The following is a 121,896-nucleotide window of genomic DNA, read 5'->3' on the forward strand; positions in this document are numbered from 1 at the left end:
TTTGTTTAAGTCATTCATATGACTTTCGACCGGCAAAATCTTTTACTAAAATAATAAAACAGATACGCTTACGAGGATGCTACCATTGATTGTTTACCAAAATAATATATTCCCAGGATTAATAAGGGAGCAAGAAATGATTGAGCTGCTTTCATTCGACAGGAGATTATACTCTGACTCACAAAAATCCACATAAAAAAATGCAATAATACAAATATACTTATTATACATCATTGACTTATATATTATACTTAGGGGTCGTTTTGTTCACGGAATATCATATTACCTTAGGAAATTTTAGATTGCTGGGAATGTTAGATTACTGTGTTTGGTTAAAATTGGGGTATGTAATATAATCATGTTTGGTTTAGAGTTATCTTTTATACATACTATAATATTCTTAACATATTTTCATATATTTTAATAAATTTAAAAATTAAAATAAATAAATAAGATAATGGTATCATATATAATTACATGATTTTAAAATATTAACTAAAATCTTGAACTTGAGAAACAAAATTATTTTATATGCTAACATAACGTAATAAAAATAAAATATATATATATATATATATATATATATATATATATATATATATATATATAAACTAACATAACCAAGGTTATCTTACATTACCTAAGATTTTGAAGGGAATCACATTCCCTTCAAAATTCTATGTGGAGGGAATGTGACATTCCTTAGGAATGTTAGATTCCCTAAGATAATATGAACCAAACACCGGAATGTGAGTTTTGGAATGTCAAGTTCCCTTGGTTATGTTATATAACCTGAACCAAACGCCCCTTATTATAATTAATTTTGTCAGGTTGATCTCGTGATCCATGTTTTTTTTTAATCTTTCAATTAAGTTGTATATTATCCCAAGATCAGCTACTTATACTAAATTTGCATCAAGTTCCATATAATTTGCTTAAGTCGTATGAAATTGATTAATTTGCGCGCAATGAGTATAAAGAACAATAACAAGTGTTTCAAAATACATGAAATGCTACATTATTTATTGTATAAAATTAAGTATAAATAGTATGGTTTAATTGTTTTATTCTGTCATCAAGATCCAATTGAGGACATAGATAGTTAGATATTGGTCGGTTTAATTTAACTTCATGTAAGAGCTACTTATTACTATTAATTTTCTCAATTTAAACTGGTCGGTGAGTAATCTAAACTAGTTTATTTCTTTGTGATCCTTTGCAAACTAAGATCACGAGACTGATTTCACCTAAAGTAAATTTTCAAATACCGATTATAGACTTCTCTGTAAGTTAAAGTTACGTTCCCCATGCCAACAACATCAAGGAGGACAAATTTACATGGTATAAAATGGCTAAAAAATTTGGAAAAGAAAAATATGCAAATTTTAATTCATAATAAACTTCTGAGACCTTTATTGAAGAGAGAAGCAAAAGAATCCATTTTAGGGTTTGGGAGAGTCAACCCAATCTCGATGCCGCCAATAATGTCTCTGCTTTCACAAAGGGACACTGCATGTGTTCTATCAATTGAGATTTCTTCTATTTTCTTGGGTCTGCCCCACCCGAAGTCCAGCCCGTATAGGTCCACTTTTGGGGACCCGGTCACCATTACGTGGGGCCCGACCCGGATAACACGCTCCAGTCCGAAATCCAATTCTCCGCCCCGCCCGAAACATCCTCGTCCAGTTTCTTGATTGTGTCCCCTATTGCTTTTGCGGCGAAAAGGACTCCGTTATCTCCGTTCAGTTCGTTTTGCCTCGCCGTTGCTCGCCCGAATGCGACGCAGTTGCCGACGTAACTCCTCGGTACCGGGTAATCCAGTCGGGTTAGCCCGCCGGCGATGAAGCCGAAGTAACGGAGCTCCGTTGGTACATTTGACCCGGTTGTTTTCATCAAACAGAACCATAAATATGCACAGGTTAGAACGTAAGGTGAGAGGAGCAAGTGGGTTGACCCGAACAGTTTCTTGGATCGGATCAGGATCCATGATTTGATCATCTCCATTTCCGGGGGGCCCATTGTAAACGTGGCGCGAACCATCGGGTCATCAGGAATCGGACCTCCGGTCAAAGAGTGTACATCTCTGGATCGCCACCATTCTTCCAGGAGGATTGGATAAACCCCGCCGGAGTCTTGAATTACCGACCTGTCATAGCTGGGCAAGCTCTTGTTCAAGACGGGGCGGTGGGGCTCAATTCCCACCTTAAAAATGGCCGCCCAAGTTTTCAAGAAATGGTCGAAAGTCCTCTCATCGGACGCCACGTTGCGCAACGAGAACCCAATCGAAATCCCATGCTGGGCAAAAAGAGTAATCTGAACAGCCAAGAGCGGCAGCTTTGCATGGGAGGAAAGAGCCGCCGGCAACTCCGGGACAAGGCGGTGAAAATCTAGGACATCCCTCTGGTGGTGGCCGGAGAGGTGTTGGAAGTCGTCGGAGGCACAAGACTCGGCAACTGTCAACAAAACAAAGTCCCCGGCGCTGCAGGAGAGGTAAGGCTTGTCCGGCCTGGGCGGCGTGACGAGGTTTCCGGCGAGAGGGAAGTAGTACTGCAGGGCGTGGGAGAGGGAGGTCTTCAAGCCGGGAAGAATGGAGTCTCTGAAATGCGAGTTAGAGTGAGGGAAATCGTAGAAGAAGAGAGGCTGGGTGGGAGAGAAAAGCAGCCACGGAATATCAAGAAATGTAAGTGGCAGAGTGGTCGGCAGAACTGAGGCAATTGGAGCTGAAATCTCGAAATTCTCAACAAAATTATTTCTCATCGGAGAACCCATTTTCTCGTCGGACCTGAGTGCCTCGTACCTTAGTATATGTATTTGTTTGTTTTGCACCTAATGGATACCGTGCATGTAATTCATATTTATTTAGAAATGTAGAGTAAATTCTACTCTTGCAAAAATACCAGCGGATAATCAGAAGATTAATCCTCCATTCCAATCATGTTAGTTAAAAATCACGTTTATTATGGTTTGATCATTCTTTCTAGAGCTGGCACGAGTCATATGTGTACAGTGCGACAACATAGGCCCCAAATATTTGGGAACATAAAAAATAATTTATATATAATCTATTATTTTATGTTTAATAATTATGTTTCTACAATTCACATATTAATTTTAATTGCAATTGAATAAAAAAATTAAATTAAAATTAATATGTGAATAATTTTATATCCAAATATACACCAAAAAACGTCATTTTTATATTAAATTTTAAACTGTATTTTTTTCTTTTGCTAAATTTTTATGCTTTATTATATTTTAATAAAAACAAATTACTTTATATTTGCACTTATGTAATAATTTAAAAAATAATCATAATTGAATTATTCGACAAGACTCTTATGTGGTTGTTGGTATCCATCCAATGTGATTCCCGTACGATTTTTCGAGGAAATAGAGACAAGTGAACAACATTATTTATGTGGATAAACTTTTTATTCTAATAATATTATTTTAATGTCACTTTTTTGAACGTGTCGTAGTACAGATTATTGAACATAAATAAAGATTTTTTTTATAAGTAACTTCAACTCATAAATAAAAAAAAAAATAGAAAATAAATGCTGAATACATAAATAAAACAATAGATAAATTCCAAAGTAACGAACTAAACTGTACAATCCCAAGCAAGGGACTGAGCTAACATATTCTTTGAAAATTTCCTTGATCATTCAAATTTTATCTATCAAATATGAAATATGACATCACACGAAAAAAAATATGCAAGGTGACCTTTTATCTTTTGAATTCTTTTTCTTTTTGTACAATAAAATGTATAAAAATATAGAATTAAAATGTCTAATTATATTGATATTTTTAGAAATTTTAAAAATAAATTTACAAGTACATAGACTCATTACTTTAAATGCATAAATTTGGTTTATAGAAATTAAGAAAAGGGGTCAAATTGGCTTCTAAGTCAAACAAATAGTGCAATTGCACCCTTTAAGTAAATTTTTTTAAAAACTCCATTTAAATTTTCTTAACATGTTAAAATGTTCAATTAAGTCCAAACATTATCCGTTTAACAAGCTGGGGCTTTCTAATATTGACACGTGTCTTTTTTGTTTTTGTTTTTGGTTTTTTTTTTATCTCTTTATTATTATTATTATTATTTTATTTTTTCATACAACCACCTGCCACATATAATTTAATCAGCATCATCATCCGATGAAGAAGAAAACAAAATATGTAGTAGCACAACATAATACTAACATAAATTAGAGGAGACGATGAGGCCAGTTCAACTAGAGATATGAATAGCTTTATCTTAGACTTCTTAACTTCCTCATTAGGGATAGTAATCGTAAGCACACCATTCTCCATCGCCGCCTTAATTAAATCAATCTTAGCATTTTGTAGATCATGTCTCAAAAATCCCCATTTTCCCAAATTATGATAGACACTTGGTATTGGCTAGTAGATCCCAGAGGATGTTACTACAATGAAATTCGCACAACTGAACATCTCGTCTCCTTCAAAGAAGAGGACGGAGGGATTGATGAGGAGGTTCCCATAAAGGAGGAAAGACGTACAAAGAGGAGAGAGGAAAAAGTGGAAGCACAAACTAGACTATTACTTCATCCATATATCCTATTTTACATGTCATATTTACTATTTATTGATTAAAACTACTACATAATTGAAAATATAAGTAGTATTTTTCACTACACTTTCAAGGTGAAGGTGTCTTATATAAAAAACGGGAGAACTTTACGAGACACCAATTACAAGAAAGTGCCTTGGATATAATATTATTATAATAATAATATTAGAATCCGTGTCTCCCAGCTGGACCGAAGACGCGGCTATAATAATATTATTATAATAATAATATTAGAATCTGCATCTCCCAGCTGGATAGGAGACGCGGCTATAATATTATAATAATAATAATAATAATATTAGAATCTGCGTCTCCCAGCTCGACCGAAGACGCAGCTATAATATTATTATTATACTCGTATTGGAATCTGAGGCACCCTCTTAGACCGGAGCCTTGAATTCCCACTCAATATTTACTCCAAATTAGGCGAATTTTAACCTAGCTAGCTAATTTTTTTTTTTAAAAAAAAAAAGACGAACACGCGACGTACGCCAGCATTCTCCTACTGCGCTGCTGAGAGCTCCGATTGTCGTCCGTCCGCGTCGTCCCGGCCTTCTCCGATCGTCGTCCGTCCGCCGCGCAAGCCGTCCATCCGTCAGCTCGCCGTCTGCCTCGCCACCTCGCCTCCCTGTCCACTGAGCCGTCCGTCTCTCGCTCGCCGTCTGTCCGCCATCCCGGCTCTCCACCTCGGTGGCCTCCCTCTGCAGACAACCGCCTCCTCGCCGCCTCACCGCCTGCCCCTCGCCGCTCGCAGCCGACAGTCACAAGCAGCAAGTAATTAAGTTTACGTTTTTTTTTGTTTTTTGTTTTTTTAATTTATTTTGTATTCTAATTTTTTGAATTTTTTCCTATCTATTTTGAATATTATTGTATGTGATTGTGTGCTATATATGATATTTGAAGAAATTTATTTTGAATTTTTGTTGATTTATTTGAATGCATCGTATCATAGGCAAACAATACATGTATATTCACAATTTTTCTTTTATAGAAATGCCCAGAGAGTAGGGATCATTAACTCATTGGGGAAAGTATTGAGCGTGGGATTCGAAATAGGGAAATTCTCAAACTGGGATACCAATCAGGGAAAGTGCCTTTCCCTTAGGCGAAATTGATGTTTTGTAATTTCGCCTAAGTGTTTGGCAACATAAACATTAACGTATTTACAAAGCTATATACCGTATTAATTTAGTAATTGTGTATAATAATGCCGTGTTAACTGTATTAATTTAGTAATTTTGTATAATAATGCCGTATTAATTTTGTTCTCCTGTATAATAATGTTGTGTTGTTAATTAAATATTTAAATATAAAATTGTCGTGATATTTAGTAAAAAATTTATGAGTAGACAATAATACAAGTAAAAATAATAATTAAAAGTGAAACATAGGTACAGTATATTAAAACCATCGAAACGTGTAACAGGATTATTATTATATGTCTAAAGTGTAAAATTCACCATAGACATGGTCATTAATGAAATATTTAACCGACCATGGATAAATATTTTCAACATGACATGTACCAATGACCAACAGGAGAACACTGTTGTCCTCCAAACTGAATAAAACGACATCGTCCTCGGTTGTATTAATATTAAAATGTGTTGTTATTTCTTTCCACTGTTCTGTGAAAAAAGTTAACGATGTGTCAAAATATAGGTCTAGCTTTCATGTTGAGATCTTGATAATTAATTTCTCTACTGCAATATTTTTTTGTTTAACAACATCAATCACAATAGCTAAATTATTTGAGGAGTTTGCATCAATTATTTATTCGTCATTCTACTAATTAACATCAAATCAACAAAATAATCGAACACCTTAATTTATTTAACGTTTATTCTGCCTTTTTTTTCTAAAAAAATTGTAATACGATCGTTCAAACGTAAATACGTTAATTTAAACCTATAAATACATTGTTTTATAAGTAAATACGTTGATTTTTAAGTAAATACGACGTTAATACGTAAATACTGCACAAATACGGTGGTTCATAGTATTTCAGAAATAGACATGGAAATTGTCTTTCCCTTAGGTGACATACCAAAAGTACAATTTCGCCTAAGGGAAAAACAATTTCCCTCTTTTGTATCCCATGTTAGACATTTCCTTTTCAGGGAAACCATGTTCAAATTCTTCCTCACCGGCAAAATGACCCCAGAGAGTAGTATACCATGATTAAAAGACTAGAAGAAATGGAATATTTTGCTGCAAGCTAATTTTTCATAATGAAATCATAGCAAAAATGCAAAAATGGCAACAGAAATTAGAAAGAGTTGATCAGCCAAACAATTTAAAAGATGTGAATAAATCTGTGCATCAGAGAGATTCCCATCTGACAAATCATCATTCTCTTTGGAAATCTGATGTCCCTGTCTGTTCATCGATCTTCATATGCACAAATTACAATTCACCAGAAATGCAAACACTGCGGAGAAAAGCTTCAAATATAATGAACAGAACAGTTGTTTGAACATTAAAGCAGAGTTCTCAGTGGAGGAATTTGAAACTGCTTTGATTACACCCAATAATACTCTTGCAGACATACTAGTAGCACTATTGAAGGTCAGTATGCTTTTGTTTCTGATCCTAAAAGTTAATTCTTTTAAGATTTGCATGCAGTCTTAGGTGCTTATGCTAACATGGTACTTGAGGTAGTTATAGTGTCTGCTGTTGTTTGTTATGGATCATTTCAAATTTTGTGTGCATATTCTATGGTTTGGAATTGCATTTCTATTGCATGCTGCACAACTGCAGCCTTAAGAAAAAGGGTCGGTTCTTTAGATAATCTTAACATTATAGTCATTCCTCTTGTTAGCTTTTCCATAGCATGTATCTAGTTTATTGTATTCCACAGAGTGTCAGTGGCATAAAAAAACTGTATGGGTTACTTGACTAGTTTCTTTGGTCATGATCACATTACATACTCTGCTGAGTCTCAACCTAAGTATAGATTCTAATTACTGATCAAGGTGTAACTTCTCCATTAGATGCTTCAAGGAAATTGCTAAGATTGTTGTAGAGTTGTTGGCATAAAATTCTTTCACTAATTAACAAAATGCTAGCAGCTAGCTAGTTTTCTGTTTGAACAAATTCATAAATAGATTCGTTTGGTGGACCTCAAAATACTGGTAGTTCCTAAGTTCTTTTACCTGGTGATTGATGCTCAATATCTTCCCATCTTTACTAATTACTTCTTTATTCTTATATGTGAGATGACCTATATATTGTCTTGAACATCCTTCCAGAAAAATGCTTCTTATGCCAGTTGATCCATTTGAGCCTGCTATGTCTGTTCTGTGAAATTCTCTGGCCTTTCTGGAAAGAATTTTGAATTTTATCTTAGTATGGACTTGAATCTGTTCTCATACAATACTTGCTGGCAGACACCTTTTACACTTGAGATCAATACTTATAGGTCAAAGCTGAGGGATTTTGTTGAGAAGATAGTGAAAGCAAAGCTAGGTATGAATTTGCCACTGGTTATGCATGGAGCAGCACTTCTCTATGAGGTGGGTGATGATCTTGAGGAAGATATGGTAGTGAATTACACAGCAAACCTTGACAAGATAGTTGACTTGTAATCTCTCTTCTGTTGCTTGCTAATCTTCTTTAGTACTAATATTTGTCCTTTTTGTTTATATTGTCCTTAGGCTCCCGTTACTGGGGGCACCACTCTCCGACAGGAAGGAGCTAACTTGTAATATCTATATTAAGCATAGGTTTGTTTCATCCCCTATTTTTGGTTTAGCTGGTAAACTATTGTAGATAGGATTTGTTTATTCTAAAATTTATCTTCCATCTGTGATCTGTCACTGCATTCAAGCTCAACTAAGTTCTTATGGTGGAAACTAATGTCTATGGCGGCTTAAAGTTTTTTCAACTTAAATGTCTAAAATGTAGTTGTTTTGGATTTTGTTTCCCAATCAAATTTTGGTGAAGCTACTCATGCTTTCCAGAATTTTTCATGAATCTTGCCAAGTAATTTATGCTATGCTTTATCTATGTATAGAGTCTGGATGGTTGCTACTTTATTAATTGATGGAACATCATGTTTTCCTTTATTACTAGTAATATTCCACTTTTGGGTCACATCTAAAACATTGTTTTGGTGGCAATGAATAACTTCTTAAAAAAAACATTTCTTTATTAAACATTTTTTTCTTATAAGTGGGTGTCTTGGGAACAAATTAATAAAATAATAGTAAAGGACTATCCGAGGCACCTGCAGCGGAGCAGGTGCCTCGGAAAGTCCGTATTAAAAAATTTTAAAAAATCATCTTTCGCTTTCCGAGTCACCCGAAAAGCGGAGGACTTTCACAGTCTCCAAGATCCGAGTCACCTGTACAGGTGACTCGAAAAGTGTTTTATGGGAGACTCTAAAACTTTTTTTTGTACTAGTGTAAATCAATTCTTTCTTCATTGCTTATTTTTCTTTAATAATTTTTAATTATTTTAAATTTAATTTATAATAATTTTAATGTAATTTCTAAATATATAAATTTTATATATTAATACTAAACTTAATACTATTAAAAATTTAATTAAAACTAATTTCAATCAAGTCTCATTAACCGAACCTAACAAACAAAATGGAACGGATAGAGTTATTTATATATCACTCAGATCTTCGTTGTTTTTAAGTCATTGGACTTAAACCAATAATATTTTAAGGGGGTGTTTAGTGGGCAGGAATGAATTATGAATGAAATGAATTGCAATGGGAAAAGAATAAGGTAGGAATAATGTAGGAATTCAAGTTATATTGTTTAGTAGGGAGGAATAGAATTATTGGAGATGAGAAGGAAAAAGTTGTATAAAGACTAAAATGTCCTTGTGTAATAATAATAATAATAATCAAAAAGAGTATTTTTTTCATTTCTTACATTTTTTCCTTTCCCAGCATTGAATTGCAATTCCCTCCAACCAAATACTGTAATTGAGGTCTTCATTGAATTACAATTTAATTACAACTAAATTATATCTAACCAAACGTTTGGTTAATTTATGTATTATGAAAATTAAATTATAAATAATTTAAATCAAACTTTAATTTAATAATTGAATCCAGCATGTAAAATGATAGAGATGGGGTCGGAGTTTATTCCATTTCACCAAGTTACAATGAGTCGATCACATGAAAGGCTGAAAATGAGAAGTACTTATCCCCACAGGACCAGAAGTGATAAATACTAGCTCAATCACATGGATACCCTGTGATGCAATACAGTTGGTAATTATAATATTTTAAGTTAAAAAATATGTACTATATAGTCTCTAAATTTTTACTTGTAACTTTTACTTTCATTTATATTCAAATTTAATTGGAAGAAGAAAAAAAAAGAATAAATATTCCCTATTAAATTAAGCAATCAAAACATATCATATCATAAGAAGTAAAAATGTGAGTAGAAATTAAGAGTACATGTTAAATCTTAATTACTTATTTATATTTTTAACAATTAAATATATTAAATCTTCGGTGGATAACATTTGTTCACAATTTAATTTTCACGAAAAGCATTAATTTTATTTATTCGTCCGGGTAGATCAACCCTTGGAGCTAAGGTTGATAAAAACTAAAAGAAAAGATAGACAAATTTAATTTTTTTTTATATATTACAAACATAAAAAATATTACAATATTTATAAAATTGATCTAATTTTTTTTATTATACTAAAGCTTTAATTGTTGATGAATCTAAATAGACATTCGGGATAAATCTAAACTTTTTAAATGGTGCATGTCAATTTGAAATCTTAGGGCATTCTCAATAGTGAAATTTTTTGTGTAGTTTTTGAGTAGTTTTTTTTTTTTTTTTTTTCTTAGATGTGATTATGAAAGAGGAAATGAGAGTGGAGAGAAAAAAAAAATAAATAAAATAAAATCAAAATCTGAAAACAAAAAAATAAGCATCTCTCCCTTCACACTTGGGACCCTCACAATCTGCGAAAATCCAAATTTTTGCAGGAAGCACCCAAACAATCTCTCTCTTCCCTCGGTCTCTTCCAACCAAGTAATTTCACCTCAAAATCAGTGTAAAATTTTCTTAATGGGATTGTTCTTATGAAGGCAAATGTCCACTAATTCCGCTAGAATGCCCCAAAACACCATACTTCTTTCAAAAGGTTAAATCCCCCAGGGGCCCCCACACTCCCGACTCGACAGATCATTTACTGGGAAGATTAATTATAATGTTTGGTTGGTCGAAAATAAATTACTGGAAATATTGATTCCATTGTTTGGTTGAGTATATAATTCTAAGGAATAGTGAGTATAAAGACAATTATACTCTTACATAATAATATCAAAAATAATAATAATGGTAATTAAGAAAAGTTGGTGAGGGCATAATTGTAAATACCGGACCATGGAAAATGTTTTCCTCATTTTTGAAAAAAATGTTTTCCACGAACCAAACAAAGAAAAATCCAGTTTTTTCTCAAATTCAAGAAAAACATTTTCCATAAACAAAACATGCCTTTAGGAGAATGTAAATTCAATAGCTCGTAAATCAGGGCTAAATACCTATATGCATAAGAGATCTGATCACTTTAGACACAATCCCATTCTGTCACTATTAAAGTTCAAACCTTAACATCTTCTTCTAAATACTTTTTATTGAACCATAGAGTTAAAACCAACAAAACACTGTACTGTCATGCGCGGTGGAAGTCATAAATGAAAAGAAAATTTGGGTAGGCATTATTCTTATCTTGAGCAAGCCAATTAAGTGCAAAGTTTCAGATACTCCAATGGCAACCAGAAAAGCCGTCACCGTTCTGGAGGAGATTCCGGTGGCTCCACTGCCGGAAGGGACACCCAATCTCACTCTTCCTCTCACATTTCTTGACTTTCCATTTCTGCACATGAGCCCAGTTCACCGCCTCATCTTCTATCAACACCCCATCTCAAGAACCCACTTCCTAGACAGCCTGATTCCGACCATGAAACATTCTTTATCTCTTAGCCTTCGCCACTACAGTCCCCTTGCAGGCAGACTGATTGTTTCTCCCGACAATTCCATCCTGCCGGAAATTCGATTCCAGGAAGGCGACACCGTGCCGTTAGTCTTTGCGGAGGCCAATTCATCAGGCGAGTGTCATTTCGATGATCTCACGTCGGACCACGCAAGAAGTTGTACGGAACTCCATCCTCTTGTTCCGAGCTTACCGCCGGCTTCGCGTGAGCCAGACGGCGGCTCAGTCATAGTCCCCGTGCTTGCGTTACAAGTGACGTTATTTCCCGGCGTCGGGGTTTGCATCGGAGTAACCAACCACCACGCAATTGGTGACGCTAGTAGCATCTTTGGGTTCATGAAGGCTTGGGCTTTCCTTTCTAGTCACGAACACGAAACCAGTACTTTACCGGCTGAATTCCGACCATTTTACGACAGAACAGTGCTCAAAGATCAGAAAGGACTAGAAGCACTTTTCTGGGACAAAGCTAAAAACATCAAGATTGAGGATACACACGTTCATCGCCTTCCACTAATCACCGACAGGATCCGGGCCACATTTACTCTCACACCAGACGATATCCAAAGGCTCAAGAATCGCATCCTCTCTCGGCGACCGAAACTGGCACATTTCTCCTCATTTACAGCGATTTGTTCATACGTATGGACTTGTTTGGTAAAATCGCGATATGACGCAAATACAGATAACGCCGGCGACGACGAAGACGAGGTGTTCGTTTGCGCGGCTGATTGCCGGTTACGTTTGGACCCACCGGTTCCAAGAAACTACTTTGGCAATTGCCTCGTGGGCTGTTTTGGATGTATAAAGACTAAGAAACTCGCCGGGGAGGAGGGCTTGTTGGATGCTGCTGATGTGATCGGAGAAAGTATTCGCCGGCAATTGTACGATAAGGAGCGTGGAGTGTTGGGAGGAGCTGAGGATAAGTTTAAACTGATATCTAAAATGAAGATTGATCGATTATTGACTGTGAGTGGGTCGCCCAAATTCGATTATTATGGGTTAGATTTTGGATGGGGAAACCCTAAAAAGTTTGAAATGCCATCCACTGATTTAAGTCGTGGGATATCAGTTAGTAAAGCTAAGGGCCATGAAGGTGGTGGCCTGGAGATTGGTTTGTCATTGCCCGCCACACAATTCGACAATTTTAGCAGGATTTTCACCCTGGATTTGAAGGCTTTATAGCTTTTTGTGTTTGTGGTTCTTAGGCTTTGAATCTGCTTTAGATTCATTACTTTCTATAATCAATCCTTATACAACCAACATGCTTGGCGTGGTGGTTTAGCACCTCGTCCCTTAAGCATGATGTTGTGGTCTTGATCCTCACCCATGTGAATGGAGGGTTTAGCACCTCGTCCCTTAAGCATGATGTTGTGGTCTTGATCCTCACCCATGTGAATGGAGCAAACCATCTGGCCAGTTCCCTACCATGGCTATCAGTTGGAGGATAATTGTGTTTTATGTTACAAATTTCAGTGTCTTTTGTTGTGAAATTTCGTGCCTATGAACACAAATTAAGTACCTAAATAAGATTTGATAAATAAGTAAATATATTACATGAGCATATATATTTTTTGTGTTGTGATTTTTTTGTATCTTGTGTTATGAAATTCTGCTCCACGAGTATCACATGCAAAATTACTTTATCAAAAAACTAATCAAAAAAGTTACTTTTAGTTAATTTTTGAATTTTAACATTTTGAAACAATAAGTTATTACAAAAAAAACTAATTAAGCAAACATTCATATTGATTGATTAACCAAATCAAACAGTTAATAGTAATTAAATAAGTCAAAATTGAATGATAAGTTAATTATGTTACCGAACAGTGAAACATGAACAATGTAAAATTTTAAAATAACTAATATTAAAAAGTGAATGCTCAAAAGTGGTAAAAATTGAAAACATGAAAAACAGTAAGTAAATAACTTTAAAGTTGAAAATAAGAAAAGGACAAATTCACAATATTCAAAGGACCATAATGATATAGACTCTGCACCAATACTAGTAGCGAATTGAATGCCTATGCAGGTTGTTGTAAATTGTTTCTAATTACTAAGTATAATACATTTTATCTGCCAACGACAGACTAATGGCGCAAAGTGATTCTCCTAAGAGCATCTACACTTGTGCATATTATGGGAAGATTTTAGAATGAATTCTTTTCAATGGGGATAATAACAAATGTGGGGTGGAGATAATTGTGGAAATAATCATCCTGCAAATGAAGGGAGAATTCAGAAAATTGTAGGACCCACCAATAAAGCCTCACTGTGGCTGTCACCATAGTGCCACAGCGGCCGCGTGCAGTGCACGCACCTGCCAGGCGCGTCAGGTAGAGCCGTCAAAACGGTCTCGCGGGGCGGGACGAGCCAAAATACACCAAAGCCCGTCCTCGTAGCGGGACGGGCTAAAAAGCCCGCCTCTTAGCGGGCTTGGAATGTGCTCGGCCCGCCCTGCCATGCCAAAGCCCGCTGGCGGGGCGGGCTAGCCCGCCAATCAATTTTTTCACTATCTTAATTTTTTTTTTAAAAAAAAAAAAAGAAAAAAAGAATCACTATACAGATGCACAGTACACTAACACAGTAACACTACCTAGTATTGTATTCCTATAAATCTATAACCCTATAAGTTATAACACACTAACACAATTACACAAACCAAAATAACAAAAAAAATAATATGTATTAAATACTAAATATATATACAAAATATATATGTATTAGCAGGTCGCGGGCTAAACCCATGACCTGCCTGACCCGCCCCGCCTGAACCCGTGACCCAGGCGGGACGGGCTAAAAAGCCCGCCTCCTGGCGGATCAAAATTTGAAGAACCCGTCCCCTACCTACAGCGGTACGGGACGGGTCGACCCGGCGGGTAAAACCCATTTTTGACGGCTCTAGCGTCAGGCGCGCCGAGAGGCACGCCTAACAGTCTTTATTTTTATTTTTATTTTTTTTAAAAAAATTTAATTTTCCTTTTTTTTTTCTTTTTTTCTCTCCCCTCCCATCTTCTCTTTCCTAATCACTCTTACATTATCCCCCTATTCTCCCCAACAAATGTGGATGCTCTAAGAGCATCCACACTTGTGCATATTATGGGAAGATTTCATAATGTATTCTTCTCAATGGGGATAATAACAAATGTGGGGTGGGGTTATTTGTGGAAATAATCATCCTGCAAATATAAGGATAATGGCAGAAAAAGAAGAAAAAGAAAGAAAAGAAAAAGGGCTGCTGTGCGCGTTTCGCGCACAGCAACCCGCCCACACGAGCGCGTCAGGCGCGCCTGACAGTTCTTTTTTTTTTTAAAATTTTTATTTTTTCGTTTGTTTTTTTTATTTTGATTTTTTTATTTTTTTTCCTCCCTTCCCCATATTCTCTCTCCTAATCACTCTTACATTATCCCCATATTCTTCCCAACTAATGTGGATGCTTTAAGAGCATCCACACTAGTGGATAATATGGGGTTAATGTAAGAAGAAATAACTTGGGTGAGGTTATTTGCAAATGTGGGGTGGGGTTAATGTTAGAGTTATTTCTCCGGCAAATGATAGGGAAGAGAAATATCGCGCACAGCAGCCAGCCACACGGGCGCGTCTGACCATGTTTCTTTTTTTTTTTTCTTTTTTTTTTTTTAAATTTGTTTTGTTTTTTTTTTTTTTGTTTGTTTTTTTCTCCCCGTCCCTCATTCTCTTTCCTAATCACTCTTACATTATCTCCCAATTCTCCCCAACCATTGTGGATGCTCTAAGTGAGAGGTCTTGACTTGGGTTCGATTTTTTTTTTTTTTTTTTTTTGGGGTAAAGGGGTGGGGAAAAACCCAGCAAGGCTAATCCCGGGTGTTTGTAGTTACATAACGCACCCGGTCCATACTTAAGAACTCTTTAATGCACTCAATCGGGCCATTGAATTCAATCCAGTCACACTGAGATCTTGGCACCATTTTGGCAAGCTCGTCCGCAACAGTGTTATTCTCGTGCCGTGTGTGGGAGATGTCTACAGTCCACTCTTTCTCAAGCCACTCTTTGCACCATTTGACCAAATCCCCACAGTATCCTAGGGGTTCAGGTGCGCCGGTGAGCCAAAGTACCGCTTGGGTTCGATTTTTAAGATATTACATTGTAATAAAATCAGTAGTACTTAAAAAAAAAAGTTAGTACATGACTCTAAATGGTTGATGCCTCATTTTATATACACTAGTATTTAAGTAATTTTATTGTTGATAATGTTTTAAAAAATGATTAAATACATTGTAACAGATCCGGTAGTGCCTAAAAAAAAAATCAAATGGGATTTGAAAATTTTACATTTAAATAATTCAAACTATATGCAATATTTTTTTTATTACACTGTATACAATAAATTAGGAGATCAAACTATATATAATAAATAAAGGATTCTTTATTTTTTCATGAGAAAGTATAAATGATGTTTCAAAATTTCAACGTGAAATATTAAAATTAGAAGAGTATAAATACTCATGTCCCTTTGCAACCTTTTAATGAAATTGGATGTTGTAAGAGAAATTAAAGTTTCTTATAACATTTTTAAGCTATAAGTTTAGTTTATAATTATTTGGATATTACTTAAGATATAAATATATACAAAAGATTAAAAATTTAATTTATTCAATTTTTATTGTTAACATATTCAAAATATGTTCAAAAAAAAAGTTAGTACATTTAATATGGGAATAAAAAGTATCACTTTCTGAAGGCCAACAGTGCAATAATTGTGCCAACAATTGAATTGTTGAATTGTACCATAAGTCAATAGCACCACCCATGAAAAGCATTTGAGAGCAGGTAGGGTTGAGGTATCTCTGTGATTTATCATTTTCATCCATTTTTAGAACGAGTGTTACTATTTGCACCACCCTTTGATCAAAAGACATCTTAAAATTGTAAAAAGTGAAAGCTTTTAATAATTAATAAGGGATGTAAATAACCAAATGAGAATACATTTTGCACCACCTGGTCAAACTTACAATTAATAATTTATTAATTCATTATTTAATTAATTAAAAAAAAAAAAAAAAAAAACGAAATGTCGCCTTCTCCCTTGAGAAGGCGACGGACTGCCTTCTCACCGGAAAAGGCGACCCAGGTAGGCTTCTACCTGGGTTGCCTTCTCACGTGGGTCGCCTTCTCACGTGGGTCGCCTTCTCACCGGAGAAGGCAGCCCAGTTGCCTTCTCCGGTGAGAAGGCAGCCCCTCCTTCTCACCGGAGAAGGTGACGATTTTTTTTTTTTTTTTAACTGGGCTGCCTTCTCCAGTGAGAAGGCAGCCCAGTGGGTCGCCATCTCACCGGAGAAGATGACGAGTTCATCTTTTTTTTTTTTTTCTTTTTAAAATTAATATTTGGATGGTTAAAAAAAATTGAATAATAAATATTAATTTTGACCACATTTAATTATGGTGGACTTTTATATTTGCACCACCTATAAAGCTATTAGACCTATTAAATAGGAGGTGCAAATAGCAAAATAGGTGATGTGAATAGAATTTCCCTTTAGAACATGAGTTACGTTATGATAAATCTTAAATTTGGAATTTAACTTAATAATTGAAAGACAAATACTGTGTTGTCCCTATAATTTTAACTTACTTTCATAATAATAATAATAATAATAATAATAATAATAATAATAATAATAATAATAATAACAACAACAACATTTAACTTTATTATAACGTTTTTTAAAAAATAAAAATGATTTATGGATTCTAGTGGAAAACTCTGCTACATGTCGTGATTTTATAGATAGAAGAGAAAGAGAATAATAAAGTTGTGAGTAATTCTTTTATTTTTTATAGATGAATAAGAGAACATCACATGAGTATAAATTAAAAATTAAAGTAGAAATTGGGATGTTTATTTAGTATTATTTTTTAAAAAATGGTAGACACATTGTATCATTATGGCAAGGTTGAGTCACAAAATGATAGATGTACTCTCACTGAGTATAACTCCTGTCATGTATAAAAATTTTATTAGGTAAAGAAAAATGATTGATTATTTTAGTTTAAGTGATTAATTATATATGAACAGTTTAATTTGATTTATCCTTTTGTTGTCCTCATCAATTAGAGTCACAAAGTAACAAAATAAATTTTATACTTCAAATACATTTTGAATACTGATTACCGACTACACCATTTCTTTTTTTTTTTTCTTTTCTTTTTCTTTTTTTTGAAAAGGACTACACCATTTCTTTTCAAAGAAAACGTGGTCCGATCCAATTATTTCTATAATGTCTTATCCTCTAGAATATGCTATATATGTCCAATAAAAATGGAAAATGGAATATCAATCGTACCATAAAATTTGAAAACTTATCAAGAGACGTGTCCACCAGGGATTGTGCAAGTCTCCACGACATTGAAGCCGTAAATGATGGAATCCCTGGTCCGATATAAAAAATTAAATTTAGATTGTGTTCGGTTCCAACATGAAAATTAAATACTTAGTAATGATAATATATTTTGATGAAAATATTTTACATATTTCGTAGTATAGTGAAATTAGAATAATTATTAATATTGTTATTTGGTTATGTATTATCTTATTCCTAGTAATATTCCTGGTAATAGAAATAGTTACCAAACAAAAGAATAAACTTATTACTGAGAATGTTATGCTATTGCCGACCTTTTCCATGAACCAAACGGGCTATTATTGTAATCAAATCCTATAATAATACTCTAAAACAATTACTTTGATTCTCCTACCCATGAACTAAACACACCTTTATATTCAGCAAGCTAAGTGCAAAGTTTAACATATACTCCAATGGCCACCAGCAAACCCGTCACCGTTCTGGAGCATATTCCGGTGGCACCACCGCCGGAAGGGACACCCAAACTCACTCTTCCTCTCACGTTTCTTGACTTGTTATGTCTGCACATGTTCCCAGTTCACCGCCTCATCTTCTATCAACACCCCATCTCAAGAACCCACTTCCTCGATACCCTAATTCCCACCATGAAAAACTCGTTATCCCTTACCCTTCATCACTACCCTCCCCTCGCCGGAAGACTGATCGCTTCACCCGACAATTCAAGCCTGCCGGAGATCCGATACGAGGAAGGCGACACCGTCCCGTTAGTCTTTGCGGAGGCCAATTCAGGCGAGTGTAATTTCGATGATCTCACGTCGGGCCATCCAAGAAGTTGTACTGAATTCCATCCTCTTGTTCCGAACTTACCGCCGGCGTCGCGTGCGCCGGACGGCTATGTCACAGTCCCCGTCCTTGCGTTACAAGTGACGTTATTTTCCGACGTCGGGATTTGCATCGGAATAACTAACCACCACGCAGTTGGTGACGCTAGTAGCATCTTTGGGTTCATGAAAGCTTGGGCTTTCGTTTCTAGTCACGGAGACAAATCGGAAACCACATCTCCTGTTTCTTTACCCGCTGAAATCCAACCATTTTACGACAGAAAAATGATCAGAGATGAGAAAGGACTGGAACAAATTTTCTGGGACAACGTTAAACACATCAAGGTTGAAGATAGACACGTTCATCGCCTTCCACAAATCACCGACAGGATCCGCGCCACATTTACACTGACACAAAACGACATCCAAAGGCTCAAGAATCGCATCCTCGCGGGGCGGCCGGAACTGGCTCATATCTCATCATTTACAGCCACTTGTTCATACATATGGACTTGCTGGGTAAAATCTCGATATCAAGACGCAGATTCAGATAACAACATCGACGACGATGAAGACGAGGAGGTGTTCAATTGCGCGGCTGATTGCCGGTCACGTTTGGACCCACCGGTGCCCGGAAACTACTTTGGCAATTGCCTGGTGGCCTGTTTCGGATACGCAAAGACTAAGCAACTGAGAGGGGAGGAGGGGCTGTTGGATGCTGCTGAGGGGATCGGAGAAGGTATTCGCCGGCGATTGTACGATAAGGAGCGTGGAGTGTTGGGAGGAGCTGAAGATTGGTTTAAAGTGCTGTCTAAACTGAAGATTGATCGAGTATTGACTGTGATTGGGTCGCCCAGATTCGATTATTATGAACTAGATTTTGGATGGGGAAATCCAAAAAAGTTTCAAATGCCTTCCACTGATTTGTCTCGTGGCATATCACTCAGTAAAGCCAAGGACCATGAAGGGGGTGGCCTGGAGATTGGTTTGTCACTTCTCGGCACACAATTCGACAATTTTACCGGAATTTTCACCCAGGATTTGAAGGCCCTTCATAGCTTTTAGGGGTGTTTGATTTACGAAATGTGAATTATCTTACATATTTGGTTGGGTTGGATAAAGGAAATATAATATTTTCAATAAATAATTTATATAAACATATTTATTATTATAATTAATATTTGATGCACTGTCCGTGTATACATACATTAGCGGTGAATTGAAAGAGAAAAATGTCACATTATTAAAAAGAAAAAAGAAATATTGACAACGTCGTTTCTTACAAAATATTTATTATTTTTTAAATTATAGGTATGTTATTAGGAAATAATTTATATAGTACTCGAACATATAATGTCCATATATTATTACCATTGAAGAAGATAAGAAAACATATGGTGGATGTCAACAATAGTTGAAAAAGATAATGAAAGTTATAAATGTATGAGTATTTTTTATCAAAATATTATATAGTACAACTCTTATACATAATGTATAAATATAAGTAACGAAAAAAAATACAAACATATATAAATGAAGGTATAACTTTTATTCACAGTTATTAGTTTTTATATTAAATTTGTCTCATAATTTCTAAAATGAGGAAATTTCAATTTTGGTCATATGGCTATAGGAGTCTTGTTAATTTTAGTCCCTGACTTTTAAAAGTGTTAATTTAGTACCTTAACTATGTAAACATTGTCAATTTTGGTCACTCCGGTCAAATTTCGCTGGAAAATTTTAATAATTAAAATAATAAAAGTATTTTGGTCGTTTCACGCCTCTTTTTTTCTTCTCCGGCGAGTCCATCCCTTTCTCTCCTGTTTCCGGCGTTCTTTCTCCTTGTAAACCCTATCTTTAATATCATCAAGCCTCCTTTCCCCATCATCTTAGTTCATTTCATTCGTCGAAAACAGGAGAGGAAGGGATGAACTTGTCTGGGAAGAAGAAAAGAGATGTGAAATGAACAAAATATCCTTATTATTTTAACAATTAAAATTTTCCAGCAAAATTTGGCGGATAATTTGGCCGGAGTGACCAAAATTGACAAAAATTACATAGTTAAGATACTAAATTGACACTTTTAAAAGTCAGGAACTGAAATTAACAAGACCCATATAGTCATAGGACCAAAATTGAAATTTCCTCTTTCTAAAATCATTATAAACGTTAGTATATATACAAAGGATTTAGCAGTTACGAAAGCCAGTACACACACATGCACAGAAGACTTAAGGGACCGTTTGGTTCACAGAATGTTAGATTATTACTGGGAATGTTAGATTCCTGTGTTTGGTAAAATTGAGGTATGTAATATAATCATGTTTGGTTTAGAGTTATCTTTTATATATATATATATATATATATATACCGTTAGGGGGCGTTTAGTTCAGGTTATATAACATAACCAAGGGAATGTGACATTCCAAAGCTAACATTCCTATGTTTGGTTCATATTATCTTAGGTTATGCAAGATAATCTTGGATATTTATACATTTTTATCATTTTAATTCTAATTATTAAAAATATATATTTTATGTTAGCTTATTATTATTATTATTATTATTATTATTATTATTATTATTATTATTATTATATATATATATATATATATATATATTGTAATTATATATTTTTTTATTTTATTACGTTATGTTAGAATATAAAATAATTTTGTATATCAAGTTCAAAATTTTAGTTAATATTTTAAAATCATGTAATTATATATGATAACGTTATCTTCTTAATTTATTTTAATTTTTAAATTTATTAAAATATATAAGAATATATATATATATATATATATATATATATATATATATATATATATATTATGAAAGCTAGTATATATGGCAAATTATTGTGTGGATCATGGTCCACATAGTGCTGTATGGATCATAAAAATGTACATTTTTAATATATAGTACATTATTTGTGTATTGAATCTACATTATACAAAATAATGTATTTTCAGTACTCAAATAATGTATTTTTTCCTTAATACAATTTATATTTTTAATATATTAAAAGTACATTATTTGGGTACTGAATATACATTATTTGATAATATAAAAAATAATGTACTTAAAATACACAAATAATATATTTTTAATAATGTACTTTATATACAAAAATAATGTACTTTTTATTTATAATCCACACAACTAAGTGAACCATGGTCCAAACAACTACATAGACCATGGTTCACACAATAATGACTTAGTATATATACAGAAGACTTTGGAACATCGATAGAGGTAAAAAGCATATACTTTCTTGTCTATGATTATTGAAAGGAAAATACTTGGTGTACTTCCATTTTAAACTCCTCAACTTGTACTCGCTCTCACATGCTTTTGATGTTGACGTTTTTCTATGGACCCACATGATGAAAATAAATAATCCTGATTTTTCACCTCATAAAATATAAATGAGGGAGTAGAATTTTGGGAGTCTATGTAGTATAACTCTTATTGAAATGTGCAGCACGTTAGAATTGACTGGACTTTTAATGATTGGACAGACTGTCTTACAAGATGTTGTTGGATATATTAATTAATTAAATATTTGTAATAGCCCAAATGTTATATATTTGGCTCATGATTCATAATTAATTTTATATAAAAAAATGACATAACGAAATATATTTAAATATTTTAGATAATTTGGTTAAGTTAGAAAATTTAAATGTTTTTAATTTGAAAGTTTGAAAATATTTGAGTTTAAATTTCAAATGTGTGGTGTGGATGATATTTTTCATGCTAGAAATAGAGGTTTCCATTTTACTAGGGGTGATAGAGAAAAAGTGATTGAAGTGTTTGAACTTAGAAGCATTCAAGTATTCAAGTCTCAAGTTCAAGTGTTATAGTGTTCAAGTATATGAGTATTTATGAAAGGTTTGAAACGCACTGTAAATTTTGATAGGAATCGATGAAAATTTTGTCTGATTCAGATATAGAAAAAAAAAATTGTAGAGAAAGTTGAAAAGTTTAGGGTTTGAGGGTTGTATTTCATCTATTTATATTAGTGAAGAAAAAGTCCATAGAAATCTTATTCTGATATAGTTTATGAATGTTAATAAGTTTTTCGAATGCCAGACTTTTAAAGACTCTATAAAAGTATGAATCAAATACCAGTATACTTTTAAAGATTTTTGAAAAGTTTGAATCGAATACTAGTAGACTTTTAAAGAGTCTTTAAAAGTCTAAATTGAATACCACCAAACTTTTTTTTTTTTTTGAAAGCAAACGATTAATATATTTAGAACTCATCAACTCAGCAATACAATCAAGAGGATATGAGACCCAAGAACCCATGACTGACAAGGAACCAGTTGCCCGTGCAGACACATGAGCCACGTGATTCGCTGACCTTTTGACATGGTGAACAGAGATGTTTCTACCACCAAACTTTTTAAAAGTTTATAAAAGTGTTTATCGAATACCCCCCCCCCCCCCTTAATTCTCTCATCCGATGACATTGGCAATTGCTCCTGAGTTTAGCTGAGCAACAACATTGTCGAACCCTATGTCCCTAACATTTCTAAGAGCCTCTCTTAGACGCTGATGTTCGATCGTGAAACTACTCGTCATTCCAATTTTAACTATAAAATCAATTATCCATCACCCATTAAGCAAAAGCAAAGTAAAGAGTAACCGCAAAGTAGAAGGTGGTAGTGAATGAGTGAATTATAATTTTTGTACATAAAGATCACAATTTTAATTATTATTGACACTATCAATTGAGTTCGTCACAAAAAATCTTCTTAAAAAGAAAAAGAAAAAAAAAAGAGAAAAAAGTAAAGTGATTATAAATTGTCTTAACTTTTTACTTTAAAAAAACACAAAGAGAATAAAATGTCAACAAATAAACAATGGAGTTGCTGAATCGTGTGGAATAAATAAAATTAAAGGAATAAAAGTGGCATTTGAATGTGATCTTTAGTGCCAGCAAATCGTCAATGACAAATTACAGTGTTCCAAAAATGACCAAAAGAATTTTTTGGCAAGCAAAGTTGACCTTCGTATCAATTACTCTGTATCAGAATTCTATTTAAATATCTTCTGACCCTATACCGCAATATACGATCCAATCTGAAATTTCACGAAATCCAATGACCATCTCCAAAACCGTCACCGTTCTGGACCAGATTCCGGTGGCACCACCGCCGGAAGGGACCCCCAAAATCACTCTTCCCCTCAAGTTTCTCGACTTGTTATGGCTGCACATGGCCCCAGTTCACCGCCTCATCTTCTACCAACACCCCATCTCAAGAACCCACTTCCTAGAAACCCTGATTCCGGCGATGAAACATTCTTTATCTCTCACCCTTCGCCACTACAGTCCCCTCGCCGGCAAGGTGATTGTTTCTCCCGACGATTCTATCCTGCCGGAAATTCGTTACGAGGACGGCGACACCGTCCTGTTAGTTCTGGCGGAGTCTGATTCAGGCGGCGAGGGTCATTTTGACCATCTCACCTCCGACCGTGCAAAAAGCTGTACTGATTTTCATCCTCTCGTTCCGGCCTTACCGCCGGCTTCGCGTGCACCGGACGGCTCCACCGTAGCCCCCGTGCTCGCGCTACAAGTGACGCTTTTCCCGGACGTCGGGATTTGCATCGGCGTGACCAATCACCATGCTAGCGGCGACGCTAGCAGCATCTTCGGTTTCATGAAGGCCTGGGAATTTTTCTCCAATCTCGGCGACAAGAAAACATCGTCGTCTGTGTCGTTACCGCCGGAATTTCTGCCGTCGTACGACAGAACAATGATCAGAGATCCGAAAGGACTGGAATCACTGTTCTGGGACACCATGAAAACCATCAAAATTGAGGACACACACGTCCATCGTCTTCCATTAATCACCAACCGGGTCCGGGTTACAGTCATTCTGACCCGGGACGAAATCCAAAAGCTCAAGAATCACATCCTCGCGCACCGACCGGAACAAAAACATGTCTCCTCATTTACCGTGATTTGTGCGTACGTATGGATTTGCTTAGTAAAATCGCGATACGGTGCAGAAACAGACAACACCGACGACGAAGACGAGATCTTCGGCTGCGCGGCGGAGTGCCGGACACGGTTGGATCCACCGGCGCCGGAAAACTACTTCGGCAATTGCCTCACGGCCGTCGTTGGATTCGCGAAGACGAAGCAACTGACGGGCGAGAAAGCGTTGGTATTCGCCGCCGCCTTGATCGGAGACAGCATCCGCCGGCAACTGTACGACAAGGAGTCTGGGGTTTTCAAAGGCGCTGAAGATTGGTGTTCATTGTTAATGGCGGTGACACCTGACCGATCATTGAGCGTGGCTGGGTCGCCTAAATTCGATTACTATGAACTGGATTTCGGATGGGGAAGGCCTAAAAAGTTCGAATTTGCTTCCATTGATTTAACTGGTGCCTTATCTTTTAGTAAAGCCAGGGACATTGAAGGTGGAATGGAGATTGGTTTATCACTGCCAGCCACACAAATTGACAGTTTTTCCAGAATTTTCACCAATGGTTTAAAGGCTTTATAGGTTTATGCATTTTCAATTTGTTCCCTCTGTCTCAGAATGCAGAGTTTATTTACATTTTGCAATTACAAAAATGTATCCCTTCTTACCTTTGGGCATTTTAATATATGCATTATTATTATTAGTAGTATTAGTATTATTATCAAGGAATGTAATTGATCTAGCATTATTTCTTTCAACTTAATCAAAATTGGATAAGTTCCATCATCATTTCCTCAAAAGGGAAAAAGTTCATAGAGATAGGAAGCTTGCCTGAGGTGCACAGAGCAACATGGATATATGACTCAAATCACGAAGGTTAATAGGCCTCTGTTGGGCGGAGATAGGTGAATCGCCAAGTCCAGCACTGACTTTGGAATTGTTGGGCATACATTTGAAGAATTAAGCCCAACACAATGCCTATAAATATGTAACGGTATAAGGAAATAATATAAAGTCGTGTCTTCAGTATGAAATATAGTTTTTTGTGTAGTGATAAACGCTTGATTTAACAAGTGTTATTAGAAACAGGTCACAACGCTACGAGCTTATAGCTTTTAGTGTAATGTTAAGCCACCTAACAACTAGTAGTTTTGTATTAGACTAATCAACTTGACTGGAGCTATCTCTGCCCATAATATTTTAGAACTTTCAACATTCTAAACTTTAACAATATTTTCTATTCCTTTCCAAAAAAAAAAAATTATAATTAAAAAAAAAAACAATAATAATTTCTAAATAGTCAGATCAGGGCAAATTATTGTGTTGGCCGTACCAAAAAATACATTTTTAATATATTAAATGTACATTAATTTTGTATTGTATGTACATTATACAATATAATGTACACTTAGTACAAAAATAATATACATTTTCTAAATATAATGTACATTATTTTACAGTATACAAAATATGGTTCATACAACTTATGCGGATTATGGTTCACACAATAATGATTGTCATATCAACTTACACGATTCTGAAATCGACATGGGTTTCACATTTCTGGCATGTCTGCTACATTTCATGGTTTTGAAATGGACAGATAACGGCTTTGGGTTGCCAAACTCGACCGTAATTACCACGGAGTATTATTTTGATTGGAGAATTCTAGCAAACAGTTTTGATACGTTATTATTATTTTGATTGGAGAATTCTAGCAAACAGTTTTGATACGTAATTACTATTATTTTGATTGGAAAATTCTAGTAAAGAGTTTTGATACGTAATCTTCTTTCGTTTCATACTCTTTGATATATTTATTAATATTTTATTTTTAAAAAGTCATATATTTTTTATATTTTTTATTCTACTTAATCAATCCAATTCACATCATAAACAAATATATAGTCTCAAGAATACAAGACTTACTTTCATTTTTAGAATGTGGCATATTTTTCCGTTGAGTTTCAAATTTATAATTAATCAAACTTGGGATTTAGATAGTTAGATGTACAAAAATATTAAGGTCATATTTGGTAACATAGTTAGTTTATTGCCAATTTTAGTTTCTTTTTTGGGTGAGGTTTGTTAACTTTATTTTATTTGATCACTATTAGTTGTTTGAATTCGTTAAACAATCAATATCAGTGTTTGATTAATTTGCTTTTTGTAACCTTTTATTGTTTTAAAATGCTAAAAAATCAAAAAGCTACTCAAAGTAATTTTTTCAATAAGTTTTATGAGAAAGTCATTTTTTCATGTAATCAATTATCAACTAATTTACCAAACACTTTTCTACAATCAGCTAATGCTATCAAATAATCAACTCACTAACTCAATCAACTAACAGTAATTTACCAAACACTTCCTATGTCATTTTTAGTCGACTTAAATTTTTTTGTTCTGAATCCAAGGATAGTACTGTAATTTTATTTCCTTTCGAATGATAGGACGTAACAGGAAATAGTATAATTGTATCATTACGATCGCGATTGAAACTCTAGGAAATGGAGAAATTATGATATCAGAAATTATGGATAGCAATCAAGGATGAAATTTAAGATTAACATGGATTAAATTTAATATTAACTTTAATTTTGAAATACAATAATAGTTACGTGTTTTTTTTTTTTTTTTTCTGTCTTTCCTCTCGTCATTATTATTATTTTAAGAGCCACACATATTCAAAATGTACTTATCCATTGAAAAGAAAAAGAGTCAAATAAGCCATCGAACTTTAGCTTAAAAGTCAATTAGACCCTTAAACTTTTTAAAGGTGCAATTACACTCCTTAACAATTCATTTAAGTGCAATGAAGCCCAAAAATAAATTAATGACCTGCTATCAGCCTATCACAATGATTAGGGTTCAGGCCACCTTCTAGCGAATTTTTCGGCAAAAAAAAAAAAAAAAAAAAAAGTGACCGGTGAAATTTTCGGCAAATCTGGGTCTGTTGTTGGTCACTTTTTTTTTACCGGAAGGTGGCCTGAACCCTAATGACCTTTGATAGCAGGTCATTAACTTGTTTTTGGGCTTCATTGCACCTAATTGAATTGTTGATGGGTGTAATTGCACATTTAAAAAGTTTAGGGGCCTAATTGATTTTTAAACTAAAGTTTGAGGGTCTATTTGACTCTTTTCTATTGAAAAAATCAATTTGGTCAGCAATTTATTTTTTAATTAGATCGGTCCGATACGACAGGAATTAGTCTAAACTTGATAGTTTCTTATCGTTAAAGTTTGCTCAGGGCACTTTGTGATTTAACAAAGAGAGAGAGAGAGAGAATGTATTTATGGATACATAGCTGGTGCTTTATTGGTAGAGGGTTGGCAAATCTGATATAATATTGAAGGCAATTGATATGATCTTAATACATTTTGCATGAATAAGCACATTTTGATTAGACAGCTAGACATAAACTTTTAAAATTACTCACTTTAAAGGCTTACAGGTATATAAAAATATGGGGAAAAAGATATATAATTCTTATTATTCAAATAATAATGTCAAATACATCCTTGCGATAGATTGTGTGAATTTATAGTAACTATTGTAAATATATATTTTATGGCAATTATCCTATTTTCTTGTATCCCGTATCCAGTTTTAGTTCATGTTGTGTGTAGGCAAAGGATCTTGTGAGATCAGACCATGAGAAATAAGAATCAATATTAGTTTTATATATGTAAAAATTCGACGAATCTGATTAAATTTTAAAAAAATATGGTGATATTTTTATAATTATCATCAACTTCTCTATGCAAATTAAACTTGAATACATAAATATGCAATATTTAACAACTAAATATACAAACATGGTAAACTTTATAAAATCAATTAAAAAGCTAAATTTTAAATATAAACCGTAAATGCTAGAGCTTAAGCAATATAATATACCAGTTGAAAGACATATAATATACCAGTTGATCGGATAAGCAAAGGACAAAACTAGGGACGGATTAATTATTTCTAGTTGCTATAGGAAAAAGAAAGGGACATGTAGTATTAGTCATGATGTTTGTAATATCAGATTTTACTTTATTTATGCAAATTAATTTTATTTATCATTAGGAATTCCATTTCGGCTTGACCAAATCTGAATTTTTACTATTACCATTGTAACTGTTGGCTTATAATATACGGAGTACTCCGCAGTTTCTAAAATGCTAAATAGAACAATATGTTTGATTTCAACTCAAATGTTAATTACACCATATATTTATGTTGTATGTTTTTTTTTTCTTTTTTTTTTTTTTTGAATCTACTCACTCTATTACATTGTAGTATCTCAACGTCTCCACTAAGACTCGATTTCATGATGAGAGAGGTCATTACATGTCATCTGAGCACAAGGTGCTTGGCATGTTGTATGTGTTATATGTTAAACAAAAATTTTCTTTGACATAAATAATCATTTCAACGCCAAGGGTGCTCATATGGCATGTAGTGACCTTTTCTATGTGTGAAGTCATGAGATCGAGTCTCAGTGGAGGCGTTGTTAATTCATTGTGCTTCAGTAGGTTGAGAAAGTATATTCGAACAAATACTACAATGTAATAGAGTCATTAGCATTCCAAAAAATAATCATTTCGAACATTTTTCCCCTATTGTTATATAGCATCATTTCGAACATTTTCGCCCTATTATTATACAGTGGGCCTTGGTCCACACATCAATATGCTGACCATGATCGTATTTTAGTGTTACTATAATGAAATTAGTGTGTGTGTGAAAAATGAAATTAAAAAATAGAGCACATTATTTGTCAATTGAAACTGTAGTATAAATGAAATGATATTTTAGTATTGTTATAATGAAACTAGTGTACATGGAAAATGAAAATAAAATCAAGAGTCGTACAATAACATATATTATCAAATAATCTGAAGTGCAATTAAAATAATACTTCAACATTACTTTAAGGGAGCGTTTGGTTCAGGTTATATAACATAACCAAAGGAATGTGACATTCCAAAGCTCACATTTCTATGTTTGGTTCACATTATCTCAGGGAATCTAACATTCCCTAGGAATGTCATATTCCCTCCACATAGGATTTTGAAGGGAATGTGATTCCCTTCAATTTCTAAGGTTATGTAAGATAACCTTGGTTATGTTAGTTTATATCTCTCACACACACACATATATAATTATTTTTGTAATTATATATTTTTTTATTTTTATTATGTTAGGTTAGCATATAAAATAATTTTGTTTTTCAAGTTCAATATTTTAGTTAATATTTTAAAATCATGTAATTATATATGATACCGTTATCTTATTTATTTATTTTAATTTTTATATTTATTAAAATATATGAAAATATGTTAAGGATATTATAGTGTGTGAATAAAGATAACCTTAAACCAAACATGATTATATTACATACCCCAATTTTAACCAAACACAAGAATCTAACATTCCCAGCAATCTAACATTCCCTAAAGTAATCTGACATTCCGTGAACCAAACGACCCCTAAGAGTTAATTCCCAAAATGATCATCTAGCTCTGGCTTTTTTTCAAATTGGTTCTTTGACTTTTAATTGCACCCAAATTGATCCTCCGACTATTGAATTTTAAGTCAAAATGATCTTCTGTTAATTTTTGTGTTAAGTGGGTGTTGTGAGTTGTGACTCCTTTAACCCTGCACGCTATTTTCTCACATTAAATTTTCACTCTTCTAAATCTTCAATCAAAATGTAGTTTTATTTTTTATTTTCATTTCTATTATTAATTTTACGATTTAATGTTTAGAAGTTATATGTTTTTTGATGGTATTAGAAGCAAATATTGATGCAAGGTAGCTTTGTTTTCAATGTGGAATTTCTTCCACTTGGGCCCACAATAAAATAAAATGACAACAGTCCAAGTTATTGTTCTAGATGCTTGACCAAGTGCAATTTATTGTAAAGTGTTTAGCATACATGCATTTTACCAATATTATTGTGTGGACCATATTTTATATACAATAAAATAGTATATATTCAGTATAAAAATAATGTACATTTAATACAAAAATAATGTATATTATATTTAAGAGATGCATATTTTTTGTGTCCTGAGTATACATTTATAATGTACACTCGATACAAAAATAATGACATTTAATATATTAAAAATGTACATTTTATTATGATCTATACAACATTATGTGAACTATGGTCCACACAATAATTTGTTGCATTTTACTGGTGTACGCTATTAACATGGAAGGGCCCATAGATGGGGACATTATTGAGTAATGTTACACATCAAAATATTTCTCTTTTAATTTTTTTTATGACATGACATTATTTAATAATAAATTTTAAAATTTTATTAAATGTTAGTAAAATTTGTCAATTCATAGGCGTTCCATGATTATAATGTTGGGTAATATGGTTGAAAAATCCCAAAATAATAATAATTCTACGGGAAGATTAATATTATATGGGAAAACAGAAAGAATTGGGAAGGAAAAGGTTGAGTGTTTGGGTAAAGGTTTAGCACGAGTTCGAACATGAAGTTCTTTTCCTTAAAACCTTATTTGCTACCTCCCACAAGTGCTAGGAGCGTTGTAGCCTAGGTTTCCCATGATAAAACGTGCTACGATTCCTTGTTTAAGCACCTAAACAAGGAACCCGGCAAACAAAGCAAAGCTGGAACACAGATTGGCTAAAGAAGAGAGTAGAAGCAGAGTTTTGAGAGCAGAAAACTGTACTGGAATTCTTTTTGTTTCTCACTGTGTAAAATGCTACTGCTTCTACCTCTCTTTATATAGGGATGTTGGAGTGATAGCATTCAACATGGCCATTAAATTGGTGTTAAAACCAATTGTGTAACACCTGTAACGGTCACCACTAAGTAGGATTAAACTTAGAATTTAAAAATTGGAATTAAAACAGTATTAATTCCGTAACAGATGAGTTTAATCTTCTGCACTTTCGGGTTTCAGACCGTTGGGGTGCACGAGAGTACACACTCTCGTGCTATGGTGCAATACGAGAGTACACCTCTCGTGTTCACCGTTGCACGAGAGTTTTGCTCTCGGTGCACCACAACCTCTCTCGTGCTCGGTTTCGGCCGAGCCAAGTGACTATAACAGATGGAAAATGATACCGAAGTTTGGCATAACTTAGCCCGCAAGGCCAGCCAATTTCCGGACGACATTCGTGCCCGCAGGTGCCGGCGCACGCGAGCTCGGGCTTGAATCAAGCCTTTTCGATCTCCTCTAGTTGGATTTTGATTTGCACCCCCCCCCCCCTTCCCCGCGAGAGAGCCTCTATGCTATACAATTCTACAAGCTTCAAAAGAGCTCATGTATATAAGGGGGGCAAATCTTGTTTCCAAACTAATGTGGGACTATGTCCACTATTTTCCCTTCATTTCCCAACTCAAATGGGTCTACTTTGAGAATCAATATCTCATTCACCCATTATCCGTTTTGAGCGTACAATATATCAATCTCTTCGTCTCACTACGAAGAACCCGAATCCACGTTGACCCAACCCAAATCGGAAGTGGACCCCACTGATAATTGTACCACAAAATAGCCACTTAATATGCTATTTTATGCCATTTTAAGCTAATTTTTCTAACATATAAGTCATTCAGAGATGAAATTTTGAAAGGGAAAGATTATAATGAATAAAAAGTATTTGTTTTTACATTATTTAGTGTCAAATAATTATTAACCGTGGAACTATATAAATTTAAAGATGTTTGGAGATAAGTTTGAAGATTGTATTTCCTGTTGGCTGTCGTTAAGCTTTGGCTATATGTTTTATGGAATTTTTTTTTTAATAATTATTTTTTGGGTAGGAGTTAAATAACTTCATATTAGATTAATATTTTTGTCCATTTTGGAGTTGTATTGTTTCTGTTAGATTTTTTTATTTATTTACTTTTTGGCAAGGAGCTTTTGTGCTGTATATATATGATGATGGCCACTTTGTATAGAATTCGTTTATTTTAAATGTTACTTCCATTATTTCGATGAAGAAAAATTATTCAAAATACTTTATGCAAACTGATATGGAATAAAATTTTGGACCAAATATTTTCAAGAGTTAATTACCATTTTGATCCTTCAATTGTTTAACAATTGTTAATGTAATTCATAGTTTTCAATTTCAACTAATTAAATTCTCTAATTGATTAAAATTCGTCAATTAAACCATTTTAGGGACCAAAATGATAATTTCTACATTTTTAAAATTTCGTTAATTTGATTCTTAAAAGAATTTAATTGACAAAATTTTAAATAATTTGAAGATCAATTAGTGTAAATTAAAAATTATGGATTTAATTGACAATTAAAAAATAATTGAAAAAAAATATGAAGATTTTCCCTATTTTCAACAAGTTATGATTGATGCTTTTGAGAATTTTGTTTTCTCTTCTTCTGACGTTGGTGCATATCTTCACCGTATAATGCCAAACCTTTTGCCAGCACCCTATTCAAAAAAGCACACTTTCGCAGACTTTATCATCACCGATCTATTAACCATTTATATATCCTTGTTACATGTTAAAAAACAAACAAACAAAAAGAAAAAACAAAATTGATGAGAAAAACTATAACAACGTTATATTTCTTTAGTAAACAATGATGTCGAGGTCTTTTAATTCATTGGAGGGAACAATTTAAAAAATTCAAGGACTAGTTTTTATAAAAGGAATCGCCAAAATAATTTTGTTGTTATTATAAAAAAATTTAGATAGTTGAAATAAAAAAATAAAATTAAATTAAAAGTTAACATCTAGAAGACTAGAACGTAACGTTGTAATGGGTCCTACCAATTTTTTTCTTTTTTTTGAAGAATGGGTCCTAGCAATTGACAAGTTGTAAAACATGACCATTATTACATTGTAGTGGCCGTTCGTTATTGGAGATTTATTGAATACCAAAATGAATTTAATGTTTTGAAGAATTCAAAAATTCTTGCCTATCAAGGAGTAATTTCTTAAGGGACCCACATCATAATTTCTTTATATTTTTGAATTTCAAATCTTAAGACTTTAAAGAGTCTTCATATCACGCTCAATAAAATATCTGAAAAAATGTAAATTATCATAAATTATTTTTATGACTAATTGAGCTGTTCTTACAGATATCTCCATCATAATTTGACGAGATGAAAGGGTCCAATTTTATGTCCTTATCCACAACCTACAAACTGAGCCGTCTTTGGAAAAATTTAGGGATTTCTAAATTGGTTGTCGCATTTCTTAATATACATACGATTCTATCGCACAAGTCTAACCACAGCTTTGGCCATTTTGAGATTTCCATCTCTCACTAAAGTTTCACATTTTCTAATGGACGTCAACCAAACCGTCACCGTGCTGGAGAAAATTCCGGTCGCACCCCCGCCGGAAGCGAATGCCGGAATCTCTCTTCCTTTCACGTTTCTTGATGTGTTTTGGTTGCACCTCGACCCAGTTCACCGCCTCATCTTCTATCGACACCCCATCTCAAGAACCCACTTCCTAGATACCCTGATTCCGACCATCAAACATTCATTATCCCTTACCCTTCAACACTACAGTCCCCTGGCAGGTGTAGTGGTTGTTTCACCGGACAAATCAAGCCTGCCGGAAATTCGTTACGCCGACGGCGACACCGTGCCGTTGGTCTTTGCGGAGTCTAACTCCGGCGAGGCTCATTTCAATCATCTCACATCGAACTATGGAAGAAGTTGCTCCGAATTTCATCCTCTTGTTCCGAGCTTACCGCCGGCTTCCCGTGAACCAGACGGCTCAATCAGAGTCCCCGTGCTTGGATTACAAGTGACGTTATTTCCCGACGTCGGGATTTGCATCGGCGTAACTAACCACCACGCAATCGGTGACGGTAGTACCATCTTTGCGTTCATGAAAGCTTGGGCTTTCTTTTCCAGTCGCGAGAACACATCCCCTGTTTCTTTACCACAAGAATTCCGACCATTTTTCGACCGGACAGTGATACAAGATCGGAAAGGACTAGGAACACATATCTGGAACCACATGAAAAACATCAAGATTGAGGACAAACACGTTCATCGCCTTCCATCAATCACCGACAAGGTCCGGGCGACGTTTGCAGTGACGCGAGACGACATCCAAAGGCTCAAGACCCACGTCATTTCCCGACGACCCGATCTCGAACACGTCTCGTCATTTACCATGATTACTTCGTACGTTTGGAATTGCTTAGTCAAATCGCGAATCCAGACAAGCACAGATAATAACGAGGACGAGGACGGAGACGGGGACGGGGACGGGGACGATTATTTTACCTGTCCGGCCGATTACCGGGCACGTTTCAACCCACCCATACCCAGAAACTACTTCGGCAATTGCGTCCTGGGTTTTATTTCAAAGGCGAAGACGAAGATACTCGCCGGAGATGACGGCTTCGCCGAGGCGGCTGCGGTGATCGGAGAAGCTATTCGCAGCCAATTGAACAGTAGTAAAGACGATGATGTGCCTATGAGTGATATTGACGATAAGTTTAGAGAGATGTCCAAAATCAAACCTGGTCGATGCTTGGGTGTGGCTAGCTCGCCAAGATTTGATTATTATCAACTTGATTTTGGATGGGGAAAGCCTAACAAGTTTGAAGTTCCTTCCATTGATGTAACTGGTGCTATATCTCTTGGTACAGCCAAAGACTATGAAGGTGGCCTGGAAGTCGGTTTGGCACTCCCCATCAACCAAATGAACACTTTCATTACCATTTTTACCCAAGGTTTAAAGGCTATATGAATGAAATTGTGTATTCATAGTGAGGGACTTGAATTTGTTTTCACAAATTTCATTATCATTTAGGAATTTCATTTTCTATGTTCTAAATAAAGTATTTTCTTTAATATAATCATTTTTTTTCTTTTGGAATTCTATTGACCATGTTACATGTAGGGTCTTTTCACCGCATCCACTAAAGCTCAAACTCATGACCTCTCACTTGGAGAGTCACTTCATGTCACTTGACCACAGAACTTTAATATAATCATCTCAATTTTAAAAGTAATTAAACTTTTTTGACAATAAAATCAAAATATAATTACACACATAAAAAAGTTTGGAGTAAATAAAGAGTTATGTACTTATGTTCAGTATAAGTGTATAACCATTGTCAACTTTTTGTACTTCAATATATTGAGAAAGTAAATATGAAATTACATAATTTACTCAAACAAACAAAAAGAGATCAGACCAAGTGCATATTCTATTTCTAATACTAGTATTTGCACCCGTGCGATGCACGGAATGAATTTGTTGTAATATATTAAGAATATTTGGATCGATATATAATTATTTAAATTAGAACATCAAAGATTATATAGTGCAATTGAAAGTATGGTTTGGATCATTTATGTGTTTTTATGTTATTAAGTGCTCAAATTAATAGCTAATATGTAGATGTACACATGCGGTGCTGTAACTTTGGAGATTTTATTTATCATTGTTCAGTACTTTTATAAATTAATCAAATGTGCTCGTTCTCTAGCAACTCAGTTATAAAAATGAATTGATATCCTAATTTATTTGTATGGAAAATATATTTTTTGTCTAGATATATAGCAATTTTGACATTTAAAAAAACATAATATCACAGATTGTATTTACATACTATTGAAACCTCTTTGTAGACAACATTGATAGTAACAACACAATCTTGTCTATCTTCGTCTAGAGCTAACACCTTTAGTCCCAAATGATGAGTGACTCGGGTAAAAATATATAATGGTAGAATTTCAGTCAATTAGTAATCCTTTTATATTTTCAGTCAATTAGTAATATCAAATTCATTTTCAGCCAATTATTCTTTTTTATTTTTAGTCAATTAGTCAATTAGAATATTAGATGTATTGATATTTTTACCTAATTTCTGTTCCAGTTTTAATTGATGATGTAGAATATTTTTATTGAAATATTTTCTTTGTATTTTTAATTTATTTTTACTATTGTTTAAAATATGCATTTACTATTGATGATGTAGAATATTATTATTGAAATATTTCCATCCAATTTTTAATTTCTGTTTCATTTTGTAATTAAAATGCAATGATCTGTCAATTTATTTTTTCATTTCAATTATGGATCATTTTTTATTTGTAGTCAATTATTAATATTCATTTCCTTTTATAATTTCAGTCAATTAGTAATATCAGATTCATTTTTAGGCAATTATTCTTTTTATTCTCAGTCAATTGGTCAATTAGAATATCAGATGCAGTGATATTTTTACCTATCCGAACCATTTTTAATTGATGATGTAGAATATTTTTATTGAAATATTTCCGTTCCATTTTTAGTTTAGCTTTACTGTTGTTTAAAATATGTCTTTACTATTGATGGTGTAGAATATTATTATTGAAATATTTCCTTTTCATTTTTTATTTACTTTTACTTGATGATGTAGAATATTATTATTGAAATATTTTCGTTCCATTTTTAATTTATGTTCCATTGCTAAAAATTGTGAAAGATTTATGATATAATTGTGATTTGATTTATTCTACTATGTAATATTATTGTGAAAAATTAAAATGCAATAATCTGACAATTTTCTTTTCAATTTTAGTCGATTATGGATCATTTTTTATTTTCAGTTAATTATTAATATTCATTTCTTTTCCAATTAACCTAATTTCTGTTTCTTTTTTTTTTCATTTTTAATTTTCAGTCAATTATTAATATTCATTTATTTTCCAATTTACCTAATTTTTGTTCCATTTTTAATTGATGATGATGTAGAGAATTATTGTGAAATATTTCTGTTCATTTTTTAATTTATCTTTACTATTTACTTTTTTTTTTTTTTACCTTTACTATTTACTATTATTTAAGCGGGAAATCAAATAAATAGAATTTTGTTTTTAATTATATTATAGATTATAGATTTTCCAGCAATCCAAACACTATGGATAAAGAAAAGTCATTTCATTAAGAAAATTAAAAATAATTAAATTAAATCTAATCATGCTATATTTATTTGTAACTGTATATTAATTTCATTTTGAAATCATTGGTTCACATATTTGAATTATTTATTTTTTCGTTAATTATTATAAACAAAAATGATACTATACTAATTAATTTATGATATTTATCAAATTATATTTTAAAAAAAATATAAGATTTACACATGTTATGAGGGGTTAAAACATATTTTAAAATTATTTTTTATTAGTAAGTATTTTTATTTTTAAAATATTTTCCAGCGGCCCACCCACTCCCTTAGTCTACCATAAAAAATTGATAAAGAAAAGTCATTTCATTAAGAAAATTAAAACTAATTAAAGTACATCCTATATCTATTTGTAACTATATATTAATTTTATTTTGAAATCATTGGTTCACATATTTGAATTATTTATTTTTTCTTTAATTATTATAAACAGAAATGATATTGTACTAATTAATTTATGATGCTTATCAAATTGTATTTTTAAAAATATAGTGTTTTACCGGCAATTTATATCATGCACCAGGGCGCGCATTGCATCGTGCGTCCTGATGCAATACATAACTGTATAAAAAAATACACATAATTGTATAAAAAAATACACATAATGATATAAACAAATACACATAATAACGTCAACCCCCTTCCGCGCCTCCAAAAACAACGTCGTTTTGGGAGGCGCGGGACGCACAGTGCTGCGCGCGTCGTGGTGCAGGGTATAACGATTGTGTTTTACCCGTGCGTTGCACGATTTTTTTTTTTTTATGAATTTAAAATTAAAAATAGAAAACAATGAAAATATATTATAATGTACAATATAATAATATGGTTGGATTTTTATATATTTGGTTAAGTATCTTTTTTCATAACATACAAAATTTAAATTTAAATTTTGTATGTTTAATATAATCTCTAATCATGTACATATTTAGATAAATTTATTGAAAAATTCACATAATTAAGTTTATTTATTCCTAATTGTATTTCATATATATTATAATTCTAAAAATATGAATACTAACTAAGAGAATTGTACTTCGAAATCAATAAAAAAATGTAAATTCTAAATTTTGTATTAATAAATTTAAACTCTAATCGGACGCATTCCCTTATATGATTGTATAATACATTGTATATACACATAATATTTATTAATATGTATATAGAAAAATTCTATAATATAATTTCAATAATTATAATTTATATTGATAGATTTATAATTAAAAAATTACATTTAGAAATTTAAAATGTAGAATTTAAATATTGTATGATTATTATAGTGTATAATTGTATGTAAAATTATAAATATTCATGTTTTGTTAATTTTATACTTTCATTTCTTTAATTATATTTCATATTTTATTAATTATAATTTAATGAAATTATCACAAATATTTTTAGGGAAGAAATATTATATTTTTTAGTTTCAATAATTATATTAATTATAATTAATAAATATTGTGACAATTACCATAATAATTTCATTAATTATATTAATTCTAATATTTGTTCTCTTCCAATATTTAAACACATTACCATAAAATTATCATAATAATTACACGAAAGAAGGAAAGAAAATTATTAGAATAATTACCATTAATATTAAAAATTAATTATATATTAATGTGAGTATAATTTATTTTATGCCAATAATATTATACATTAAGTATATATATATATATATATATATATATATATATATATATAATTATTGAAAAGAGGATATAATTTTAAAAAGTAAATTATTAATTAGATTACATAATATAACTGTCCTACTAATTGATTTCATACTACTATGTATAATTAATATATTTGAATTTTTTTTAAAGCTAAATATCTATTAATTACCTTAATAATTAAGATAATTTTTAGTCAATCAATATTCAATAGTACTAAATGTATTACTTCAAATTTTTATAAATAATATATAATATTATTAAATCAAAATAATTAAAAATAATGTGTCCATATTACAAAAGATTTTATAATAGTAATTTTTATTGCCTAATAGAATTTGTCAATTGTTAAACATTGTTTATGGTAATTATTGTATGACATTTAATACTAAGATTATCAGGTATAATTTTTATAATTAAGGTATAATATTATTAAACCAAAATTATTAAAAATAATGTGTCCACAATATAAAATAAATTATACTTGTCTTAAATAATTATTATTAATATAAATTTATAATTATAAATTTGTATACGAAAAAACATAGCAACTGAAATTTCTGGTTAAAAAAAAAAAAATCTCTCCACTTTTTTGTCACCAATTTATTGGTAGAGAATGTGAGAATTATAAATTAATAATATAAGTTTCATTTTCCATTTCCTTTTCTATTCAGTCAATTAGGGATTTTTATAATTTTCAGTCCATTAATAATATACGTTTCCTTTTTCAATTTGCATAATTTCACTTTCGTTTTCCAAATCCGTGTTTCATCTGTTATTCCCATACATAATATTCACGTTACTATAAATTGATTAGCAATTAATACATTTACAATACCATAATTATGCAATATTACCAATTAATACATTTTAATTAATTTACATTAAACATATGCTTACCAAATAAGATTTATTAATTATTTGACTAAAAATATAAAATATTTAATTAATTTAGTACACGAGTTTGGACGTGAAAATGATGTAAAATGATTTTACTTTATATATATATATATATATATATATATATATATATATTATTGTATTACGTTCATATGAAATAATATTACCATACATACTTGTTAATATTTTGATTTATTAAATTGTTTACAATTCATATTATGGTATGAATAATTCTTATGCAATATACAATTTGGCAACTCAATTAATATTAAGATTTCGCGCAATGAACATATTTCGTCTTGTGTACTCATTTGACCAGAAATATGAAGGTTGGTTCAATAAATCGTAAATATTACCAATTGTTTGGTTAGAAAATAATCTTTATCAAATAAAAAGTAATTAAATTGATAAATTATACTTAAAAGGTAAATATTATGGGTTATTTTCTTATATATAAACCTTTATTGAATTATTTTATTATAAGGAGCGAAAAATTTTATACATAAATTGTTTTATAATTTATTTTGATCTTGAGGTCACACACACACACGCACACACACATATATATACACACTGTAAATATTACAAAATACTTGGTTATAGAATAAGCTTTATTAATTTATATATAAATTAAAAATGATTAAATTGTTAAATTATACAAATTGAAAAACTCTTAACAAAAAATTAGCAAAAATATAACCACATCCATAAATTTGATTCTATTTCGTAAATGATTTATAAAAATCTGTGTGATTTTATTTCGAAAATTTCAAAGAATAGTGTAGAGTAGTAGTAAATTAAGGTAAATATTACCCAAAATTTTTAAAACCAAAAACATATTTGATCTTATTGAGAAGTGAGAAATGCCTATTACATAACAATAACAAAATATAAAATTATAAGTGAAGTTGAATGTTGGAATAACTATACAATCTTTAGAGCTATTAACATATCCATCATTATTTGAATCACATTCTTTCGAAGAATATGCATATGTAGAAAAGTACCATGAATTTGTAGTGTAAAAAGAAAATGTTGTTAAACAACCATATGCATAAACTAAAAGTTTTGAAATACAAACTATTAAAATTACGATCATAGTACCAAAAAAAAAAAAAAACACCTCTTTATCATGGACTATACACTCTATAGAGTTTATTGTTTCAGAACCTCTTGCCTCTGGAAGATGAACAACACGGAGCACTCCAACATTGATTCTATTCCAAATGAGTGTAGGATGAAGTTGACTACCAACAATTTCGTTGTGACTTCCTGCTACAACAATTAGACAATTATATTATTTTTAAAATAAATATATAAAAAATAAAAGAGAAATAATTTAAAAAATAAATGTAGTGTCAACTATTATATAATAATAATGCATATTACATGTAAATTTATAAATTCGTTGTAATTGCCAATGCTTAACATCATTGTAGTTTATCCAGTTATTGTGCGTACCTTCTACAACGTGGGCACACGTGGTGTTGGAAGTCATCAACTCTCCTTAATGCATGTAAATAGTTGCTCAGAACCATTTCAATTGTCTCTATATTTGTATCCTGCAATATTTGCAAAAGATGCAGAAAAGAAATAAGAACATAAATTAAGAATTATGCCATTGGAAAATGAAAGACGCAATACATAAATCACCCCAGTACAAAAAGGAAGAGTTATAATTTTTCTAGTCACTAATCCATTATATTTATAGGTAGAGATAGAGAATGTGAGAATTAATTTCTTTTTATATTTTCAATCAATTTGCCTAATTTCTGTTTCCTTTTTTCATTAGAATCCTTTTATATTTTCAATCAATTAATAATATAGTTTCCATTTTTCAATTTATATTGACTGGATTTCACAATGGTATATTGGTATTGCATAATATTACCAATTAATAGCTTTTATAACATTTTCATTTTACATTTACTTACCAAATAAGTTTTATTAATTTGACCAATAAAATATTTCATTAATTTGACTATAAAAATTTGAGCGGGAAAATTACATAGGAGGATTTTACTTTTATATATATATATAGATATATAGATATATAGATATATAGATATATAGATTTGGCACCGTTCCTCTTTGACCCTTACAATATATATATATATATATATATATATATATATATATTATAGGAAGTTTATGACAAATATTCAGGACTTTTAGGAGGCAGCCTGATGTATTTCAGGGCCCACTGATGCGATACGAATCTGTGGAATAAATGAATAATGGGTTTAGGACAAACCGTCTTGCTGTACTGTTGAAAAAGAGTCTTAAATTTTTTTTTTTTTTTTAAGAATAAAACAAAAGTATTTTCCTTTACATTAGGATATCTCTAGCCATCCCAGTTACCATGTTGTTCCATTAGAATTCAAAACAATAGAATAATGGGGAAAGCTGGGCGCGGGCTACCAATTGGCTGCAATCTGAACTATAAATAAAATATACATTTTAATATAATAAAGATACTAACAATAAATGTTATTGGAATATATTTGGAAAGAATAACAAAATAAGTAAAATTGTTTAATTACTCTGTATATAAAGTGTTGAATGTCGCCTACATGTTATAAGGTCTACTATTTATGTTGTTTGTACAACGTCGCTTTGCCCAGCATAACAGATTCTATAATAATAATGGAGAGTCTAGTCTCTACATAATTTATTTTCACAAATTTTATTATCGTTTTATGATTGTATTTTTCTTTTGGTAAAGTCCGAATTATTAAAACAGATTTTAATATTTCTCTTTTGACAAAGTTTGCTATATATTCATATTATGTCAGTATGAGAATTTAGTAGGAAGTGTATGGTTATTTTTGACTTATTGTCACTTGTTTTAGTAATATAACCAAAAGCTTGGGAGACTTTAGTTTCACTTAGAATAAATATAAGAAAAACAAATTTTGGATTCTTTACACATAGGAGTCCTATTTATTTATACTAATAAGTTGCTAATAGAGTTGACATGGTGCTCTTAATTAAGTTAAAGTATTTAAATCGATCGTGCAACGTGAAAGTTGTTTAAGTGATAATAAAATTGACTTATGGCTTATATATGTAAATGGCAGCATTTGATTGACGTCCTCAAGGAAGTCTATGGATCTAGTATTTCGAGTTATTGGATGAATCAGTATTGGATGAATCAGTATAATTGTCTTATAACTTCATTATATTTTCTTTTTACAAAACATCGTGCATAAAATTTTATCAGCACTTTTAAAACCATATCTTTAAAAAAAATTCAAATTCAGTTTTCAACTCTTAAATTTGCCAATTGACAGTACGGCTGCACCACTTCTACATTTTTTAATATTGTCTAATAGTCCATTATCCGTGCTGTAAAAAAAAAAAATTTCCTTAATTTTTTTTTTGAAAAAAAAAAAAAAAATTTGAATACAATTACACAACATAGCTTAATTAAAATAGGTGATACAAGCATTCAAAAAAAAAAAATAGGTGATACAAAAAATTATAAAATTTCATCAATATAATAATAATAATAATAATAATAATAATAATAATAATAATAATAATAATAATAATAATAATAATAATAATAATAATAACAAATACATATATTATTACAACTAAAAAAAATATGGATAAGCCTCAAATGGATCCTCGACTAGACGACCACATTCTCTTAACCTTTTTTTTTCCTTATCAGTAGAATTAGGACATGCAACGCAAATATCGGAGTAGAATTAAAACTTCCCAAATTTGAGATTATTGATTTTGCTAAATAAGGAAATGATTTTAAGTTTTGGAATTTTCTGATTTCTTTCTCAATTGGTTTATGCATATATTCTTCATCTCAATTTTAGGCGAATGGGACAGTTGACCTGTAAATTTAAAGTTACAATATTATATTGTCTAGTAGCCCATTATGAATGTTGTAAAAAAAAAAAAAAAAGACGAAAGTTTTGCATGTCAATTAGCAAAATGGATACTTGATTCCTCGACCACATTCTCTTAACCTTTCTTTTTTCCTTATCAGTAGAATTAGGACATGTAACGCAAATATCGGAGTAGAATTAAAACTTCCCAGAGATTATTGATTTTACTGAATAAGGAAATGATTTTAGGTTATGGAATTTTTCTGATTTCTTTCTCAATTGGTTTATGCATATCAGCATATATCCTTCATCAATATTGGACATTCTGAAATTCCCACTGCACCTCTCAATATTGAGCAAAACAATCGAAGTTTCATCATCTAATGGACGTGAATCAAACCGTCACCGTGCTGGAGAAAGCTCAGGTGGCACCACCGCCGGGAGCGACTGCCGGAATCTCTCTTCCTTTCACGTTTCTTGACGTGTTTTGGTTGCATTTCTCCCCAGTTCATCGCCTCATCTTCTATCAACGCCCCATTTCAAGAACCCAATTCGTAGATACCTTGATTCCGGCGATCAAAACTTCATTATCCCTTACCCTTCAACACTACAGTCCCCTCGCCGGTAAAGTGATTGTTTCACCGGACAATTCAAACCTGCCGGAAATTCGTTACGTGGACGGCGACGCCGTCCCGTTAGTCTTCGCCGAGTCTAATTCCGGCGATGGTCATTTTGACCATCTCACGTCGGACCACCCAAGGAACAATACTGAGTTTCATCCTCTTGTTCCGAGCTTACCGCCGACTTCACGTGCGCCGGACGGCTCCGGCGTAATCCCCGTGCTTGCGCTACAAGTGACGCTTTTTCCCGGCGTCGGGATTTGCATCGGAGTAACTAACCACCACGCAATTGGTGACGCTAGTAGCATATTTGGGTTCATGAAGGCTTGGGCTTTCTTTTCCAGTCAAAAAGACGAAAACACTTCCCCTGTTTCTTTTCCCGAAGAATTCCGACCGTTTTACGATCGAACACTGATACAAGATCGGAAAGGTCTAGGAACACGTTTCTGGAACCGCATGAAAAACATCAAGATTGAGGACACACACGTTCACCGCCTCCCATTAATCACCGACAAGGCCCGGGCAACGTTTGCAGTGACACGAGACGACGTCCAAAGACTCAAGAACCACATCCTCGCGCGGCGACCCGACCTCGTACACGTCTCGTCATTTACCATGATTTGTTCGTACGTATGGAATTGCTTAGTGAAATCGCGACACGAGACAAACCCAGATAGTAACGCGGACGAGGACGATTACTTTTTCTGCGCCGCCGATTACCGGGCACGTTTAGACCCACCGGTCCCCAGAAACTACTTCGGCAACTGCATTCTGGGTTTTGTCGGGAAGACGAAGAGGAAGCAACTCGTCGGAGAAGAAGGGTTCGCAGAGGCGGCTGTGGTGATCGGAGAAAGTATTCACAGCCAACTGGACACTAATAAAGATGATGTTGATGATGATAAGTGGGCAGAATTATCCAAAATTAATCCTGACCGAGCTTTGAGCGTTGCTAGCTCGCCGAGATTTGATTATTATCAACTTGACTTTGGATGGGGAAAGCCTAAAAAATTTGAAGTTCCTTCCATTGATCTAACTGGAGCAATGTCTCTTAGTACCGCCAAGGACTATGAAGGTGGCCTGGAAGTTGGTTTGTCGCTTCCCATCTCCCAAATCAACACTTTTAGTAGAGTTTTTACCCAAGGTTTAAGGGCTATATAATTTTTTTTTAATTTATATAAGAGTTTGTTCTCACAATTTTCATTATTATTTAGGAACTTTATTTTTATGCAACAAAATTGTTTTTTTAGACCATCTCCAACTTACACTAGAAAATATAATGGCATATTGACCAAAAAATTGACAACAATTTGCCTCAAACGAACACGCCAAAACATATAAACTTTTGCCGTATTTAATTTGACGTAGTATTGTTCATGAACGGCAAAACTTTGAGATTTTTTACTGCTTTGCCCGTAGTCTTTTTTTGATAATTTCTTTTGTATTTTTTTTTTGTTTTTATATATTTACATATTTTTTTTAAATATTTAAACATAAATGGTATATTACTAAAAATAAATTATACTACTTAGAATTTCATCAGATTAAAGCAAGACTAATATTGAATATATATTAATTAAAAATTAAATTACATAAAATATAATTAAAGTTTAAATTTGGAAGATTATGAGTTCAAGCCTCAGTGGAGGCGTTATTGGTTCTTTGTGTTTCAGTAGGTTGAGAAAGTATATGAACAGATACTACAATGTAATAGAGCCAGTAACTTTCAAAAAAAAATACATAAAATATAATTAAAGTTTAAATTTATTAAATTACAACTATATGTTATATTAAAATAATAAAATTAATATAAATTTTTAATTTATGAGAATATAAATTATTTTAGTGTAGAAATAATATGCTGAAATATTTTTTTGGTGTAAAATTTGGTGTTTTAGGTTGGAGATGGCCTTACCTTTACATGATGTTTGGTTGGATGGAATTTAAATTCCATTTCCACTTAATTTCCACATAATTCCAAAGGCCATAAAATTTCTTCGTTTGGTTTGAAGGAATTGCAATTTCATGGAATTGCAATTCCTCCATTTTCATGGAATTAAAATCCCATGTACCCCTGGGATTTTGGGAAGAAAAAAAACTAGTGATGAGACAAAATTACCCCTCCCTTTTTTTTAACCTATAATTAATACCACACCAACAATAGGCATTTTAGATTTTATACTACTCATTCCCTTTCAATTCCCATGTATACCAAACATTGGAATTGAAATTCCTAATTCTATTCCTGTAAACCAAACACTGGAATTTAAATTCTCACTTTATTCCCAGTAATTCATCTTCCATGAAATTGTAATTCCTTTCCCACGTAATTCTCCCTTCCAACCAAACGCCCTGTTAAAGTTTCAAAGTTTTCTTTAATATAATTATCTTATCCCGGACGGTCGGACTAAGCGTGTACATGCATACGTAAGCTCTGTTTTGTAGAGCGTTTTCATTTTTAATAATAAGTTATTTGGAAACGCTTCTGGAAGTAGTGTTTCAAAATAAGCTATAGGCTTTTAACATTTTTTTTTTATATATAATCTTTATTAATTTTACACCCACTATGAATCCTCAGCCATGGCAATTTGCGAATAATGAGGAAGGAAATAGAGACATTGAGGATGAAGATAATAGAACTAGGGAAGAATGGAAGATGGCTATGAAAACTATGATTCTAGAAGTAATGTATTTTCAGGGATATAACCAAGATTTAGATGTGGAGGAGTCTTCTTTTTGGCATAACTTTATGAGTGAGGTGAACCATGAAAGTCTTGGCAATATAAATGTGATATATATATTTAGACATTAAATTGCAAAATATATCACTATTTACATCCTCTCAGATGCTCTGTTGGGTCGGGGTGTGGGGACCCTTGGGGTTAGGGATTCAACCTTCTGAGAAGAATTCACTGCTGAAAATTCTGAAATTTCCGACCACCTGAAAGTGATCTTAAATCAAGTCAAAAGCCTTGTTCCGACCACTTTTGGTATCCGAAAAAACCTTTATTGCTATTTCTGACCACTTTTTTGCTTTCAATTTGATTTAAGATCACTTCCAGGTGGTCGGAAATTCCATAATTTCCAGTAGTGATTTTATAGAACACTTGATTTCAATCATTTAGCTGATCAGTTATTACTAGTTTTTCAACTTTCAGCTGACTAGCTTTTCAGCGTGCCAAATAGAACATCTATATTGCTCAATGTAGTATCTGTTCATATACTTTCTCAACCTACTGAAACACAAAGAGCCAATAACTAACGCCTCCGCTGAGGCTTGAATTCACAACCTTCCAAATGGAAGTCCAACGACCTGTGTACCATTAAACCACATAGTTCTGGTAAAACAAGTTATCTTTTATTCCCAAAAACAAGTTATCTTTCTGATTATAAAAAATATATATACGAAGTATTTTATTAAGATAACAAATCTCTTTAAATCGCAACCATCAATGTCTTTGATTCTGCCATCTTGCACCTATTAATTCATGTGACCATCTAGCTTCTTCGAAGGTCGAATACAAACTACTCTTTTCTAGACATCATTTTAAAATCAACCGTCTAATCCCCGACTCCGTGTACATCATCATACCCATCACATTCATAAAAATTATTTTGCAAGTTGTCAATATGATAAGGTAAGTCCCAAAGGGGCGTCTTTTTATTTCATCTTGGAGTTGCTGATAGCAAATAATGTTGAAATTGAGGCCAATTTGATGATCAATCATCGGTCCGGTTGTCGCATTCTATTTATCTTATAAGTCTATTTATATATCCACAACATTGGCCATTCACAGTATTTCATCTTTCATTCTTTCAAATATCGAGCATTTAGTAATATCATCCAATTGACGCCACTCAAACCGTCACCGTGCTTGCGTTACAAGTGACTTTGTTTCCCAGGCCGGGATTTGCATCGGAGATAACTAATCACCATGGAGAGTTAAAAGACAAATACAAGTTTAGATCCAATCTGGTGGATGGATACTGCTATAGATTTGCAGTATGAAGAAAGATACTAATTTTTTTTTTTGGTTGTGTTGTAATATTGGAAGAAAGTTTTGGTCCTTTTCCCTTTTCATTAAAAGATATCCAATCATTAAAGCTCCAGCTCCACAAAATATTGTAAAAGCTTTTTGGCCTCAGAAAGTAAGAGACATGCATTTTAAACAAACTTTAATTTGAGGACCAACCAACAGACAACAGTCCACTACATTGTCATTGATAATTCTCACATTCTAGCTACGTACCTTACTCCATTACCATTGAACCCAACTACGAAGTTTTGTACTAAATTTTACTCATTAATTAGAAGCTTTAATTTTCTTTGTTCACAAAAAAACAAAATCCCTAGTCCCAGGCAAACCTACCCTTACCCAATAGATCGGGAATTTGTAGATGTCATAAATCACTGTGACTCAACGTCTCATTAAGTGGATTAGCATGACTTAGCTTGATCACGCGTCATTACCTGTGCTTACAATCTATCACCCAAAAATCTACCGAGAGAGCTATACAGGCTATCGTGAACTTTTCTTTACATTTATGCAGAGTTTTTTTTACATCTATGAGAAAATTTGCTTTGTATTTTAAATTTTATTCTTTACTTTTTTAACATGTGTTATTGTTGTGCGTAGCAAATAACCACAGGAATGGGTATCAGCGAAGAAACAGGGATATGGGTATCGGCCAATGATCTTGTAGTCTAGTGGCATGAAGTGATTCATTCAAATGGGAGGTCATGGCTCCAATCGTGCCCGACAATCCGCCGTAAAAACGAAGTACACGCTGTCGTCGTCCTCGTCTCGGTTGATGCCGGAGGGGAAGCATTGTGATCTCAGCAGGCAGGTCCACATGTACGCACACGTCACCACGAACGAGGATGGTTGTCGTGATACTTTTGACCGGCGTGAGATCACGTGAGTTTTCAGTTTTTGGATGTCGTTTTGTGTAACGATAAACGTGGCACGTGCCTTGCCGGTGACGTCGGGAAGGGGAAAGCCGTGACCGTCTTCATCAATTGGGATGAGCTTAATTTGGTTCCACATGAGAGCTTTGAGTCCTTTAGGATCTCCGATGACGCTTCTGTCCAGAAATGGCAGTTATTCATCGGAAAGTGAAAGGGATGAAGATTTGTGTCCGAGTAAAGAAAGCGCAGTCCACGCCTTCATGAACCCAAATATACTACTACCGTCTCCGGCCACATGGTGGTAGGCGATTCCGACGCAAATTCCGGCTTCTGGAAATAGTGTCACTTTGACAGCAAACATACCACTTCGAACTGACGGTAACGTGGGAATAAGGGGATAAAATTCGTTACAGTTTCTTGCATGGTTTGACGATAAACCATCAAAACGGCCGCTATTATCGTCCGACACGGCGAAGACAAGAGGAACGCCGTCACCTTCTACGTATAGAATTTCAGGCGGGGTGGAATAGTTGGAAGGAACGGCCAACTTGGCTGCTAGGAGAGGGTAATATTGGAGGGCAATGGAGAAGGAAGTTTTGAGATGGGGAATGATAGTATCTTTGAAGTGTGTTCTTGAGACGGGGTGTTGGTAGAAGATAAGGCGGTGCACGGGGGAGACATGCAATCATTGTAGATCAAAGAACGCAAGAGGAAGAGAAAACCCGGCGACTTTTCCGGGCGGCGGCGCTACTGAGGATTGCTCAACCACGGCGGCGTAAGTGGGTGGAGATGATTGAGCCATATGGTTGATGGAGGTGAATATATTACTCCCTGCTATAACGATTCTAGGCGGTCGATCTTCTGATTTGTGTGGAATTGGGATGCGTATTATATATAGTGATAAGGCTTTGCCGACTCCAAATTAAAATATCTACTATCGTTAATTGTCATCCACACAATTCCTTTTGATGTGTGGGGTTTTCTCCAACTACCTCGCAGCTAAAGCAATATGGAAAGTGCTGACCTACTCTCTTTGAACGGAGCCCGGTGAATGGCCAAATTCAGTATCGAGTGATTAGGAGATTATTAGACAAAGATATGAAGATTAAAGTCTAATATTTTGCCTCTCCAAAATGTGGTCGAATAAGAAACTAATGTCACACATTTGCTAATAGCTGGTAATCAATACTTGATCCTAACATATTTGGATTTGATTATTCAAGATTGAGTGTGAAATTGCAGGGTTTACCTACTCTCTTTGAACGGAAACAGGTGAATGGCCAAATCCAGTATCGGATTATTAGGAGATTATTAGACAGAGACATGAATGTTAAAGTCTAATATTTTGCCTTTCCAAAATATGGTCGAATAAGAAATTAATGTCACACATTTACTAATAGCTGGTAATCAATACTTGATCCTAACATATTTGGATTTGATTATTCAAGATTGAGTGTGAAATTGCAGTGTTTAATATCTCTATTGTATGTGTACATTTTACGTAATTAAAGACGTTGGGTATTATTTTCAAAAAAAAAAAAAAAAAAAAAAAAAGACGTTGGGTACTAAAGCAATTAGAATTGCAGAATATAGAAAAAAAAAAATACTTGGTGATTGATTTGGAACCCACAAATGATACAACAAAGGGTTTATGGGAATTAATTGGCTGATGAGATTTTGGAGTTTTCAACTTTCATGCACACACGAGTCCCGCCACGTAAACTGTCACGGTAAGAAATCACATATTTACCTATATAAAAGAAAAAAAAAACTTTGTGAGTAAATTATTGAAATTTGTACATTTTTAATTTATTGATGAATTTTAGTTGATAAAACACTAAAATATAATCTCTCATTCTTTCAAATATTCCATCTCTCATTCTTTCAAATATCAAGCATCTCGCAATATCATCCAATTGATGCCACCCAAACCGTCACCGTGCTTGCGTTACAAGTGACTTTGTTTCCCGAAGCCGGGATTTGCATCGGAGTTAACTAATCACCATGGAGAGTTAAAAGACAAATACAAGTTTAGATCCAATCTGGTTGATGGATACTGCTATAGATTTGCAGTATGAAGAAAGATACTACGAAGTAATTTTTTTTTTTTTTTTGGTTGTGTTGTAATATTGGAAGAAAGTTTTGGTCCTTTTCCCTTTTCATTAAAAGATATCCAATCATTAAAGCTCCAGCTCGACAAAATCTTGTAAAACGGTTTTTGGCCTCAGAAATTAAGAGACATTTAAAAGAAACTTTAACCGGGCGTTTGGTTGGAGGGGGGAATTATGTGGAAAATGAATTGTAATTCCATGGGAGTTGAATTACTAGGAATAAAGTGGGAATTTAAATTCCAGTGTTTGGTTGACAGAAATAGAATTACTGGGAATTTCAATTTCAATGTTTGGTATACATAAGAATTGAAAGGGAATAATAAGTAGTATAAAGTTAAAAATGTCCATTATTGTTGTTAGACATTTATTTTAAGTTAAAAAAGGAAGGGGTAATTTTGACTCATCACTATCTTTTTTTCCCAGGAATTAAAATCCCAGGGGGGACATGAGATTTTAATTCCATGAAAATAGGGGAATTGCAATTCCCTCCAACCAAACTACGAAATTTAATGACCTTTGGAATTAGGTGAGAATTAACTGGGAAGAAAATTTAAAATCCCTCAAACCAAACGCCTTGTAATTTGAGGACCAACCAACAGACAACAGTCCACTAGATTGACATTGATTCTCACATTCTAGCCACGTACCTTACTCCATTACCATTGAACCCAACTACGAAGTTTTGTACTAAATTTTACTCATTAATTACAAGCTTTTCTTTGTTCACAAAAAAAACAAAATCCCAACTCCCAGGTAAACCTACCCTTACCCAATAGAATTCGGTAGATATGATAAATCACTGTGATTCAACGTCACATTAAGTGGGTTAGCATGACTTAGCTTGATCACACGTCATTGCCTGATGTGTCTATAATTTATCACCCAAAAACTTACCGAAAGAGCTATACAGTCTATTGCGAACTTTTCTTTACATTAATGCAGAGTTTTTCTTTACATCTATGAGAAAATTTGCTTTGTATTTTAAATTTTATTCTTTTCTTTTTTAACATATGTGTTATTGTTGTGCGTAGCAAATAACCACAGGAATGGGTATCAGCGAAGAAACAAGAATATGGGTGATGGATATATTGGAAATGGCCCAATAATAATAGAGACCCGGGATCCAGGATGTATAACACGAGCAGCCCAAGAAGACTCTCAAGCCCGGAGCCGCCAAAGAGCCGAGAATGATGGGCCTTGACTTAGTCTCACGGCCCACCGCATGGGCTTGGACTTATTCCTACGGCCCACCGCATGGGCCTTAACTTAGTCTTTTGGCCCATCGTGCAATTAGCGAGTTAGTTAGGGTTATTTTGTATAAATAGGCATGTGTTTGTCCTATTAAGGGGACACCTTCTATCTTGTCTTGATCTTCTACTATAATAGTTTTACACCTGTTGTAATCGGCTTATCAATTCACTAATCAATACAAAATTGTCTCCGCGATATACATTTATTTCGCCATTATTTTACCCTGGCTATCCATTTATTATTTCATTTATTTATAGGATTTAATAACTCGGACCTCCGGGTTAATTAAATCCATCAATGGGTATCCACCAATGACCTTGTAGTCTAGTGGTACTGATACTGCTAATTATACGTAAGCAATATGAAATAAGCCGAGACCGAATAAAGCAAGTAAATGTCTTTATTGATCACGGTAAAGGCCCTAAGTACAATCTACTTGGTTGCACTGAGTACCGACTGACTGCGGTCGGGATTCTCTAACAACAACCTATCGATCGTCCAAAAGTCCCTTACACTGTAGCTACTGTGGGTATTTATAGCCGCTGTGCCGGGGACAGGATTCCAGCCGTTCGGCATGTCCTCCACGTAGCCACCACGTGTCATCCTCCCGGGTGCCCTGCCTGTCGATGTAGAGAGTCGCCACGTGCCCTTCGTCAGCTCTCTCGCCAAAGGGCTACCGCTCGGTGATCGACAGGATCAGTTCGGGCAATTCCCGGTCGGACCCCGACCGGGTTCTTCACAAGGAGCCCGACCTGTTACCTGCAAAGACAAAGAGAAAAGGACGAAGGCATCTCGGTCGTGGTGAAGCTGTGTCGGTCGGGATATTCCCTACCAGGTACGAAGTGACTTCTTCAGACGGAAGGTTATAGCTTCGATCTTAGTGCGAGTGTATTGACTATTTATGTTTCGTTAAGTTAAAAGTAATTATGAACAAATTATTATATTATAACAGAATCAGTACTACTCATAAAAAAAGTCTTGACATTATTAAAAAATGAAAAATATTATATATACTTTCATTTCTTACTCCCAATTTATACTTTCTCTTACAAATTCTTGATGTTAACACATTTCTTGGGACCCATGAAAATATCACATCTTTATTTGACATATATCAGAGAGTAAAAATGAAAGTAGAATTTGACAATACACGTGTAAGAACTCTTAAAAAATTGAAGCCAAATAAATTAAAGGGATAAAGCTTGAAGGCCCTCCTCGAAAAGCGTCTTAAGAAGATGCATTTTGGCCGCAGGTACAGACACACCAACCTCAATATCCAAGGATTCCTTAGCACACCCAACATAGATTGCTCCTGAATAATCTATGGAAGTAGTCTCTATCTTCTTAGGCTTTCCCCACCCAAAATCCATTTTATAATAGTCAAGTCTGGGAGACCCAGCGACACTCAGGATTCGTTCAAAACTCACTGTACCGAAGAAACTATTCCAGTCTTCGGCTCCTCTAAGGACTCCCTCCTCGCACTCCAACTGCCGGTGAATGGCCTCCCCGATCGCCTCAGCCGCCGCTGCAACTCCTTCCTCCGCCGCAAGCTGTCCAGCCTTTGCGCGTACTATGCAGGGCACGAGACAGTTTCCGAAGTAATTCGCCGGCAACGGAGTGTCCAAACGTGCCCGACAATCCGCCGCACAAAGGAAGTACACGGTGTCGTCGTCCTCGTCTCGGTTGATGCCGGAGGGGAAGCATTGTGATCTCAGCAGGCAGGTCCACATGTACGCACACGTCACTACGAACGAGGATGGTTGTCGTGCTACTTTTGACCGGCGTGAGATCACGTGAGTTTTCAGTTTTTGGATGTCGTTTTGTGTAACGACAAACGTGGCACGTGCCTTGCCGGTGACGTCGGGAAGGGGAGCGCCGTGACCGTCTTCATCAATTGGGATGTGCTTAATTTGGCTCCACATGAGAGCTTTGAGTCCTTTAGGATCTCCGACGACGCTTCTGTCCAGAAATGGCAGATATTCATCGGAAAGTGAAAGGGATGAAGATTTGTGTCCGAGTAAAGAAAGCGCAGTCCACGCCTTCATGAACCCAAATATACTACTACCGTCTCCGACCACATGGTGGTAGGCAATTCCGACGCAAATTCCGGCTTCTGGAAATAGTGTCACTTTGACAGCAAACATACCACGTCGAACTGACGGTAACGTGGGAATAAGGGGATAAAATTCCTTACTGTTTCTTGCATGGTTTGACGATAAACAATCAAAACGGCCGCTATTATCGTCCGACACGGCGAAGACAAGAGGAACGCCGTCACCGTCACCATATACAAATTCAGGCGGGGTGGAATAGTCGGTAGGAACGGCCAACTTGGCTGCTAGGAGAGGGTAATATTGGAGGGCAATGGAGAGGGAAGTTTTGAGATGGGGAATGATAGTATCTTTGAAGTGTGTTCTTGAGACGGCGTGTTGGTAGAAGATAAGGCGGTGCACGGGGGAGCCATGCAACCATTTTAGATCAAAGAACGCAAGAGGAAGAGAAAACCCGGCGACTTTTCCGGGCGGCGGCGCTACTGAGGATTGCTCAACCACGGCGGCGTAAGTGGGTGGAGATGATTGGGCCATGTGGTTGATGGAGGTGAATATATTACTCTATAACGTTTCTAGGCGGTCCATCTTCTGATTTGTGTGGAATTGGGGTGCCCTATTATATAGTGACAAGGCTTTGCCGACTCCAAATTAAAATATCTACTATCCTCATTCGTCATCCACACAATTCCTTTAGATGTGTGGGGTTTTCTCCAAGTACCTCGCAGCTAATATAACCTAAAGCAATATGGAAAGTGCTAACCTAAGTGGCTCCCACATCTCCGTCCGACAGAGTCACATTATGGCAGGTGAGACTTAATCCTTAGTAAATTTTTTTATAACTTTAACCTACATAATCAGTTGAGCTGCCCTTGCGGGCGAGATTAGGAGATTATTATATAAAGGCATGAAGGTCAAAATTTAGCATTTTGCATCTCCAAAATGTGACCGAATAAGAAATTAATGTCATAATAGCTGGTAATTAATGCTTGATCCTAACATATTTGGATTTGATTATTCAAGATTGAGTGTGAAATTGCAGTGTTTAATATCTCTATTGTATGTGTACATTTTACGTAATTAAAGACGTTGGGTACTATTTTCAAAAAAAAAAAAAAAAAAAAAGGCGTTGGGTACTAAAGCAATTAGAATTGCAGAATATAGAAAAAAAAAATAAAAATACTTGGTGATTGATTTGAAACCCACAAATGATACAACAGCTTAGTATATGGGAATTAATTGGCTGATGAGATTTTGGAGTTTTCAACTTTCATGCACACAACATATGGTTTATTGAGGTCCGGCAAGTAAACTATCACGGTAAAAAATCACATATTTACCTAAAAAAAATTTTGTGAGTAAATTATTGAAATTTGTATATTTTTAGTTTATTGATGAATTTTAGTTGATAAAACACTAAAATATAATCTATAATTATTTAAAACATTTTGTTACACCCTCATTAGACTTCTGATATATTCTCTTTCTTCTCTATCTTTAATTTTCTTCTTTCTAAAAGGCAAAATCACAAAAACAAAAATGTCATTTAACTAGGTATAGCTAAGGTCCTCTCGCTCTCATTCTAAGTATGATATCACTATCAACTAGTATCAAGTACTACTAACATGGAAGTGTCTCGACTGAATAACAAAGAGAGGGGAAGCAAATAAAAAGTGAAAGTAACACTTTCCCTTGAATTACAAGGTGAATGCCCCATCCACATTAAACATCTAAAATGGAAATTACTTCTTTTTTTGTTTTTGTTTTGTTTTGTTTTTTGCTTTTTTAATAGTTTATGAGTAAACTTAGCTTGTGATGTGAATCAGATAAATTTTGACTCATGTGTAATAGTGCTCACAAACACATAGGATAAGTGAATTGCACTAAGAAAATTTGGTGTCACATGATCGATTGAAAGAGTGTATACATTAAATTGCTTTTAACTCTTATTTCAAATGTATATATTACAACTCCACACTCAATAAAAACTCTTTGTTCTAGTCAGTGTCTCATTGGTCAAGATTCAATGAAACTTTGAAAAAGTTTTGAACAACAATTTCAGATTTCATGTTGCAATTAATTTTCAAATTTCAATTCCCTAGCTAGTTCTTAATCAAAACTAGTATTTCTTGTTGCTCTCTTTACATTTTCTTTCTTTCAATTGTGATTGCAATGTCTCTTGTAGTCTTGTTTCAATTGATGCTTTCAGTTACATTTCAATCCATGCTTAGCTAGATTCAATTAGGGATTAGATTAAGTCATATTTTGTGATGATGACTTGATGGGGTGTGAACCCCGGGCCCAAAAGCCTGGGAAAGAGAAAGGAAGCCCAAGGAAGTAAGAAGAAGTCCAAAGAAGCACAAGGAATAAAGAGCGGCCCAAGAAAAGGAAGAGGCCAGGCCCGAAAGAAGGAAAGCCTGGGAGAGGCATGAACTGAGTCGAGAAGTCGGTCCGACCCCGAGGTCGGAGAGAGGACTCGGTCGGCGCAGAGAGCAAAGAGCCATTGGAGGCATTTAAGGGGGCGTTAAAGAGCCCAGTCAAAGAGCCGTTGGGAGGCCTAGTAACGGCAGCCCAATGGCCCTAAAGAATAACTAATAATTAACCGGCTAATTAAGGCCTTAAATATATGTTTTAAATCCAATTCAAGGGAGGTCTACTATAAAATTAAAGGCCCCTCCGAAGTTGTAAAAGGGGCCGGGTCCATGCCAAGAGAATAGATATTGCATTCACTAAAAATTGCTCATTCTCATTCCCTTTTATTTTTGAAAGGTGAATCCACCAACTAAGGTTGTGTTGGACCTCCCTGGGCCCAAAAACCCTAAAACCAACAACTCATCAAGTTGTGAGCTTGATGGTTTGTATTGATTTGGTATGATTGTGGCCAAATTATGCAAGAGGTACATGGAAAATGTATTGTCACTATGAGAATAGATTAATTTTTTTTTTTGGTGTCAACCACACATTGTGGTCCGGGTCTTTCTCTGTCCGTGTAACGGTCCAGGTCCACCCGGTTCGCTCCAAGAGGCACAGAAGCTGGCTCAAAGGGGATCGTCACTTGTGTGAATAGATTAATACCATAGACACAACTCTCACTAATTTAACTCATCTTTGAAAAAAGGAGATTGGAATGAAATTCAAACACATATTTGATAAAATGCTCCAATAACCTTAAAAGTCACCATGAGAGTGGGACTTAAAGCTAATTGAGAGTCGAATGACCAGACTGGCATTTGTCATGCTTTATTTACCGTCTGAAGACACTAGAGAAACTTAATCGTCAACTAAGCCATTGATTATTACAAAATTGAAGCCAAATAAATTAAAGGGATAAAGCTTGAAGACCCTCATCGAAAAGCGTTTTAAGAAGGTGCATTTTGGGCACAGGTACAGACACACCAACCTCAATATCCAAGGATTCCTTAGCACACCCAACATAGATTGCTCCTGAATAATCTATGGAAGTAGTCTCTATCTTCTTAGGCTTTCCCCACCCAAAATCCATTTTATAATAGTCAAGTCTGGGAGACCCAGTGACACTCAGGATTCGTTCAAAACTCACTGTACCGAAGAAACTCATCCAGTCTTCGGCTCCTCTAAGGATTCCCTCCTCGCACTCCAACTGCCGGTGAATGGCCTCCCCGATCGCCTCAGCCGCCGCAGCAAGGCCGCCTTCCTCCGCCGCAAGCTGTCCAGCCTTTGCGCCTGCTATGCAGGGCACGAGGCAGTTCCCGAAGTAATTCGCCGGCAACGGAGTGTCCAAACGTGCCCGACAATCCGCCGCACAAAGGAAGTACACGGTGTCGTCATCCTCCTCTCGGTTGATGCTGGAGGCGAAGCATTGTGATCTCAGCAGGCAGGTCCACATGTACGCACACGTCACCACGAACGAGGACGGTTGTCGTGCTACTTTTGACCGGCGTGAGATCACGTGAGTTTTCAGTTTTTGGATATTGTTTTGAGAAACGATAAACGTGGCACGTGCCTTGCCGGTGACGTCGGGAAGGGGAACGCCGTCACCGTCTTCATCAATTGGGATGTGCTTCATTTGGTTCCACTCGAGAGCTTTTAGTCCTTTAGGATCTCCGATGACGCTTCTGTCCAGAAATGGCAGATATTCATCGGAAAGTGAAAGGGATGAAGATTTGTGTCCGAGTAAAGAAAGCGCAGTCCACGCCTTCATGAACCCAAATATACTACTACCGTCTCCGACCACATGGTGGTTGGCGATTCCGACGCAAATTCCGGCTTCTGGAAATAGTGTCACTTTGACAGCAAACATACCACGTCGAACTGACGGTAACGTGGGAATAAGGGGATAAAATTCGTTACAGTTTCTTGCATGGTTTGACGATAAACCATCAAAACGGCCGCTATTATCGTCCGACACGGCGAAGACAAGAGGAACGCCGTCACCTTCTACGTATAGAATTTCAGGCGGGGTGGAATAGTCGGAAGGAACGGCCAACTTGGCTGCTAGGAGAGGGTAATATTGGAGGGCAATGGAGAGGGAAGTTTTGAGATGGGGAATGATAGTATCTTTGAAGTGTGTTCTTGAGACGGCGTGTTGGTAGAAGATAAGGCGGTGCACGGGGGAGCCATGCAACCATTTTAGATCAAAGAACGCAAGAGGAAGAGAAAACCCGGCGACTTTTCCGGGCGGCGGCGCTACTGAGGATTGCTCAACCACGGCGGCGTAAGTGGGTGGTGATGATGATTGAGCCATGTGATTGAGGGAGGTGAATATATTACTCCCTGCTATAACGTTTCTAGGCGGTCGATCTTCTGATTTGTGTGGAATTAATTGGGATGCCTATCTATCCTAATCTATCCTAACAATAATAAAGCGAATTACATATTGGTGAAATTCCGGCCCAACAAATTTTACTTTTTATTATTTTTTTTTTCCTTGCATTTGCGACTTTGCGTGCAAGAAACCTCCTGACAACATTTTAAAATTTTACTTCTAAAAAATTATTATAGTTGAAACTAGTCTTTCTTGTTGCTTTCTTTACATTTTCTTTCTTTCAATTTAATGAAATGATGAACTTGGATGCAATGTTGTCCCGATACATTTCCTAATTTAATTAAGATAATTAAATTAAATTAAGGGATAAAGTTGGTTGGAGATTTATTCTCTACCCTCACCACTATAAATAGTGGTTTCATTTTCAAGAATGGGAGCTTTGGAAATCTGCATACCGAAACTCTACCGAAATCTCGCCTGGATATCGTCTGGAACACGCAACTGCGTATACTGCGCTGAGGAACACGTCGTTTGAACACCGGAAGCCCTTCTTTGAAGATCAAGCTGCATATTAGCCCTTCATTGAGGACCAAGCTACTAACTCCGAAGGCCCTTCAGCAAGGAACTACTTCTAGTTCGGCATACTCCCGAACTCGGCATACTTCCAGTTCGGCACACTCCCGAACTCGGCATACTTCCAGTTCGGCACACTCCCGAACTCGGCATACTTTCAGTTCGACATACTCCCGAACTCAACATACTTCCAACAAGGAACTCCTTCAAGTTCAGCATACTCTGAACTCGGCACACTTCCAATTTGGCATATTCCGGATTTGGCACACTTCCAATAGGCATACTTCTAGTAGAGAATCAGAGGACTTCTCCTATACAGAGATTGTACCCCTTCCCGTTTGATATATACTTGATACTACTTGTAACCGATACTTTGAATTTTGAATATATATAATTCAAGTTTTTCGCATTTACATATTTTGGCACGCACCGTGGGACAGCTCTGCCTCTCATCTCTCTACTACTAATATACCTCTACCTGCGCATCAAATGGCGTCGAACAATCCTATGTTTAGGAAGACCTATGCCCAAGCTACCAAGTCCAAGTCTACGCCTGTAGCTAGCTCTGACACTACCCAGAAAACGCAAGGTCCGCTGACCAGGAACCGCGCAAAGCATTTGGGGGTCCAAGTGCCTGAACCTCAGTCCATGGCACGACGAGTGGTTCAAAGGCTCGACAATGCCCCTACCACCTCAAAGGCAACTGTTCATGCTGGAAGTCCGCCCCCTCCCAAGGGAGCTACCGATGGAGGTAGTCCAACTTCCATGCAAGGGAACGCTAGTAGCGGGAGCACTTCCCCCGCAACTCCGCCACATCCATTATGGAAGGCTGCATCCGAGTGGTCGCATGTCTACAATGTCATGCCGGCCATGACGACAAACACAGAGTCAGCGAAGGAACAATTAGCTTGAATTGCTAAGTCTCTGGAAAGAATGGATGTCGCCCTCCAAAATCAAGAGAAACGGCTTGACACCCTCGATGATAGGGTAGGAAGCATCATGGAGGGACAAAGAAGCCGTGCTTCAGGAAAGCAACCTGAAGGGTAAGAAGAGGTTGGTCAGCAATCACCACCACCTCCTGTTAGCAATGCGGCAGGAGAAACTGCTTCTCACTTACCCGCAACTGAGAAATCTATACCAGTCACTGAAGGCATGATACCGGTGGATCAGTTGAAAGACTACATAATGGGGGCTATCAAAGGCAAGTTGGATGACAGCCAGCCTTCATATTCCTATGCTAAGCCCTACACATAAAGAATTGAGAAGTTGAAAATGCCTTACGGTTATCAACCTCCTAAGTTTCAGCAATTTGATGGTAAAGGAAATCCCCGACAGCACATTGCCCACTTTGTGGAAACACAATGATGCAGGGACTTATAACGATCTATTGGTAAAGCAGTTTGTCCGTTCATTAAAGGAAACTGCGTTTGATTGGTACACTGACCTCGCACCCGGCTGCATTGACAGTTGGCATGATATGGAACGTGAGTTCTTAACCCGTTTCTATAGCACGGGGAGAACAGTTAGCTTCTTGGAACTCACTACCACTCACCAATGGAAGGGCGAACGCGCCGGTGCCTACATTGAAAGATGGAGGGAACTATGCCTGAATTGCAAAGAAAGAATATCTCAAAGTTCTGCAATTGAGATGTGCATCCAAGGCATGCACTTTGAACTCTCCTATATCTTGCAAGTGATTAAGCTAAAGACCTTTGAAGAGTTGTCCAGTCGTGCTCACGACATGGAGTTGAGCATCGAAGCTAGCGGAGGGCTCAACATATTAAACTTGCCTAGCTCCTCCAAGGCTACTGGGAAACAAGAAGTCAAAAAAAGTAAATAAACCATTTCCAAAGCAAGAAAAAAAGGAAGTGATGAATGTGAAAGTTACTCCAATGACAGTCTTCACTAAGACAACTGAAAGGCCTAGGCCAAGAACATTTTCTGGCCCGTCAAGGGGAGGTAGGAGGCCAACAATTGAAGAAAGGCAGGAGAAGACTTATCCTTTCATGGATTCCGATGTATCTCCCATGTTTGATGAGCTACTCAAACTTAGACTCATTGAGTTGCCGGAAATGAAACGTCCTGATGAAGTGATTGTAGCAAAAATAAGATGTGAGCTCGGGTGTGTTATATCGTCCTCAGGGGATTGGGAGATATGGCACGCAATATGCAATCACAATAAACTAGGCACTAGTATAAAGAAATTAACAAGAAGCTAAGTAAACTACAAGATTAAGGAAATGATAAGATTAACACATATACACAAAGATAAACACAAAATAAAGAAATAGGACTCAAGCTAGGGAGCATTATCATCTAGATGCTTTAACAACCTAAGGGATTAAGGAGAACAAGTAACCAAGGAATCAAGCTGGATTGCACGTAGGTATCCTAGTCTACGAACCATTCTCATGATTAATAAACAAGGATTAGAACAATGAATTGTCCCACTTTCGTGGTGAATCAATTCCAAGTCCATCAAGCACACAAAGCATCTAAAGCCTTCAATTTCCCATATTTTCGTAGGAAGAAATCGGGTCTATGCAATGGGTGGCTTGGATTCATCACCCAACTCTCGTTGAGGCAAGGAATCCTCCAAAAACAAGCTAATGAATGTGTACATCAAACATTAACAAGATATAAATACAAAACCTTCACAAACACATGAACCCTAGGTTGGAGTTCTTCAACCCCCCCCCCCCCCCCCTTTTTTTTTGGCAATAATCACAAATCAAGCATCAAGATAGATAATACAACCCTAACTCAAGTCCATAAACTAAATACTCATGATTAAATAGCATAAAGAACACAAAAACATAAGTGTAAAGCATAAACATTGCAAGATATAGTGATAAAAGGGTGAAGAAGCTTCTCTATTGAAAATGGATGGTGGAATCTTGAAATGTTGGAATCCAAGCATCAAATCCAAGATTACAAGCTTCAAAAGTGTTAAGAAACATAAATCTAAGCGTATTCTAACCTAAAAATATGAAGGAGAATGAAAGAGAGTGTCTAGGGTTCTAACAAGAGTCAAAACCCAGTAGAAATAACCAAAAATCGTGCATAAATAAAGCAAAGTGCAGGTGACACGGCCAGGGACATCTGGCCGTGTCCAAAAAAGCAGTGCACACTGGAATGCACAGAAATTACACGGCCACTGACACGGCCGTGCACTTGGCCGTGTCTTTTGGCCTTCATAAAGCCAGAATTTGGAACTATGGTCTTCATGAAAGTTGTATCCCTTCGAGTCTTCTTTCCAATGATGCAAGAATCACTTCATTTGGACATTCCTAGACCGAGATATGGTCCAAAAACCAAACAGTGGTCAGTTTTGGATTGTACGTTTTGAACTTCAACTTCAAGGACAATTTTGACCCTCGTGGCTTCCTTTTTAGGCTTTGATGTATTTATAGGAATTGTATCCCTTTGAGTTATCTTTCCAATGGAACAAGAATCACTTAATTTGGATACTTCTAGACCGAGATATGGCCCGAAAACAGAACAGTGACCAATCCATGCAAGAATTTCAGCTTGTTGACACTTGTTCCACTTTTGCCTTGGTTTAATTTGTCCATATGATCAACACCATTGAAAACATCACTCTTTGGTTCCTTTGGAAGTGTTGCATCCATCTCCTTAGCTTCACCTTGGCTCCCCTTGACTCCAGATGCATCCAACATGATCTAAAATCCTTCATTTCTATTCAAAGATAATGAATTGTGGATAATGGATCAAATGAGCAAAATAAAGATCATTTTGAACAACATTGTTACACTTCATAAGCAAAACAAGGCTAAATATGGGATAGACATGAGGTATAAATATGAACCATTATGCATTTATCATGAAGCTACAAGGGTGGATGACCCAAATTATTGCAAGTATCACCGTCTTCCCGGTCACCCGATTGAGAAATGTTTCATCTTCAAAGATAAAGTAATGGCACTGGCCAGGGATGGAAAAATTGAGCTTGCTGATGCTAATGCAAGCTCAAATCAAATCTCAATTACACTCGGACGGTTCGCTCCACTGTGTACTGAAAAGGAAGATGGGAAGCAACAGAAACATCCACTCCCCTTCATTGTTAAGCATGCTGCTGGTCAAAGTTCGGAACCACGGAAAAATGATAACACATCTGAAGGAAAATGGGTGATTATCACTCATAGAAAGAAGAAAGTTGAGCCTGGGAGATATCCTAAGCACACAGCGAGAAGTTGGGTTGAGAAAACCTCAACTAGTGGCCATGCCCGCAGACCAAAGACAAAGGGGCATGTCAAGCAACCACGAGCACCAATTCCTTTGGCTCAATATATGCCAAAAGGATTTTATCTTCAAGGGGCAGACACTGCTAGCTCCTGCCTAAATACAAATGACAAGCCAGAAGATGGAGGGGAATGTTCATCTTCCAAAACACATCGAGGATGAGGAAGTGCTAATGCATAAGGCTACTTCCTACTCCACAGAAATTACCTTCAAGAATGGAGACTTGTTACTTGGGGGCACGCTACACAATCGCCCACTATTTGTTGAAGGCTATACTCGTGGGCAAAAACTCAAAAGAATTATGGTTGATCAAGGCTCAGCTGTCAACATCTGTTGAGATTAACAAGAACAAGAAAAATAAAAATAATGGCAAAAAGGGAAGAAGACAAGATTTACGCGGTTCGGCAATGTGCTTACACCCACGGGAGTGAAACAATTCTTATATTCATAGTGATGGTAATGGTGGTGACACAACCCTTAAGGATACAACCACTATATTTATAGGCATATGATCCCTGAGCAAAGGGTCTACCCGTTTCACTCCTACTCCTAGTATGAGACAAACTCATATTCCTAATCCATATATTAGACAAACTCAATAATCTCCACCCTGACGTATATGTTCTTTAGGAGAAAAGATAACCCAACAAATCTCCACCTTGGCGAATATGCTCTTTAAGAGAAAAGACTTATCTCACCATCTCCACCTTCACATATATGCCATTTAGGAGAAAAGACTATCTCCACCTTAGCGAATATGCTCTTAAGGAGAAAAAAAAAATAACTCAACAAATCTCCACCTTGGAAAATATGTCCTTTAGGAGAAAAGACGTATCTCACCATCTATACCTTCACAATTATGCCCCTTAGGAGAAAAAGACTTATCTCACATATACACATGGGTAGGAACAACCATGCTCATCCCAACTAGACAGCCACATGCATACGCAGCATCAAACGTTACCCAGTGCATGTACACGAATTGCTTTGTTCCAAGCCATTCGCCCCTCAGCCGTCTACCTGTTATACCGCCACGACTCATGCTAACTGTCTCGTTCAGCTGACCTCCTGCATCCGGCTCATACCAGGTCCATGTCCCCTCCTGGTATCCACGCTGCCTCAACACAACAGCGCCCCTGCAAAGTCACACTAAACCCGTGTGCCTTGCCCAATGCTCCACTAACCAGCAATTGCCACTGGTCAGCAACATGCACCACGCAGCATCAAACGTTTCCCCGTGCATGTTCACGAACTGCTTCGTCCTGAAGTGTCCGCCCATACCAGCCGTGACTCATGCCAAGCCCGGCCCATACCAGGTCCATGTCTCATGACAAGCCCCAACCCATACCAGCCGTAACTCATGCCAATCCCGACCCATACCAGTGTCTTACTGGCCCATACCAACCGTGACTCGTGACAAGCCCGACCCATACATGTGCCATACTGGCCAATACCAGGTCCGCGACCCCTCCTAGTATCCGCGCTGCCCAACACTACAACGCCCCTCACCACCTTCTCATCTAGCATATAGAAACTCCCAACAAGTCCAAACAATGTTCGAACTTGTTACTAGTTACCGCTAGAACATCACATTCACTATAATAAGAGTCATCAGCATGTATCACGTCCGTAGATTCCTGCTTCTTCAATTCCTTCCAATCAGGATTTGCTGGATTTTCCGCTCTCAAGGTTTTCAGAAGGCCCTGATATGCCAACAAATCCTTTACCCTAGACCACCATAACCCAAAATTCCCTATACCATCAAACTTTGATACCTTAAATTTTATAATTGAACGGACCATCTCAACAGTGCTCTGATACCAATTTGTTGAGATTAACAAGAACAAAAACAATAATAATGGCAAAAATGGTTAAGAAAGACAAGATTTACGTGGTTCGGCAAAGTGCCTACATGCACAGGAGTGAAACAATTCTTATATTCATAGTGATGGTGATAGTAATGACATAACCCCTTAGGGATACAACCAATATATTTATAGGCATCTAATCCATGTACAAAGAATCTATCTGTTTCAGTCATACTCTTAATATGAGACAAACTTATATTCCTAATCCATATATGAGACAAACTCAACAGAAACATAATCGTCAACTAAGCGGTTGATTATTACAAAATTGAAGCCAAATAAATTAAAGGGATAAAGCTTGAAGACCCTCATCGAAAAGCGTTTTAAGAAGGTGCATTTTGGGCACAGGTACAGACACACCAACCTCAATATCCAAGGATTCCTTAGCACACCCAACATAGATTGTTCCTGAATAATCTATGGAAGTAGTCTCTATCTTCTTAGGCTTTCCCCACCCAAAATCCAATCTATAATAGTCAAGTCTGGGAGAGCCAGCGACACCGAGGATTCGTTCAGAACTCACAGTACCGAAGAAACTCATCCAGTTTTCGGCTCCTCCAAGGACTCCCTCCTCGCCACGCAACTGCCGGTGAATGGCCTCCCCGATCGCCTCAGCCGCCGCTGCAAGGCCGCCCTCCGCCGCAAGCTGTCCAGCCTTTGCGCTTGCAATGCAGGGCACGAGGCAGTTCCCGAAGTAATTCGCCGGTAATGGAGTGTCAAAACGTGCCCGGCAATCCGCCGCACAAAGGAAGTACACGGTGTCGTCATCCTCGTCTCGGTTGATGCTGGAGGCGAAGCATTGTGATCTCAGCAGGCAGGTCCACATGTACGCACACGTCACCACGAACGAGGACGGTTGCCGTGCTACTTTTGACCGGCGGCGTGAGATCACGTGAGTTTTCAGTTTTTGGATATTGTTTTGAGAAACGATAAACGTGGCACGTGCCTTGCTGGTGACGTCGGGAAGGGGAACGCCGTCACCGTCTTCATCAATTGGGATGTGCTTCATTTGGTTCCACTCGAGAGCTTTTAGTCCTTTAGGATCTCCGATGACGCTTCTGTCCAGAAATGGCAGATATTCATCGGAAAGTGAAAGGGATGAAGATTTGTGTCCGAGTAAAGAAAGCGCAGTCCACGCCTTCATGAACCCAAATATACTACTTCTGTCTCCGACCACATGGTGGTTGGCGATTCCGACGCAAATTCCGGCTTCTGGAAATAGTGTCACTTTGACAGCAAACATACCACTACGAACTGACGGTAACGTGGGATTAAGGGGATAAAATTCATTACAGTTTCTTGCATGGTTTGACGATAAACCATCAAAACGGCCGCTATTATCGTCCGACACGGCGAAGACAAGAGGAACGCCGTCACCTTCTACGTATAGAATTTCAGGCGGGGTGGAATAGTCGGAAGGAACGGCCAACTTGGCTGCTAGGAGAGGGTAATATTGGAGGGCAATGGAGAAGGAAGTTTTGAGATGGGGAATGATAGTATCTTTGAAGTGTGTTCTTGAGACGGGGTGTTGGTAGAAGATAAGGCGGTGCACGGGGAAGGCATACATCCAATTTAGATCTAAGAATGCTAGAGGAAGAGAAAACCCGGCAACTTTTCCGGGCGGCGGCGCTACTGAGGATTGCTCAACCACGGCGGCGTAAGTGGGTGGTGATGATGATTGAGCCATGTGATTGATGGAGGTGAATATATTACTCCCTGCTATAACGTTTCTAGGCGGTCGATCTTCTGATTTGTGGAATTAATTGGGATGCCTATCTATTATATATAGTGGCAAAGATTTGCGGACTCCAAATTAAACTGTGTTACTATCATCATTAATTGCCATTCACCCGTCAAGTAGCGTTATGCTGTGCAACCGTGTGCACAATATATGATACACACGGTTACAAAAACAACGTCGTTTTAACGTTCGACGATTATAAAAAGAAAATTCAATTTTGATTGTCGTTAACGGTGTTATGTTGTGCATAATTTGGACTATATAGTTTATTCATTCTGGATACATAGTTCATTCATTCTAGATATATATTTAATTCATTCCGGATATATAGTTCATTCTTTCTGGATATATAATTCAAATTATGCACAACATAACGCCGTTAACAGCAATCGAAACTGATTTTTTTTTTTTTTTTAAAGTCAGACGCGTCATTTTTAATCAAAACGACGCCGTTTTCGCAATCGGTTTCGATTGCAAACGGTTGCACGGCATAATTTGCGACGCCTAAAATGTGTGGGGTTTCTCCAACTACCTCGTAGTCCATGATGCCTAAAGCAATATAATACGGAAAGTCCTGATTTAAGAGACAAGTGAATGACCAAATTAGAAGATTATTCAACAGAGATCTTAAGGTCAAAGTTTAGTATTCTATCACCAGAAAATGTAATAGTATATGAAAATGATAAACGTTGTATCCTAATATACTTGGATTTCATTATTTCAGATTGAGTATGAAATTGCTGTGTTTAAATCTCTCTATTTTATGTGTAAATTTTACTTAATTAAAGACGTTGGGTACTAAAGTAATTAGAATTGCAGAATATAGAAAAAAAAAAAAAAAAACTTGGTGATGATGATTTGAAACCCACAAATGATACAATAGACGGTTTATGGAAATTGGCCGAGATTTTGGAGTTTTTAACTTTCACACAACATATGGTTTATTGAGTCCGGCAAGTAAACTATCACTGTAAGAAATCATACATTTACAATTTACCTAAAAAAATTTGTGAGTAAATTATTGAAATTCATAAATTTTTAATTTATCAATTGATTTTAGTTGATAAAACACTAAAATATAATCTAAATATTGGTTTTTTTTTTTTTTTTGAAATACTCATGATTGTTGACAAAGTAATATATGTTTGATACTTTCAAGAATACTTTTAGTCCTGAGAATCTAAGGGCCCACTATCGAGGTTCATCCGTTCGATACTTTCGAGTGTATTTTCAACCCTGAGAATCTAAGGGTCCACCACCGGAGTTCGAACTATGACCATCCATTTGGACAGGAATCCGGAATGCCATCACACTACATTTTGATACACACTCATTATTAGACTTCTAATATATTCCCTTTCTTCTCGATATCACCCCCCGCGGGTTTTCTTAAGCTAAACATTGATGCTGCTCTTAATCCAAGCATGGGAAGATTGGGCTTTGGCTCGATTCTTCGCGATCATCATGGGTCCTTCATCGCTGCCTCTAACTTCTCCAAAATCGGCTACTGCTCCCCTAAAGAAGCCGAGGCCATCGCAGTTCGTGAAGCCCTCTCATGGCTAAAGCAGCAAAACTTCTCCAAAGTCCTTGTTGAAACTGATGCTCTTTCTGTGGTTCAAGGTCTACATGCTGATAATCATACTTCCTCTTTTGATCTTGTTTTACTTGACATTAAAGATTTACTAAGTCTTTTAGACGATGTTACAATCTCGTTTGTTAAACGCTCTGCGAATGGAGTTGCTCATACGCTAGCTAGAGACTCCATCTCTAATGCAGACCGTAGGGATTGGTTCTCAGAACCGCCTTCTTTTATTTGTACTCTGCTTTCCTCTGATGTTAATGAATGATTTCGTTGTTTGTTTGCAAAAAAAGAAAAAAAAAAATTTCTTCTTCCTAAAAGGCAAAACCACAAAAAGGAAAAGTGTCATTTAATTAGGTATAGCTAAGGTCCTCTCGCTCTCATTATGAGTATGTTCTCATTATCAAGTACTAGTTAGATGCAAGTGTCTCAACTGAATCAGAAAGAAAGGAGAGCAAAGAAAAAGTGGAAATAACACTTTCCCTAGAATTACAATAAGGAGAATCAGAAAGAAAGGAGAGCAAAGAAAAAGTGAAAATAACACTTTCCCTAGAATTACAAGGTGAATCAGAAAGAAAGGAGGACAAAGAAAAAGTGGAAATAACACTTTTCCTAAAATTACAAGGTGAATGCCACTTCCAAATTAAACATCTAAAATGGAAATTACTTCTCTTATTTTTTTATTTATTTAATAGTTTATGAGGAAACTAAGCTTATTATGTGAATCACGTAAATTTGACTCTGCATTCAAAAAAGATAAATTCGACTCTTGTGTAATAATGCTCACAGAACACATAAATAAGTAAATTTCACTAAGAAAATTTGGTGTCACATGATCTACTAAAAGAGTATATATGTTAAATTGCTTTTAACTCTTATTTCAAATGTACGTATATATTACAACTCCACACTCAATAAAAACTCTTGGTTGTAGTTAGTGTCTCATTGGTCAAGATTCAATGAAACTATTACTCATGCAATCTTCAATCATGTAAACAAGTAACATATCTATTGCTCATTGTATAGTTTTTCGTGTTATTCTTCTCGTTAGACACTAACAACTAATATAATGAGATAAAATGACAGTGTTGCAAAAATCGCGCCTAGGCGCCCTAGCAATTTTTTCAACATTGTAGAATGGAAGATGAATTTTTTCTTTAAAAAAAAAAGTAATTAATCTTGTTCGTGGTAGATATGATATTAAAGAGAAACAAAGTGTGTATCCCCTCATAAGTTTTAAGATAACTACATTTTAAGGCCTCAAACTCGAGACTTAGGGGATGTTTGGTTGGATGGAATCTATTGGAAAATAAATTCTTCAAATTTGAGGAAAACAAAATCCTTGTCCTGGAAAGATGGGAAGAAAAATTGATATGATTTGACTATTTTGCCCTTGTTTTCTTTCGAAATTATATTATTCTTATTAATTTGTAGGGCATATAGGTCTTTATACTCATTAATCCTTAAAATTCTAAATCTAACCAAACAATAGAATTAGTATTCCCAGTAATTTTTTTTTTTCCACCAACCAAACAATGAAATTCATTTTCCTAATAATTACTTTTCCATGGAATTTCAATTCCACTTCCCTTGAAATATTTTTTCCGCGAACCATACGAGCCCTTATAGTTAAGTTATAAAGAAATTCATGTCATCCCATCCACAACTCAGGACTATATTAAAGGTAGGTTGCTTTTCGGGGCAAATTTTATTGTGGATCATGGTTCACACGGTTTCTTTTAATGAAACAAAATGGCACTAATTATTTTTATGGCATATTCAGTTTCATTTTATATACACTTTAGTTTCATTACAATACAACTAAATTATCATTTTGATTTAACTACAGCTTCATTTGACATTATACACTCAATATGCACGCGAGACCAAATATTGAATTTCCTTTTATATACACTGTAGTTTCATTACAATACAACTAAAGTATCATCGTAATTCAATTACAGTTTCATTTGACAATGTACACTCAATATATAAGACATGTTACTCAGTTTCATTTTAGATAAAAAATAGTTTCATTACAACACAACTAAAGTATCATTCTGATATATAAGATCTAATTCTTATTACTTTTATGTGCATAATTGATATCGAACTCATGATTTCATGTTAATTGGAAGCTAAGTATGTGCTTATTTGATTCCTTTGTATCATTTAGGTTATTTGGAGACATTGATTGCAATATCATGTATATTAGAGTTCAATTGATGTGTTTTTAAGTCATCTTGACACAAATTAAAAGGCATGTTCCGGGAGTCATGAGAGGTCAAGAAAGTGAAAAAGAGCGAGTTAGAAGTATCATGTCATGACCCGAAGACCGAAATGAATAAAGGAGATGATGAAATATGCATTTTGAAGTGAAGATTATGGGTCATGCCGGCATTCACACCGTGACTATCAATGTGACTCTATTTTGCTATGCTTTTCTCTATCAAGCGACGTTTAAGTATTTTGAGCATATCTCATCGTAGGAATGTCCAAATTAAGTGATTCCAACGGTATTGGAAATGTATTTCAAAGGGATACAACTTCTATGAAGAAAACAAAGTCTAGTTCGAACGTCTACAAGGTGAAAAATAGCCTAGAAACCTAACCTTACGCCTAGTGAACTGCTAGTTGGCGTGAATTTTAGACTATAAATACCATTATGTGGTTACTTCTTAAAAACTTTTCATTCTCAACTCTCCCTCTCTGAGAGAAAACCTCCCCAAACCTTTCATTTGTGTAATCAATCCAACTTTGAAGAAGATTTGAAGAACAAATTTAGATTTCATGTTGCAATTTTCAGATTTCATTTCCCCTAGTTCTTAATCAAAGTTAAGTCTTTCTTGTTGCTTTCTTTATATTTTCTTTCTTTCAATTGTGATTCCAATGTCTCTTGTTTCAATTGATACTTTCATTTACATTTCAATCCATGCTTAGCTATATTCAATTAGGAATTTGATTAAGTCATATTTTGTGATTTATGTGATTGAATTGAGCTATGAGCTAGTGTAATCACTTGGTGATGACTCTAGCTGTGAGCTTGGGTGGTCAGTATTAACTTTTGTATGGTTGTGGCCAAATTATGCAAGAGGTACATGAAAAAGGTATTGTCATTATGAGAATAGATTAATATACCATAGTCACACCTCTCACTAATCCAACTCACCTTTGAGAAAAGGGGATTGGAAGGAGATGCGAACATCACATGTTTGATAAAATGCATCAATGGCCTTAAGTCAGCTTGAAAGTGAGGCTTGAAGCTAATTGAGAGTCCAACGACCACACTAGAGTGGGCACATAATAGTATCTCCCTAGTTCCCTTCTCAATGCATGACATGAGTTTTAACCAATCATACACTATATCATCTACACTTAAAGTGACCTAGTTCAAACCCTTAGTTCTACTATTGATTGTTAATTGTTGCTTGATCTTTCATTACAATTTGATTGTTATTTTCTTTATTTTGCTCTTATCACACCTATTACTTTGAACTAGCTTCCAAACACTTTACACTATTGTGATTAACAACCTACTATTCAACTCCCTTTCGGACCACTCTTTGAGACGATATCTGGTGTGAGGATACTCTCTCACACACACTCCATTATTCCATCACCACTTTAACACAATTTTCACATTTTAATTCAACTATAGTTTCATTTGATAATATATATTTAATATATATGTGAGACATGTTATTCAGTTTTTTTCAGCACATAATAAATACAAGATTAGTAACGATTGCTGTATCCATTTCTTTTTACTTAAAAACGAGGATGTTTTTTGACCATGGTTCACACAGCTGTGTGAACCATACTCCACCGTATAGGCAAATTATGATGTGCATCCGTATGCACCATGCATGGTGCATACGGATGCAAAAACGATGTCATTTTATTAAAAACGCGCATCTCAATTAAAAAAAATTCAGTTTCGATTCTCAGCAACAACATTATATTGTACATAATTTGAACTATATATCCAGAATCAATGAACTAAAATTCCAGAATTTATGAACTAAAATTCTAGAATAGATAACTAAAAATCCATAATGAATGAACTAAATATCCAGCATGAATGAAAAAAATTAGTTTCGATTCACGTCTAAATATCCATAATCAATGAACTAAAATTCCAGAATCTATGAACTAAAATTCCAGAATGAATGAACAACATAATGTTGTTGAGAGGAATCGGAACTGAATTTTTTTTAAGTGAAATACACATTTCTAATAAAAGACGTCATTTTTGCATCCGTATGCACCACAACATAAACCCTACCGTATAGCAATCGGCTTTTTGGGAAGAGGGCCACATTTAAGTGGCATAATCATAATTGAAATAAAGCTTCTTCTTCTTATTACTTGTTGAAATTTGAAAATAAATTTTTATAGTTTCTATTCGATTTTAAGTGGTGTTTCTTTCTTCTTCCTTCTCCCTTCTCCTTCTTCTATTTTTAGTGCAAATAGTTTTTTCATGAATTACTAGTTAAATAAACCTTTTGACACATTCATCTAAATTGCATAGGTAAGGGACATATATATCAGCCATAACTTTGCACAATTTTGGTCTAGCATCATTATATTTAAATAGAGTTTTTATCATATTTCATGTTGATGATAAAAATATCCCTATTGTTCCATCAAATAAAACAAACTCTCATTCTGCATTATATTTATTAGGCCGGTTTTTTTCTTTTTAAATAAGAAATACACCCTAATATCATTTTAATCATTTAACTATAATAACATTTTCATTTCTAATTTTGTTATCATTGTTGCTCATAATACTATATATGTCCTGTAACCAGTGCCACCATCACTAAAAGGGATTAATATTCTATTGCCTCAACTTTCTTTTATACACACGAAATGGCACCACCACCAATCAAGGTTATAATTGCTTATCTAGCCACAATGGAGCATAATTTCTCCTTACATTTCACTCTACATTTGCTTTTCCCTTTAATCTTGCCTCCTTTTACTCCACTTTTACCCTTAATCAACCTCCTTAGTTTTCCCCAATCTCATTCACTTATGAATGAAGCTAAATTTTAACCCCACCTTACAAATATCATTTACCCATTGTTCTTCTTTATAAACTAAACACAATTATACATGTATAATCATGTATACTATATTGATATTGGTACTATGGAACTTGATATAACAATACCAATTATATTCTTTATTTTTTAAGAACGGAGAAACCTATGATTAGTATCAAATGATATACACTAGGTAAATCCCTCACGTGTAATAGTCGCAAATCACATATAAAAAGTAAATTACGTTAAAAAAACTATATAACAAGTGTACCTGAAAAAGCACGTGAGTCTTGAATGCAAGATTTAACTTAATAATTTAATTTTATTTCAATTATAAAGCTGGACTAGATGCAATCCTACTCCAGATAGAATAAAGAACATAAAACAGATAGCAGTAAAAGAAAGCATGCACTAGGAAATGTTCACGTAGTTCGGAGCCTCACTCCTACGTCTACGGGGCCACTCACATCAACCCAAATCCACTATGATGAAAAGGAGTACAAGAGGAGAGTTAATTACACACTAAAGTATAACCTATAACTACTCCAGAGCCTACTCCAGTGGATCCGATGTGCAGGCGATCTTCATTTCTTCATGAACTGGTTAAGGACCTTTCTTCACACTCAGCAATACAGAATAAATTTGGAATAATTAACCAAGAAATTTCAGAGTAAAATCATGTGAAAGAGTGTGTAGTCAATACTAAACAAAGTAGCATTTTATATATGTAGTAAAGAGATCTTCGATCCACACATCAAGCACCCTTTCCATCATTGATTTTAGCTTGCTCCAATTGATGTAGATCTCCCCCATGATAGGGTCTTGACCTAATAAAAGATTTGAAGTAGATGCATACTTCCTGGATTACTTTCTTGTGCTGATCCAATCAACTACTCCAGACAGTGTGATTAATTCAGACTATTTTGACAACTAATCTAGGCCAATATTAAGAGGTTTAAATATTCAACATTTTTACACTTACAGTATCAAGAAAGTCTTGACAAGAATTTAATTTCGGGAACAAGTATACTTTGGTACTATTTGCATTTGTTAAGGTTGTGGTCGTGTCTCTAGCTTAGAATCCAAGAATTCATGTAAACATTGGCACAGTGACTTCTTTTTTACAAACGGCACTCTTCCCAAGTGCGACTGTTGACAGCATCCCCACCAAGTTCCAACATCTCATTAGAAAAGAACAAGAATTGCATTCAAGACCCCAACAACTATCCTTCTTTCCGCCCTCCCAAAAACTCGAATCAAACAGCACAGAAAGAGGCATAGGGAGATAGAGAAGATGGCAATTTCCAGCGAGAAATCGGTGGCAGAAGGCAAAGTTTGGAGTCTATGCAAACTGCCCAGCTTTTGGAGTTCAACCAATAATGCTTCTCCTTCTGCTTCTTCTTCTTCATCTTTCAGGAATCACCCCGACAATGGGCTGCCCGGGGATCATCAGCCCAGCCGCCATAACCCCTCTGCTAAGCTTCCTTCCATGAACATCAAGTCTTTTCTTCCCACCCGCCGCAGGCTCAGTCTTGATCCGCCCAACAAGTTATACTTTTCATGTAAGCTTTTTAATTTGCCGTTCACTTTGGGGATTCTGGTTTCCCCTAAAGATAATTATGTGCTCAACATTCACCACACTTTTCAATTTCCTTCTCAAACTTTAATTTCGTTTCTTTTCCTGAAGATGAACCTGGGAAGCAGGTCAAGAGCGCAATCAGAATCAAGAATGTTACCAAAGCTCATGTTGCCTTTAAGGTATATTTGCAAAAAAGATAGCATTTTGCCAGTGCATTATTTCTTTACTAGTCTAAATGGTCATTTCTCATGTCTAATTCCTGCGAAAATTCAGAAAAAAATCACAATTAGCTGCCTGAATTTGTGCATAGATAGGTGGGTACATTTATGTCAAAAAGCTTTTGAGCTGATTGGCATTGCCTGAACAAACAGCTATAATTTCATTGATAGAAAAGGTGATGAATGATATCAAGTTGGGGACAGTAATGATTCTGTGGACTAAGTTAGTGCAGGATGTTGAAATCGTGCCTACCGTGTAGCCAATCTAGTCGGTCCATTAGGAATAATGTACCATGGAGTAATATATTTCCATGTCTTTCTACAGTTTCTGCATCATTTTCCATGGTAGTAGGGCCTAGACAGAAAGGCGAACTGTTCTAATAGTGAACTTAGCAAATGTATACAACTATTTCGAACATCTTTTGTTTATAATGCAATCCAAGTTTGTCTCCATAAGAAGACAAGAAGTGCTAGTGACGAGTCTAAATATATATATATGTATCTAATCTTAGTTGCTTTGATTTTATCTTAGTTCCAAACAACTGCACCGAAAAGTTGTTACATGCGTCCCCCGGGAGGTATACTTGCTCCGGATGAAAGCCTTATTGCAACAGGTGGTAATGACTTTCTTGGTTTTCATTTTCTCGGTGTAGTGATCGTTGTGTGTAATTTATGAAATGGGTTTTGCTTTGTTATGTTTTTCGGTTCAATGGTTTTGTTATCAACAGTGTTCAAATTCGTGGAGCCGCCCGAGAATAATGAGAAACTAGTTGGCAAGAAGAGCAGGGTCAAGTTCAAGATAATGAGCTTAAAAGTAAAAGGGGACATGGATTATGTGCCAGAGCTGGCAAGTAACACTGTAACATCGATCTTTCCTTTTATTTTATGAATTTGAACTGCTATATTGTGTGTGTATATATGCTTTGTTGAGATTAACAAGAACAAGAAACAATAATAATGGCAGAAAAGGTAAAGAAGGCAAGACAAACTCAACATGCTTCTATTAAAATCTATTTTGAAGCGGTGTTTGGTTAAAACGTAAACTGAGATCATTTATATGCGGGTTCTGGAAGAACATATTAATGCGCTGGACTAACTAACAACTTTTTTTACAGTTTGATGAACAAAAGGATGAAGTGGCAGTTGAACAAATACTGAGAGTAGTCTTCCTTGACGTAGAGCGCCCTTGCGCTGTAAGTATTCTTTTTTACCAATCTACATGGAGGTGTTGGCGGGTTTATTTACGCACCGCCATTTCTCATGCTTTATTTACCGTCTGAAGGCACTAGAGAAACTTAATCGTCAACTAGCAGAGGCTGAGGCAGAGCTCGAAGCACGCAAGAAGCCTCCAGAAGATAATGGCCCCAAAATTGTTGGAGAAGGTCTTGTTATAGATGAATGGGTAAGTTATTTTAACTTCTACTTTATAAACCCGAATCTCATAAAAATAAAAACCACCCTCTCGAGTTCCAACCGAGTGTTGGTATTTGGAAAAAAATGCAAGAACAACCTCAACTCTCCTAGAGTTGTAGGACTAGAATTTGGAACCAATTAACATATTGTGTATGTCCCATATGTATAATGTATTGGAGGATGATAGGTGTTGCCGTGAACTTAAGCACATTGCTGAACCACGTAAATTGTGTCTTCTTTATTTTCTGCCATTGTTTTGGATTCTTGTTCTCGTTTATCTAAACAGAACAGCACATGCATATATGAGTTTTTGAAAAGCTGCCTTGCCATGGCTTCTCATTTGATCTGCTCTCTGTGTTTTTGCAATTGCAGAAAGAAAGGAGGGAAAGATATCTGGCTAGGCAACATGTTGATGGAGTTGATTCAGTGTAAACATTGGAATATGTGTAGAGAACCTTCCAAATTCTCAGCAATTCACCCTAAGATCAGGGGAGCTTCACAAGTTTCTGTCAACCATTTCTGCACTTTGATATCACAACCATGTTAGCTACTGCCTGCTGCATTCCTATTTGTAAATACTCTCTAAATCTGTCTAGGATGCTATGAACTAATATCAAGCCTGAAAAGTATTCAATTTGGTAGCTGACATTGAATTACTTCTTCTTTTCTCTGTATTGGGATGAAGAGTGAAACCCACAGTCACTACTCACACGGAATAAACGTCGCTTTGTGATCCTAGGCGGCAAATGACCAAAGGAAGTAAACCTAGTCAAAAAGGCCACTGGACTATTCTTATTGTCAGTCGAACTTGTAACCTTGTGGTTACCAAATCAACCGTATGATCCACTTAGAAAATGTGAATGAATGATTTGAGACCCAATTTGGATGTGATCTTGATTATGATTTATGGTGCAAAGAAAAAATGAACTTACTGGATAAAGATAGGAACTTTATCACTTTATGAGTTAAAAAGATTAAAGAAATTAAGACAAAAAGAAAAGAAAAATGCATGGGCCCACAGTGTAACTGTAGCACACCTTGGTGTCGGCTATCTGTTGGTCCTGTCGGATAAGATTGCCACCTGTCCCCCACTCTCCAATCTCCATTGTATATGAGCTCATCTCTCAGATCTCCTCCATCACTGTCATTATTCTTAGTATTTCGACCGGAAATCCTAAAGCGAATTCTAAAAGACTCTGGGAAGCAAAGTAAGAAGCTAGAAAGGGATCGCTATGAACTGCTTGAATAGAGTTTGGATAGCCGCCAGCGTGGCCGTCGTGAATAACCAATCGGGTCTCGGCCAGCGGTGGAAATCCGCCGACAGCCCGCCGCTCTCCGGCGTTCCGGATGGGTTTACTGCAAGTGGGAGCCAAGACGAGAGGCGGCGGGCAGACGATTCGCTCCGGCAAGTCATGTTCTTGAACTGCTGGGGACAGAGCTAATCAGAAAAACCTCTCAACGGCGATCGGAGCTCTTCGTTGGGCCCCGTACCCGGATCGACCCGTTCTGTAGGATATTGGGCCAGAATTTTCTAGGCCCATTGGACTAAGCCTGGAATGGCAAATCTGCAATGCTATGTTTTATTTTCATTTTATGTATATAGTTGAACCGAATGTAAAGCAATGGCCCATAGGCCACATAGTACATGACTAATGTAAATTATGCCAATTTTATAAAATTATATTTTGTATAACACCAATCGTTATTGTGTGGACCATAACCGTATTTTGTATACTGTAAAATAATGTATATTCAGTACAAAAATAATGTATATTATTTTCAGGAGATGTATATTAATTTTGTACTGAGTGTACATTATATTGTATAATGTATATATAGTACAAAAATAATGTATATTTAGTATATTAAAAATGTACTTTTTGTTATGGTCCACATAACATTATGTGGACTATGGTCCACACAATAATTTGCCATATAACACCCAGAGTCATATTACATCTACTTTAAAAATAAAATATTTAAGTGAGCTAGGTCGAGTTAACAAATTTAAAACATGACCTGTTATAGTGTAGGATTTATGTTGGCTAGATTGGTACACTTGACATCACTATAAATTTATACAATAAAATTCATTATAAATTTATAATATGAACTCTCCTTGACAACACTTGACATAATAAACCGGCGCGCGCAGGCATATTGCGTAAGCAGTTTGAATGGAACTTTATCATTACGCGTAAAAAGATGTGAATATGCATACGTGCTTACGCCATGAAAGAAACTTAATGCCAATTATATATATATATGCTATATATAAATTATAAAATTAATGAAACACACACACACATATGTGTGTATGTGTGTGCAAGTTGTGTGCGTATATAATTATATATACACATATATATTTGATGAATTTAATTAACCCGAGATGGACCCGAATCAATAAATCTGGATAAAAATATAATACGAATAATAAATAAATAATATAGAACGATGTCATAAGGCCGTGAGACCGTATATTGTATGAAATACCGTAGAATTGGCTATTAAAATAGTATTTTAGGACAAAGTGTATAATAAATGTAGAATGTAGATAGAATGCCCCTTGTTAGGACAAGGAGGGGATTTTTATACAAGCTAAACCCCTCAACCGCCTCCCCCTAAATCGGGGGGTGGTTAGATCACTACTTTGACCGGGCCCGTGTGGACCGGGTCGGGTCGTGTCCCGAGCTCGGGTAGGGTTGTGCCATCCGACCCGAGCCCCACGTAGCTCGGCTCGGATCGGGGCACCTCCATGGTGCTCCGGGTCCGTGTTGCTCTTGGGCTCCCACGTGGTGCTCCGGGTCCGTATTGCTACCCCGGGTCGGGTCGGGTCGTGGGTATAATATATCTATCAATATTGATTTATGTATGTTTTTTGAATATAAGTAAAAGTATACATTTTACTTTAAATATTGTACATTTTAATTTTATTGAACAAATTTATCCTTACTAAATTCATGTTAGACAAAACTACACTTCAATGTTATAACTTTGTTACTATTTAATTCTAACATTGATGACTCTATCGTTATTACCATATACTTATATCTAGCATATCTTCTTTTTTATTATTTAATTATCATTTTATTAAAATTATTATATAATTAATTTAATTGTTAATTATATTTTAATTAAATTTTTATTAATGCTAAGTCATATGTGATAATACATATATTATTTGCATAATATATTAATTTTTAATTATTTATATTTATTAATATTTTAATATTGAGCATACTTAGTGGAGCATCATGGAATGAAGCAAAATAAATCGAACTAAATACCTAGATTCGATGTTTGTAATCCTTGATGTTAATCATTACAATTAATACGCTCACATTATATGCATTCATGTTAGTTTGTTAGTTCTCATGGGAGGAAGGATTATCATTTTATCATATATATATATATATATATATATATATATATATATATATATATATATATAGGGAATGGATTAGGTGCAAAGACAATTTTCCGTGTGGTTAATGCAAAAAGATGCACCTTAAGTATTAAAATGGCGCACCTTAAATTAAGTACACAAACCACGCATCTTAACCACAAACAAATCACTTTAAAAACACAAATCACGCACCTAAAGTTTTAAAATGGTGCACATTAAGTACACAAACCACGCACCTTAAGCACACAAACAAAGCACCTTAAGAACACAAACTACGCATCTAAAGTTTTAAAATGGCATACACCTTAAGTTTCAACAACTGACGCACCTTAAGCATACAAATCACGCATCATAAGAAGGAAAACCACGCACCTAAAGTTTTAGGCCGACACACCTTTTCAACAAACTTAAGCACACAAATCACGCACCTTAAGAAGGAAAATTACGGATCTAAAGCTTTAGATTGATGCACTTAAGTTTTCAACAACTAACGCACCTTAAGAAGGAAAACCATGCACCTAAAGCTTTAGGCACTACTGGAAATTATGGAATTTCCGACCACCTGAAAGTGATCTTAAATCAAGTCGAAAGTCTTGTACCGACCACTTTTGGTATCCGGAAAAACCTTTCTTGCTATTTCCGACCACTTTTTGGACTTTTTGGTATCAACTTAATTTAAGATCATTTTCAGATGGTCGAAAATTTCATAATTTCCAGTAGTGAGGCCGACACACCTTTTCAACAACCTTAAAGCACACAACCCACACACCTTAAGAAGGAAAACTACGCACCAAAAGCTTTAGATTGATGCACTGAAGTTTTCAACAACTAACGCACCTTAAGCCACACACAAAATTATACACCTTAAGAAGGAAAATCACACAACTTAAGAAGGAAAATCATGCACCTTAAATTTGACCTAGATGCAAAAAGATTAAATTGCCACCGCGTTTTTTTAATCATTGTCAATCCTGGACGTTGATTTAGGCAAGATCAATGGCTCATATTTAACCGCACTGCCGCACGGGACACACCCAACCCACACAAGAACTGAATTTATATATATATATATATATAAACACACAACAGACGTCCTCTACGTGCGATGTCACCCTGCAAAGATACACGCATCTGCATGCATGCATGAAGGTAAGCACGTACGCAAAAATTTCAAACAATGATACATCATCGCCGGTCTTCTAGCAGGTTTTATATATATATATATATTCTTTTATTGTATTATTAAAAGGAAAAAAAATCAAATTGTGCATGGCAAGTGCGTACACGTATAATCGTATTGATATACGCATATATAAAGTATAAATTAACGTATGTATTCCCTTCACCGAATCATATCGATCTGACATGCATGTATTATATTGTTTAATAAAATGTGGAGGAAAAATGGGCGCAGAAAATCAAAGTTGGTTGAGGGCCATCGAGCAGCACCTCACAACTATTAACCTAACGACATTCATATAACTACCAAAAAAATATAATAAAAATTGTCAACTCTGGTGACGTGGCGTCTCCTCAGGGAAAGCTCTCACTGGCTAACCCTATCTTTGTGACAACTAATTCCCTTCAAGAAGTATATGCAGCGTAAGCGAATCGAAGTTTCATATTAAACAAAAATTAGGAAGCAGCCGCAACCTCAGTAAGCAAATCGAAGACAATATTTTTATTTTTTAACGTTAATCTTTAATTTACTTACAGCAGACACAACAGTCAAAGGTTAATCCAGACAGGTGTATGATTTATTGGTATTCAATTGTAAGATTTTTCCCTAATTTAATTATATATTGTAAATATTAATTAAGTTTTCATAGTATAAGGTCTCTTAAACAATTACTTAAATTAAGAGTTTGGTCATAGGAAGTTATTAGATATTCAGTTTTAAAGTTGAATATCTACATATAATGATGACAATTAATCAAGTTTTTCTGTCCTTCCTCATACTACTATTACGTTATAGAAAATACTATATATATCATTTAGTTTTATGTGAGATTTCAATATATATGTATATTTTCCTAAGCATTAAATTAATTGCAATTAGGAGTTTTTAATTAAATATTAGGAAGATAGGATTTGTCTTGAAACAGGGAACAAACCCTGATGTTTATCTTCAAAGTTTTTTAATATTTACTTCCTAATATGTGGTTAATTATTGACTTTAATATTGTTTTAATAAAATCATGACACAAGTTTCTACGAATGATGTAACTTGTTAGGATAAGGGTTATTGGGTTAACTATGTGTTTCCATTATGTATGGTTAAAATAACTTATTAACTTTATCTATTTGTTTAACTGTTGGTAAATATAAAATTTAATTCGTTGAAACTAATTTGGTGTAAAAGTACACCAAACCCCTGCATATATGTGTGTCTATAGCTAGTTGGTTAAATTGGTTATTGTTTCATTGTGATTAACTTAGCATGATTTCTTCTAGAACAGTATTTAAGATAAATAGAGGTAAGGATAAACGTGCGATACAAGCAAGGGTTGAGAGACGAAGTGGCAGGAGGTTGTTTGACCTTGGGTTAATTATTCTATTATGACAAAAAAGTATCATATTTTTTCCTTATGTGTAATAATCAATTTATGTACGATTAATATTACATTTTTTTTAATATTACATTTTTTGATTAATATTACATTTTTTTTTATTAAAGTTGTATTTAGACGATCGCATGAGCAACTCAGTTGGTTTTTAGGCTGTAGATTATAGGTAATGACAGATAATGATTGAATTTGATAACCATAGATTATAGATTGTCTACGTCACACGTGAGGGGGCGTGTTGAACATATAACCACCATTAATGTGCAATCCAACTATCAATTTAAGCTTTTAGTTGAGATGGAGCAAATGCTTCAATTTGGTAATTTATCGCTCCATTATTCCATTAAATTAGAGCGGGAGGTATAGAAACGTTTGACCAAATCTTTTATCGTTAGCTTAAAGGTTGATGAATGAAATACCAGAATTCCACGAGTTTGAAAATCCAAAAACAGAATGAGCACAAAATCAAAGCTTACCCTACTGTACTACTACCTACTACTGTACAAAAAGGCAAAAGCTACAAAAAGTAGCCGCCGCCGTCGCTGATGCGACGATGTAGCGCCATGCGTTGCGGCCATACGCAACTGCTTTCGACCTCTCTAGGCCGGTACAGGTGTCTACTATCGCCTTGCTTCTTTGAACCCAAAGTGGGAAACTATGACATCCCAAAAATATATGCTTACAAGTAACAATCTAGGAATTTGGAAGGAAATAATATTTCATCTTAGATTAATCTCTTATGTTGTTTTTGTTTTAATTAAATATTTAAGTCGATTGTAAGACTACTCATAAAACTAACATGTGACTAACCGATCCTAAATAAGCTCATAAAGTTTTGTTTTGCTAGTAATGGTAGGAATAAGTAGGATGCATGACCAGTTGATATATCACATCCATGATTTACCTCGATCTTCCACTCGTCTTCAAGGCAAAATCAGATCGAGCTAGCATAGGGTATAAAACCAACATGTATATTTATAATGAATGTATTTCATCTCAAATAAAAACCCTAAATTAATAGTGAAATTATATATTTAACAAATTACTCTCTTAGTGTTGTTAATGTAACATTGTAACTACATTTCTAGGGTTTTTGAAGTTTTAAATTTTTGTGAGCCATGGGTATTTACACATCCGCATTATATATATTGAAGCTATACACAATTAAGTCTATGAATGCAGACTTTAATCGATCTGGGTCGGAACTGTTCAAACTAACAACAAATAATGCATCTGACTTTGGAAAATTTCTCAATATAATTCACAAACTAGTGGCTCAGCTTCTGAGATGTTCCTGGCCACTAAATTTAAACTGGTTGGTGCACAGATTGCCCAAAGTCCTATTAGAGGAAAAAAAAAAAAAAAAAAAAAAACAAGAGCCACATTTAATTTCCATGATTAAAGTCTTGCGCTCCACTGGCACTTGTGATCCATTTCCATGTTTTACAGGGAGACAAAAGATTCTGTTTATGTTTTCAACTTCACAAGTACAATGCAGACTATGTATGTAGTCGGTGAATGTATTTTCTTTCATTTTAACTATCAAATATTAATCTTATCAATCAAAAAATTAGCACATTACATATTGACCGAGTATAAAAGAAAATTGAGACAACCATTTTCAAGTTGGTATGACAATTGATTTAGCAATACTAAGATTGATGTTATTGATTTGAATTAATCAACTATGAACAATTTAAAATGACTGGTTTTCTTCTTATAATCCTTTATCAATTAAACTCACAAATAAAAATAAATTTTATTTAAAATACACTTTATAGAAGTAGTGGTTGCGGATTTTTTCGTAAATTAAAAAAAAAATGTTAATAAAACATATGGTATGCAGTCCAGAACCAGAAGTGCAGTGTGGCATGGCGTTGACTTCTAAGCTATGCAGCGATGAATGACATTTGTCCATAAAGATTGGCTGACTCACAAGGCTGCACCCTCAAAAGTCCAATCTTGGCGTATTTCAATAATTTAAAATAATAAAGCAAAATAAATACAGAAACGCATTTGTGTTTAGGTTGAAAGTAATTCAAAGTTCATTTGACACGTAATATATTGGTGACATATATTATATATATATTTTGCGCACCTTCCCGATCCTGAGCCTTGTTTTGTTAATAACGTGGCAATAACTATTAACTAATAATATTATCAATATTTATTACTTAATTTAAAGTTTAATTGTATTAAATTACTCCGTAATGAAAAATATAGATATCAAGAATACAAATTACATAAATCACGAAAGAACAACTCCAATTAAGTTATGTGGAAAGAGTAAATTTTGAATATGAATGATGTAATCATGTAAATGCCTAATTAAATCAAATCATACTTTGCTATAAAACTCGTGAACAATACAATCGTATGCACATATCTAACAGTAACTTTTCAGTTCTATTTAAGTAATTAAAATTTCCAACTTAAACTCATGGATAACATTCAATTCATTATATTGTTGCATGTGCTTTTAGAATTGAACTTGGCATTTAATGGTATCCTCTCATGTCCAAACATAAAAATTTAATGATTAATCATTAAAGTGTCCAAAATATTTGTCGCCCAAACTTAAGGATTCAATTCAAATCTTTTCATGTTGACAATGTGAGGTGTGATTGGAGCTTAGGAGATATGGTGATGTGTGCTGACGCATTCTATAAATCTTTCGTGGCATGAAAATATGGAAAGCAAATTCAAAAAAGTGTATTTTTTTTTGTTATGGTCATAGAAGCAAGCTATATATGGGAAAAGACAATGCAATTAAGGAAAGGAAGCTAGGTTTCATGGTAATTGGTAGGGAGAATCTAACTACCATACCGACTATTCAGTATAATGTTTGAAGACTCGATGCAATGGTCAAAACCATTACTTTGTTGCCACTTGTCTTCGATCATCTCCCATTTATTCACGTTAATGTCTGATTGTCTTCTCCCTTCAATTAGGAATTAGCAAATCATCATTTTTAATTTATTACTAAAAGTTTCCCATATACTACCCCACAAAGTTATATGTGGTATTTTTTTTTTGAATGCTACTAGCTCTATTACATTGTAGTATCAACCTACTGAAACACAAAGAGCTAATAACTCCTCCACTGAGGCTCGAACTTACAACCTTCCAAATGGAAGTCCAACCCGGGTACCATTAGACCACATAGTCCTGGTAAGTTATATGTGATATAATTTCTAATTATTCACAATTTTTTATCCGCCACTTAATTACAATAATATATACATTCTATATATTTAAGGTGAATTTGAAAGAGCAATTGTAGTAATAAAACAATTGAAATGGTTTGCTACCATTAATTTCGAACCAAGCCTATATAAAAATTATGCACTATTCACTCGGCAAAGTCAAGCTATTCTTAGATATACCGAAGGATATCTTTTTGCATACGGCATTCATCCATTCAACATTCTAACGGGTGAAGAAAAAACTTGCCGCCATTACCTAAGAGTAAACCCTGCCTTAAAGAGGTAAACCAACCCGTACACATAGTTGACCAGTTCAAACTAAGAAAATCAATATGTTGTTTTCATCATTAGAAGTCAGAATTGAAACCTTGTGATTACCAAGCTAACAGTCCAACCAACTTGACTACGGTTGTCCCCTAGGACGATACTTGCTCTTTATTTTAATACTTGTGACTCCATTCTTAATTAAGGTTCAAATCTCAAAAAATGAGTGTAATCATTTGATTTAGAATTTAAAACCAAATAATGGTACGATGAATGTTCTTAAAATACATAATTGCGACATAAATTTCACCCTCATAGAGAAAGAAAGATTGACATGGAAAAGGCCGGCGCCAAATACCCTTGACTTAAATCAATTTCCATGTCTACTTCCTCATCTATAAATTCGGCCAGGCAGTCATCTTCTCAAATGGACCTACAACTACACTTTTCTCTGTAGAAAGTTCACTTTTTCTTCCTCCCATCCACACATACACCTCTCAATCTCCATCACGAACATATATACTCTCAATCTTTGAATTTGTCCACTAAAACAACAAGGAATTGAACCAAAAATGGGAAGATCTCCATGCTGTGATAAGAATGGGCTCAAGAAAGGTCCTTGGACCCCAGAAGAAGATCTCAAACTCATCCACCATATTCAACTTCATGGTCCCGGCAACTGGCGAACTCTTCCTAAGAACGCCGGTACGTACGATCATATATTCATAGCAACATATATAGTAATTATTAAAGTTTATTGTTTATATATTTCCATATTTGATCAAAAATATAATACGAAAATCATCACTTGCAGGGCTTCAGAGGTGTGGGAAGAGCTGCCGTCTTCGTTGGACGAATTATCTTAGACCTGATATAAAGAGAGGGAGGTTTTCATTTGAAGAAGAAGAGACTATCATCCAACTCCATAGTGTTCTTGGAAACAAGTATGATTATATTCTTAACTGTACTGGTTCCTTCGCTGCTGGAAATTATTGAATTTTCGACCACCTGAAAATGATCTTAAATCAAATCGAAAGCAAAAAGTGGTCGAAAATAACAACAAAGATTTTTTCGGATACCAAAAGTGGTCGGAATAAGGCTTTTGATTTAAGATCAGGTGGTCGGAAATTTCATAATTTCCAGTAGTGCTTTCGGTACTTGTTGGATATGTCATATGTTGGAATTGAAGCTAATTAATTAAGGTTGTCGTTTTGATTAACTTCAGGTGGTCGGCTATAGCGGCGCGCTTGCCGGGGAGGACAGACAACGAGATCAAGAACTACTGGAACACTCACATAAGAAAAAGGCTTCTCCGGAGCGGTATCGATCCGGTGACTCATAGTCCCCGGTTGGATCTTTTAGACCTCCCCTCGCTGCTTAACTTGACGCAGTTAAACCTCTCCGGCTTGTTGGGGCTGCAAGCGCTCGCAAGCCCAGAGGTTTTGAGGCTTCTTTGTACTCTCATGGCGGCACAGAACGAAAACAACTCACCACAGATTCTATTACAGAAGCTTCAAGAGAGCCAGTTTTTAAACAATCAGGTTGAAAACGAAAACGAAAACGAAAACCCTATGTTATTGTTGCAGAAATTACAAGAAAATCAGTCCCTAAATGCCCCAATCCAAAACCACCAGACCGCAGATTTCCAGTTCTTAGACACTGTTCCATCAAACAACGTTTGCGCTTCCTCTTCTCTTCCCATGCAGCCCACCAACTTGAGCGGCGGCCAAGTAATTCAAGAAAGTTTGATCCCTTCAAACGGAGGAAATCTTATGATGAACAGTCTGCAAAATAATTATTATGGCGTCTTTGAGCCTGAACAGTCATTAAGCGATTGGAGCAATCACCATAATTTCGGGTTGGACTCGGTTCTTTCGACGCCGTTGTCGAGCCCAGGCTCGACAACGTTTGTGAACAGCGGGAGTACTTGTACTGAAGACGAGAAAGAAAGCGATTGCATCAGCAATATCATGAAATTTGAAATCCCATCGGCGAGCTTAGATTTCGAAGATTTGCTGTAAATATTAATAATCATCTGCATGCTAATGCGTATAGTATATGCTTGGGATATGCGAGTGATCTGTTCATTTGTATTATTATTGTATTGTTTTATTTTGTTCTTGGTTTCTTATTTTTTTTTCTGGGCTTTCTGTGGTTTCCAACGTTAATTTGAATGGCCGGAGACACTGTTACGTCTCTGTATATGGACCGTTCGAATTTGTTATTATAGTATGAGGATCGATGTTTGTTTTTTCTTGTTGTTAGGTGTATAAAGATCGACCAACTTTTAGTTTGTCATGTTTTGTTTTACGGAGTCGTCCTTAGTACTGTACCTGCAGGCCTTTGCGTGCAATATCTCCCTTTCTCTCTTTCACTTCCACTATAGCATAGTCAAGAATGAGGTTAAGATTGGTAACACTAGCCAAGATGACAAGAAATTTACACTTATAACCACAAGGTCAGGTCAGGAGTTTAAATCTTGGCCACCTTAGTTTGAACCGGTCAACTATAGGTACTTAATCTAGACTAATTTACTTTCTTGTGTTTTTTTGTCAAGTATGATCACAGAGCAGAATTTACTTTACACCCAAAAGGGTCGTCGGGTTTCCCTCGTCATAGAAAAAAAGTTAAGATTAAGTGAACATTGCATAATCTATTGCTGTAATAATACATATTGTCAAAATAATAATACGATCATTATAACCCAATAAGGTAGTTCAAGTGGTAAATGAACTCCTTTTGTGGGGAAGAATAACCTAAATTTAATTCTCTTTGGATCAGTTCCTGTGCCTCTAGAATGTGTTTTACAAAAAAAAAATAAAAATGGTAGCATAAAGAGGTTGAGTTGTGGCCAAAAGTACAAACACCAGATTTGTTTAAATAGAAGGTCCAAAGCTAACCAAAATTTCAATTATACTCGTAAAATCGACAAAAGCATATTATATTATCTTGGAAAATGAATTAATGACCAAAAAAGGGAAAAGTACAAAAATTCCTTGCTCTTAGGCATGGCAACCCAAAGAGAACAAAATAGGCATCTTTATTCCTTTTGAAGATGTGGAATACGTACATACTAAGCAAAACCCATAAAGAAAAAAGAAAAAGAAAAAAAGAAAAAGAGTTACATGACTTACTATATATATATAAACACTACTACTCTTTTAAAAAAAAATATTGCCACCAAACTCTCATAATCCTCTGATTCATCAACCATAGACCTCGTATTCATATATTCAACATACTGAATTCACCATTCACATTACTTGAGCTATGGAGGGTGTGAATGGTGAAGAAGACCAGGCAGGGGTGACGCAAAAGCAGGTGAAAGATGCTCAGGACAATGAAGAAGATCTTGATCCTGAGGAGTACAATAAGAAAACAAACGAATTCTTTGAGGGCATTATAAAGTAATCTCTTTTTCTTTTCTTTTATTTTTCTTGCACATTTATGTGAATTTTACAAATTATTAGCTATATTGCATAAAAATCTCTCTAATTTTTTTTTTTGTCAATAATTATTATTAATTACATGACTTATATATTTGTGTGTACATAGATAATATATAATAAGCATATTTTTATATCATATCGTACCCAATTCAACCTTAGTATATGACAGGATATATAGTATGAGTTAACGGGTTTAACCTATTTTGATAACTCTAGCTAATTTGCTTTTGTCAATAGTTTGGGATGGGTTGTCCAAATTAGAGTTTATATTATTTTAAAAACATGTAAAACTAGAATGCATTTCTTATTTCGAATAGAGCTTATAATTTTTTAACTATTTATTCATGATTTAGACCATTACTTCTTTTTTTTTTTTTTTTTTTTTAAATACATTAACAGAGGAGTTAATGTAAGATATGTGTACCATTTTGACCGAGTTCGGTAATCTTAGGTTAACGAGGAGAAAAAAATTGAAATTAAATTTGTTTATCAGTATATATATATATATATATATATATATATATATATATATATATATATATATATATTAAATTAAAACAAAAGAAAAAAAAATAATTGGTAAGGGTAAATGATGTCATTTATTTATGAACAGACGATTGGAGTTACAACTTTAAAGAGTTGCTGGATGGTGAAGAGTTACCGAAGAGGATGAATAAAAGTATAGGAGAAGAGGCCAAAGGGTTTTAATTGGGAATAGTAAAAGATGTCATTTATTTAAAATAAGAGTTAATACCCAAAATCGTCCTCGACTATAGTGGTTTTTCTCAATTTCGTCCTAAACGACTTTGGTGACCTAATATCGTCCCAGACTTTTGTGTTTCGCTCAATTTAGTCCTCCATTTGTTATTTCGTCAAATTGGTGTTAAATAAAGGGACAGTTCAGTAATGTCAATTTTGATCTCTCTTTACTTTCAACTTGTGAAGTGCGAAATTCCTCTTTCTTGTACGAATTACACTCAGAATTACTCCCGGACCTGCAAATCAAATTTTATATTCGCAGTTTTAGGAGTAATTCTGGGAGTAATTCGTAAAAAAAAAGGATTTCGCAGTTCACATGTCTATGAGTAAAGAGATGCCAATATTAAAATTAATGAATTGTCTATTTATTTAACACCAAATTGACAGAATAACAAATGAGGGACTAAATTGAGCAAAAACACAAAAGTCTGGGACTAAATTGAGCGAAACACAAAAGTCTGGGACGATATTAGGCCACCAAAGTCGTTTAGGACGAAATTGAGAAAAACCACTATAGTCGAGGACGATTTTGGGTATTAACTCTTTAAAATAATAAGGATAAAGATAGAAAAAAGTTAGGAAGCTCCTAACTTATTTTTGAAACCTACCTACCTTTTAAAAATAAGCTCTTATTTTAAGCTACTAGCTTAATTTGAGAACATTACTAAATAAAGCTTATAATTTATTATTAGCTTAAACTAAGCTATAAGCTCCTAATCTCAAAAAAAAAAAAAAAAAAAAAAAGCTATAAGCTCCTAAATAAGCTCTGTCAAATAGAGCATAAGTATTGAATTAACAAAGTATGCCAACGATTTTTGGTCTAGTGACACTAAGTGACTTTCCCAAATGAAAGGTCACGGGTTTGATTCCCACTAGAGCAGTATTAACTCTTTACTGAATGTTCACAATTTAACATTTAAATTGTGAATATTCAATGTATAAATTATCTATTTTGATCCGAGTCCACATTGTAAGGTGAATGCGGGTCTATAGCGGTTGAGTTAGTAGTACTAGAAAAAAGTATATATTTTACTATTTAAGCCCAAGTTTGGCTACGATCTTTATCTTTTAAATAATTGTTAACTAAGCATGAGTTATTTATTAAATAATTCGTTAACTCGTTTTTTTTTTTTTTTTTTTTTTTTTTTTTTTTTTTTTTTTTTTGCGTAGAAATAATTCGTTAGCTAGGTAATAAAGGATGTAAGATAATAAGTATTTGTCTGTATTTATTAAACGTGATTGCTTATTGAGTATTTGTCAACTTAGAATGAAAAGAAAACATTGAAACAATAAAAAAAAGAATTAATAATTATTGTTACTTGAAAGTGTTATTTTATCTTTCCAAAAAATAAAAAAAAAAAAGAAATCTTTATTTTTAAAAAATATATGTGTCTCAATTTTGATAGTATTTGCAAACATTCTAGATTTTTTTAAAAGAAGAATATAGAAAAAGTTACTAAATGTATACTAAAAAAAATGAATAGTTGAAACATAATGTATTAATTTATACATAAAAGTAATAACCCTCATAAATAATCAAATACATAATGTATTAATTTATAAGACAATAACAAATACTTTATACAATGTACTACTTACTAATACATTTTTTCAATATAGATAAATAAATAAACATATATTTATATATATGATGTATATATCACTAATATTAATGATGTATATATACACTAATATAATTATTGACCTCTCATAAAATTTATAGCATTTAATTTACTTCTACTATGCTAAGTAATCAATTTTTTTTTCTTTTGTGAAGCGTAATATATATTAATAAAAAAAAGCATTATATATGTCAATCCATGCATGTTATGTTTATGTTTTTTTTTTTTTTTTTTTTTTTTTTTAATGTTTAAAGGTATACATTTTACTTTAAATCTTTATTAGATAAAAGTATATTTATATTGTTATATCTCCATTAATATTTAATGAATTATAACTCCTTCACTATTACTATACACTACCAGTATCTTTTTCTTATTATTTAACTATAATTTTATTAAAATTATTTTATAACAATTAATTTAATTACAGATTATATTTTAAATAAATTTCTATAAATGGTAAATCAATATATGTGTATATTATATAATATATACCAATATATGTGGCTACTATCTAACTATTATAAATATAATTTGAACTACAATTTACCACTTTACGATGAATTTGGGGTTGACTATTTGGTCAGGAAGATGAAGAATGAGGTTGCGGAGTATGGGAACAAAATTGAGAAAGCTATGGTTACAAACATCACAAATGATTTAAGCATTGTGAAGGCTTTGGTGGTGGAATTTTGCACCCAAAATTATATGAAAACCCATGTGAAAGGCAAGGTAAAGTGCATAGAAAAAGAAGTTGACGAAGTAATTAAGCAGAATAAATGGGAGAAAAAGAAGAAGGAGGAGGAGGAGGAGGAGGAGGAGAGAAAGTCGGTGAAAACCTCTGAATGGTTGTATTATATTGGTCAGAAAACGGCGAAAATCAAGAATTTGGTTTCCCAATTTGGGAGCCTGCCGGATGAAGAAGACCAGTACGAGGAGAAGAAGGAGGAGGAGGAGAGCAGTGCATCGTCGTCGTCGGTAATCGGCGGTAAGAGGGAAAAGCAGAAAACGGTATCAAACTCGACGGAATGCCATAAAATGTGCATCGAAGAGAGCCTCCTGATATCGCCAATGATGGCGGCTAGCCTTAAAAAGAGCTTCGACCATCTTCCCAGTAACGAATTGAAGCTGTGTTTGCTCACCCTTTCGGCTTTTCCAGAGGATTTCATCATAAAGAAAAGGCCACTCATATATTGGTGGATGGCAGAGGGCTTCGTAGTGGGTGAGGAAGTTGGCGAACAGAACTTCACCCAACTTATCCAACATGGGTTAATACAACCTTGGTATGAATCAGGCAACACTACTACTACTACTACAGACCAACCACATAATAATAATGTAGTACATGTACAAGGTTGTCGTGTGCATCCTTGGATTCGAAGAATGTTGGTTTCAATTGCAATGGATGCCCAGTTGTTTGAATTTTTTGGTATTCCTCAGGAGCATCCACATCCACATCCTCCTGGGAATAATCCTCATCCCAGAAGCCGACGTGTGTGCTTATATGACGATGGAGAAGGGGTAGACGATATTACCACTTGGAAAACTAGAACTCGGAAATATGACAGGTTTCGTGAAAGGTTCAAATGGATAAAAGGTAATGCTGTTCACTGGGAGAGGATAAAGACAGCGCTGCATGATGTTAAGGGGAAGGAGGAGTCGCCTGAAATAATAATGCCAATAAAGGATCGTCATAAAGAGGTGTCTGATAGGCAAAGGAAGCTGCTAATCACTTATACTAGATTTCTAGCTCCTCTCAATATTTTGGTTGCTGAAGTAGTCGCCCATGGAAAAATAATGAAACCTGCAGCCGTGCCCAGGAGCGATCATCATGATGCCCTCCTCGATGCCCTCAATCACAGGCTAAGTAATGTGAAGACTCAAATTGATGATGCTATGAAAAACAATGATGCCCAAAACATTCTCAAAAAGTTGCAGGATGAGCAAATGGAACTGGTGAAAGACATTGAGGGGTTAGAAAAGCTAGCAAAAGATCAGTTGAGTTATCTGGAGAGTGTGCTTGATACTGCGGTCTATGAAAGAAGCCACATCTGCAACAAGTTGCAGAAAAATGAGTTGTTATTTAGACACAATGACCTCAACAAGCCATTTCCTTTTCCAATGAAGAAGAAGAAGGACAAAGGGATATGGACCACCACCACAAGTACTACTACTAGTAGTAATGGAACAAGTAACGCCAACAAGAATGAGCAAGACAAAAAAAGTGATGAGGAAGCTGTGGCTGCGGCAGCGGAGAGATTACTGGCAATCATCAATGTTACCCAGAAATACCTGGATATGGATCATGAAGCATTTGGGAAAATGAAAAGGCTTCGAACTCTTCACCTGGGGAGGTGGCGAGACTCCTTGCCTGTACCTCACATTGAGGTTGAAGATGCCAGAATCTTGGAAGCCCTGTTCCATGTGGCCAAGCATTTGAAATACTTGAGCCTGAGAGGGATTTCAAGGATCACTGAATTGCCTTCCAATATCTCTAATTGCTGCAACCTCCAAATCCTGGACCTCAAGGCCTGTTACAATTTGGAAAAGCTTCCTGCCCAGATTGCCTTTCTCTATAAACTCACTCATTTGGATGTCTCAGAATGTTACCTCCTTCAGAATAACAATTTGTGGAGCCTTGTTCAACCCCTTCAGTTCCTCCAAACCTTAAAGGGTCTCAAGGTAGACCAATCCACTCAAACCTCTCTTAAAGCCTTGGCAACTGCTGATAGCTTAAGGAAGTTGAGCATCATACTCACTGAACGCGACTTCAACATAGATCTACTAACCGGTTTGAGCAAGCTTTGCATTCTCACAATAACATGGAGGATAACACCAGAGCCCCAGCAAAAACCAGGTGCCAGCACTGAGAATCCGCGACAGGAACAACCGGAAAAAAGTGATGATGGTGGTGGTGGCAGCACTGAGAATCCGCCACCACAACAACCGGAAAAAAGTGATGGTGGTGGTGGTGGCAGCATTGAGAATCCGCCACCGCAACAACCGGAAAAAAGTGCCAGCACTGAGAATCCGCCGGCACAGCAACAAACAGATATTGAGGAGGCTCTGCCAAATCATCTAAAGAAGCTTGACCTGAGATGCTATCCAGATAAAGATTGGCCAAATTGGGCTAAGAAGCATTCTTCATTGGAAACACTTTACATCACTGGAGGAGACCTTGAGGAGTTTCCCAGGGCAGATCTGAATCTACCAAAACTCCAGCTTCTGCGTTTCAAATATTTAACCAAACTCAAATTGGGTCAGGATTTCAACACACCTCACCTAAAATCCACCATATTTCCCTCTCTCATCACCTTCATTAACCATAGCATCAAGTCTAAGAAGTGAGAATAATGCATGCATGCATCATATCATATCATGCAACCTGACTCGCTCTCATCCGCCCACATCATATCCCAACGCGCAATATATATAGTTGCAGCGTTAGTTACTATTTTCCCATTTGATTTCAAGTCCTTTTTTTGGTTTTGTTTTTGTTTTCCAATAAATCTGTTGCATGTTGTGTTTATTATGCGGTAGCATTCATGAGATGCTTGCTGCCATTTTGTTGTTCACTACAAGAAAAATGCACATAGACAACGGTTAATAACCGTTGTCGTAGGGGTATAATTTCTGTTGTTGAAGCCGGTGTTGTTGTAAGTCCCGCGCATAGACAACGGTTTTTTAACCGTTGTCTTTTCTAGAAACGACAACGGTTTTTTAACCGTTGTCTATTAAGTGTTGTTGAAACCGGTGTTGTTAAAAGTCACGCACATAGACAACGGTTATTAACCGTTGTCTTTTCTACCAACGACAACGGTTTTTTAACCGTTGTCTATTAAGTGTTGTTGAAACCGGTGTTGTTAAAAGTCACGCACATAGACAACGGTTATTAACCGTTGTCTTTTCTACCAACGACAACGGTTTTTTAACCGTTGTCTATTAAGTGTTGTTGAAACCGGTGTTGTTAAAAGTCACGCACATAGACAACGGTTATTAACCGTTGTCTTTTCTACCAACGACAACGGTTTTTTAACCGTTGTCTATTAAGTGTTGTTGAAACCGGTGTTGTTAAAAGTCACGCACATAGACAACGGTTATTAACCGTTGTCTTTTCTACCAACGACAACGGTTTTTTAACCGTTGTCTATTAAGTGTTGTTGAAACCGGTGTTGTTAAAAGTCACGCACATAGACAACGGTTATTAACTGTTGTCTTTTCTACCAACGACAACGGTTTTTTAACCGTTGTCTATTAAGTGTTGTTGAAACCGGTGTTGTTAAAAGTCATGCACATAGACAACGGTTATTAACTGTTGTCTTTTCTTTAAAAGACAACAGTTATAAACTGTTGTCTATTGTGTGTTGTTGAAATCGCTTTTGTCACACCCATAAACTGTTGTCTTTTGTAGAAAAGTCAACGGTTTCTAATTGTTGTCTGTTGTAAAATAGACAACGGTTTTTAATCGTTTTTCACCTGCTTAAATTATAATCATATAAAAATAATAATTTATCCATTCACCATATGTTGCAAAATGTAGTTACATAATTGTGCACAAGCTAATAAGGTTCAAAATAACAAGTCAAAAGACTTCCATGACCAATTCTAATTATCATCCAAGTCATAATACTACTACACAAAAAAAAATTCCACTAACCAATTCAAGTCCAAATGATCACAACGTTCTAATGACCAAATCATACCTACTCTATATGACTTGATAGAATATCGGCCCATTCAGCACGCACCAGATCAATAACCGCTTTGTCATAATCAACTTGTTGAAACTACATGTAAAAAGTAAGAAAATAAATTAGTATAGATATAAATAATTTGCAATGAAATGCAAAATAAGTTAGGAGTAATTCGGAAAGCTCTCCAATCTGGAAGGTTATAGTACAAAAAAGCTAGACAGGAAACACTAAAATGGCATACTAGAGTGTATTCGAGTAAAATCAATGCATTGGCAATACTTTCCTAATATGAATACAAATGCCCCCAATTGACAACTACCATGTGGGATGGATGGCATTTATCAATCTACCAGTCATGCTTTGCCTACTTTCTATTTTTTTCTTCCTCAAGGCCCAAGCAAAATAAAACACATTGCATCCTCTATATAATGCCACTGCAACCAAAAATATCAATACCAAACCACAAGCACACTTTAATTTGTATATAAGGATTTTGGCAGGCAGGATTTTGGCACTTAACACCAAACCACAAAGATTAAGCACACTTTAATTTGTATATATCAATACAGTATGCTTTCCAGTCTTCCAAAAAGGAAAGATAAGAGATGAATTATCATTATTCATCACCAAAAAAGGTAAGACATTAAGAAAATAATTGCTGACCATATAATTTCAATGAACAACAAATCAGAACAGCACACTGATTCACTTATGCACATACAAACAGTTAAGCTCACATGATTCTTCATTTCATGACTATATGCTCATTTTAAATAATCACCTAATGCACTTATATATGCACATACAAACAGATTTTCACTTCAAACAGAATTTTCATGTACATATATACCAGTGCTTGAACAGAATTTTATCATCGAAGTCTGGCATATTCTCAATTAAAGTTTTCATGTACGCCATGACAAAGAAACCGCATTGGTTACTATCCGGTTGACGAGGAGCCTACGAATGTTAAATAATATTTGCATTACAATTTAGCTATATACAAACACTTATATAGTTAAAAATATGAAATTACCTTGACAATTTCCCAAGCAGTTTTACTGCGTCCTTTCTTTCCATTCGTAGAGGACGCATGGACCATTTTAATAGCCCTTCATATATATTGTTGATTATTCAGATTATGTAATAATAAATCGAAAGAATGAAATTTTAAAAAATTTAAAAAAAAAAAAAAAAAAAAACCTAGCTTCAACCATTTGTTGAATCAGGTAGAATTGAACCATTTGTGAAAACCATTTTCTATAAGCTTTACCTTTGGCACCAATAACATACTCCACTGGTCCATACTCGTTTTCAATCTGCAGTAAACACAAAGACAATAATAGTTATACAATTAAGCCAATATATAATATAATCCATCTTCTTCCTTAGCTTCAATTCTAACCTGATTCATAATAATAGGTCCACCGTCAGGTTCAAACATTTTCTCCACTTTCATCATGTTCACAATTTTTTCAACAAACCGATGCATACCCACCTTGTTGTAATCACCATAGTTTAGTAAACCAGAATATATAGCAAAATATATATGAACAAATTAATTAAGTAGACAACCTTAAAAGGCTAATTGTCTGTTCTAAACTCAATCCCAGGCACAAATTTTAGCCAAACAGGGAATCCCCTGCACCACAATTCATACAATTAAGCTAGGATCCCACTTTACATGATCATATATAACTAAATGTATATGCATATAAAATAATCTTACCCATAATTCCATTCTCCACAAATATAAGGCCCAATGCGGTGATGAAGATACAGCCCTGCCTGATGTGCCAGTTTGAGAGCATTTATAAAAGCAAACAAGAAGAGAAAAAAGAGATGATTCGCTATAAGGATAATAAAGAATTATTGCTATGATTGGATAAGAGATATCTCTGGACATTAGCTTTTAAGAATCAAAAACCAGATCAGAATATTGGATCAACTTTGTAAAATTTCCAAAATAACCCTTTTTGTTTCCTTTATCTAATTGTTGGACATGCTAGTTTTGTTCACATCATACAAGTTCTCCAAATTATTTCAATAATATTTCATGTTGAACACACAGAATTAACATAATTAGAATGTTATTAGATGCAAGTAGTAAGCTGTGGTTTTTTCTATAAACATCAAAATTCAGAGTGGTTTAGAAAATATAGTGTTTGCATCTCAAAGTACATTTTGCTTCTTACTTTATTTATGAACCTGTATAAATCTTTTTGACAGATTAAATTTTTAATCATATAAATGAGTAAAGCAAATGTTTCTTTTTAATTGACATGAACAAATGCTAAATAGACAGCACTAGTAGTTCTGCTTGAAAAGTGATCTTGTTAAACTTCAGTGCTTATTATATTAAGGTTAAAAGTAAGGTTTAAATGTTTAATTCTAAAAGTATGATGAAGCAAATAACTAGGGATTTTAGCAAAACTAAAAGTTACTACTCGTACAGCCCAGGTTTCATAATTCATATACAGAAAATCAACTCAGTCAAAATCATAGCCAAAATCAAACTAAAGCTATATGCCTAGTAAAATACTAAAACATAGGGTAGACAAAATCATAGCCAAGAACACTCATAGCTTTCACATATGGAAAATTTAACAATACAATAAAGAAATTAGGAATTAGGGTTAAAAAAATTGAGGACTAACCTGGAGGGATGATGCAGCAACGGCGGCGGAGGTTGGAGGCGGCGACGACGGCGGAAGTTGCAGACGACGACGACGGCGGGAGTTGGAGACGGCGACGACGGCAGAGGTTGGAGGCGGCGACGGCACTGTCGGAGGCGAGGGCGGTATCTTCTGGACTTCGACACTGGGAGGCGACGGTGGTTTTGTGTGTTTGCGCTGAAGTGTTTTGGCAAAATTAGTTTTGTTTTGTGTTTTAATTCCTTCTTTGGCGCTTTAGTGTTAATATTCAAATGAAGTCAAAATTTACAAAGAGGGAATTATTTTATTTGAGAGGGAAGAAGATTTTTTACAAATTGTGCAAGTTTTGAAATTCAACATTTAAAGAATAACATATATATCTAATATATATTAAAGTCAAAATTATTTTAACTTTTATTTCTTTTAAAGAATAACATATATATCTAATATAATAAGCAAAATAACGAAAGTTTTATTTTTATTTTATACTAAATCTTCATTTTTTTACAAATTAAATAACTATATTGATGATTTATTATAGGGACCGGATCCACCATAAATCGGGTATATAGGTATATAACATGGGTAAGAAAATAGTAGCTTTATTACTCGGGACGCTAGGTCCAAAATAGTAGTTTTATATAAAATAATGTACTTTTGAAAAATGTACATTAAGTACATAAATAATGTACCCTTAGTATATTAAAAATGTATTTTGTTAGTTATGGTCCACACAATTGTGTGGACCATGGTCCATGCAATAATGATTGAGTACCAGGTATATAGGTACAGAACGGGGGACAAGAAAATATTAGCTTTATAGCTCGTGGTGATAGGTCCAAAATAGTACGTATAAAGCCCGAGGTACAAGCCTAGACTGGCGACCCAAATACAAAGATCACGTCCCATTTCCCTATAATGTAGATTCATAATTTCTATACAGTATATTTCTAATTTAAATACAGTTGTATAGATTAATAATTTCTATACAGTAAATTCATAATTTCTATACTACAGATTCATAATTTCTGTATTGTTGATTCATAATTTCTAAACTGTATAGTTATCAACACTTGGGAATATGAACATCGCAAATTATAAACATAAAGTTCAGTAATTGTGAATATAGATCAGAGTTATTCAATCATTATGAATATGCATTTCAATTCAAAAATTATGAATATATAGTTTGGTAATTATGAACATAGAGCTAATTAAAATCGCGGCAAAAGAAATGGGATATAGCTAACTGTACGGCATCGATCAACTACTCTTTCATATCCATTCTCAACGTGTCCCGGGCATGCTGGGAGGGTCGATTAACAACATATAGCTAACCTTGTTAGTCATTCGCTAGCCGGAAGGGTCGATTACCAACATAGCTAACCTTGTTAGTCATGCGCTAGTCGGAATGGTCGATTACTAACATATATATAGCTAACCTTGTCAGTCATGCGCTAGCCGGAAGTGTCGATTACCAACCCCGGCCCCTATCATACAACCCTTAACCCCTACACATCATCCCGCACCATTATGAACACCACCCCATATTGTTTTTTATACTTGATAATTATTATTATTTTTTTGAATTCATAGATTGGTCGTAATTGTAATATAATTGAAAATAAAACTTTAATAAATTTACTTTGAAATTCTGGTGAATAATTTTATATTTAAATATGAACGAAAATAGAACTATTAAATTAACTTTTGAATTGTATTCTTTCTCTGTTAAATTATAGGTAAAACATAAAGTGTAACACTTTAGTACACAAGAGTTGGTATGGCTTGGTGGATTTAGCTTTGTTTATTATGTTAAAGGTCTTAGGTTCTATCTTTTATGGTGGCATTCTTAACCTATTTTATGCAATCATTGTCTTGGTTCTCAAAGACAACACATAAGCAAACTGGTAATATACTAGATGTTGCACTTAAATACATAAGTGTTAGTGTGGCTTGGTGGGTTTAGCTTAGTTTATTATGTTAGAGATTAGAGATCTTAAGTTCTATTCTTCTTAGGGGGAATTCTTCGACTATTTTCTAAAATTGTGGTTTTGGTTTTCACAAACAACACAGAAGCAACTCAGTTATATACCAGATGTTGCACCTTTAGGCATAAGAGTTTGTGTTGCTTAGTTGGATAGATTGCTTACTTGTTAAGTTTGAGGTCATAAGTTCAATTCTTGTTGTTAACATCCTTGTTTTTATTTTATATACCTGTTAAATAATGATGCGCAAAGACAACGGTTATTTAAAACTGTTGCCTTTGTAGTGTTGTGTATTCAAATACGCTTAAAGACAACATACCAAAGACAACGGTTAAATAAAACCGTTGTCTTAAACAAATAAAGAACGCGCAACGACAACGGTTATATAAAACCGTTGTCGTTTTAGTGTTGTGTATTCGAGTGCGCTTAACGACAACACACCAACGACAACGGTTAAATAAAACTGTTGTCTTTTTAAAAAAAAAGAGCTCACAAAGACAACGGTTTTAAACAACCGTTGTCTTTCTAGTGTTGTGTATTCCAGTGCGCTTAAAGACAACACACCAACAACAACAGTTAAAAAAACCGTTGTCTTATTTAAAAAAAACGCACATAGACAACGGTTTTAAAAAACCGTTGTCGTTGTGGTGTTGTCTTTTCACAAAATGCACAAAGACAACACACTTATAACAACGGTTAAGTAAAAACCGTTGTCTTTGACAAAAGTGTTGCATCAAAGACAACGGTTTTGGACCAAACTGTTGTCTTTTATACAAAAGACAACACTTTTCTTAAAAACTGTTGTCTTTCTAGTGTTGTCTATGTGCATTTTTCTTGTAGTGGTTGTATTGATTATTAAATAATGTGTTTGAGAAATAATATGATTTGGTGTTTTTCCTTCCAAAAAAGAGAAATAATATGATTTGGTGTTTTTCCTTCCAAAAAAAATGGTGGCATATTTAATTTGTCTTCAAACATAGGCAATTGCATCAAGAGGCTGAGTTGTGGCCGAAAGTACAAACACCAGAGTTGTAAATAGAAAACACCGGAGTTGTTTAAATAGAAGGCTTAGAGTTACAAAAATCTCAATTACACTTGTAAGATCGATAAAAACATATTAGGTTACTTTGAAAGATAAATTAATGGCCAAAAAACGGAGAAAAGAACAAAAATTCCTTGCTATTAGGCATGGCAACCCAAAGAATCAAAATATATATTTTTTTGTTTTTAAAAGAAGCATGACAACATGATTTTATAGTGAACCCGATTTATTAAATATCATAATGTACGATCACATTTCGTCATAAATTGTATCAAGAGGCTGAGTTGTGGGCTTCTGGCTGAAACTACAAACACCCGAGTTGGCTACATATATAGAAGGTCCAAAGGTAATAAAAATTTCAATTACACTCATAGAATTGATGGACAAAAGCATATTACTTACATTGCCGGGAAGATCAATTAATGACAAAAGGGGAAAAACAAAAATTCCTTGCTCAGCTCTTAGGCCAGGCATGGCACCCCAATAAAGAGGAAAAAAAAAAAAAAAAAAAAAAAAAAAAGAGGCATCGTTATTCCTTTTGAAGATGTAGAATACGTACATACTAAGCAAAAACCATAAAGAAAAAAAAGTTACATGACTTACTATATATATATAAACACTACTACTCTATAAAAAAAACATTGCCACCAAACTCTCATAATCCTCTGATTCAACCATAGACCTCGTATTCATATATTCAACATACTTCACCATTCACATTACTTGAGCTATGGACGGTGAAGAAGCCGAGTCAGGGGTGACGCAAAACCAGGTGAAAGATGATCAGGACAATGAAGAAGATCTTGATCCTGAGGAGTACAATAAGAAAACAAACTATTTCTTTGACGGCATTATAAAGTAATCTCTTTTTCTTTTCTTTTATTTTTCTTGCACATTTATGTGAATTTTACAAATTATTAGCTATATTGCATAAAAATCTCTCTAATTTTTTTTTTTGTCAATAATTTTTATTAATTACATGACTTATATATTTGTGTGTACAGAGATAATATATGTTCATAATTATAAAGCTATATATTCATAATTTTTGAACTTCATATTCATAATTATTGAACTCTATATACAAAATTACAGAACTCTATGTTCATAATTATTGAACTATATGTTCATAATTATAAAGCTATATACTAATAATTTTTTAACTTCATATTCACAATTATTGAATCTCTATATTCATAATTACAGAACTATATGTTCATAATTATGTTCACAACTTTATATTCATAATTTTTGAACTATATATTCATAATTATGAACAGTTTTGAAATTGTATCTACTTTGCAAGGTGGACACGATTCCACAGCATAATTTGCCTTATTATATGACAGGATAGTATATATGGCCCAACTAGTTTAACCTATTTTAATAACTCTAGCTAGTTCGCTTTTGTCAATAGCTTTGGATGAGCGGTCCAAATTAGGGTTTATATTGTTTCATGAAGCTGGTAATGAAAACATGTAAAACTAGATTGTTTTTCTTATTAGAACGGTCAAAACGGGTCTGCCAAAGCCTGTCATGTTGCGGACGCGTTAAAAAGCCCGTCAAAATATGAGCCTAAAAGAGGTTGGCTTGCCCCGCGGGCATTGGTAGGGGCCAGGTAAATTTGAAATTTTTTAAATTTAAATAAAAAATAATAGAAAAAGTTACTAAGTGTATACTAAAAAAAAAATTGAATAGTTTAAACATATATTAATGTATTTGTAATTTGTTAAAAATAATAATAATACCTAATAAAGTAATAACCCTCATAAATAATCAAATACATAATGTGTCAATCTATAAGACAATAACAAATACTTTATACAATGTACTACTTACCAATACATTTTTTCAATATAGATAAAATAAACAAACATATATTTATACATTACTTTTAATTTATATATATATATATATATATATATATATATTTATATTTGTGTGTATATAGATAATATATAATAAGCCTATTTTTATATCATATCGTACCCAATTCACCCTTTAGTATATGACAGGATATTATGGCTTTACAGGGTTTAACCTATTTTGATAACTCTAGCTAATTTGCTTTTGTCAATAGTTTTGGATGGGTGGTCCAAATTAGAGTTTATATTGTTTTAAAAACATGTAAAACTAGAATGCATTTCTTATTTCGAATAGTGCTTATAATTTTTTACTTTTAGACCATTACTTTTATTCTTTTTTTTTTTTAAATACATTAACAGAGGAGTTAATGTAAGTTATGTGTACCATTTTGACCGAGTTCGGTAATCTTAGGTTAACGATGAGAACAAAATTGAAATTAAATATTTTTATCAGTTATTAACCGATTAATGTATTCCGTTTTTATACAATTAATAGAGAACACTGTAGGAAAATTAAACGATAATTACAGAATTTTTACCATTTTTATGATGTTTTTATACAAAACATGATTTTTATTTATTATTATTATTATTATTATTATTTTTTTTTTTTTGCATACGAAAGAATAAAGTAGGAGTATATGAAATTATAGTTTAATTAAAAAATTAAATTTTATGATAAATTTGAGAATGGTTTTTTTTTTTTTTTTTTTTTTTTTTTTTTTTTTTTGCAAAGATTCATTATAAGACTATGTTTGGCAAACCTAGTTGAAAAGGTAGCTGAAAGCTGAAAAGTAGCTAGTAGATGAAAAGCTATAAGTTAGAAGCTGAAAACTAAAGAGCTGTTAATTAGCTAACTATGCTTAAAAGTGTTTGGTAAAATTAGCTGTTTGAGAAGCTAGAAACTGAAGAGTTGTAAATTGTATCAAGAGGTTGAGTTGTGGGTTTCTGACTGAAACTACAAACACCCGAGTTGGCTACATAGAAGGTCCAAAGGTAATAAAAATTTCAATTACACTCATAGAATTGATGGACAAAAGCATATTACTTGCGTCGCCGGGAAGATCAATTAATGACAAAAGGGGAAAAACAAAAATTCCTTGCTCAGCTCTTAGGCATGGCACCCCAAAGAGGGGGAAAAAAAAGAGGCATCTTTATTCCTTTTGAAGATGTAGAATACGTACATACTAAGCAAAAACTATAAAGAAAAAAGAGTTACATTACTTACTATATATATATAAACACGTACTACTACTACTATAAATAAATTGAAAAAAATATTGCCACCAAACTCTCGTAATCCTCTGATTCAACCATAGACCTCGTATTCATATATTCAACATACTTCACCATTCACATTACTTGAGCTATGGAGGGTGAAGAAGACCAGTCAGGGGTGACGCCAAACCAGGAGATAGATGACGACATTGGAGGAGAACTTGATTTTGAGGAGTACAAATACATAACAAACGAATTCTTTAATGGCATTATAGAGTAATCACTTATTATTATTATTATTATTATTATTATTATTAGTATTATTATTATTATTATTATTTTTCTTGTCCATTTATGTGAATTTTACATGACTTACTTATATATATACTTGGATATATTTGTGTGAACATAAATAATATATAATAAGCATGTTTTTATACAATCGTTATATCATGGACCAGGGTTCACAGTGCACTGTGGACGACCATGGTCCAATACACATAATTTGACTTCATAATGTACAGAATTTATGTTCATAATACACATACACGTAAACATGATATAATGAACATGAATTTTGTGCTGTATGATTTATGAACATGAATCTTGTACATTATGAATATGAATTCTATGTATTATGTTAAGTGTTTATGTGTCTTCATTATATTGTGTTTATGTATATGTGTATTATGAACATAAATTATGTACATTATAAAGTCAAATTATGTGTATTGGACTATGATCCACGATATAAATTGCCATTTTCATATCATATCATACCCAATATAATCCACCCTTTAGTATACCAATCGTAATGCTGTGGAATCGTGTCCACCTTGCAAGGTGGACACGGTTCTATGTTCATAATTATTGGATTATATGTTCATAATTATAAAGCTATATATTCATAATTTTTGAACTTCATATTCATAATTATTGAACTCTATATTCACAATTACAGAACTCTATATTCATAATTATTGAACTATATGTTCATAATTATAAAGCTATATACTAATAATTTTTTAACTTCATATTCACAATTATTGAATCTCTATATTCATAATTACATAACTATATGTTCATAATTATGTTCACAACTTTATATTCATAATTTTTGAACTATATATTCATAATTATGAACAGTTTTGGAATTGTGTATACTTTGCAAAGTGGACACAATTCCACAACATAATTTGCCTTAGTATATGACAGGATAGTATATATGGCCCAACTAGTTTAACCTATTTTAATAACTCTAGCTAGTTCGCTTTTGTCAATAGCTTTGGATGAGCGGTCCAAATTAGGGTTTATATTGTTTCATGAAGCTGGTAATGAAAACATGTAAAACTAGATTGATTTTCTTATTATAACGGGCAAAACGGGTCTGCCAAAGCCTGTTATGTTGCGGGCGGGTTAAAAAGCCCATCAAAATATGAGCCTAAAAGAGGTTGGCTTGCCCCGTGGGCATTGGTAGGGGCAAGGTAAATTTGAAAATTTTAAATTTAAATAAAAAATAATAGAAAAAGTTACTAAGTGTATACTAAAAAAAAATTTGAATAGTTTAAACATATATTAATGTATTTGTAATTTGTTAAAAATAATAATAATACCTAATAAAGTAATAACCCTCATAAATAATCAAATACATAATGTGTCAATCTATAAGACAATAACAAATACTTTATACAATGTACTACTTACCAATACATTTTTTCAATATAGATAAAATAAACAAACATATATTTATATATTTGATGTAGGGAAGGGATCAGGTGCGGGTGGGGGCTTCCCGTGCAGTTGTGCGGGTGGACGCACGTTAAGAATTAATCTGACGAACTTAAAGTACAAAATACACGCACATTAAGCACACAAACAAAACACCTTAAGAACACAACCCCACGCACGTTAAGCACAAGCCTCACGCATGTTAAGCACAAGCCTCACGCACCTTAAGCACAGAACTTAGACACCTTTTAAGTTTCAACAACTACTCACATTAGGCACAAACCCGCGCACGTTAAGCACAAAACTCATGCACCTTAAGCACAAAACTCATGCACTTTAAAGTTTCAACAACAACTCACATTAAGTACACACTCACGCACATTAAGCACAAAACTCACGCACCTTAAGCACAAGACTCACGCACCTTAAGTACAAAACTCACGCACATTAAACATAAAAACTCAGTACACACTCATGCACATTAAGCACAAACCTCACGTACCTTAAGCACAAGACTCACGCAGTCACGCACCTTAAGTACAAAACTCACACACATTAAACATAAAAACTCAGTAAACATTTATGCACATTAAGCACAAACCTCACGCACCTTAAGCACAAGACTCACGCAGTCACGCACCTTAAATACAAAACTCACGCACATTAATTATCCGCACAACCGCACTGGAAACACTTACCTGCAGTACTGGAACTTAATTCATATGATGTATATATCACTAATATTAATGATGTATATATACACTAATATAATTATTGACCTCTCATAAAATTTATAGCATTTAATTTTCTTCTACTATGCTAAGTAATCAATTTTTTTTTTCTTTGTGAAGCGTAATAATAATAATAATAATAATAATAATAATCCTATATATAATAAAGCTATATGGTCTTGTAAAAATTGAATGTTGCATTTAATTTTCACAAGATCATATGACTTTAAGATGTGAAAGTCTTGTGAAAATTAAATGGACTTTAAGATGTGAAAATTACTTTAAGATGTGAAAATTAAATGCAACATTTAATTTTCACATCTTAAAGCCATATGGCTTTAAGAAGCATGCATGCAACCCCAAAGTCCATAAGTTTGAAATTAATATATAGCATAGCTATGTTGCTTAATATTTAAGATTGTTGATGTGCATATTGAGGACTACGGAGACAAAGATGCGTTATTCGTGGATTCATCGGATACTATCCAACAACACTCTCCAACTTAATTGACGTGAAGTAGGCTTAGTAACATTAAGATTATATTCTCGAATTATTAGTTCTCATCTTTTATTGATTACAAACTTAATTCGATAGTATTTGGAAGAAAAATATCAATGTTCTAACTAAGATTGTGATTTTGGTCTTTAAAGGTCAATTGTATGTTGCTACATCTAGAATTAGAAATCTCAAAGGTCTAAAAATTTTGATCCGTGGTGACTCTAAAATTGTAATTCAATTACTATTGTAGTTTACTAAGTTCTTAAAAATTTATAATATTAAATACTATGTACTAAATTTTTAATATAGTTTAAGATTTGTAGTAATCATCCACCTTAAATATTATTTTAATTGTAAATATATTTATGTTCATAATTTTATCATAGGAATTCACACATAATGATTATTAAATAACAAAAATTTTATATATGAATAAACCTCATATAGTGTATATTTTTATAAAATAGTTTCCGTGCATCGCACGGGACAAATACTAGTAATAATAATAATAATAATAATAATAATAATAATAATAATAATAATAAAGCATTATATATGTCAATCCATTGCATGTTATGTCTATGATTTTTTAATTTTTTTTTTTAATGTTTAAAGATATATATTTTACTTTAGATCATGTTGAACATAGTATATTTTTATTAGAGAAAAATACATTTACACTGTTATATCTCAATGAATTATAACTCCTCTACTATTACTATACGCTACCAGAGTACCAGTATCTTTTGTAGATTATATTTTAATTAAATTTCTATAAATGGTAAATCATATATGTATATAAATATATACCAATATATGTGGCTACTATCTCAGTATTATAAATATAATTTGAACTACAATAATTTACCACTTTACGATGAGTTTGAGGTTGACTATTTGGTCAGGAAGATGGGCAATGAGGTTGCGAAGTATGTGAACAAAATTGAGAGAGCTTTGGTTACAAACATCACAAATGATTTGAATATAGTGAAGGCTTTGGTGGTTGAATTTTGCTCCCAAAATTACATGATAGCCCATGTGAAAGGCAAGGTTAAGTGCATAGAAAAAGATGTTGACCACCTAATTAAGCATTTGAAAAAGAAAGAGCAAGCCATAGAGCGGAATTTGAAGGAGAAAGAGGTTACGACTACGGAGGAGGAGGAGAGAAAGTTGATGAAAATTTCTGAATGGTTGTATTGTATTGGTAAGAAAACAGAGAAAATCAAGAATTTGGTTTCCCAATTCGGGAGCTTGCCGGACGAAGATGATGGGTACGAGGAGGATGAGGAGGAGGAGAGCAGTGCATCATCGTCGTTAACCGGCGGCGGTAAGAGGGAAAAGCAGAAAACGGTATCAAACTCGACGGAATGCCATCAAATGTGCATCGAAGAGAGCCTCCTGATATCGCCAATGATGGCGGCTAGCCTTAAAAAGAGCTACGACCATCTTCCCACTAACGAATTGAAGCTGTGTTTGCTGACCCTTGCGGCATTTCCAGAGGATTTCATCATAAAGAAAAGGCCACTCATATATTGGTGGATGGCAGAGGGCTTCGTAGTGGCTGAGGAAGTTGGCGAACAAAACTTCACCCAACTTATCCAACATGGGTTAATACAACCATGGTATGAAGGTGGCAACACTACTACAGACCAACTGCATAATAATAATAATAATAATAATAATAATAATGTAGTGCATGTACAGGGTTGTCGTGTGCATCCTTGGATTCGAAGAATGTTGGTTTCAATTGCAATGGACGCCAAGTTGTTTGAATTTTTTGGTATTCCTCAGGAGCATCCACATCCACATCCACATCCACATCCTCCTGGGAATAATCCTCCTCCCAGAAGCCGACGTGTGTGCTTATATGATGATGGAGAAGGGGTAGACCATATTGCCACTTGGAAAACTAAAACTCGGAAATATGACAGGTTTCGTTATAGGTTCAAATGGATACAAGCTAATGCTGCTATCTGGGAGAAGATAACGAAAGCGCAGCAGCATGATGTTAAGGAGGGGAAGGAGGAGTCGTTTGAAATAATAATGCCAATAAAGGATCGTCTTAAAGAGGTGTCTGATAGGCAAAAGAAGCTGCTCAACACTTATACTAGATTTCTAGATCCTCTCAATACTTTGGTTGCTGAAGTAGTCACCCATGGAAAAATAATGAAACCTGCAGCCGGGCCCAGGAGCGATCATCATGATGCCCTCCTCAATGCTCTCAAAGACAGCCTAAGTAATGTGAAGACTCAAATTGATGATGCTATGAAAAACAATAATGATGCTAGTGGTGGTGATCTCATCAAAAAGTTGAAGGATGAGCAAATGAAAGTGGTGAATGACATCGAGAGCTTAGAGAAGGTAGCAAAATATCAGATGAATTATCTGGAGAGGGTGCTGTGGATGAATGATCCTGTGGTCTACAACAGAAGAAAAAACTGTGAGATTTTGAAAGAAAAAGAAGAGTTGTTATTTGGCCACAATGACCTCAACAACCAATTTCCTTTTCCCATGAAGAAGAACAACAAAATGATCACCACAATTTACCAGAATCAGCAAGCCATAAAAATTGATGCAGTGAGCAATGATGAGGCGGCCTTGGAGAGATTACTGGCAATCATCAATGTTACCCAGAAATATTTGTATATGGATCATGAAGCCTTTGGTAAAATGAAAAATCTTCGAACTCTCCACCTGGGAAGGTGGCGAGACAACCTGCCTGTACCTCACATTGAGATTGAAGATGGCCGCATCTTGGAAGCCCTGTTCCATGTAGCCAGGCGTTTGAAATACTTGAGCCTGAGAGGGATTTCAAGGATCACTGAATTGCCCTCCACTATTTCCAAATGCTGCAACCTCCAAATCTTGGACCTCAAGGCCTGTTACAATCTGGAAACACTTCCTTCTCAGATTGCCTCGCTCTATAAGCTCACTCATTTCGACGTATCAGAATGTTACCTCCTTCAGAACACCAATTTGTGGAGCCTTGTTCAACACCTTCAGTTCCTCCAAACCTTAAAGGGTCTCAAGGTAGACCAATCCACTCAAACCTCTCTTAAAGCCTTGGCAACTGCTGATAGCTTAAGGAAGTTGAGCATCATACTCACTGAACGCGACTTCAACATAGATCTACTAACCGGTTTGAGCAAGCTTTGCATTCTCACAATAACATGGAGGATAACACCAGAGCCCCAGCAAAAACCAGGTGCCAGCACTGAGAATCCGCGACAGGAACAACCGGAAAAAAGTGATGATGGTGGTGGTGGCAGCACTGAGAATCCGCCACCGCAACAACCGGAAAAAAGTGATGATGGTGGTGGTGGCAGCACTGAGAATCCGCCACCACAACAACCGGAAAAAAGTGATGGTGGTGGTGGTGGCAGCATTGAGAATCCGCCACCGCAACAACCGGAAAAAAGTGCCAGCACTGAGAATCCGCCGCCACAGCAACAAACAGATATTGAGGAGGCTCTGCCAAATCATCTAAAGAAGCTTGACCTGAGATGCTATCCAGATAAAGATTGGCCAAATTGGGCTAAAAGAAGCATTCTTCATTGGAAACACTTTACATCACTGGAGGAGACCTTGAGGAGTTTCCCATGGCAGATCTGAATTTACCAAAACTCCAGCTTCTGCGTTTCAAATATTTAACCAAACTCAAATTGGGTCAGGATTTCAACACACCTCACCTAAAATCCACCATATTTCCCTCTCTCATCACCTTCATTAACCATAGCATCAAGTCTAAGAAGTGAGAATAATGCATGCATGCATCATATCATATCATGCAACCTGACTCGCTCTCATCCGCCCACATCATATCCCAACGCGCAATATATATAGTTGCAGCGTTAGTTACTATTTTCCCATTTGATTTCAAGTCCTTTTTTTTTTGTTTTGTTTTTGTTTTCCAATAATTCTGTTGCATGTTGTGTGTATTATGCGGTAGCATTCATGAGATGCTTGCTGCCATTTTATTGTTGTATTGATTGTTAAGTAATGTTTTTGAGAAATAATATGAAGTATACCTGTTTTGTATCTTATATAAATTTTAGGCATTCTCTCGAGAAGATTGTTCATGATGAATTGAATAAATTAAATATATAAAGAGTAATTTAATTTATAACTTGATAATTTCATGCTATTCCTTAATTTACATCATAAGTAGTTCATGGGATACTACTTACTCTCTCAGTAAACATCAAACATCATTAACAAAAGACTCCAATTTCACTCATGGAATCCAACACAAGAAAAGAAGAAGAAAAGAACAAAAATTACTTCTTGCTCATAGACATGGCAACCCAAAAAGAAATCTTTATTCCTTTTGGTGATTTGGTATACGCAGTCCTTATAGCATAGACCAAGGTTCACGGTGCACTGGAATTAGGCGAAACAAACCCAATTTGCTATCAATTTTAGTTTACTATACTATTGGGCCTCTAGTGCATTTAGAATTATAGTAAATTAAACTAACTTGTAGGTGCACTTTTAGCCCATCCATACGTGCCTATAGATAATAGCAAATTATATCGTGCACCAAGACGCACAATGTTTTGTGCGTCCTGGTCAAAACGGTATTGTTTTGTGTCTGTTTTTTTTTTTTTTTAAGAAATTTTGTTTCCCGTTTTTACCGTTAACTTCTAAAAAAAATTCCATGTTTTGAATGTACGGAATTGTATAGTAGAATACACATAAACTCATAACATAACACATAATCTGATCTAACATTATACATAATACACATAAAGTCTTAACATAATATACACATAAACTCTTAACATAATACACATAAACTCTTAAAAGACTACACATAAACTCTTAACATAATACACATAAACTCTTAACATAAAAAACGACGTCGTTTTGGGCAGGGCGCACAATGCCTTGTGCGCCCTGGTGCACGATATAACGATTGATAGATAATCAGCTAGTTATATATATATTTTTTAAACACTCATAATTTTTTTACAAGGTAGTATCTATTATATACTTTCTCAATATTTTTTAGTCTAAAGAATCATTGCTCCACCACCAAGGTTTGTCTTGTGACCAACCATTTAGAATGGTAACAAAAGTGTCACCACACTAGAGTTAATTACCGAAATGGTCCTATGACTATAGCGAAATTATCGATTTAGTCGTTGACTAATTTTCTTGACCAATTAAGTCCCTCGACTTTAAAAATCTTAAACAATTTGGTCCTCCGTTTGTTTTGCTGTTAGACATCCGTTAACTCGGGACCAAATTGGTAAGTTCGCTATAGTCAAGGGACCATTTCGGTCATCACATGTAGCATTTCTTTCGAAAAGTTATTTACCAAAATGGTCCCTTGACTATAGCAAAATTACCAATTTGGTCCTGAGTTGACGGATGTCTACCGACAAAAACGGAGGACCAATTTGGTTAAAAATTTTAAAGTTAAGGGGCTTAATTAGTAAAAAAAAAAAAAAGTCAATGATCAAATTGGTAATATCGCTATAGTCAAATGATTATTTCGGTAATTAACTCCACCACACTACATAGTAGTTGACAATCGATTAGTTATACACTACCCCTAACATTTATAGTTTTAGTGTGTGCAATCGATAAACGAATATAACAAAATAGAATGATGAGTGACTGTGACTCTGTTTTGCATATTTAGCTTATTACTTATTAGCTGGCTTAAAGCTCAAAAATTAACAGTATTACATTTTCTCTTATAAGTACATACAAAACACTTTATTTCTAATTAGTATTACACTTTCATATTGACCAGACTCGTCTCACAAATAAAGATTCGTGAAATGGTCTCATATAAGTGTGACCCATTTATAATATGCTCACAGCGTTGGCCAAAAAGTACTTCCGGTCTATACAATTATTGGAGCTTACAACGAAAAAACTTTTAGAATAATGGTTATAAGTTATAAGGTAATTAACTTCTTGTTAACAATATTGAATTTTACCAAGTGACTTGTGGTCCATTGGTATTGGATTGCTCCCCTATGTGGAAGGTCTAGGTTTCAAGTCTCGGTGTAGGCGTAGTTTGTATGGGTATCTCCCTTCTTTTGTAATAAAAAAAAAAAACAATATTGAATTTTCTTAAACGCAAATAGAAAAGAATATCATATTTTTTTCAAATGATAAAATTAAAAATTAAATTTGTGTGTTTAATTTTAATTTTTCTTCTTCTCATCTCTTATCCTAAATTCTGTCCACTGAACCATTGAGCTAAGTCTGTGCGAAAAATTTTAATTTTTCTAACATGACAACTTCTTAGTGACATATAGGAGCTGAGTATGCCATCTCGGCAAATTGATATTTGATACAATACCGCAAGCACTTCCAATAATTAACTACCGAAATCACAAATATCCTATTTGACCTATCTAAAAATCATCAAACTGCCCATTCGCCGTTTATAATCATTGAACGTTAATATATTACTAGGTTTATGATTTAATTAATAAATATTTAGAGCTATCGTATCATAAATTTTAAATTAAATGGCTCAAAATTTAAATCACAATTGGTAACATATCAACATCAAAGAATGATAATATATAATGGAATGATGCAACTTTAGAACGGGATAAGGCATAAAATGATTTTTTTTCTTCAGAAATCTATAATCTATATTGAAATTTTAATTTGATACAAAAAGTCAAAACCTAAAAATTATAAGGAAATACGAAGGATAATCAGTAAAGAAATTAAAGTTGGTAATTAATAAAAAAGCAAAATTTTACATGGTTACCAATACTCCAATAGTAGTGAATTTATTATGTTTAATTTTTTTGAGTAACATGGGAAATCTGCAGAAATTATCTAAGGTATATGTAAACGTGTAAATCTAGTTTTGTAACTCTAGTCGACAGAGAACTCCATGTAGGTAAACCAACTTAGTATACCATAATTTACATAATTACTAAGTTAACTGCCTAACCAACTTAGTTTGGATTGCCCGAAACTAAATTAGGGTTGTTATTGCATAAAATTGCTCAAGAAATTAATATCATCACAGAATAAGCTGTATGGGAGTGTAAAGTCTTCCGCGACGGTTGAATTGTTCGAAGACATGATTAATCTTTCATCAGATTCCGATGATGAATAGCTATTACCATTACCACCACAAAGGTTGTTTATTGGTCTTCTTAATTAGTTTGAGTCAATCAGCAATGACAACTTATGCTGTTTATCTCATTGTAATCTTTTATTGGCTAAGGTCATAAAACGAAATTTATCCAATGTACACCCCCTGATAATGACGTACTGCGATTTCTCTTGTTACTCAAAAAAAAAAAAAAAAAAAAAAGTAATATGATTTTTCCAAACTTGTTCATTAATTCTTTGTACAATTCGAGAATCATCTCATCGATCTTCTTCTTGACTCCAAGCTTGAGGTAATTCAACCACCTCAATCTGCAACTCTTCCTGCATCTTGATAGACCTGAAAATTTCCAAAACACAAAACACAAATGTTTTATCAAACCTTGTCTTTTAATTTCTTTTCTAGATATACTAGAAGACAACAATAAATAAATAAATAAACCTGCGAATCTAAGGAGTTGCCGCCAGTTTCTCACTCCATGCCCCTTTTTTCAATCCATTTTTGTCAAAACAAGGACCTCTCACCATCTTTGATTTCTTCTTTTTTTTTTCTTTTTTTTTTTCTGGTATAATTTTATATATAGCTATATATCTCCTTATCTATGATATGATCGATGTGTACATTAATTACTTTGATTTTCCATCAATTTAGGAAAGCTCACTTTGTATATATAGGCACTCTAAAATAACAAATAAAGTTAACTTTTGGGTCAGAATCAATTTATTAATAAATGAAATATAAGTTTGTATTATGACTTAATTTATTCATAGAAATAATTTTATCCGTTTTCATTCATTCTCAACTACTTAGTTCAACTACTTAGTTCAACTACTTAGTCAGGCGAAACAAACCCAATTAGCTATCAATTTTAGTTTACTATACTATTGGGCCTCTAGTGCATTTGGAATTATAGTAAATTAAACTAACTTGTAGGTGCACTTTTAGCCCATCCATATGTGCCTATAGATAATCAATCGTTATACCCTGCACCACGGCGCCAGTGCACTGTGCGCCCCGCGCCTCCCAAAATGACGTCGTTTTGAGAGGCGCTGTAAGAAGTTGACATAATTATGTATATTTGTTTATATAATAATGTATATTTTTTATTATGTATATTTTTTATACAATTATGTACATCCGACTCAAAAAAATTTTATGTATTATGTTAATAGTTGATGTGTATTATGTTAAAAGTTTATGTTTATTATGTATTATGTTAGATTATGTGTATTATCTTTTAAAAAAGAGTATGTGTATTTTGTTATATAATTATGTACATTCATGTATACAATTATGTGTATTCTAGTATAACATTATGTACATTTTTTAACATGAGATTTTTTTTAAGGAAAATTAACTGTCAACCACTGGGTAGCGAAATTTCAAAATAATAATAATAATAATAATAATAAAAAATTTGAAACGACGGCGTTTTGCATCTAGGCGCACAATGCAACGCGCGCCGTGGTGCAGGATATAAATTGCCATAGATAATGGCAAATTATATCGTGCACCAAGGCGCACAATGCATTGTGCACCCTGACCAAAACGATTTCGTTTTATATCTGTTTTTTTTTTATATAGAAATTTCGTTTCCTTTTCTGCCGTTAATTTCTAAAATAAAAATAAAAAAATTCTATGTTTTGAATGTACAAAATTGTATAGTAGAATACACATAAACTCATAACATAATACACATAATTTGATCTAACATAATACATAATACATATAAACTCTTAACATAATACACATAAAGTCTTAACAGAATACACATAAACTCTTAACATAATACACATAAACTCGATCTTAACATAATACACATAAAATATTAACATAAAAAACGACGTCGTTTTGGGCAGGATACACAATGCATTGTGCGCCCTAGTGCGCGATATAACGATTGATAGATAATCGACTAGTTATATATATTTTTTAAACACTCAGAATTTTTTTACAAGGTAGTATCTATTCTATACTTTCTCAATATTTTTTAGTCCAAAGAATCAATGCTCCACCACCAAGGTTTGTCTTGTGACCAACCATTTAGAATGGTAACAAAAGTGTCACCACACTAGAGTTAATTACCAAAATGGTCCCTTGACTATAGCGAAATTATCGATTTAGTCGTTGACTAATTTTCTTGACCAATTAAGTCCCTTGACTTTAAAAATCTTAACCAATTTGGTCCTCCATTTGTTTTGATGTTAGACATCCGTTAACTCGAGACCAAATTGGTAATTTTGCTATAGTCAAGGGACCATTTCGGTCATCACATGTAGCATTTCTTTTGAAAAGGTATTTGCGAAAATGGTCCCTTGACTATAGCGAAATTACCAATTTGGTCTCGAGTTAACAGATGTCTAACGGCAAAACAAACGGAGGACTAAATTTGTTAAAAAATTTAAAATTGAGGGGCTTAATCGTTAAAAAAAAATCAATGATCAAATTGATAATTTCGCTATAGTCAAGGAATTATTTTGGTAATTAACTCCACCACACTACATAGTAGTTGACAATCGGTTAGTTATACACTACCCCTAACATTTATAGTTTAGTGTGTGCAATCGATAAACGAATATAACAAAATAGAATGATGAGTGACTGTGACTCTGTTTTGCATATCTAGCTTATTACTTATTAGCTGGCTTAAAGCTCAAAAATTAGCAGTATTACATTTTCTCTTACAAGTACATACAAAACACTCTATTCCTAATTAGTATTACATTTTCATATTGACCAGATTCGTTTCACGAATAAAAATCCGTGAAACAGTCTCATATAAATGTGACCCATTTATTATATGCTCACAGCGTTGGCCAAAAAGTACTTCCGGTCTATACAATTATTGGAGCTTACAACAAAAAAACTTTTAAGAATAATGGTTATAACTTATAAGGTAATTAACTTCTTGTTAACAATATTGAATTTTCTTAAACGCAAATAGAAAAGAATATCATATTTTTTCAAACGATAAAATTAAAAATTAAATTTGTGTGTTTAATTTTAATTTTTCTTCTTCTCATCTCTTATCCCAAATTCTGCCCACTGAACCATTAAGCTAAGTCCGTACGGACAATTTTAATTTTTCTAACATGACAACTTCTTAGTGACATATAGGAGCTGAGTATGTCATCTCGGCAAATTGATACAATACCGCAAGCACTTCCATTAATTAACACCGAAATCACAAATATCCTATTTGACCTATCTAAAAATCATCAAACTGCCCATTCGCCGTTTATAATCATTGAACGTTAATATATTACTAGGTTTATGATTTAATTAATAAATATTTAGAGCTATCGTATCATAAATTTTAAATTAAATGGCTCAAAATTTAAATCACAATTGGTAACATATCAACATCAAAGAATGATAATATATAATGGAATGATGCAACTTTAGAACGGGATAAGGCATAAAATGATTTTTTTTTTTTTTCAGAAATCTATAATCTATATTGAAATTTTAATTTGATACACAAAGTCAAAACCTAAAAAATATAAGGAAATACCAAGGATAATCAGTAAAGAAATTAAAGTTGGTAATTAATTAAAAAGCAAAATTTTACATGGTTACCAATACTCCAATAGTAGTGAATTTATTATGTTTAATTTTTTTGAGTAACATAGGAAATTGCAGGAATTATCTAAGGTATATGTAAACTTGTAACCTAGTTTTGTAACTCTAGTCGACAGAGAACTCCATGTAGGTAAATCAACTTAGTATACCATAATTTACATAATTACTAAGTTAATTGCCTAACCAACTTGGTTTGGATTGCCCGAAACTAAATTAGGGTTGTTATTGCATAAAATTGCTCAAGAAATTAATATCATCACAGAATAAGCTGTATGGGAGTGTAAAGTCTTCCGCGACGGTTGAATTGTTCGAAGACATGATTAATCTTTCATCAGATTCCGATGATGAATAGCTATTACCATTACCACCACAAAGGTTGTTTATTGGTCTTCTTAATTAGTTTGAGTCAATCAGCAATGACAACTTATGCTGTTTATCTCATTGTAATCTTTTATTGGCTAAGGTCATAAAACGAAATTTATCCAATGTACACCCCCTGATAATGACGTACTGCGATTTCTCTTGTTACTCCAAAAAAAAAAAAAAAAAAAAAAAGTAATATGATTTTTCCAAACTTGTTCATTAATTCTTTGTACAATTCGAGAATCATCTCATCGATCTTCTTCTTGACTCCAAGCTTGAGGTAATTCAACCACCTCAATCTGCAACTCTTCCTGCATCTTGATAGACCTGAAAATTTCCAAAACACAAAACACAAATGTTTTATCAAACCTTGTCTTTTAATTTCTTTTCTAGATATACTAGAAGACAACAATAAATAAATAAATAAACCTGCGAATCTAAGGAGTTGCCGCCAGTTTCTCACTCCATGCCCCTTTTTTCAATCCATTTTTGTCAAAACAAGGACCTCTCACCATCTTTGATTTCTTCTTTTTTTTTTTTCTTTTTTTTTTTCTGGTATAATTTTATATATAGCTATATATCTCCTTATCTATGATATGATCGATGTGTACATTAATTACTTTGATTTTCCATCAATTTAGGAAAGCTCACTTTGTATATATAGGCACTCTAAAATAACAAATAAAGTTAACTTTTGGGTCAGAATCAATTTATTAATAAATGAAATATAAGTTTGTATTATGACTTAATTTATTCATAGAAATAATTTTATCCGTTTTCATTCATTCTCAACTACTTAGTTCAAATTGTACATATTATTATATGTGAAAAATAAAATATTTTGTCTAAACTAATAACCATGTAAATGGCGAATGGGAATTCCTTCCGTGAACTTAAATGAGAATGAAAGCTAAAAAATAGCCGTAAGATTTGAAATCTATCTAGGGTAGGAATATAATAGAAGTGGGACGAAAATGATAAGATTTTAAATATAAATAATTGTGTCAGAACTGTACTGACAGCTGTGATTGTAAATAAATTAATTTAAAAAAAAAACTGTTTAAGCTTAATCTGTATCGTTCTCCCAAAAAAAAAAAAAAAAAAAGCTTAATCTGTATTATAGTATATCTGCTGCTGATGCCATGC

The 121,896-nt window shown here is 34.4% G+C and overlaps 9 protein-coding genes, 1 long non-coding RNA gene and 1 pseudogene across 13 annotated transcripts; 7 read left to right on the forward strand and 4 right to left on the reverse strand.

Moving 5' to 3' along the window:
• Positions 1-1,339: 1,339 nt before the first annotated feature.
• On the reverse strand, positions 1,340-2,805 carry LOC109155879 (annotated as a pseudogene).
• An 8,557-nt stretch (positions 2,806-11,362) lies between these two features.
• LOC109155676 (malonyl-coenzyme A:anthocyanin 3-O-glucoside-6''-O-malonyltransferase-like) lies at positions 11,363-12,769 on the forward strand. The gene has a single exon (XM_019303297.1). The coding sequence runs from the start codon at positions 11,363-11,365 to the stop codon at positions 12,767-12,769; it is 1,407 nt and encodes a 468-aa protein (XP_019158842.1).
• A 3,813-nt stretch (positions 12,770-16,582) lies between these two features.
• On the forward strand, positions 16,583-25,394 carry LOC109155878 (anthocyanin 5-aromatic acyltransferase-like). The gene is made up of 2 exons (XM_019303561.1): positions 16,583-16,613; positions 23,847-25,394. The coding sequence occupies exon 2, from the start codon at positions 23,864-23,866 to the stop codon at positions 25,271-25,273; it is 1,410 nt and encodes a 469-aa protein (XP_019159106.1). The 5' UTR covers positions 16,583-16,613; positions 23,847-23,863; the 3' UTR covers positions 25,274-25,394.
• On the forward strand, positions 18,002-19,878 carry LOC109155877 (anthocyanin 5-aromatic acyltransferase-like). Its single transcript, XM_019303560.1, has 2 exons — positions 18,002-18,025; positions 18,351-19,878. The coding sequence occupies exon 2, from the start codon at positions 18,381-18,383 to the stop codon at positions 19,812-19,814; it is 1,434 nt and encodes a 477-aa protein (XP_019159105.1). The 5' UTR covers positions 18,002-18,025; positions 18,351-18,380; the 3' UTR covers positions 19,815-19,878.
• Positions 25,395-33,878: 8,484 nt separating the features above from the next.
• On the forward strand, positions 33,879-45,838 carry LOC109156142 (malonyl-coenzyme:anthocyanin 5-O-glucoside-6'''-O-malonyltransferase-like). Its single transcript, XM_019303995.1, has 2 exons — positions 33,879-34,981; positions 45,405-45,838. The coding sequence occupies exons 1-2, from the start codon at positions 33,995-33,997 to the stop codon at positions 45,828-45,830; spliced, it is 1,413 nt and encodes a 470-aa protein (XP_019159540.1). The 5' UTR covers positions 33,879-33,994; the 3' UTR covers positions 45,831-45,838.
• Positions 45,839-53,935: 8,097 nt separating this feature from the next.
• On the reverse strand, positions 53,936-68,167 carry LOC109156135 (malonyl-coenzyme:anthocyanin 5-O-glucoside-6'''-O-malonyltransferase-like). The gene is made up of 2 exons (XM_019303980.1): positions 68,145-68,167; positions 53,936-55,546 (listed from the first exon to the last, which is right to left on the reverse strand). The coding sequence occupies exon 2, from the start codon at positions 55,523-55,525 to the stop codon at positions 54,128-54,130; it is 1,398 nt and encodes a 465-aa protein (XP_019159525.1). The 5' UTR covers positions 55,526-55,546; positions 68,145-68,167; the 3' UTR covers positions 53,936-54,127.
• Positions 66,674-68,178, reverse strand: LOC109156134 (malonyl-coenzyme:anthocyanin 5-O-glucoside-6'''-O-malonyltransferase-like). Its single transcript, XM_019303979.1, has one exon. The coding sequence runs from the start codon at positions 68,121-68,123 to the stop codon at positions 66,720-66,722; it is 1,404 nt and encodes a 467-aa protein (XP_019159524.1). The 5' UTR covers positions 68,124-68,178; the 3' UTR covers positions 66,674-66,719.
• A 7,723-nt stretch (positions 68,179-75,901) lies between these two features.
• LOC109156136 (vesicle-associated protein 4-2-like) lies at positions 75,902-78,673 on the forward strand. 2 transcript variants are annotated; one of them, XM_019303981.1, is made up of 7 exons: positions 75,902-76,369; positions 76,495-76,565; positions 77,137-77,218; positions 77,333-77,463; positions 77,720-77,797; positions 77,887-78,006; positions 78,390-78,673. In XM_019303981.1, exons 1-7 carry the CDS (start codon positions 76,102-76,104, stop codon positions 78,447-78,449), a joined length of 810 nt encoding a protein of 269 aa, XP_019159526.1. In that variant the 5' UTR covers positions 75,902-76,101; the 3' UTR covers positions 78,450-78,673. The 2 variants fall into 2 exon arrangements, with proteins under 2 accessions (XP_019159526.1, XP_019159527.1); XM_019303982.1 differs by having other exon boundaries at positions 75,903-76,369; positions 77,333-77,451.
• A 9,227-nt stretch (positions 78,674-87,900) lies between these two features.
• On the forward strand, positions 87,901-89,816 carry LOC109155780 (myb-related protein 330-like). The gene is made up of 3 exons (XM_019303428.1): positions 87,901-88,165; positions 88,275-88,404; positions 88,686-89,816. Exons 1-3 carry the CDS (start codon positions 88,033-88,035, stop codon positions 89,479-89,481), a joined length of 1,059 nt encoding a protein of 352 aa, XP_019158973.1. The 5' UTR covers positions 87,901-88,032; the 3' UTR covers positions 89,482-89,816.
• Positions 89,817-90,677: 861 nt separating this feature from the next.
• Positions 90,678-113,725, forward strand: LOC109155566. 3 transcript variants are annotated; one of them, XM_019303163.1, is made up of 4 exons: positions 90,678-90,867; positions 93,878-96,303; positions 112,957-113,045; positions 113,148-113,725. In XM_019303163.1, the coding sequence occupies exons 1-4, from the start codon at positions 90,731-90,733 to the stop codon at positions 113,319-113,321; spliced, it is 2,826 nt and encodes a 941-aa protein (XP_019158708.1). In that variant the 5' UTR covers positions 90,678-90,730; the 3' UTR covers positions 113,322-113,725. The 3 variants fall into 3 exon arrangements, with proteins under 3 accessions (XP_019158708.1, XP_019158710.1, XP_019158709.1); XM_019303165.1 differs by lacking the exons at positions 112,957-113,045; positions 113,148-113,725 and adding exons at positions 96,328-96,655; positions 96,699-96,819 and having other exon boundaries at positions 93,878-96,225; XM_019303164.1 differs by lacking the exons at positions 112,957-113,045; positions 113,148-113,725 and adding an exon at positions 96,328-96,819 and having other exon boundaries at positions 93,878-96,225.
• Positions 98,852-99,775, reverse strand: LOC109155568. Its single transcript, XR_002049915.1, has 6 exons — positions 99,714-99,775; positions 99,560-99,626; positions 99,390-99,482; positions 99,258-99,303; positions 99,021-99,096; positions 98,852-98,944 (listed from the first exon to the last, which is right to left on the reverse strand). It is a non-coding gene; the product is annotated as an uncharacterized LOC109155568 (long non-coding RNA).
• Positions 113,726-121,896: the final 8,171 nt, after the last annotated feature.

Source organism: Ipomoea nil, unplaced genomic scaffold (assembly GCF_001879475.1).
Source record: "Ipomoea nil cultivar Tokyo-kokei standard unplaced genomic scaffold, Asagao_1.1 scaffold2704, whole genome shotgun sequence".
Lineage (NCBI taxonomy): Eukaryota > Viridiplantae > Streptophyta > Magnoliopsida > Solanales > Convolvulaceae > Ipomoea > Ipomoea nil.

Excerpts from the sequence above, each read along its gene's own strand:
- LOC109155676 (XM_019303297.1), top strand. The coding sequence starts at position 11,363 with ATGGCAACCAGAAAAGCCGTCACCGTTCTGGAGGAGATTCCGGTGGCT.
- LOC109155877 (XM_019303560.1), top strand. The coding sequence starts at position 18,381 with ATGGCCACCAGCAAACCCGTCACCGTTCTGGAGCATATTCCGGTGGCA.
- LOC109155878 (XM_019303561.1), top strand. The coding sequence starts at position 23,864 with ATGACCATCTCCAAAACCGTCACCGTTCTGGACCAGATTCCGGTGGCA.
- LOC109156142 (XM_019303995.1), top strand. The coding sequence starts at position 33,995 with ATGGACGTCAACCAAACCGTCACCGTGCTGGAGAAAATTCCGGTCGCA. Across the intron at positions 34,982-45,404 it reads CCGATTACCGGGCACGTTTC|GACCCACCGGTCCCCAGAAA; the intron begins AACCCACCCATA and ends CGGGCACGTTTA.
- LOC109156135 (XM_019303980.1), bottom strand. The coding sequence starts at position 55,525 with ATGGCCCAATCATCTCCACCCACTTACGCCGCCGTGGTTGAGCAATCC.
- LOC109156134 (XM_019303979.1), bottom strand. The coding sequence starts at position 68,123 with ATGGCTCAATCATCATCACCACCCACTTACGCCGCCGTGGTTGAGCAA.
- LOC109156136 (XM_019303981.1), top strand. The coding sequence starts at position 76,102 with ATGGCAATTTCCAGCGAGAAATCGGTGGCAGAAGGCAAAGTTTGGAGT. Across the intron at positions 77,464-77,719 it reads CAGAGCTGGCAAGTAACACT|TTTGATGAACAAAAGGATGA; the intron begins GTAACATCGATC and ends CTTTTTTTACAG. Across the intron at positions 78,007-78,389 it reads GTCTTGTTATAGATGAATGG|AAAGAAAGGAGGGAAAGATA; the intron begins GTAAGTTATTTT and ends TTGCAATTGCAG.
- LOC109155780 (XM_019303428.1), top strand. The coding sequence starts at position 88,033 with ATGGGAAGATCTCCATGCTGTGATAAGAATGGGCTCAAGAAAGGTCCT. Across the intron at positions 88,166-88,274 it reads AACTCTTCCTAAGAACGCCG|GGCTTCAGAGGTGTGGGAAG; the intron begins GTACGTACGATC and ends CATCACTTGCAG. Across the intron at positions 88,405-88,685 it reads CATAGTGTTCTTGGAAACAA|GTGGTCGGCTATAGCGGCGC; the intron begins GTATGATTATAT and ends GATTAACTTCAG.
- LOC109155566 (XM_019303163.1), top strand. The coding sequence starts at position 90,731 with ATGGAGGGTGTGAATGGTGAAGAAGACCAGGCAGGGGTGACGCAAAAG. Across the intron at positions 90,868-93,877 it reads TTCTTTGAGGGCATTATAAA|GAAGATGAAGAATGAGGTTG; the intron begins GTAATCTCTTTT and ends CTATTTGGTCAG. Across the intron at positions 96,304-112,956 it reads ACCGCAACAACCGGAAAAAA|GTGATGATGGTGGTGGTGGC; the intron begins GTGCCAGCACTG and ends AACCGGAAAAAA.